The sequence below is a fragment of the Dromiciops gliroides genome, chromosome 5 (genome assembly GCF_019393635.1).
Source record: "Dromiciops gliroides isolate mDroGli1 chromosome 5, mDroGli1.pri, whole genome shotgun sequence".
In the NCBI taxonomy this organism is placed as follows: Eukaryota; Metazoa; Chordata; class Mammalia; order Microbiotheria; family Microbiotheriidae; genus Dromiciops; species Dromiciops gliroides.
Genome location: NC_057865.1, coordinates 289865829 through 290006335, shown reverse-complemented (window position 1 = coordinate 290006335; position 140507 = coordinate 289865829). Strand labels below are relative to the sequence as shown.

At 51.0% G+C, this 140507-nt stretch overlaps 3 protein-coding genes across 8 annotated transcripts in view; 2 read left to right on the top strand and 1 right to left on the bottom strand.

The window, feature by feature from the left end:
• CSNK1E (casein kinase 1 epsilon) overlaps window positions 1-57287 on the top strand; it is a 65007-nt gene extending 7720 nt beyond the window's left edge. Inside the window, exons 1-11 of one of the 4 annotated variants that reach the window (XM_043966966.1) lie at window positions 1442-1623; window positions 7030-7117; window positions 28555-28665; window positions 28965-29113; window positions 33975-34203; window positions 41757-41927; window positions 44000-44148; window positions 51023-51215; window positions 51553-51692; window positions 54555-54620; window positions 55683-57287. In XM_043966966.1, coding sequence (XP_043822901.1) covers window positions 7042-7117; window positions 28555-28665; window positions 28965-29113; window positions 33975-34203; window positions 41757-41927; window positions 44000-44148; window positions 51023-51215; window positions 51553-51692; window positions 54555-54587 — 1251 coding nt within the window. In that variant the 5' untranslated portion in view covers window positions 1442-1623; window positions 7030-7041 and the 3' untranslated portion in view covers window positions 54588-54620; window positions 55683-57287. Of the gene's footprint in view, window positions 1-1441; window positions 1624-5972; window positions 5993-7029; window positions 7118-28554; window positions 28666-28964; window positions 29114-33974; window positions 34204-41756; window positions 41928-43999; window positions 44149-44879; window positions 44960-45074; window positions 45556-51022; window positions 51216-51552; window positions 51693-54554; window positions 54621-55682 lie in introns of those variants that run through there. The other 3 variants (XM_043966968.1, XM_043966967.1, XM_043966969.1) reach the window with 3 other exon arrangements.
• An 11665-nt stretch (window positions 57288-68952) lies between these two features.
• Window positions 68953-115721, top strand: TMEM184B (transmembrane protein 184B). Of its 2 annotated transcripts, XM_043965870.1 has the most exons (10): window positions 68955-69261; window positions 92872-93117; window positions 93731-93896; window positions 99531-99621; window positions 100338-100413; window positions 108343-108434; window positions 109143-109312; window positions 110295-110489; window positions 112325-112345; window positions 113455-115721. In XM_043965870.1, the coding sequence occupies exons 2-10, from the start codon at window positions 92926-92928 to the stop codon at window positions 113697-113699; spliced, it is 1248 nt and encodes a 415-aa protein (XP_043821805.1). In that variant the 5' UTR covers window positions 68955-69261; window positions 92872-92925; the 3' UTR covers window positions 113700-115721. The 2 variants fall into 2 exon arrangements, with proteins under 2 accessions (XP_043821806.1, XP_043821805.1); XM_043965871.1 differs by lacking the exon at window positions 112325-112345 and having other exon boundaries at window positions 68953-69261.
• A 1504-nt stretch (window positions 115722-117225) lies between these two features.
• On the bottom strand, window positions 117226-138441 carry MAFF (MAF bZIP transcription factor F). 2 transcript variants are annotated; one of them, XM_043965873.1, is made up of 3 exons: window positions 138198-138441; window positions 121587-121653; window positions 117226-119349 (listed from the first exon to the last, which is right to left on the bottom strand). In XM_043965873.1, exons 2-3 carry the CDS (start codon window positions 121620-121622, stop codon window positions 118906-118908), a joined length of 480 nt encoding a protein of 159 aa, XP_043821808.1. In that variant the 5' UTR covers window positions 121623-121653; window positions 138198-138441; the 3' UTR covers window positions 117226-118905. The 2 variants fall into 2 exon arrangements, with proteins under 2 accessions (XP_043821808.1, XP_043821807.1); XM_043965872.1 differs by lacking the exon at window positions 138198-138441 and adding an exon at window positions 136579-137163.
• Between the last annotated feature and the right edge of the window lie 2066 nt (window positions 138442-140507).

Here is a 140507-nt window from a genome sequence, read left to right as displayed (position 1 = left end):
GAGAGAGAGCCATGGAAGGTTGGAGGAAGGCCAGTGCATCGAAAGGAGATCCAACCATGGGAATGAAAGCCCAGGCTCTATCCCTTGTGTCTAGCACAGACTAGGTGCTTAATGAATGCTCATTGATGGATTATATCTTCAGTGCCTGACACAGGGTAGATAACTTAACACATATTTGTTGACTGTTCGATCTTAGAAGTCATATAGTTTGACTCCCTCCTTTAGAGGCAGTAGGGTGGTGCAGCAGATGTACAAGTGTCCGACGAGTCAGGAAGAGCTGAGTCCTAATGTTGATCCAGTCATTTACTGGTTGTGTAAACCTTGGATCATGTCAACCTCAGTTTTCGCATCTGTAAATTAGGAATGATAATAGCATCTGCTTTAATGATGCTGTTATTGTTTATTACAGAAGAGGAAACTGAGGTCTTTCTTTCCAGAAAGGGGAAGTGACTTTTCTAAGGTCATACAGGTAGTTTAGTTAATGGCAAACCGAGGACTCAAACCCAGGTCGTGGAACCCGAAATTCAGCATTCTTTCCATTACACCAATTTACTCCTCTCCTTACTTTGGGCCAAACTTCCCTTTGGTTTGTTTGCTAATTCCACAACGAATAATCCAGTTGTGAGCAGGTTTCAGATTTCCCCATTTATGCCCTTTCCCACCTTTGTGGAAGGAGGTGAGATGGGGGAGGGGAAGGCGATGTTTCACTTTCTCTTTGGCTATTTAGGAATAAATTCTTATCAATCCATCCATAAACTCGGCTCCGCTCTAGACACTGTAGGGACAGTCGGCGTGTTTGTTAAGCGCCTACTATATACACTAGGCGCGTGGAGACAATCAATCAACAAGTGTTTAATAAGCAACTTTCGCCCGAGCGGGGCAGTGAGGTGGAAAGCCCACCCAATGGAGTCTGCCCTAACTCCGGGAGATGCACGCGAGATCTCTGTCCGGTGAGATCTCTGTCGGGTGAGATGCTCACAGCCCGAGGCCAGAGAGAAAGCGAGCCCTGGGGGAGACAGCTTTCTAAGACCCAGAGCCCGGAGCTGTAGACCGGCTCGGAGCCATCGTTGGAGGGCGGTGCCCTGGAGAGAGAGGCCTTGCCCCGGGCTCGGGTCTCGAGGGGCGGACGGGGGTCGGGGAGCGGGAGGTCGAGGTTAGCTGGCCATCCTGGCCGAGCCCGGAGCCCGAAGTCGGGCAGTGTCCCTTTAAACGGGAGAGGGAGGGGGGCGAACTGTGCAGGATGACATCAGTGGGTTTGGCCAGCGGGCTCAATGGAAAGTCAATGAGCGAGCAAGGGAGGGGGAGCGGCGCAGCCCCACGCGGAGGCCGGAGGGGCGGGGGGAGGAGGGGGAGGGGAGGGAGGGAGAGGGAGGAGGGAGGGGGCAGCAGCTGAGAGAGAGGCAGGCAGGCAGGCGGGCGGGCAGCGGGCGGGCAGCGGGCGGGCAGGCAGGCTAGCAGGCGGGCGGGCGGGCAGGCAGGCTAGCAGCTCCGGGCTGCGAGCTGGGTGTAGCTTCACCTCCCCTCCTTCCCCAGCCCAATCCTCCTGCATCCTCCAGCCCTCGGACGCCTGGGTCCCTGGCAGCGCCCGGAGCAGGAGCTGGGCACCGGCCCCTTCCCGGCGGGGTAAATATTGGGGGGCTGGGGACCCGTTTCGGGGGGCAAAGTCGGGGGGAAAGGGCGCTCCTCCGGCCCTTTGTTTTTGCTGGGAGACGGGGAGAGGGAGGGGGATGGGGGTGGGGGGAAAGGAGCGGGTGCTCGCGCGCGCACACACACACACACACACACACACACACATACCCTGACACACTCACACGCATACACACTCACCCACGGAGCCCGTCTGGCCCCTGGGTGACAGGCCCCGGGGCCGATCCCCGAGCACAAAAGACCTCCATTCTGGGGCATGAGATTATTTTGCAGAAATGCTCCTGGGGAGCGGCCGGGGAGGGGGGTACCCCATCCTGCTGGGCCGGAGCAGCCCATTTCAGCCTTGTCTGCCCCCTCTCCCACTAGATGTTTAAAGGGCTCGGAACCTCCGCCGAGGAGACCGACCCTCGTTGGGCGCACCCGCCGGTTGAGGAGAGGGGAGCCGGGGACCCCCGGCTTGGGGAGCCGGGCTGCGTGTACGTGTGTGTGTGTGTTTGGTGTGGCCTGGATCGGGGAGAGGCATCTGAAACTGGTTATTTCCTAGTCTCTTCCTACCCGCCCCCCCCCCTTTGTATTTTTCTCCAAACAATCCCCCCCCTCCATTCTCTTTTCTCTGTCTCGCTGCTACTCGCTGGCTCTGTCTCTGTATCTTTGTCTCTCTGGCTAGCTCCGTCTCTTTCTCTCCCGTTTTCTCGATCCCTCCCTCCCTTTCTCTTTCTCTCTCTCCCCCTTTCTTTCCTTCTCTCTCTCTCTCTCTCCTCTCTCGTTCATTCTCTGTCTCTTCCTTCCCCGCCCCTGTTTGTCCTTCGGTTCCTGGTCTCTTTTTCTATTTATCTCTGTCTTTTTTTCCGTGTTGCACACTCCATCCTTGTCTTAGTTTTCTCCATGTGTCTCCCTTTCTCTTTCTGTCTCTCTCACCTCACTGTCTCTGGGGGCTGGGGGATCCTTTTCTCTTACTTCTCCCAAACAAAGTGTTCTGCGTGGCCCCTTGGATGGATGTGTGTTGGGGGTGGGGGGGAGACTTTGGGAATAGTGTCGGATAAAACAGGCCATGGAGCCAGGTTTTCTTTTGTGGAGGGGGGGGGGCAGTGGAATGACTTATTCGGATTTCCTCTTTTCTCTGAGTGTGTGGCGTCTGTGATATATAAATATATATTTATATATATGGACAGACTGTGTATGAGTGTGTATATATATATATATATATATATAGAGAGAGAGAGAGAGAGAGAGAGAGAGAGAGAATATTTATTCATATCTAGAGAATATGAGAGTCCCTTGAAACACCCGGAACCTCCAAGTGGGGTGAGCCCCCTCCCCACAACAGACTTCTCCCCTGGCTTGCTTTTTTGAAGTAACTCAGATCAAATCAGAGGACTGATTTATGGAGTGGGGGGGGGAGGAGGAGAGAGGAAGACAAGGAAGAAAAGGAATTGGGAATGTTGTTTTTAAAATGTCTGCTTTTGTGTATTCTTCGTCTTTCATCTCTAGGATGTACCTTCTTCCCCCCTCCCCCTCCCGCCTCCCCCTTAAAACATTGTCAAAACCTAAAGAAATGGATAGGGGGCAGAGGGGATGTTGGGGGGACCGTGGGGGGGTGCTTGGGGATTATTTTATAAAGGGAAAGAACACCCACTCCACTCCATTCTTTCTCTTCTCTTCCAATCTTCTGCCTCCTGGCCCCTTCCCCACATTAAGAGAGTCCAAGTGTTGGAGTAAAAAGCCCTAGTTATCTCTTTATCAAAGCACTCTCCTCTTTCCAGAAGCACATTCTGTCCTCCCACAGTCTCCACCATGTAACTGGGGAGCACTCATCCTCTCTCTGATTTAAAAAAAATTTTATTCTGGGGCCTGGGACAGGAGGGAGCCCTTCACAGGCCCCTGGGGACCCCTGTGGAGTGTGTGAGGAAAGAGACACTGGGGGCAGGGATGGAGGGGGCCTGGGGGGATGGATCAGCTTCTCCCTCTGCTAAATTTCCCATCAAGTTTGATGGTTCTTCCCTCTGCTTTTCCTTCCGACGAGTCAGGAAGAGTGTGTGGGGTATTTATGTAACAGGGCCAGACGAGCTCCCTGTCTATTTACCTAACCCGGCGTGGGTATTTATGTAATATAGGATGAAGGCGTATTTATTGGCACTACCCTATGAGTGCCCAGGCCCGGATGTGTGGTCCCTGGGTTGGCCCACGCCAAAAACGTGCGTCAGGAGCATGTGTGAGGGAGCGCGGGTTCACTGTGTACATGGACTTTTCTTCCCTTTGGAGTATACACACTTGGGAAAGAGAGGGAGTGAGTGTGTCTGCCTCCTGCAAGCAGAGGCGTCTGCAGTGCAATGCCCATGGGGGTCCTTTGTAAATATTTATCAGGTAGCCTCCATGACAGTTCTGAAGGGGTGTGTGTGTGTGTATGTGGTGGGCAGGAGAAGGCCCAAGATTACCTTTGGATTTTGAGCTAGGGGAGGTTATAGAAGTCATCTGGTCCAACTTTGCAGAAGAGGAAACTGAGGCTGAGAGAATGGAATTGATTAGCCCAAGGTCACATGAGAAGACCAGCTATCTTTCTGCAGGGAGACAGTGAGCAGGTTTCTTTCAGAGGGATCCCATTCCTCAGCTTCCCAATTTGTCCAGAGTGAGGGTAAAGAGGGTCTGTGCAGTGTTGGGCCTTTGGAATGTGGAAGGGGAGGCAGCGTGGTCTAGTGGGAAGAGTGGTGGACTGGCTGGAGTCAGGAGAGACCAGGTTCAAATTCCTCATCTAACACTTGCTATATAACCCCAGATATGTCTGAGTCTCAGTTCCCTCATCTGTGAAATGGGCATGATAATATCTGTGCATACCTCAAAGGGTGGTGAGACAATGCCCTTGGGAAACCTAAAAACTTTGTGGAAATGTCAGATGTTACTCAAATAGGAGCTCAAGCAGTGCTGGGGCACTTCTAAGGTTGACACAGCTCTTTTCTCAAAATGTCCCTGGGAGGTGGGTGGTGCAGATAGTGTTAGCCTCATTTTCCACATGAGAAAACTGAGCCCGAGAGAGGTGCAGTGATTAACCCAGTCACCCAGCTGACCCTGCCCAAGGGTATCATGTAGCTATTCTCTGGTCAATGATTTGCCCATGGGTCTGGATATTAGGTGGAAGGGGAAAATCTGATGTGCCCATCTTATGCTGTGCCTCCTTGGCACAAAGTTTTGCCCTGTCTTTGAGGGTGAAAGGCAGCACAGTGAAATGGGCAGAGGAGAGAGGGCTAAGGAGATCGACCTGGCTTTCTGTGACTTCCTGTGTGATTTTGGACAAGTCTCTTCCCCATCCTGGGCTGATGTACTCTTCTCATCTGCAAAATGAATAGATTGGTCCAGCAGATCTCAAAATATCAACTCTGACATCCTAGTATTCCTCATATGTCCCTGCTCTCACATATAGGGAAGAGAGCATCTTCCAGAGTGGTCCCTAAGCCCCACCCCTACAACCCAAGTATCCAAAGACCCCTGGTCCTAGCCATTTCCAGGTTCTTGGCCAGGAAAGATGGGGCCCTGGGAAGTGGGGCTGCATCAAAGCCTTTGTTCATAGGCTGGGGGTGTTTCCTGCGATGGTCTAGGGACCCCAACAGCCTCATGGGTCTACTGGCACCCCAGTAGGAAAAGAAGCAAAACTGATATCCTCTCCGTCCAATTTTTCCCCGACCCCCCCCCCCCATTCCTGAACTCCAGAGAATTCCACTCAGGGCTGTGATGCCCACAAAGACTCTGGAGTCTACCAGCTGACCAATAGGCTGTGCTTAGCTCTTCCTGGGACCTTCTGTCCCAGACTATAAAAGACGCCCCAAAGCTCAGGGTCATAAAAGGAATCTCTAGATTCAGAGTCAGAGGAAATGGAGTCAGATGTGGACTCCACCATTTACTGATCATATGACTTTGGGTGGGTTGGGCCATTCCCCTCCTGGGATCCTTTCCAGCCTTAGGTCCTCTGAGACCCCCGGACTCTGCTCTCCTGAGATATCAGAAGGTGTTGCTGGGAGGGCCTTGGCTGAGGAATTCTCAGGAACCCCCCTCCTTTTTGAAGGGGGTAGGCAGAGGAAAGGAGGGGATACTGAAGACCACATATTTTCAGGAGTTCCTTCTCTGCCCCTCCCAATAATATCAAGCCTGTCCCCTGCTTCTAGGGTTGAGGAAAAGACGGCATGATGTAGTGGACTTGAAGTCAGGAAAAACCTGGGTTCAAATCTTACCTTGGATAGCTACTAGCTGTGTGACCATGGGCAAGTCCCTTAATTTCTAAGCTTGTTTCATTAGGAAAATGAGAAGGTAGTTTAGGTGGCTTCTGAAATCTCTAGCACGAGATCTGTGACCTTGAGTAAGTCGACCTCTCTGTGCCTCAGAGTTGTCCTCTGTACAGTGGGTGCATGGGGTGGGGTGGGGTTTGGGTGAGAAGTCCTCTGAGGTTCTTCCCAGCTCTAGGCCTAAAATCTGGACAGAATCCAGAACTAAGATCATGATCAAGAAGGGAATTGGGGCACGGGGGGGGGGTGGAGTGCAGTTAGGTGGTGCAGTGGATAGAGCACTGGCCCTGGATTCAGGAGGACCTGAGTTCAAATCCGACCTCAGACACTTGACACTTAACTAGCTGTGTGACCCTGGGCAAGTCACTTAACCCACACTTGCCCCACCAACGAAAAAAGAAAAAAAAAAGGAAATGAGGGGCAAAGCAGGGGGAATGTTCTCTGGGCATCCTAACAGACCAGGGTGAGACCCCTCTGGATCAGTCTGCATGTCTGTGGCCCCATGATCCAGGGGCTGCTCCCAAATCTCAAAATGAGTTGACTTGTGGGAGCTGGCAACAGGAAGACTGACTGTCCTTTCTCTAAGGGACCAAAGCCTGTCCCCCCCAACCCGAGTGTGGGTCTTGTTTGTTTCGGGGGGAGGAGGATATAGGTCATCCTATTCTTCTCTCCCTCTTTCCTCCCCGGACACCCTCTTTACTTGCTTACCTGCCCAGTCAGTTGGAATTGAGTGGGGGTCTGCTCCTCCTTTTTCCCCATTCCCTATGCCTCTCTTATTGGGACATTGGCCTCCCTGAGGCTGGCCTCCCACTCACAGTCCGTGGCTGCCCAGGCTGAATAAGCCCTTCCCTGACTCCAGAAACCCCCTTCTCCCCTCGCAGTGATTGCTGTGACCAGGGTGTGGGCACCTGGCAGGCCCTGAGGCACTGAGAAAAAGGGGGGAGAGGGAGCCCGCCCACTTTAAACCCTGGGTCCCTGAGAGCCACCCTCTTCTTTTTCTGGCCCTTAGGGATGGGTAGGGGCCCAGACGAAGGAGCTCCCGCCCCCCCCTTGGCTTCCTTTGGAGTTCTGTTCCTCACCTGACCTGGCTTTCCCCATTCTCTCCTTGCAGTGAGACTGAATCATGGAGCTCCGTGTGGGGAACAAATACAGGTTGGGCCGAAAAATTGGCAGTGGCTCCTTTGGGGACATCTACTTGGGTAAGTGACTGCATTCTGGGGGTCTTGCAAGGGGGCTGGGGAGACACCTCAGGGTGCCGTAAGCTCCAGGCCTAGGTCTGACTCGGAGCCCTGGCCTGGACGTCTGCATCTGTACAGCGGGGCCGACAGACCTCACACCGCCCCACCTCACAGGGCTGTTGAGAGCCAAGTGCTCGGCAGCTTGAATAGTGCTGAGAAGCCTGGGATGGAGGGTCCGAAGTCCTGAGTTCAAATCCCTGCTCAGCCACTTTCTAGCTCTGTGACTTGGGGCAAATGTCTTTTCTTCTCTGGACTTCAGTTTCCTCTTCTGTAAATTGAAAGTCAGACTCAGGTGCTCTCTGAAGACCGGCTTCCAGCCTTAAATCTCCGGTCCTAAGTCCAAGGCGGTGGAGCTGGATGCTCTTCGGAGATGACGGGTCCCCATGGGCAGACAGCTCCGGGGTGGGGCCGGATAGGAGGCCAGTGTTTCTTCCCCTGCCCCCTCCCGCCCAGCCGGGGCATTTGAGCTGCTCTGAGCCCTCTCAGGAAGGTGGTTTGTCCCTGTTGCTGCTGCCACAGCAGCAGGAGGAGATATTTTTAGCTCAGATTACCAGCTGGGGTGACCCAGGCCTCCAGCCTGGGCCGTGGGAACAGGCTCCAGGCGGGTTCGGATCCCTGCCTGCCCTTCAGCCCCTTGGAAGAGAGTGCTCCCTGAAACGGCAGCGAGCAGGGAGCGAGCGATTGGGAGCAGCTCCTGCCCTGAGGTCAATCTCCTCCCAGCCTCCCCACCCCCTTCTCTGCCGGGATCCCTCCCTGCAGGCTGACCCCCCGAATCGTCTTTCCTGGGTCTTGTGGCCAAAGTGACGCAGGCTCCCCATGCGCAGAGCAGCCGGCTGGTCCGGGAGCCCGGGGCCTCCCTGCCCGGAAACGCTTCCTGTCGGAAGTCTGAGCTTGTCCTGGTTATTTTTTTTTCCTTCCCCGAGAATGATTTCTCTCTTCCTGGCTTGCGGCCAATCCCCCTCTAGCGAGGAGCAGGGAGCTCGGTGTCTGCAGGATGCATAGAATCCCCAAGCCTCCCGGGGCCGGGGGCAGCTGAGAGACCCTCCCAGGCCAGCCTGCCCCGAACTGAAAGCTCCACGACCACATCCCTGGCCATAGGTGGGGAGCACACTTTCCCCCAGCAGCCTCTTCTATTTGGGGACAGCTGGAATCCTTAGGAAACCTTCCTGTTTTGGGGGGCAGGGGAGGGGGAAGGAGGGATGCAGAGAAAGGCCGGCACAGGACCCTAACTAACCCTTTGGGTTTTGGAAGTTTGGCCTCTGAGGGATTGTATTCGATACATTCCTTTTGGCAAAGCAATAGAGAGGCAGCTGGTCAGGCAGGACTTAAGAAGTTCTGGGTTCAGATCCCGCCTCTGACCCATACTGGTTATGCATGTCACTTTCCTGGCCCTAGGTCCGTGAGTTAGAGAGGAGCTGCCAGTCTGCATCGGTGGAGGGAGTTTTTCACATTGGGAGTTCCCTCATAAATAGGACAAGTCTGGACCAAAAAACATTCCTGTGGGTAGAGTTTCCATATGGTGACCTCTGAGTCTTAGTGAGAATCCAGAGCTGGTGTCCTGGATCAGGAGGGGTGAAGCGATCCGAACAGTGGCATGTGCAGAGAACTCTGGGTGGGAGATCAGGATATCTGGGTTGGGGTCTTGGCCCCTGCTGTTCACCCACCTAGGGTTAGGGTTAGGGTTGGTCACTGCTTCTCACTTGCCTCATCTGAAGACTTAGAGCCTCCTAGATTTAGAGCTGGGGAAGGCCTTCAAGGCCTTGGGGTCCAAAGTCCTCCTCATTTTACAAATGAGGAAACTGAGAGCCAGACAGATGAAGTGACTTGTTGGGGATCACACAGATAATTAAGTGTCAGAGGTAGGATTTGAACCCAGGCCTTCCTATCTTCTAGGATGGTAGATTTGGAGTGGGGAGGGACCTTCGAGGTCACCTATCTAGTCTAAACCCTTTCATTTTACAAGGGAGGAAACTGAGGCCCAGAGCAGTTAAGTGACTTGCCTAGGGTTACATGGCTAGCAAGTGCCTGAGCTGGAATTGGAACTCAAGTCTTTCTGATTCTAAGTCTAGTTTCTCTCCACTATAATCTGTGACTTTCTGGGTCTGGGGGCGGGATGTAAGGCCTGGGACATTGTGGGATGGGGTGTGGGCTTCATTAGTGAGCTGTCTGGATGGTGGTTTGGAGAAAGGAAGAGCTTTGTTAATCGATCCATCAACATTGACTAAGTGCCTCCCATTGCCAGGCATGGTGCATTGATGTCATCCTTCAGTGCCTCACCGTGGTAAGGAGGTGAATCTGAAGGTCATGGCAAGGCCTTCCTGCAAGCTGGGGGGGTGGGATGACAGAGCCCAGCTCTGTCTGTCCTACAAGCAACCTCCTAGCAGAGTTCAGAGAGTCTTATCTTCATCCAGTGCAAAGTGTCAACCAATAAGCATTTATTAAACACCTGCTGTGTGGCAGGCAGATGGAGGACCTGAATTTAAATATTGGCTCCATCAGTTACTAGCTGCATGACTTTGGGTAAGTTATGAGGTCAGTAAAAGGTCACTTAACCTCTGGGCCTCAGTTTCCCCCCCTTGTAAAACTGAAGGGTTTGGATTTGGTGAACTCTAAGGGCTTTCACAACTCTTTCATCCTCTGAGTACTGGACTCTGAGCCAGGAAGACCTGGGTTCAGATTCCACCACTGGCCCTCATTAGCCATGTGACTCTGGGTAAGTGACCTGGGGCCCAGGTGCCTTCTCAGTAAAGCGAGAGGATTGCTGTGGAAGCCTTTAAGGACCTTTCCAGCTATAAATCTGTATCTACGATAGACTCATGGAATGTAAAGTGCTTGAGGTCGGGGACTGAAGCATCCCCGCATCTCCAGTGCCTTGGCCAGGCCTTGGCACGTAGAAAGTATCTGATAAAGGCATGTTGAGGTAAGGCGAGAACCAGGTTGTCCAGAGTTCAATGGACTTGGGGCCAGAGCAGCTTTCTAACCCCCTCCCCCCAACCCGTGTTTGATGGTGAAGACTTGGAGCCTTGAACGGTGTTCTCACAGTGTCCACTGGGTCTTTCCCAAGCACCACCTGTTCGTCTATGCCTATGTCCAGGGTCCCGTGCTGGGAGCCTAAAAGTATATGCATGCTCAACTATAGGGTTCATCACCTCTCCCTCCCCACTTCCCCACCCCCAATTTGGCAGATGAGAACCCCAAGGCCCAATTAGACCTAGGTCTTCAACTCCCAGGCTAGTACCTTTTCCACCGTACTAGTGGAGATTCCAATGAAAGATAAACATTCATTAAGCACCTGCTGTATACAAATCATTGTGCTTGGTGCTCATGGAGAATGCCAGGTAACAACAGACCTGAGAGTGGGGAAGCATTTACTTTCTTCTTGATGTTGAGCAGGAATGTTGGCTTATTTCCAAATTGTTCCTTTTTGGGGTTGAACCCTAACTTGCCCCACCCACATTCTCGAAAAATTGTACCTAAAGTTACTAGGCCTAAAGTTACTCAGGAAGGTCCAAGTTCAAATTCAGTCTCTTATACTTCCTGGCTGTGTGACCCTGGGTGAGTCACTTCATCTTGTTGGCTTCCATTTCCTCTTCTATAAAATGAGCTGGAGAAGGAAATGGCAAACCACTCCAGTATCTCTGCCAGGAAAACTGGGAATAGGGTCACGAAGAGTCAGACAGGAGTGAAAAACAACTGAATGACAAGCCCAGTGCTGTTGTGAGGCTCAAGTGGGATTCAGATTCGGATTTTACAAACTTTAAAGTGTTGGAGAAGAGCCAGCAATTTTCATTCTTTTTATCATCTACAATATCCCTGACAAAGTCTTCTAGCTTCTGTTTGAAGACTCCCAGTGACAGGAAGCTCTACATCCCAAAGTAGCCAGCCCATTCTGCTTTTTTTTTTTTTTTTTTTTTGGTGAGGCAGTTGGGGTTAAGTGACTTGCCCAGGGTCACACAGCTAGTAAGTGTCAAGTGTCTGAGGCTGGATTTAAACTCAGGTCCTCTTGAATCCAGGGCCAGTGCTTTATCCACTGTGCCACCCAGCTGTCCCCAGCGTGACAATTCTCCCCAGTCTGCCTCTCTGCTCCGCCCCCACCCCGACATTGACCCTCTTTGTACCTTTTAGAAAATTGGAGGACCCTATAATCTCCCTCCCCCAATCTTCCCTTCTCCAAGCTAATTGCTCGTAGTCCTTCCAATGATCTTCCCTGAGCCCCATCCCTGTCACCCTCCCCTGGACGCTCACTGCCTTATCAATATCCTTCCTGAATTTCGGCGCCTGGAAGGGAACCCAATCCTGGGAGTGGGGTCCCGCAGGGCAGGGCCGTCGGCTCCCAGGTCTGGGCACTATCTCTCTCTTACTGCTCCCTGGGATCTCCTGGGCTCTTGGGGCTTCTCTGTTACACTCATGGCTTAGGCCGAGCCCATTTAGAAAGCTGGATGTCCTCTTGACTCTCCTCCATTTCCCCACCCTTTGTGGTGGGTCCCCACTGGCCAGGGCTCGTTGGGAAGAATTCTTCAGGGTTCGGGTTTCCCCTGCCCCCAGCTTGGGAGCATTGGCTACCCCCTTTTCACCTCCCTTTCCACTCTCAAGCTCTTCCTGGGGTCTTCTTGCCCTTAAAGGGCCCCTGGGATGCCGTTGACAGTTCATTTGTGAATTTTCCGAAGGCCTCGGTCCTGTCCCGGTTCCTCTTGTCCGGGACCATCACACCCATGATGAATCTCAGCCTCCACCTGGTCTCTGGCACCCTTTCCTCCACTCCTGTGTTCCTCCTGGCCCTCCATGGCACTGGTGACCCACTTCCCCCCTTTGTTCAGTGCTCTGGCCAATTCCTCCAGCCGAGTGATGGGGCTCAGTGGGGGTGGCAGCAGATGGACTCCGCAGGTGGGGAGGGAGGCCGGGCCGCCATTGTCGCTTCTGGTGCTTTCTAGGACTGCTGGGCTGGCTGGAGGGTCACGTGGGCCCAGAAGGAGGCTGGAGGGCTGGGGGAGTTTCTCCACAAGGGTGTATTCCCCGAATCTGGTCCCAAGGAGGACAGCTGGGAGGTAGCAGTGTAGACATTTGGGGTTAGACCTCTCGGCTCAAATGTTAGCGGTGCAGCTAGCTTGGTTCAGTTGCCTCTTGCTCTGGCTGAATGGGGACCCAGGTGCCAAGGCCCCTTTTGGGGGGAAGAGGAGTAGGGTTGGAGGAATGGGTCTCCTCAGGGGGACCCTACATTATGAGCTGCTCCTTGTCCTGCCAACTTGGCCTCTGTGGAGCTGGGGCGGAGCAGTAAGGATGGCTCACCCTTTCTTGTTCACTCTCTCCTCCAAAAAAAAAAATGTGTTTTCCAAAGTAGCATGGGCACCATGGACAGGAGGTGGGGCTGAGGACAGAGCAGAAGGGTCAAAGAGGAAAGAGGAAGCTGGCTCAGCTCCATCTGCCTTCTTTCTGGCTGAGGGGAGAAGGAATTTCTTTTCACCATTTGGAGGGCGGGGAGATGACAGACTGGCGGCTGGGCCTTTGCAAGTCCAAGGCTTGGGTCTAACAGAGTTGTTGGACTAAGAGCTGTCAGGGGCTGTGGAGGTCAAAGCCAACTCCCTCAGGGGCTAGGACTAACCTCTGATCCACTATAGCTCTAGAACTGGATAACCTCAGAGCATATCTACCTTATTTTACAGGGAGGGAAACTGAGGTCCAAGAAGGTTCAAGTCTAAAGTCACACAGGTGGCAAGCATCAGAGTTGGGATTTGAACCCAGGACCCATCTTGCTCTTTCCCCCCTTCTCCCCTCCTCATTTAGCCAAAATCCCCAGAGGTGCAGTTTGTGGATGGTTTTCTTTACTTCGTTTGTTTGTGTATGCATTCATGTAATAGGCATGTATTAACCACCACTGTATACCATGTAGTGTGTGAGCAAGAGTAGATAAGGATGCCTCGGGTGTCTCTACCCTCAAGGAGCTCACCGGGAGAGATAAAATCAATAGCCCAGTTCCCAGACTCTGGCTCCCTCCAATGAGATGAGCATTTGGGGAGGGTACAAAGGTCTGGGGAGCCGGGGATCATGGAACATTGGAGCCTAGAAGCCACCTAGCCCAATACCTCCATTTTACAGCTGAAAGTTGTCACTCGGGTTCACAGCTAAGAAGGATCAAGGATGGGACCGGAACTCAGGGTTCTCTGAGTCCAAATTCATTGCTATTTCCAGCACCTGTCAAAGAGACCTAGGATATCAAAGTGGAGAGGGAGCGCTAGGACGAAGAATGTCAGAGCCAGGAGGGACCCATTTTACAGAGAAGGAAACCGAGGCCCATTGAGAAGAAGTGACTTGTTCAGAGGCATACAGGAATAGAACCGTGATGTAGCTCTGGGACTGGAGTTAGGATGAGCCGAGTTTGAATCGTGCTGTGTAACCCGAGGGGCAAGTCCGTCCCTTTCTGCCTTAGTTTTCTTATCTGAGGGGTGCCTCAGAGAATCAAACGAGATACGATGTCTAAAGTGCTTGGTAAACCTAAGCACTCTAAGTGCTAGTTGTTACTGTTATTGTTACTGTTATTGTTATTGTTATTGTTAATGACAATGATGGTGGTGATAATGCGAGCCAGGGCCCGCTTCATTCTATGGCTTGGCCTCTCAGAGAAAGTTGCATGGAAACACTGGGCTGGCTCTAGATGGAGACATACGATCCCCACAGATGGAGATGGGGTGGGGGTGATGGGCAACGTCGATTGGCTCTCTTTGGCTGGAATAGGGGAAGAGGGAGAGGACGCTGCAGGATCTCTTGGGCCTGGAATGCTGGAGTGAAGTCTGGCCCTGGGGGTGCCCCTGGGTAGGGGTCTCAAGGGTACCAGGAGGCAGCTCGGGCCGTTCCTGGACGAGGAGGGGAGGGGATGGGGGTAGCAGCCATGGCAGCCAAGGCTTTGATGGGGCTGGGACTGCCGGAGGAGAGGCGTTTATTCGTTTGTGAGCTGGGAATTGTCTGTCAGGCAAGGCATTCTGGGGCTTCTGCTCCCACCGATGGGTTGTCAGGGGCTCCCATTCCCGGTGGCTGGGCCCCTCCCTCAGTGGGTGGGAGGGAGGGAGGGAGGGAGGCAGAGCTTTGTGCTCCCTTTGTCTCTGGGCCTGTTAACTCTCTCACCCCTTCCAACTTCTGCCATCTGCTCCAACCCTCGTGGGAAGGGTGGAGGGAAGGGGGGCGGGGAGCCAGCCATGGGAAGCAACCTTGCCCGGGCCTGCCCGACCCAGCTCAGGGTTGCCCGGCTGAGAAGTGGCCTTCCTTGGGGTGCGGGGTGGTGAGGGTTGTCAGAAACCCCCGACACAGACATCCATAGATGTTCTCGGTTCCTCTTTTGGGGGTGGGGGGTGGAGAGATGAGGCAGGGACAACAACAGGGGAAAGAAAACTGAATTTGGAGCCAGAGGTTCAAATGCCGACTGGGATGCTTCCCAGCTGTTTGACCCTCCCCTCCCCCTCCCCCGCCCGGGGCCATTTCCCTCTCTGAGCTTTGCCTGCCTCCCCTGTTCAGTGAGAGGGTTGGACTAGATAATGTTCCAGGCCCCAAGGAGAAAGGATTATTTGGGAGGAAGAGGACCCACCTTCAAGTCATCCTTCTATCCCTTATGCCCTGTGTGACCTGGTCAGGTCATTTCCCTCTCTGGGCCTCAGTTTCCCTAACTGTAAAATGGAAGGGTTGGGTTAGATGAGCCGGAAGGTTCTTTCCAGCTCCAAGTCTGTGATTCTGGGAAAGTGAGGTTTTCTCGTATGTCCCCTCTGCTCCCAGGCTCTCAAAGTGTGGGCCGGGGACCTCGGGAGTCCCCAACACCCTTTTGGGGGTCTGCAAGGTCAAAACCACTTTTATAAGAATACTAAGATGGAAAAAAACAACGGATATAACCCGCTTTTGGGGGGGGAGTCTTTAATAATTTTTAAGAATGTAAAGAGTTTGAGAACCACTGACCTACTCCTGTGGGAGAGGCTGGAGGGGGAGTGGGGACCCAGAAAGGTAAAGGAGAATGAAAGAATTCCAGGTAATGCCTGAACAATTCAGCAAACACTAAGCACCTACTGTATACTCAGCCCTGCCTTCAGTGCTTGGGGTACAGCATGGATTTAGAACCAGAGGACCCAGAGCTACTTGTGGTCCAGTTGACACTGAGGAGGTCCCTTTCCTTCTGTTGTGCTTCAGTTTCCTCATCTGTAAAAGGAGGACGTTGCTAGCTTTGTTGTCGTTGTTCAATCATGTCTGATTCTTTTTTTTTTTTTTAGTGAGGCAATGGGGGTTAAGTGACTTGCCCAGGGTCACACAGCTAGTAAGTGTTAAGTGTCTGAGGCCGGATTTGAACTCAGGTCCTCCTGAATCCAGGGCCAGTGCTCTATCCACATGTCTGACTCTTTGTGACCCCATTTGAGTTGTGTGTTTTTTTTAGTAAAGATACTGGAGTGGTTTGCCATTTCCTTCTCCTTTCATATTTCTATTTTTATAGATTTTATAGATAAGGAAATTGAGGCAAACAGGGTTAAGTGACTTGCCCAGGATCACACAGCTAGGAAGTATCTGAGGCTGAATTTGAACTTGGGTCTTCCTGACTCCAGGCCTGGTGCTCTGTCCCCTGCACCACCCAGATGCCTCTATGATCCATAAGAAGATGTTTTTATGCAAAAAGGAAGATGTTTTTAGGGTGGGAGCTCCCTTTTCCTGGCCCTGGACCAAGGGAGAGAAAGGATTTGGTTCTGAAAACATCTTAGGAGGATCTGGGAGCTAGTATTTGGTGTTATTGATATGTATCAGATGTTAAGTTCCATCATCTGACAAGAAGAGTTATTGTTCAGACAGCCGACAAGCATTTATTAAATACCCACCATGTACCAGGGACATGAAATAAAAACAGATTCTGCCCCCAAGAAGCTTCCCAGGGGACGACACGTGTGTACCAGGTCATTGAGGGGAGAAGGCACTAGCAGCCGGGAAGTCAGGAAGGGCTTCCTGGAGAAGGTGGTATTGGATGGCAACTGGGGATTCTGGGAGGCAGAAGCGAGAAGGGAATGTGTCCTGGCATGGGAAACAGCTTGTGCAAGGGCCAAAGGAGATGGAATGCCATGTGTCCGTGGAACACTAAGGTCTGAGCAGTGTCACAAAAATGCAGGGGAAGAGGGGATCTACGAGGAGAAGGTAGTCTCTTATTGTTGCTCTTGGCATTTATAAGTTTAAGGCACTTTTCATGTACAAAGCTCTTTGCATCCTTTGTCTTACTGGCTCCATGCAATGGAGTGGAAGTAGGAGTGTTGTTTGCTTCCTTTTATGCCAGAGGAAACGCAGCCTTATCCAGGGGAAGTGACTCGCCCAAGGTCATACGTCTAGTCTTCTCTGTTTTCCCTCATCTTTCCACAGCAGGAGTGAGTACCTCCTCATTGGTGTGAAAAGACCTGTCTTCTGGGAATCAGGAGTCTTGGGTTGAATCCAAGTTCTGATATTAATAGTAACGTGGACTTGGGGGCAAGTTGCCTTTCTGGGCCTCAGTTTCCATACTTGTAGAATGGGCGTGAAAGTTGCAGTTTCTGCCTCCCAGGGTTGGCGTAAGAAAAGAGCTAAATGAAAAGGACCTAGTGTAATTATGCCCAATACCTACCCTTAAAAACCTTACCCATTACTAGCCAGGTGTGGCCTCATGGGTGTCTCCTCTTAGAAGCTTCTTGCTTGTTTGGAGTGTGGTTTGGGTTCAAGGTGGGGTAGGCAGTTGGCAAAGCCTTTGGCCATGTCTGTGCTTTTCTTGGCCTAAACTAACTCCCTAACCACAGGGCTCCTTGTCACCCAGAGCAGCTGTTTCTGGGTTTGGGAGGAGGCTGGGGGGAGGGGAGCTGAGCTCTTGCAATAGATTCTGAGTCAGGAGCACTGGATTCAAATCCTGCTCCTGTCCTTTGCTGGTGTGTGACCTGGGTGTCAGTTTTCCCATCTGCCAAATGAATGACCTCAAATTCCCCTTCAGTTCCGACCCAGTCCAGTTAATTCTTCAAATTCTGAGCATGCTCTGCTTTTCTTAGTGAGGGCAGTGCTGTGTCAACCACTCTAACATCCTAAGAGATACACAGGACAAAGAGATACACAGCTTCCTGGGAGAGTGCTGGTGGTGTATGTGGAGTTTAGAGGCTGGGTTTGAAATACTCTGGACAGCCACAGGCAAGTGAGGAGGACTCTCTCAACCATAATTTTCTCTTCTGTAAAATGGGCATAAACATTATTGCTACTACCTGCCTCTCTGGCACTTTTAGAAGGGAAAGAACTTTTGAAAAGTATAAAGGGCCATAGAAACATGAGCTAGTAAGCTAGTTCCCCATTTCATATTGGTATTTTTTTTCATCCCCATGATCTGTGTCTTTCTTACCTGACTTATTCTTCTGAGACAGTCCCATCTTCTCTCATCTCTATGGTTGTTAGCCTGAAGCGCTCGTGTTTGTTTTCAAGGCCATATGGAAATCCCAGCTCTACTTTATCATCTGAAATATGGGGAGAAAGCTTGTAGGGGAGAAAGCAGCAGGCTGAAGGCTCGCAGTTGATCTGGTCTGTCCTTCCTAACACAGCACATATCTGGGGAGTGAGTCAGTGTTGTCCATAGTGGAGAAAGAGTCCCAGACTGGTCATCTGCCTAGGCTCTGCCACAGATTTGTCTGTGTGATCTTGGGCAAGTCACTTCTATTCTCTAAGTCTCATTTTCCTATTTGTAAGATATGGAAATGCTTGGCAATGTCAGAACAAACAAACCAAAAAGGGGAAAATTGTTTAAATAAAACAGGGAGATTGGACTGGAGCAGGGTTTCTTAGCCTTTTTGTGTTGTGGCTCCTTTTGGCAAATTGAGTAAGCCTAGGAACTACTCAGAATCATGATTTTAAATGCATAAAAACAACATGAATACAAAGGAAACTAATTATAGTGAAATACCGTTATTATGATTTTGTTTAGCCTCAGTTGATCTCTAAGGTTTGTCCAGATCTAAATTTTTCCACCTGACCAACTATATAACCATTCTAAGATCACAGGGCCCTAGATCTAGAGTTGGAAAGACCTTCTAGGTCATTGAGCCCAACTCCTCATTTTGGGTTTTTTTTTGGTGTGTTTTTTATTTTTGCAGGGCAATGAAGGTTAAGTGACTTGCTCAAGGTCACACAACTAGTAAGTGTCAAGTGTATGAGGCTGGATTTGAATTCAGGTCCTCCTGAATCTGGGGCTGGTGCTTTATCCACGGCACCACCTAGCTACCACTCCAACTCCTCATTTTACAGAAGTCTAGAGACTTGCCAAGGTCAGTGAGCGTCAGATGCAATAATTGAACCCAGTTCCTCTAACTACAGAGGTAGGGCTCTTTCCACTCTACTCCATAGCCTCCCTATGTAGCATTTCACAAAATTTGATTCTCTCATTTGATTCTCTCATTTGATTCTCTCATTTGAATCTCAACAGTGGCCCTGGGGGAGATATTAACAAAGAACATGTAACAGGTCTGGTATTGGTATCATTATTTTATAGGTGAGGAGAGGGAGGCCAGACAGGGTTAGAAACTCGTCCAAGATCACACAGGTCGTTAGTGATTGAGTCTGAATTCGCACCCAGGTCCTTTGACTTCTAATCGGGCCCCATGGGGCCTTGGACAAGGACCTCCTTATTTTTCACCCTTATTCAGGCCGGTCAGACTTCTCATCCTTATCCTGCTGGCAGATGTCTTCCTTGGCTAGCCCAGAACCAAGCTTAATCCTTGAGAGAGGCCTACAGGCCCCCAGGAAAGCCTGCGTACCCCAACCCCAGCTCCTGATTTGGAAACCAGTTTGGCAGAAATGGAGAGTCTAGCCCTGCTCCCTCCCCTCCCCCTCCATGCTCCCTGCGATTCCCAGCAGCCAGAAGAGCAAAATTGCAGAAGTGTGCCTTCTGCTCACTTCCTCCTCCTCAGGCCTGCTCTGCCAAGGTCACGGAGAGGCCCCGTGAAGAGTCCTTTCCTTGCTCTCCATCAGAAGGGACCAATCCAGTTTGCGGTGAGGGAGCTGGAGAGCTCAGAGGCCCCAGAATAGGAAGAAACTTTAAAGATCACTGAATGATAGGATCATGAGCTAATGGTTTAGACAGGGAGGGAAGGGGCCTCAGGGACCATCTGGTCTGACCCCTCACTTTACAGATGGAGAAACAGAGGCCCAGAGGTGAAGCAACTGGCCCTAATTCGGACAAGGAGTAAGGAGAAAACCCAGAATTCAAACCCAAGTCCTTTGCCTCCAAAGCCAATGCTGTTTTCTCCAAGTTAGGCTGGATCATTGACGTTATTGAAATAAGATAAAAATGATTAAAATAAAAAAAAGAAATAAGATAGGCTGGGGATTTGGGTGTGCTGGGAAATGGGGATGTTTGGGGGTGGGGTAGGGGTCTTCAGTGCAATGTACTATGTCAGCGGCCACTCCCTTAAGTCACAGGAGCCAGTGAGGTTGGCTCCAGAGTTAAAGGACCTGCGTTCAAATTCTGTCTCTGGCTTTTACTAGTTTTATGATCCTAGGCAGATTACTTTCTGCACCTCCCTTTCCTCCTTTATAAAATAAAAAGGCTGTACTAGATGGCCTCTGAGGTCTCTTTCAGCCCAAGATTTGGGAACCTTGGGTAATGATGAAGATAGCAATATAGCGCTTTAAGGTTTAGCAATGCATTTTCAAACTATTTCATTTGATCCTCACAACCACCCTGGGAAGTAGGGGCTATTATCACCATACCCATTTTAGAGATGAAGAAACTGAGGCAAACAGGATGAACGACTCACACAGATTCTAAGTGTCTGAACGGGATTTGGTTTTGGTTTTGGTTTTTTTGTGGGGTAATGAGGGTTAAGTGACTTGCCCAGCCAGGGTCACACAGCCAGTATGTGTCGAGTGTCTGAGGCTGAATTTGAACTCAGGTCCTCCTGAATCCAAGGTTGGTGCTTTATCCACTGTGCCATCTAGCTGCCCCCCCTGAACAGGATTTGAACTCACCAGATCCTAGAGCCTGACAGTTCAGAAGGAGCTCCGCAGCCCTGTAGTCTAGCCCAGACCCTCAGAGAATCCTCGCTAGGACATGCCTGACCAAAGGTCCAACCTCTGCTTTAGGAGGAGAAGGCTGCCCATGATCCTTGTGGGCGAGTCTCATAGTATCAGGTCTCAACCTGCTTCCCTCCTCTGCCCCAAGTCCAGCCCACTGGAGCCAAGCAGAGCAAGGCTGGATGCCCTTTAGCCAACAGGAGCCACCTTTCAGTGGTAGGGCAGGCCCTGGCCTTGTGGTCCTCACCATGGTATCCCTCTATACCTCTGCATGTAGGAGGAGAGCAGGACAAAAACACCCCTCCCACCCATCAAGTAAAGGAGAAGACTTGAGAATCAGCAGACCTGGGTTCAAGTCTCAGCTCAAGTCACTTGACCTCCAGAACTCAGTTTCTTCCTCTGTAAAATGAACAGATTAGATCTGATAGGTTTTGTGGTGCCTTCCTACTCTCACTCACTGAGCCTGTGACCATATAATCCAATGGTCCTGCTTCCTAGGCCTTCAGTAGACTTGTTAAGAGGGGCTCTTTCCCCGGATGGAGGAGAGCCAAGTATGCCCTGGGGGCAGCTGGGAAGTCTTTGTGTCCAGTAGATAGATGGAGTCTCTCACATCTTGGCCCAACTCCTAGATCCCCTTCGGGGAGGCACAGTAGGGATCCCCCATCTGTGAGATTGGTGTCCTGAAAGGGGGAGGAGGTTGGGACAGCCTCCCTATCCTGGCCACTGGCCTAGAAGGGAATGTTCAGTCCTATCCCGTTACCTGGGGAACCCTGGGCGGGTCCCTTCCCGGCCCCTTCTCCCACCCCCTCGACACTTCCCGCCCTGTCATCTGGATCAGAGATTGGAGAAACACCTTGAATGAATGTCTGGAACAGTCTGTTCTGCCCAGGAGTGGGCAGGGTGGCGTGTGCATCCCCTCCTCCTGGACTCTGGCCCCTGTGTAGGTATGGGAGGAGATGGGAGAGAGGAGGGATTCATCAGTCTATTGACCTGCCCATGGCATGCACACAAATATACACACACCCACACACACCCCTTAGCCTACTCATCCCCCAGGTATAATTCTAAGGAAGACTCTGCTCTTTGGCCTGCCTGCCAAGGGCAGCTCTCTCTGGCCATTGTCTGGTAGTCCCTCTCCAGCTCTGCTTTGAAGCCACAGTCCTTGGGTTCAAATCCTAACTCCATCACATGCTACCAATGGCCCTTGGCCAAGTCATTGCCTTATTGTCTTTGTAGCTTCCAACATTTAGCAAGAGAAGAGGGTGTGTGGGTAATAATGATAAGAGTTTATGTTTGTAGAGAGGTCCCCAAGAGTCATCAGGACCACTTAACACAGATATGAGGATCTTACTTGAGGCTCACCATAGATGGGTAGTGGAGGAAGGAACTTGTACCCCTGTTAAATGACTTGTCCACGGTCATACAGTTACAAAATGCGAGAGCTAAGATACCAGAATCCCAAACTGCAAGAGCTGAGCTTAGAGTCATACAACTTAGCTGTTTCCTTATTTATAAAACAGAGGGGCAGGCAGAGCCAAGATAGCAGAGGAAAGGCAGGGTCATACAACCTAGTAAAGTAATGAAGCAAACAGAGGTTGAATGACTTGCCCAAGGTCACACAGCTAGTAACTGTCCGAGACTGGATTTGAACTCAGGTTTTCCTGACTCCAGGCCTAGGGCTCTGTTCACTACACCACCAGCTACCTCTCAACCCCCAAGTTCAGCGTACTTCCCACTCTGTCACAGGACTCAAACTTTGAGCTAGGATATAAGTTCCCCACAGATGTTCTTTGGTTGGTTGATTGAGTCTATGAATAGGACTCAGGAAGGGGACCCCTGAGAAACCTCTTGTTTCAGCCTTGCAAATGACAAGATTTAAATTTTTTAAAATTGTTTTTAGGGCAGCTAGGTGGCACAGTGGATAAAGCACTGGCCCTGGATTCAGGAGGACCTGAGTTCAAATTCGGCCTCAGACACTTGACACTTACTAGCTGTGTGACGCTGGGCAAGTCACTTAACTCCCATTGCCCCGAAAAAAAAAATTGCTTTTATATCCCCTTCATTTCTTAATTTACCCTTTCCCCCTCCCAGAGAGTGCTTTATTAAACTAAAGAATAAACACAAAGGGGAATTGGGGGAGAGCACTTAAGCCAGACTAACTGAATATCTACTGAGTGTCCTATCCAGGGTATGCATCATTCCACACTCATTATCTCCCACATCCATAAAGGAATCCTTTCAAAATTTAGTTTTGATTGTTCTGTTGTTCTTTCCATTTGCAATGCTGAAGTCATTATGTATATCATCTTCCATCCTGGAAGAATTTGGCCGTGTAGGACTGTTTGGGGTTTTTGGAGAAGCAGCTATCTCTGACACACTGGCAGTGTGACCATGGACAAGTCATTTAAGTTCCCAGTGTCCTCTGGTAACTTTCTTTTTTCTTTCTTTCTTTCTTTCTTCTTTTTTTTTTTTTTTTTTTTTTTGGTGAGGCAATTGGGGTTAAGTGACTTGCCCAGGGTCACACAGCTAGTAAGTGTTAAGTGTCTGAGGCCGGATTTGAACTCAGGTCCTCCTGACTCCAGGACCAGTGCTCTATCCACTGTGCCACTTGGCGGCCCCCTCTGGTAACTTTCTAAGGGGAATAAATGGTCCTCAGTGAAGAGAATCTCCAAAGCTTTGAATCCTGCCTCAAACATTTTCTTGGTGACTCTGGACAAGTCATTTAACCTCTAAGTAGCCCAGGCTAAGACCAACCAACCCTCTATGAACCTGACCCGCTTGGGTAGAGGGAGTTTCTCATAGCGATGAAATCATTGAACAAAACCAAAAACCTTTTTTTTTTTCAAATCAACCCAGTCCCCAGGGAGAGCTACTTAAAGAAAAAAAAAAGATCATATCTAGGTCCCTTGTCTTATATCCTGCCATAGGATGTGATTCATCGTGAGTCCTGTGGCATCTTGAGGATGAGGTTTGATTGAATGTTGGATCCAGAGTCAGGAAGTCAGGCTTAGATTTGAATCCTGCCCCAGCCACCTCCCAGATGTGGGGCCTTTGACCAGTCACTTTACCTACTCTCTGACTCTGTTTCCCTATCTGTAAAATGGCCATCATGGCAATAATTGCAGACAAATCTGCAAAACAGCCGGGATCAGTTTGTTAGTGAGACTCCAGTGAGATAATGTGTGGAAGGTAAAACTTCAGATACTCTATAAATGCTGTGTATAATTATAATTATTAAGGGAGAAGAGCCCTGTCCTGAGAGTCAGGAGGCTTGGGTGCTCATTTTAGCGCGGACACAAACTCGCTGTGGGAATTGGAGTTTCAGTTTCCCCAGGTGTCAAATGAGACCCCAAACGGCCCCATAGACAGACCTGGCTTCAAACCCTCCCTTTGTCTGCTTACTGGTTGTGCTACTTTGAGAAAGTCTCTGCCAGCCTCAGTACTTGCACTGACTATCTCACGGGCTTGTCTTGAGGCTCCCCTGAGACAATTATGTCAAAGAGCTTTGCAAACTTTGATGGTTTATGTAAATGCGGGTTATTAAGCTTACTCATGAGGATGATGATGGTGGCGGTGGTGATGATGAAGATGAAGATGTTGAATCACATGATCTCCAAGCCCCCTTTCAGCTCTGATGTTCTGTGATACCAAGGAGCAGACAGGAGAAGAAGAAATACCCAGAGTGCACCTGTCTTCCAGGTCTCTCATCAGGGTGACTATAAACCCTCTTCAGATTACTGGAGTGAAACTCGAGAGCCGGAAAAGACCCCAAAGGCCACCTTGTCCAAGTCCCCTATTTTACACAGAAGGAACCTTGAAGATCACTTAGCCCAGTCCCTTCATTTTACAGAGCAGGAAACCAAGGCCTAGCACAGCCACGTGACTTACCCAGGGTCACACAGCTGGCATGAGTTGGAGGAGGCAGGATTTGAACCTATGTCTTCCTCATTTGACTCTAAGCCCATTGTGATGGGCTTCCTTGACCAATCTGCCTTTCTAGGTCTGGGTTGGACTTGTGGATGGACCTCTGGTATCTCTTCTAGCTTTGAGATTCTCCAGTTTCTTCTGACCCTTCCTGGCTGGGTGTTAAGATAGTTGTGAGGGTGTCTTCCCTCCAGACGGGGCCATACAAAGACACCCTCCCTGGCTGGGAGCCTCTCCTGGTTTCAGAGATATTACCAGGAAGAAGGTACTTGTTTAAGTCTTTGATTGCATGTTGGAACTGTAGCTGACCGGCTCACAGAGGTCCCATAAGATAGAATCTCTGAGCCTCCAGCTTGCCAGACAGTTGGGAGACAAGCAGGGGCAGGGAGGAAGCACTGTCTGGACCACTTTCTAGGCTCATGGAGTAGATGAGATGCTGTGAGATGAGGAAGCTCCCCTCCCCCACAATCTGGGGCATCTGCTGGGCAGCATATCTGAGGAGATGGCTTGACTTGTGTGGACTTGGGGGGAAATGGGGGCTGCTGGCTAAATTAGTCTCTTTTTTCTGGGCAAAGGATGCAACCATATTAATGTCTTCGATGGGAGAATCTTTCTCCTGTCTACCTTTAGAGGGGGAAGGAGCTAGGGACTATAGCAGGATGGGGTTCCCGGAGTGCTCAGGAGGCTCCCTGATTGGCCGGGAATGGGCTTGAAATCACGAGCTGTCAGTAAGTTCCATTCGGAGCACTATAGTGGCTGATCTCAAACTGGCTGGAGGTGGTCTGGGACCAGAGGAGATGGGAACATTCTGAGTGGGGGCTCCAAGTAGTCCAGGAGAACTTCAGCTAGAGAATTGCCAGCAAGCCAGGACTACCCACTCAGTCTGGACTGGGGAAGGGTCTTTAATTGATACTCTCTTTTTAAACATTTTGGTTTTTGTTTTGTTTTGTTTTGTTTTGTTTTTGGTGAGGCAACTGGGGTTAAGTGACTTGCCCAGGGTCACACAGCTAGTGTCAAGTGTCTGAGGTCAGATTTGAACTCAGGTCCTCCTGACTCCAGGGCTGGTGCTCAATCCACTGTGCCACCTAGCTGCCCCATTTTTAAACATTTTGTATGAATGTATTTTGTTTTTAAAATTATTTTAATTTCCAAATACTGCCCTCCCCTCGCCCTTTTCCACAGAGCCCCCCGCTGTGACAAAGAATAACAAGCTAGGCAGAATGTTGAAAGCACAGGATCCCACTACTGGGGAGGATGAGACTGGAAGCTCTTGAGTGTAAGGTCGGGCTAATAGATCACACCGATATGGTAGACTCCAGACACCTAAAGTGAGGAGAATAGGCCCAGGTTGAAAAGGAAGCAGGTCACACAAGGCATGGAATTGAGGCTAGAGCTCTGGGGTAAACACTGACAAGCCCTCTGACCTGGGGCAAGTCTGTTTGCCTCAGTTTTCTCACCTACCTCCTAGGGTTGATGTGAGGATCAAAGGAGATAATATCTGTAAAGTGCTTAATGCAGTGTCAGGCACATAGTAGGTACAATATAAATGCTCATCCCCTTCCCCTCCCCATGTTAATCAGTAATGAGATTAACCCAAGAGTAACCACTGTACTTTTAGCCTGGGTGAGATAGGGAGACCCAGCCTCAAAGGAGAAATGGAAGGAAGGGAGCAAGGAAAGAAAGGACAGAAGGAAAAAAATAGATCGATAAAAGCTTTAAAAGTAGTATGAGGGGAAGCATTTTAGCAAAACTAACCAACTCATCAACTATGTTTGACAGTGTATGTGCTATTCTGCACCCATTGCCCTCCACCTCTGCAAAGGAGAGAAGGTACATCCCCGCATATGACTCTTCTGGAGGCCTTCCTGCAGCCTTTTTCTTTTTGTTTGAACTGTGTGTGGCCCTAAGCCCTAGGGATGGCACACTTGCGTGCCCTGGAGTGTTCGGGAGCAGACGGGGAAAGCGAGGGGGTGCAGGGAGGGAGCTAATGACAGCAAGGAAGGCCCAGGCAGATGGGGCCTGGGTAATCTGGGATTGGGTATAGACAGTCTTGAACCGCAGGGAACCTCGCAGGTTCAGGGACCCAGGTGGGGAGGCCAGGAATTAGACAGCAGAAAGTCTGAGAAATGTGCGTAGGAGAAAGCCTGCGGCTCAAAAGCGATCGCTTCCGAGGAGCCGAAGAATTCGAAAGGACCTCTGGGGCCATCAAGGCCAACACCTGCCTGAACAAAGACCCCACCCTCTATAGCAGCCCAGACAAGCCTCTGAAGACCTGGGGTGGGGGGCACGGGGTGGGGGTCACCTCCCAGGCCATTCCACTCCACATCTGGCTGATTCTTTATGTTAGGACATTGGACTGAAATCTGCCTCTGTGGCCCAACCCCCGATCAGAGGTCCCCAGGATGCTCAGTGCTCCCCAATCCCTGGCCCAGGGCTGGAGCCTTGTTGAGGAGTTGCTGCTATGGCTCCCGATGAGGCTTTGGTAGTCAGGTTCAGGCCCCTGGGGTGGGAGGAGGGGAGTCATAGGCCACACTTCCCACCCCAGGGATCTCTTCCCTATGAGGAAGATTCACGTTTAAGCTTGTCTGCCAGAGCTGAGGCTGCTTCACAGACAGCAGATGGAGGCTGAGCCCTTCTGATTAGGGTCATTTTCCAGAGACCATATGGGTCAGGAGTCCAACCTCCTGATTTTACAGAGGAGGGGGCTAACGGGAAATGAGTAGCCCAAGACCATTTGAAGAATAAGTAGCAGAGCTGGAATTTGAACCCCTGCCTTTGGACCCCCTGTCCAATATTCTTGCCACCCTGGGAAGACTCCCCTCCGCTCTTCCTCACAAGGAATCAGCTACAAGTCGATGGGCATTTAGGAGGGTGCTCAGAACCAGTAGGCACTTAATAAAATGAATGAATGGAGGGACGAAGGGCAGCCAGTGATTTGGTGGAACCAGACCAACTGCCCTTGGGTGATAGAGAGTAGATATGGTGTAGGGTAAGCATGGTTGGACAGCTCCCTGAAGAGGTGATAGAAGAGAGGGCGAGGCTGAATGGGAGGAGGAGGCAGCGGTCACTTTGACTCTTGTGTCTGGGGTCTCACTCCCTTTGTGTTATAATGGTGGTGTGGGGGGTGGCGTTCAGTTGGTTGCTACTGAACAAATACCTGGCACCAATTTGGGTGGGGAGCAAATAAGGACAAAGCTGGGAAGTTGTAACATTCCCTGTCCATTCATCTTGCAAGCATTTATTAAGCACCTAGTGTGAGCCAGGCACTGGTTTAGGGGCTGGGAAAGGTACTTGAATGCTCAGTGGGTCTGGGATTTCACCCATGTGGGTATTCTCTCCATCTCCGCCTGTCCATCGTGTGTAACGCCATCCCATGAGGTGGCCATGGAAGCTCCAACCAGTGTGCTGGGGGGCTTTCCTTGAGTTCTCTACCTACTGTGGGTCCCAATGACACATATGGGTCATCCATGAGGTATCCCCAGATATCCCTACCTGACGCGTCACTTCTTGTTTCTCTATGATCACATCCTTTGCTTTGCTTCCTTGCATAATTCGAAGTTTGTGAAGCAGTGCAGGGTGAGGTAGGATTATTTAGATAAAATGGAATCCCTTCCCTCATGGTGCTTATAATTAGATTGAGAGATGATGACCTTGTATGTCTGAGACTGGATTTGAACTCAGGTCTTCCTGACTCCAGACCCAGTGCTCTGTGCACTAATGACAGTACCTGTTGTCAATGGGTGTGAAGTTGAATTTGGAGAAGGAAAGATAAGGAAGGTGACAGAGTAGTGTAGTGGGAAGCACCCTAGATTTTTGAAGTCATAGGATCTGGGTTCTAATCATGACTGCCACATGCCAGCACTATACCCTTGGCGAGATTAGGTGATGTGGGACATAGAGCTCTTGGACCTAGAGTCAGAAAGAACTGAGTACAAATCCAGCCACAGGCACTGACTAGCTGTGTGACCCTGGGCAAGATAGTGAACCTCCCAGGGTTATTATTTTTTTGTTTGCTTTCTTTGTTTGTTTGTTTTTGCAGGGCAATGAGGGTTAAGTGACTTGCCCAGGGTCACACAGCTAGTTAAGTGTCAAGTGTCTGAGGCTGGATTTGAACTCAGGTCCTCCTGAATCCAAGGCCAGTGCTTTATCCACTGCCCCACCGAGCCGCCCCCACCTCCCAAGGTTATTATGAAGATTAGTGCTCCCCATAAGTCCCTTCACCTCTGTACAATTGATTGCTTTGGACCAGATGTTTTCTAAAATCTCTTTCTAGCTCTAACAGTCTGTACTCTGCTATTCCCTGTCCTCAGGCCCCTCCCAGATCTGCTATTCCCTGTTCTAAGACTCCCTCCAATCTCCAACTTTGCATGTTCCAGGGTTCCTCCCACTTGGGTTCCAAGGCTGTGGTCCCATACTCTCTTTCTCACCTCATCCTGCCTTGCTTCCCTCTTCAGGTGCCAACATTGCTTCTGGGGAGGAGGTGGCCATTAAGCTGGAATGTGTAAAAACGAAGCACCCCCAGCTGCACATCGAGAGCAAGTTCTACAAGATGATGCAGGGAGGAGGTGAGTGGGGTCCCCCTTGGACAGAGGTGTTACAGTGTAGCTGAGATATCCCTGGCCCCTGTAACTCTTCGCTGTGTATGTGACCTCGGTCCAGTTACGTGGCCTCTCTGAGCACCTCCTTCCTCCCTGCCAGAGTCCTTGGGAAGAGGAGACTCTGTAAGCCTACGAGTCCTTGAGAAAGGGGATCCCCTGTGTCTGTGGCTCAGGGTTTGGGACTGTCCTGGCGGGGGGAACTGGGGGTAGTGGGGGAAGTCATCAGTGACCTTAGAGTGGTGCCTTTTCCCCTCTTCCTCTCGCAGTGGGGATCCCCTCCATCAAGTGGTGTGGCGCGGAGGGGGACTACAACGTCATGGTGATGGAGCTGCTGGGCCCCAGCCTGGAAGACCTCTTCAATTTCTGCTCCCGCAAGTTCAGCCTCAAGACTGTCCTTCTCTTGGCTGACCAGATGGTGAGTTGGGATCTCTCTACCGAGCACAGAACGTTGTCTCCTAAGTCACCAGTTTATGTTGGTATAGTGTTCATCTCCTGCCCCCGCCTCCCTTTCCAATAGAATATTATTTTATATATAATAGATGCAATATAGACATTCGTATACATATGTGTGTGTTGTCTCCCACATTAGACTGGGAGCTACTTGAGGGCAAGAACTGTCTTTGTCCCATTTTGTATCCCCAGGGTACACAGTAGGCACTTAATAAATGTTTCTCAATTGACTGACAATGAATACTTGTTGAATGAATATAGAAGCATTCATTATGCACTTACTATGTACCAAGCTCTTTGCTAATCACTGGGGATACAAATGAAAAATGAAGACACTCCTTCCTTGGTAAGTGGGCAGGAAAGTTACACAATTGAGTTGTGAGATCTGAAAGGGAAGGTCATCACTTCCTTGATGGCATGGGGAAGGTCGTCTGAGGGCAGTGGACTTTAAAAGGATAGAAGGGAATGTAGCCAAGCAAGAGAGTTACACGGCAGGAGCATGGAGGGGAGACAAAGGTAGAATTGTCTTGGGATGGCAGATTGTGAAGGACCTTGAATGCCAAACCAAAGAGACTGAACTTTACTTGGCAGTCAGGGAAATCAGATGTTGATCCTGTGAGTAGAGATGCAAGCGGTGCTGTGATGACAGAAAGGGAAATCGAGGAGGGCTGAGGAGTTGAGGATGATGCCAAGGTTGCCAACCCGAGAGATAGTTCATGATCTTAATTTTGTGTATGTTGAGTTTGAGATGCTGGTAGGACATCTAAACAGGGGTGTCTTGGAGGTTGTTGAAAATGGACTGGGGCTGAGAAGAGAGATCCGGACCAAGGTGACCTGCAGGTTTGGGAATTGTCCATATAAAGGTCGTTGTTGAAGCTAGGATGGGCAAGTTTGCAGCACGAGAGAAGGAAGAGAAGAGAGGAGAGGAGGGCCAGAGACCTTGGGAAACCAACCTAGAGCAGTTTGAAATGTCTGAAAGGCAATTGGAATTGCTAGATTGGAGGTCAGTGGAGAGGTTGGAGCAGGATAGATAGATTTGAGAATTATCAGCAAACGGGTGGTAATTAAATCTGTGGGACCTGATGAGATCACCAAGTGAAGTAGTACAGAGGGAGAAGAGAGCCCAGGAGAGACTTCTGGGAGGATCTGGAGGAGGATCCAGCAGAGACCGAGAAGGAGCAGTCAGAGAGGTAGGAGGAGAACCAGGAGGGATGGTATCCCAAAAACCTAGAGAGGAAATGGTGATCAGCAGTGGCAAAGGCTGCAAAGAGGGTTAAGGCCATTGGATTTGACCATCACTAACTCTGGAGAGAGTAGTTTAGGTAGAATGATAAGGGTGGAAGACAGATTGTATGGAGTTGGAGTAAAGAAAATGGAGACACCTTCAAGGAGAAGAACAGAAGAGATGCAAGATGATATTGGGGATGGAAGGATCAAGTGGTTTTTATTTTTTTAGGATAAGGGAGATAAGGGCATATTTGTAGGCAGAAGGGAATGAGCCAGTAGACAGGAGAGGATGAAAGTGAGAGAGTGGGGATGACAGGGCGGGGCAATGTGTTGGAGGGGAAGGGATGGATGGGACCACTTGAGCAGGTAGAGGGGTTAGCCCCCCTCCAGAGGCCACTTTCTCATGTGAGACAGGGTGACCTCAGAGGCTATCTATTCTCTACCCTTCTCATTTTATAGTCCAGGAACTGGGACCTAGAAAAGTCAAGTGACTTTTCCAAGACCACTCAGCTACCAAGTATTAGCACTGGTATTTGAACCCAGGTCCTTTGACTCCAAATCTGGTACATTTCCCAGCATTCCATGTTGCCATTCATGAATCCATTCATGACGACATGAGTTTCACCAGAGGATGGAGAATGGAAGTCAGATGGCAAGGCATTGAAACAGATGAAACAGATTGCAGATAAGCAGTGAAGGAGAAGAAAGAAGACAGAATAGTGGCTGGATGACACGGAAAGGAAGCCTTTTTTAAAGTCTTAGTAAGATGTGAGTGTGTTGGCAGGCAGATAGGAGGAAGAAGCCACTGCAAGGGGGAGGCTGAAGGGGCAGAGAGAAAGGCAGAGGTGACTGATCTTGGAGGGGCGGGAGGGAACTGGGCACAAGGTGGGGAGTAAAGGGATGAGAGTGCGGAATAGGAAAAACCCCATGTCTAGGGACGCATCCAGGAGGAAAGAAGATGCCGATGCCATCTGGGGGGCAGAGGAGGAAGCTCCCATTGGATGGTCTCAGTCTCCTCAGTGGAACTAGATGTTGTGTGGGTGGTGTTGGCAGCCTGGGCTTGGAGCAGCCACTGTGGGCAATGAGATACAAAGAGGAGAAAGATAGAATGAGAGGCTGTGTGTTGTAGTGGGTAGAGAGCTGTTCTCAGTGGCAAGAAGATCCGGGTTCAAGTCTTGCCTCTGAATCCATCCTGATTGTGTTTCCCTAGGCAGATTATTTGACCTCAGTCTTCCGGGAAGCTCGCCAAGATTATTGAGCTGATGAGCAGGTCCTAATCTGTATTGGTAGAGACAGTTTCCCTACTAGAAATTCCCTGTACTAATGAAATCGTGGGTTCAGTCTAAAAAAAGGAGGGGAGGGGTAGCTAGGTGGAGCAGTGGATAAAGCACCGGCCCTGGAGTCAGGAGTACCTGAGTTCAAATCCAGCCTCAGACACTTAACACTTACTAGCTGTGTGACCCTGAGCAAGTCACTTAACCCCAATTGCCTCACTAAAAAAAAAAAAAAAAAAAAAAAAAAAAAAGAGGGGAAGGAAGGGACAGAAGAGATATATTATTAACACTCATACTAATACTAATACCAATACCAATACCACCATCACCACCACCACCACCACCACTACCACTACTACCATTACTACTACTACTACTACTACTACTACTACTATTGCTACTACTACCACTACCACTACCAGAACCTGGATAAGGAAGTGCATGAACTTAGTCCAGTTTTACCGTCTTTTCCAAGGATACTCAGCAGAATTATATGGTATGTGGTGGAACCAGTTGTTGGAACTGAAGATGTTGGGGACGGAAGACCAGAAGGCTTGCCAACACAAACATTGAAATCCCCCTTTGTAGTGGCAGGGGATTAGATGGAAGAGAAGAGTGTGAGCTAGATGTCAAAGTCATTGGAAGTAGTTGGGGGAATGACCTGAAGGTCAGTAGAAGCCAGAAGCCAGGATGGAGAAAGGATGACCCAAGCTGGGTCCTTATAGGACTTGGGTTCAAATCCCACCCTTGATGCTTACTATCTCTGTGACCTTAATTAAGCCAGTCACGTCCCTGGAGAGAATATCAAGGAGGAAAGACAAGGAAGTTCCGATTTGGACAAGTTGGGTTTAAAATGCCTGCAGTTTCCTCATTCTAAAATGAAGAGGTTGGATGAGTTGCCCTCTGAGGATGATTCCAGACCTGCATCTCTGGTCCTATGATCTCATGCTTTTAGAAGAGCAGTTGTTGGGCAATGTCGGGAGGCTGCTGAGGGAGAATGAGTGGCCTCCCGTGGGGAGGGTTGCTGGGATGTGATATCCTCAGGGGAAGTGAAGCTTCAGGTTAAAATGAGGGGGTGAAGGAATGTGCAGATGGGCAGCGGGAAGCTTCCAAGCAAGAAGTGACTAAAGTCATCTAACCAACAACTGGCAGAGTTGAGAGACGAGTACCGAGGTTTCCCAACTCCTAGTCTAGGGTTCTTTGTATTGCAGAAAGGGAGGTATCATGGGACAAACCCGAGGACCTGGGAGGGAGTCCCTGGTCTTCTACTTCTAATAATGCCATCTTGGTCAGATGATTTCCCCTCTCTGGGCCTCAGTTTCTTTATCTTTATAATGGAAATACTAACACAACTCAGAGTCAGGAAGACCTGAGTTCAAATCCAGCCTCAGACACCTATTAGCTGTGTGACCCTGGGCAAGTCACCTCACCTTCTTCGCTTCCGTTTCCTCATCTGTAAAATGAGTCAGAGAAGGAAATGGCAAACCACTCCATTATCTTTGGTGAGGAGTCCCCCAAATGGGTCACAGAGAATTGGACGGGACTGAAACGACTCAACAACAACACCCCTGGTCCTCTCTCCTCCACAGGGTTGTCGGGAGGAGCAGAAAATGTGTAAATCACTTTGCAGACCCTAAAGAGGCAGCAAGGGGGCACCATGGTGCACAAAATGTTGGACCTGGAGTATTCCTTTGCACAGGGTGTCCTAAAAGTCTTAGTGCAATTTGAAGCTTTCATAGCTTCACTGTATTGATTATTATAACACCATATATATATATATATATACATATACACACATGTATACACACATATATGTAGATATGTATATATGTGTGTATGTACATGTATGTGTATATGTGTGTGCATGTATGTGTGTGTATACATAGTATTTCTTTCTTTGTATTGTTGTCTCCTCCAATAGAGTGTAAGCTCTCTGAGGGCAGGGTCTATTTCATTTTTTTCTTTACTCTGGGAAGTCTGAGAAGATTGTCTGCAGTGGAGGGGAGTGGGGAGAGCTTCCTGGAGGAATCAGCATTTGAGTTGGATGGGATGGATGGGTAGGAATTCAACTGACAAAGAAGGGGAAAGAGGGCATGCTAGGCATGGGGACACAGCCTGAGCAAGGACCCAGAGGCAGGAGAGTATGTGGCCTCTTCAGGGGACAGAGCACAGTCACCGGAGGCATTCTATGGCAATAGCTACGTTGGGGGCGGATCTTTCCCTGAGCTGGTCTTGTGCTCACTGCTGCCTAGTTGTCTTTCTCTCCCCCAGCTCCTCAGAAGCAGGGCACTCACTGTTAACACCCCTCTCTCCCTCTCTCCCCAGATCAGCCGCATTGAGTACATCCACTCTAAGAATTTCATCCACCGAGATGTGAAACCTGACAACTTTCTCATGGGCCTGGGCAAGAAGGGAAACCTGGTTTATATCATCGATTTTGGCCTGGCCAAGAAATACCGGGACGCTCGCACCCACCAGCACATCCCCTACCGGGAAAACAAAAATCTGACTGGCACCGCCCGCTATGCTTCCATCAACACCCACTTGGGCATCGGTGAGTAGTCTGAATAAGGATAGGCGTGGATGTGATTGTCTTTTCGAGTCTAGGGGGACTCTCATCCAGGGCTATGGACTTGAGCCCCCATCAAAGTAGCACCATTTATAGCACTGACGACAGCAGCAAAAGCGAGTATGAGGTGTCCGTCATCCTTACCATCCTATCCGTTACTGCAATTGTCCTGAGGCCGCTTTCAATGATCCTAAAGAGAAGTGGCTTATGTCCCAGTGTTCTTAGTCAGTCACAAAAAGGAGTCATTGTATCTACCTTTGCAATAGTCCACAGAACATTAAATTTAAATGAATAACAGCAGGATTAACAATTTGTCCCAAGTCTGCTTCCATCTGACACCCATTGAAAAAGAGGAAAATGCAATAACTTACCATTGAAATAGTGTGTTTTGAAATGTTATTTTATTCGAGCCTCAGAACTAAGCACTAGAGGCATCATTTTTCCAATTTGTAGATGAAAAAGAGGCTAAATGACTGACCCATGACCACCGTGCCTAGAGGTGCATCTTCACTGGAGCCAGACAAGGACCTTGGCCTCCAGTCTCTTTATTTTACAGATAAGGAGGCTGGGGTCATAGGGTGCTGGTTTGAAAGCTGGCAGGGTCCTCAGAAACCATCTGCAAGAAACTGAGGCTGACAGGTCCAGTGATTTGTCCAGGGTCACACAAATCACCAAGATCATGGATTTAGGGTGGGGAGGGGTTTCAAAGGTCATCCAGTCTGACTCTCTCATTTCACGGCTGAGGAAACAGTGTCTGCCCACCCCACTTATGCCTGTGCTCAGCACAAAAGAGATGAGAAGGGACCCATCCAGGGTCACACAGCTGGGAGATGAGCACAGGTTTTTCAATGATGGGACTTGTGCTCTTTCTATATCACAAGAGCTATAGGGAGTAGAGGAAAGAGCACTAGATTTGAAAACAGGGGGCTTGGCTCTTCCTCGTACTTCCTGTGTGACTCTGGACAAGTCACACTCCCCCTCTATGCCTCGTCATCTGTAAAATGAGGGAATTGGGCCAGATAGTCTTTGAGGCAGCTGGTAATGCAGTGGGTAGAGTGCCAGGCCTGGAGTCTGGAAGCCCTGAATTCAAACCTGACCTCAGATACTTACTAGCTGTGTGACCCCTGGGCAAGTCACCTAATCTTTATTTGCCTCAGTTTCCTCAGCTATAAAATGGGGATAAAAATGGGGTCAGGAAGACCTGAGTTCAAATTTGTCCTTAGACCCCTATTAGCTGTGTGACCTTGGGTGAGTCCCTTAATGTCTATTTGCCTCACTTTCCTCAGTTGTGAAATGGGAATAAAAATAGAACCTACCTCAAGGGGTTGTAGTGAGGATGAAATGAGAGGTTTGTAAAGCACAGCACAGTGCCGGGCCAATTGTAGGCAATAGATCAATGTGTTTTCCCTTCCTTAGATGTAGGGATCTAGACTCCAGATCCAAGGCCCTAAATAATGGCATTGTGATGTTGGAGACCACAATCCGAATCTTTCTCTCAAGACCCATTAATCTTTTTTTTTCTTCCTGCACTAATCTTAATCTCCTGAGTACATGTTGACTCATCATCCGTTTAGTCATGATGAACAGGACTTGTAGCCAGAAAGACCTGCATTCAAATTCAGCTTCAAACACTCAGTAGCTGTGTGACCAGGGCCAAATCACCTCTCTCAGCCTCAGTCTCCACATCTGTAAAAATGGGGCTAATGGGTAGGATCCAGAGCTGTTCAAGGCTCAAGGAAGCACATTAGGTGCTTTACAATCCTTGAATCACAATTACAGAATATTAGCATGTTTCTGTAAACGTCTGTTGTTGTTATTAAACAAATATTTGTTTAAAAACAAAGCTATGGGGGCAGCTAGGTGGTGCAGTGGATAGAGCACCGGCCCTGGATTCAGGAGGACCTGAGTTCAAGTGTGACCTCAGAAACTTGACACTTACTAGCTGTGTGACCCTGGGCAAGTCACTTAACCCCAATTGCCTCACCAAAAAATAAAAAATTTTTTAAAAAAAGAACAACAACAAAGTGACAAAAAACCACCACCACCACCAACAACAACAACAAAAACAAAACGACAACTCCTCTGCTTGGTACTCTGTGCTAGAATGTTAGTCTGGGGCCCTGACCTTTGGGAGTTTGCTGTATCAGAGTAGGGAGGAGACACCCAGGCATCCAGAATGTGAATTACCACCTGCTAAAGGCACAAGGTGGGGCCGAGTGCTAAGTTCTGGTAAAGAAGAGGTCATTTTAACTGCTAGAAATCAGAGAAGGCTTCATCTAGCTGGTTGTGTTGGAGCTGGACCTTGAATGATAAGTGGGATGGTAATGCAGGGGGCTCGGGGGTACTTTCTGTGTATGGGGAACAGCACGAGCAAAGATATGGTGGCTGGAAATGTTTGGACATTTTCAGGGGATGGCAGGTTACTCCATTAGGTTGGAAGTCTACATTACATTGCAAGTTGTTGTTCAGTCATTCCAGTCACATCTCATTTTTCATGACCCCGTTTGGCATTTTATTGGCAGAGATACTAGAGTGGCTTCCATGTCCTTTTCCAGCTCATATTATAGACGAGGAAACTGAGGAAAAGAGGGTTAAGTGACTTGCCCAGGATCACACAGCTACTGAGTCTCTGAGGACAGACATGAACTCAGAAAGATGAGTCTTCCTGACTCCAGGCCTGGCAGATATTGGAAAATCAGTTTGGAGCCCCATTTCTAGACGGCCTTGAATGCCAAGTCAGTGAGGAAAGAATCCGATAAAGAGTTTGGACTTGATTTTGTAGTTTACAAGGAGCCATCAAGGGTCTTTGAGTAAGGGAATGTTGGGGTCACGGGAGGTTGATCTGGCAGGACGGATGGAGGCCAGTGGTAGTTTCATTCAAAAAACATTGACCTGGGGCAGCTAGGTGGCACAGTGGATAGAGCACTGGCCCTGGATTCAGGAGGACCTGAGTTCAAATTCGGCCTCAGAAGTTAACACTTACTAGCTGTGTGACCCTGGGCAAGTCACTTAACCCCAATTGCCTCACCAAAATAAATAAATTAAATAAACAAATTAAATTAAATTAAATTAAAAAACATCAACCACCCCTACTGTGTACTCTGTCCTCAAGAATCCTGCAGAACAATTACATGTGTGCGTAAACACGATCTTACATGATACTGTCATGATTAATGTACTATTAAAGAAGAGTACAAAACAGCACAATTTGATACCAAAAGGGCCCTCCCTGATCTAGACAATTAATGACTGGAGAAGCTCTGGGAAGGGGAGAAGGGGAGGCCTCACTAGGGCCTGGGGTGAGCAGGGAAGGCCTCCCGAAGGAGAAGGAGGAGGCTTGAAGATCCAAGAGGATCCTTTGGTGCAGCTGCCACATAACAGAAACCCTCCGGACCATCTATCCAGACAGTTCCAATGGCCTCCTTCCAACAGGTCTTTCCACCTCCCCTGTTCTCTCTTCTCCAGCCCATTCCTGTTTTGTTTTGTTTTGTTTTGTTTTTGTGGGGCAGTGAGGGTTAAGTGACTTGCCCAGGGTCACACAGCTAGTAAATGTCAAGTGTCTGAGGCTGGATTTGAACTCAGGTCCTCTTGAATCCAGGGATTTATCCACTGTGCCACCTAGCTGCCCCCCGGCCCATTCTTTTTTTTTTTTTTTTTCGTTTTTTTTTTTTTTTTCGGGGCAATGAGGATTAAGTGACTTGCCCGAGGTCACACAGCTAGTAAGTGTCTGTTTTGGGGTTTTTGTTTGGTTTTTTTTAGTGAGGCAATTGGGGTTAAGTGACTTGCCCAGGGTCACACAGCTAGTAAGTGTTAAGTGTCTGGGGCCGGATGTGAACTCAGGTACTCCTGACTCCAGGGCCGGTGCTCTATCCACTGCACCATCTAGCTGTCCCCCAGCCCATTCTTTATATCCCTGTTATATGGACTTGCCTAAGGCAAAGAAATAGTTGAGTCACTCCTCAGCTCAAAAGTCTTCTGTGGTTCTCTGCTACCCTTTTAGTAAAGTTCGGACTGTTTTGGCTGGCATTTAAGAGCCTCAACACTCTGCTAACTCACTACCTTTCCAGTCTCTATGGTAGTAGGTTTATGTTTGGAAAGGATGAGTATGAGATGCCACCTGGCACTTATAGGTGAACATGTCAAGTGATAAACCGTGGACATACAGAATCTCAGGTTCGTAGATATCTGGAGCCGGAAGGGACTTTAGAGGACATCTAGTTCATTCCTAACCCTATTTTACAGGTGAGGATACTGAGGCCCAGGGAGGGCAATGACTTTCCCAAGGTCATGTAGCTAATAAGTAGCTGAGCTGGTATTCTAATCCAGGTCCCATCCTTCCAAATGCAACCATCTTCTAAATAGGCATCACCCCTTGACATGTGATCTTTTAGACCCTGCTTAAATCAAGTCAAGTCACAAGCATTTATTGAGCACCTACTATGGGAAAATAACCCACATGAAGTGCTTAGAGTTCATTCGGGTCCTTACTCTGTGCCAGGCATTATGCTAAGCACTGGGCATACAAAGAGGAGCAGAAAACACAGTTCCTACCCCCAAGGAGTTTATATCACAACACTCCCCCCACCATCTAATCTCCCCTCCCCACTATGTTCCTGTAATAATACATGATGCACTTTGGGTTTAAGTATGTATTACATTCTATCTCTGGTGGACCATCCATCTCCCAACCAGATGAAACAACAACAAAAAAAGGATGGAAGGGGATTTGATGAGGCATTGGGGGACCCTAGTGATGTGGAATTAGGGTCAAATTGATCGTGAGTCATCCCAAAAGAATTACAAGACTCGGTGACTCAGTTTCCCAAGTTTTATTGCAATACTGTGAGTGACCACAGGGAGAGAACCAGAAAAGTGGAAAGGTGTCTCTCAAATAAGGAAAGGAAAGATAGTTATATTTATAATAATCTCCACCTTTGCGGGGTACAGGGGAGGGCTTATCCTAATTTGGAATTCTGGGAGTCCTAAGCTAATCCCCAAGGCAGTACCTTTTTCCATGGAGGTGTGTTTTGGGGGTTTCCATGTCATAAGGTGAATCTGGGGACAAATTTGGCCTTTTCTACACATGTCTCTTCCCGGTTCCCATGCTTAGTTTCAAAACATCTTCATTTATCATTTATTCCTAGTTTGAGTTTCTATAGTCTGTCAATGTATCATTGTTATAGTCTAAGGTCTTCATGGTCTAGCTCCCTATGTTCCCGTTATGGGTACTAATTACTGTGTGTAAGAGAACTTAGCATCCTGACTTGTAAAATTATCCATTAACTGGGATCTGAATCTCTCTTAGAGCTTATATCTGAATTAGAACTTGGATCTTAGGTTTTTCTGTTAACCCCTTTTTCGCCTCCTACATCATTAGCCCTACCTATCCCTGGGGCTGGCTCAGCTGTGGGATTTGGGGACAAGTCCTTTTACTTCTTAGTCTGTTCATCTGTAAGAAGTGGGTAATAATAGCACCTATCTATAATAGCACACAGCATTACTATGAAGATAAAATGAGATAATATATGCAAAGCCTCTGTAAACTTTAATATGCTATATAAAATAATAATAATAATTATTATTATTATACAAAATGAGGGAATTGGACAAGATTAACTTCACAGACATATTTGTGCCCATTTAGTACAGAACACTGTACTAAACTCTAGGGGAAATACAAAGTTTAGATAAGACAATCCCTAAGTTAAAAGAGCATACAATCTAGTAAAATCTGACCTCAGAGAGTTTCCTGTGCATCCACTTTGGTCTTTCTGGATCTCTCTTTCTCTTTCTTTTTTTTTTTCGTTTTTGCAGGGCAGTGAGGGTTAAGTGACTTGCCAAGGGTCGCACAGCTAGTAAGTGTCAAGTGTCTGAGTCCAGATTTGAACTCACATCCTCCTGAGTCCAGGGCTGGTGCTTTATCCACTGTGCCACCTAGCTGCCCCCAGTCAATAATAATTAATAATTAGTTAATAAACCTGTCAACCTCCCTCCATATTTCCTAATCTGAGCTATAAATAGTGAAGCAAACCCAAGATCCATTGGGTCTTACTGGCCTGACATTTGCTGTTCCCAGGCCAAGGCAAATGGGGTTTAGGGCCTCTTGAAAGGATAGGCTAATCATTCATTCATTCTAATATTTTTTAAAATTTCTTTTTTTTCATTTAACAACATTTATTTTCTCTTTCTCTCACCTTTCCCCAACTGGGGAGAAAAGAGAAAAACCAAAATCTTCATAATAAATATGCTGAGTCAAGCCAAGCAAATTCTCACAATTCACTAAATGCCTACTACATCTGTAAGCCCTGTTCTGGAGAAGCCACAAAGGCATCCCTGCCCTTCACAGAACTAACAGAGTAGGTGTGGTATATAATGCATACACAGATAATTGGAACATTAGTCAGAACATGATGCTCGCCATAAGAGAAGAGATTCAAAGGAGGGAGAAATCACTTGGGAGATGGGGATCAGGGAAGGCTTCGTGGAGGAGCTGGGCCCTGAAATTAGCCTTGAAGGACAGATATAGAATTTTGATATACTTAGATCAGGGGTAGAGACAAGTGTAGGAATGATGTGAACAAAGGTTCGGAGGCTGAAAAAGGCAGAGCTTGTTCAGGGAATATAGAGAGGTCCAATTTGGCTGGATCACAGCATATATAGAAGGCAGTATGGGTTAAGGATGGAAGGGTAGAGGGCAGCTAGGTGGTGCAGTGGATAAAGCACTGGCCCCGGATTCAGGAGGACCTGAGTTCAAATCTGGTCTCAGATACTTGACACTATCTGTGTGACCCTGGGAAAGTCACTTAACCCTCATTTCCCCACAAAAAAAAAAATCTGGGTGATAACCAGATTAGGGAAGGGACCCTGAATGCCAGGTTGAGAACTCTAGGCCAAGCGCAGTGAGATTAAAACAGTGGGAATTGTTGAGAATTTTGGAGTGATGGAGTGAGAGGAAAGATTGAACTAGGAGACAGAAAGACTGAAAATAAGGCATTTGTTTAGTTATTGCAGTGGTTCAAGCAAGAGGAAATGCGGGTCTGAAGTGGAGTGATGGGCATGGGAATGAATGATATCAGCCCTGGGCTGACCTTCATGAGGGAGGTCTGGTCCTTCCTTTATTCATGCAGCAAACACTGCTTAGTGCTGGTGGTGACAATGACAATGCAGTAATGCTGCTGGGGGGTAGAGGCAGGATGACCTGTGCTCCTTTCCCCTCCCTGAGCCAGTCAGAGAGGCTGCAGAGCAGGTCCAGCATGGGCCAAGAGATGACCTCTAAGGCTCCTTCCTCCTTAGATTTCAGGATTCCAGGAGGCATGAAAAACAGGGCTGGACAGTGCCCATATTGAGCCGAACCTTTCCCGTGTCAGCTAGTAAGAAGTGTTCGAGGTGGGATTCAAACCCAAGTCTCAGTGATGATGGATTTTAAGTAGGTGCCCAGTTGGCTTCTGCTACCTATGGCCCTCTGATGTCTTCCCTCTTTGCTCCCTTACTGTAGGAGCTGGAGCTTGACTGTCTCCTTCCCTCTTTCTCCCCTCCAGAGCAAAGCCGCCGTGATGACCTGGAGAGTTTGGGTTACGTGCTCATGTATTTCAACCTGGGCTCCTTGCCCTGGCAGGGCCTCAAAGCAGCCACCAAGAGGCAGAAGTATGAACGTATTAGTGAGAAGAAGATGTCCACACCCATCGAGGTCCTTTGCAAAGGATACCCCTGTAAGTAGCTCTCGTACATGGAATAAAACAATCAGTCCATCAACAAGCATTCGTTAAATCCCTACTACGTGCCAAGCACTGTGCCACAAGATAGAAGTGGATCACCGCCCCCTGCATCCAGCTTCCATTCTAAAGAGGTAGATAACACAGGTATTAGAAATAAAATGCACCTCTGGTGCTGTCCAAGGTGCTGACGACCTCCTAGTTCCCTGCTTGGCACAAGGCCACTAGGTTGGGGACAGTGAAAAGTTTGTGGTTGGCATGGTTGGGTAATGGGCAAGGTGACCAATAAGGGACCAGCAGGTACATAGAAAAAGGAAGCCCTGGAGGCCAGGTTCCTAAGCTCAAAGTTAGTGACTTCAGAGATCCTTCATGAAGGAGAATCAATCAAGATTTATTAAGCTCTTACTCTATGCCAGGCACTATGCTTAGAGCTGGCCATACAAGTACAAAGAATGAGACCATTCCAACACACAAGGATCTTACATAATTTTTTTTAAATGTAATTTTTTTTAATTAACAAAAATCTATTTTTTCTCCGTCCCACCTTCTGCTCCATTGGGAAAAGAAAAAGAAAGAAATTATCTTGTAACAGATATGCCTAGTCAAGCAAAAAAAAATCTCCACATTGGCTGTGTCCAAAAATGTTGGTCTCATTCTACATCTCGAGTCTATCATCTCTCTCTGGGGATATGACTAGCAGGTTCTGTCTTTCAAATGGGGAATACAGCAAGCACATATAAAAATTTGTACAGCCAAAAAATAAAATAAAATAAAATAGTACAGCTTTAAAGTAAAGGAGGCCACCTAACGTCCCTTCCAGTTCCAAACCCATGCTCCTTCAAGCCCATTAACAGAGGCACCTTCTTAAGACTGGAACCTGCCAAGCTGGAGTCTGTCTTCAGAAGCAGCTGACAGTTCCCTACCCAGGAGTTCTCTATGTCAGTGAAATCACAAGTTTGGTTAAAAAAAATACATTAGGGGGGGCAGCTAGGTGGCGCAGTGGATAGAGCACTGGCCCTGGATTCAGGAGGACCTGAGTTCAAATCCAGCCTCAGACACTTGACACGTACTAGCTTTGTGACCTTTGGCAAGTCACTTAACCCTCATTGCCCTGCAAACAAAAAATACATTAAATTGCATTCTTTTTGTGTGTGTGTGTGAGGCAATGGGGGTTAAGTGACTTGCCCAGGGTCACAAAGCTAGTACTCAAGTGTCTGAGGCTGAATTTGAACTCAGGTCCTCCTGAATCCAGGGCTGGTGCTCTATCCACTGTGTCACCTAGCTGCCCCCAAATTGCATTCTTAATGAGTGGCAGGAGGGGCTGGACAGATAGAGAGAATTTTGAACTGAAAATGATAAAGAAAAGAAAAATACATTAAGGCAAAACCAGGCAACTTTACTTTTGATGTGCCTTAGGTCTGATCAAATGTGACAGAGACCACCAGTATTCACAGCCCTGACAAGGTTTTTTCTCATCTAGGCTAAATCTGAAGGGAACCGATATCGAGGTCAGTCAGTGGTCAACAAGCATTTATTTAGTGCCTATTATGAGGACCTGAGTTCAAATCCATCCTCAGACATGTAATTGCTGTGTGACTCTGGGCAAGTCACTTCATCCCGTTTGTTTCAGTTTCCTTGTCTGTAAAATGAGCTGGAGAAGGAGGCGGCAAACCATTCCGGTATCTTTGCCAAGAAAACCCCAAATGGGGTCATGAAGAGTCAGACAGGACCGAAGATAACTGAACAACAAAATGTCTGTGTCAAGTGCTGAGGGTTCAAAAGAAAGGCAAAAAGACAGTCCCTGCCTGCCCTAAAGGAGTTTGCAAACTAACGGGGGCAGAGATAACACAAAATTATATACAAACAAGATATATACCGAATGGATGAAAGGGATCATCCTATGAGGGCCAGTTTTCCCCTGCCCTTAACCCTGACCCTTCCTCTGCCCCATTTTAGAGATTACATTTTTTTTTTAGAACCGATTGCATTGGGGGTAAGTGGGGGCAGCTGTGTTGGGGGGAGATTCTCACTGTTTTCTCTCTTCTCGCCCGTCCGGGACCGTCTCCCAGCTGAATTCTCCACATACCTCAACTTCTGCCGCTCTCTCCGGTTTGATGACAAGCCCGATTACTCGTACCTGAGGCAGCTCTTCCGTAACCTCTTCCACCGCCAAGGCTTCTCCTACGACTATGTCTTTGACTGGAACATGCTCAAATTCGTGAGTCACCCCCCCCCCCCCCCCCCCCTTTCCCTTCCCGAGCGGCGGCTATCTGCCATGGGAGCTAGTGGAGACAGATGGGAGGTGCTCTCGTAGTCTTGAGGTCTGCGGCGGCCGGCGGCGGTAGGCGGCAACGGCAGAAGCAGCAGCAGGCTTCTGGCTTCGGCTTGGCTGGGCGCGCCCATCCCTTCCCGGCTCTCCCTTGTCCCGGCGAGAGGCAGCATCAGCGAGGGCCCGGAGGGTAGGTGGCCCCCACCGGGGTAACTGCTGTCTCTGTCAGCAGGGCCAGGCTGGAGACGGAGCTGAAGTCCCGTCTCCTGCGCATCCCGCAGCGCAGGGACCGAAGAGCTGGCTTCTCTCCCTCGACCCCCTCGGTGCCTCTCGCTGGGGGGGGTGGGGGTACCTTGGTAGCTGCCTGACCACCTTCCTCACCGCGGCCCTGCTGTTGTCCTTCCTCTTCCCCGTGGCTGCTCTCCACGCTGCATTGCGTGTGGCCCTCTTCCCCCCAGCCTCCCTTGCGGACAGCTAGGATGCCAAGAGCATCCCTCCTTTCCTTCCCCCCAGGGCTGGGGGGAAGGCCAAGCGCCTTCCCTTGGGATGGAGAGTCTGGCCTGGCCGCCATCTTCCCTTCGCTGGAAGGGGCCTCTCGGGGTTCTTATCTAGGGCGGGGACGGCTTTAGGACCTCCAACATCCCCATGTCTTGTTTCTTCTAAATCTCTTCCCCGGAAAGGGAGCTACCCCAGGACAGTCTCGTTCTTTCGAGAAAGAAGTCAGCCCACACCCAGGTCATTCGGGCCAACCTATGTACTGGTAAGGACCTGTTGGCGCGGCCTGCCCTTGGCTTCTATTGATTATTTCTCAGCGGTCTTGTCCCAGGTACCAGGCAGCTGAGCTCCCCCACTTTGTGCTCTGTGTCCCCTTCCAGGTGCCCAACGCCCCTGGGCACCCCGTGCCGTGCAGACGAGCAGGTGGAGGAGGTTGAGGAGATGGAGGAGATGGGCTACCTTAGCCACTGGCCCGTGGTCTGGACCCCAGGGCCCCAGTTCTGACCTCACGGAGGCCCGTGAGTGCAAAGCTGAGAATGTCTACTAAACCAGGACCTGTGGATAAGGCCCAGGCTGAGAGCAAGCCAGGAATGGGGTCTTCCCGGCCCTGGGGCATGTCCCGCCCCGAGACGTAGTGACAGAGCAGAGGTGGTGTGGGCAAGCTGTCCTGAATAGTCTCTAGGAAGGCATCCTGAGCTGGTACTCTGACCTGCCCAGAGAGCTGGGCTGAAGGCGGAGATGACCCTCACTCCGTGTCCCGAAGGGGCATGCCGGATGGGACTAGACAGCCATCTTGGTGGCCTACCAGTGATCTCTGTACCAAAGCTGAGCTCATTAAAAAGGCCTCTTCCTTACTCATCTGGCCGTGACTGTCTCTTAATGTCGTCAGTGCCAAGTGTCATGGGGCAGGTCTCCTGTCCTCTCCTGGCTGATCATGTCTTGCTTGAGCCATCCCCTCCAGGGATGCCCAGTTCTCAAGTTCCTCTTTTCTGCTCAACTCAGTTCAACAAACATTTAGTCAGCACCTGCTGCATGCAGACTGCAGTGACGAACGCTCCTTACCAAAATCAGTGGTCTCATTCTGACTATTTCTCACCTTGCCCTCAAGGCCTGGGGAGCAGCCCCAGTAAGCTATTTTTTTCCAAATGAGGGACAACTGAAGTCAGTCATGGTAGGAAAGGAGCACCACGTGGTGAGCTAGGGAAGAGGATGAAGCCGGGGCTTGGGAAATATCGCTATGGGGGTCTCTAAAGTACCGTTTGCCGCCTCCCACATGAAACTTTCCACACCTTCTCAGTAGCTCCAACACTCATCATCTCATTTGCTCTTCCAGAGCCAGAAGCTGGAGATTCAAAAGAGGGTATAGATTTCCCATCGATTCAACCATGGGCATAGAAGGCATGCAAAAGTCTTCTAGAAAGCCGTGTTTGTGTGTGTGTGTGTGTGTGTGTGTGTGTGTGTGTGTGATATCTATTCTTGTCATTTACAAATTGGTCACAAATTCCCAAGACATCAACATCTTTCAGGGACCATTCGAAATTCCAGCCTGAACACCATACCAAACCATCACCAACCATTCCAGGAGGGTTCAAACTGCCGTGACTCTCTGCTTGACCTGGAAAGGGCCATGACTTCTGGGACAGAACCCTTAGGAATCATAGAATTGGAGAGCAGCCATTTAGTCCAGTGCATATCAGGAAGAAAGCCCTAATTCTAAGATACCTGATGGATCGAAGACCTGAGGAGGAGCCCATCCACCACCTCTTGGGGCTATCCATTCAGAGAAAGAGGCAAAGTGGGGATCCCTGATAAACCCACCTTGGAGAAAGCTGAGGAGTCCAGGAAGGTGCTCCATGTTGGGACTCCCTCTTTCTCATCCAGGTCACTGGGATATCAGACTACGTGAGGCAATGACTCACCCTTAAACGTAGACCTTCAGGTTGGTGGCAACTCTTGGGAAGGTTGGTGGGACCATCTACACTCACTATTCCATGGCCACTTTCCTGCTGTGGCCTTCTATTTTATTTTGGATTTGGCTGCTATGAATGGACAGATTCCTGATCTCCCACCACTGTTGGCCATAGTGATCTGGAAGATTCCTCATGTGGGAAAGGAGAATATTTTCAGTAAACATGTTGACAGGACCTACAGAGAACCGCTCTGCAACATCCCTGATGAGTGGTTACCCAGCCAGCCTTTGCCTGAAGACATCCGGTAACAGAGAGCTCACCACCTATCAAAGAAGCCCATTCTATTTTGGGGCAGTTCTCAGCGTTAGGATGTTTTTTACTGAGCTGAAGGCCAAGTGGGTGGAGCCTCCAACTGTTTCTTGTTCTGTCTTCTGAGGCAAAACAGAATAGGACTAATCCCTTTTTGTGGGACACCCCTAAAGATACTGAGGTCTCCCCTCCCAAAGTCTCAGTTCTCCAGGCTCAGCATTCCCAGTTCTTCAGAACCCACTTCTACTCATGCTTGAGGGATGACAGAGAGCAGAGACTCCCACCCTTCTCTTTGCCCTTCCTTCCTTATGCCCTTCCTAAACTGGGGCCCAGGGCTCCTGATACGTGTGACCCAGGCAGAGTCTAGCAGCACGCTCGCCCTCCTAGTTCTAAATGCTTCGTTTACATCTCTACCCCAATCCATCTCAGTATGCCAGAATGAAAGAGGTCAATATCTTGTTAGCAGCTGACTCCATAGTACACAAAGGAAGACCAGAGTTCATATCCTGCCTCAGATGCTTACTAGCTGGGTGACCCTGGGCAAGTCACTTAACCTTCTGCCTCACTTTCACCATCTGGAAGATAGGGGTAATAAGGGCACCTACCTCACAGGGTTGTTGTGAGGATCAAATATGATAATATTTGTAAAGCACTTTGCAAACCTTAAAAGTGCTATATAAATGCTAGTAGTCATCACACCATCATCATTACTGTGAAAAGTGCAGAAGGTTAGAGATGGATGTGACCATGCCGTCACTTAGAGCCTTAAGGGTCTTTCCCTCGGGTTTTGTCTCTTAAAATTCAGGTTTCTATTTCTTGACTCTCCTTTCCTTTCTTCTTCCTTCTTTTCCTCCCTCTTGTCTGTCCTGAGCCTGAAAAAAGAGGCCAGGCTTAGTTGAAACCTGAATCTGGTCTGGAGAAAGGACCGACCAGAAGCCACTCAAGAGTCTGTAAGCCCCAGGAACCTCTGACTTAATAACCTGGACGTTTGCAAACAACATCTCCTCGGAGATCCTGTGGGGCAAAGCTGTGGCACTCACTGAAGAGGGGTGAGGGAGAGGGACGCTTGATCCAATGAGGGAAGGGCACGGCTCACCTGGGAGGTCCCTTCCACTGAGAGTCCCCACTTCCCTGCGGCATTCTGCTTCACTTTTCCAGGCCTGCGGGTCTTGCTCCCCAAGAGCCATGTGGCAATCAGAAAAAGCTGGCTCTGGAACTCAAGGATCTGGGTTTGAGTCCTGGCCAAACCATTTCTTACCTCTCTGGGGTCCATTCCCCTGATTTGGGGGTTGTCCTACAGGGCCCTTAGGCCACTCGTGGTTCCATCCTGTGCTCCCTCCTGGTCTGAGACACCTCCATTCTCATGGCCTTCCCAACGTGTGGACTCAGGGTGGGATTTTTGAGAAGGGTGAGGGCTGAGTGGGGCAGGGAGATGAGAATTTGAAACATTGCTTCTCCATTTGTCCAGGGCTCCCCACAATCGTTTCCTGGCACCTCTATTTCCACACCTTAGCAGTAGCTGCTGCCAAATCAGTAAACTCCCCCCACCCGCTGCTAAGAGGGCCAAAGTCTTTATCTGCTTATTTGAGTCCCTTTGGAAGCCTGGCAGGGCAGATGTGGAAAAGGCATTTTATTGGGAAGAGGGCAGGGAGAAGGAAGGGAGTCTGGGGAAAGAGGGATGCCATGTTCCATGGAGTTCCTCGTCTCTCTAGGGGTCCCATCAGGGAGGGGGGAGTCAGGTAGCATCCTGCCCTTCCCTTCAGCAGGGATCCTTGGGGTTGCCCTTCTCCCTCTCCAAGTAAATCAGCACCTGATTGTTTCGATCAATGTGTGCTAGATGCTATGCCAAACACCGGGAATACAAAGAAAAAGAAACATTTCCTGATCTCAAAGACCTTATATTCTTTCAGGAGAGACAGTATTTACACATATAAATATATCCAGAATTAACACAAGGTCATTTGGGAGAAAGGGGGAAACCACTAGCAACTAGGAGGGGCTCAGGAAAACTTTTTGGGGGCGGGGGCAATGAGGGTTAAGTGACTTGCCCAGGGTCACACAGCTAGTAAGTGTCAAGTGTCTGAGGCCGGATTTGAACTCAGGTCCTCCTGAATCCAGGGCCGGTGCTTTATCCACTGTGCCACCTAGCTGCCCCCAGGAAAACTTTCATAAAGCAATGATGAGCTCAGCCTCCAAGGAAGGGCAGAGGGAGGCCCTTCCAGGCATGGAGGATGCTTAGTGCCAAGACCTAGAGATGAAGGTGGAGTGTTGTGTGGGAGGAGTCGAAAGGTCAGCTTCTGTCCCCAAGCCTGACCGATCTCTAAGGTGCTTCCTTTGGCTGAGGTTTCTGGGATTCCCAGCATGGAATGCCGAAAGGCTGCCTGTGACATGCATTCCCTCCCATTCCACTCGCATAACCTTGCCCGGGAACTGCACAGCTAGGGGCTGGGGTGAGGGAAGGAAAGACAGGACACAAAGCAGATCTGGCCTACAAGCTGGTTGAGTTACGCCTCCAATCAGTCATCATGGAGACAGGCAGGCCTTTCTTGAGCATCCTGTGGAATTCTGGGCTCCCCAGGGAGCTAACTCTCCCTTCAAGGACAGGGGCAGGAGGTGATTCAATGGAGAAGTCTAGTAGGATATTCCAGTTTAGATACAGGTTTAATTGGTTGCCTCTCGTGAGGTTTCTTCTAACTCTGAGAGTCTGGACCTCTGGGATTCCCCTGAGAGCACCCATCCCTCCTGCCACCTCCAGGAGGCCTGGTCTCCTAGGGTCTTGGAGAGTTTGGGTCTCCTCAGAAAGATCCCACTTGGATCTCTTTGGTCTAAATGGAATGTCCAACAGAAAATGGAAGATGCTTTTTCGATCGTTCTAAAAAGGAGTTTTTGTGGTTCCTCATAAATTAATAAAGGAAAAACAAAAAGGGTGTTTTTAAAAAATCATTGATGCTTCCATAGAATAACTAACATTTGGGTAAAACATCTTATGTGCTTTAAAAATGTTAACTTCCCACACTACAGACAGCAGGGTCTAGTGGATAGAGAGCCAGTCTGGAAGGCAGGAAAGCCTAGGTTCGAGTTCCACCCCTGGTCATTTGTCACTGTCCATATGCAACTTTTAAAGACTGACTTGAAGAGAAGGTGCCAACCTGCATTGGTGGAGGGACTTTATTCCTTTGGGAGTTCCTCATACCAGTGAAAGTACTGGTGTAGTCCCTATCCCGTTTCCAGGGAGGGGGGCAGTGTCCCTTGCCTCTTCCTGGGAGCTGACGGGCAGGTTCCTCTCAATTTTCCACCCCCATACCCCGACCATGACTCTGGGATTGAAGGTGTGTATATGTGTGTCCCCCCAACTCAGCCTTGAGCTCTCTCCTCTACAGATGCGGCCCCCTTCCAGTCAACCCCCTGCCCTTCCCTGCGCTGCGCCCCGGGACCAATTAGGTAACTTGCCGTCACTAGCTCTGCGCTCCGCTCTCTGGCCTCTCTCTCTCTCTCTCTCTTTCTCCGCTGAATCTTGTCTTAAAACCTGGGGAGGCAGCTGCTGAGGAGCAGCGCCCCAGGGAGTCCACGGCCACTTTAGCCTTTCCCCACCCCCTCTGTTTCCTGGGGGGTCCCACCCGGATCTAGCCGTCGGCTCGTGGTCTCCCTTTCACTGCTTGAACAAGAGCCACTGTGGAAAGGGACACCACCCCGTAGCCCCTAGGTAACAGAGGGGATGGCTGAGGGCGGGGCATGACAGAAACTCCACCCCCTTCTACCTTTTACTTTGGACCCTCTCGACCTCCTTCTTCATCTCCTCATGTTCCTTCTCTCTTCTGGCTTTGCTCTGAGAAGACCTGGGTTCAAATCTTGGTTCTGCCTCTTATAACCTGTGTGATCTTGGGCAAGTCGCTGCCCCTTCTCTGGGCCTCCGTTTCCTTCTCTATAAAATGAGGGGATTGTACAAGATGATCTCTGAGGTGCCTTCCGGAACTCAAGTTGGTGGTGCTCCCTTCCCCATCCCTCCGGCCTGGGAATCCCCGCCTTGGGGCCGATGTTGCTATTTCCTCCGGGCGATGCCAAACTCTCCCCATCCCTGTTCTGTCATCCCCTCCCCCCTCCCCCCACAGGGTGCGGCCCGGAACCCCGAGGATATGGACCGAGAGCGGCGGGAGCACGAGAGAGAGGAGAGGATGGGCCAGTTGCGAGGATCTGCTACGCGGGCCCTCCCCCCGGGACCCCCTGCTGGTGCCACTGCCAACCGCCTCCGCAACGTGGCCGAGCCCGTGGCTTCCAACCCAGCCTCCCGCATCCAGCAAGCTGGTGAGTCTCGGGGCTGGGAGGGGCTGGGGTGGCAGGGTTCCTAGGATCGTACACTTAGAGCCCGAAGGGACCTTCGAAGTCTTCAAGTCCCAGAGAGGACCGATTTGTGCACTGACAGGCGTTTGTTTATTAAGCACTTACTATCTGCAAGGCACTGTTAGAACCGCGCAGGAGATACAAGGAAAGGCAAAAACATAATTAACCCTTGCGTCGGGTCAAACCCGAGGCAGCATTTGAACCCAGGGCTTCCTGACCTCAAGTCCGCAGCTATACATCCCTCCGCCTCTGGGCTGTGGTCGCCGTGGGCAAGACAGTCTTCCCTTTTATATTCCTCTAGGAAATACTTCTCCCAGAGCGATCTCACGGGTAGACAGGGAGAGGAAGGTGAGCATGAGGTTACACCGAGGGGCACCGGCCAACGTCTCCTCTTCCGACCTCACAGGACGCCAAGAGGTGTCTCGGATTTCAGCATCACAGGTGAGTGGATATCCTTGCTTCGTTCGTTCGTTCGTTCGTTCGTTCGTTCGTTCGTTCGTTCGTTCGTTCGTTCGTTCGTTCGTTCGTTCGTTCGTTCGTTCGTTCGTTCGTTCGTTCGTTCGTTCGTTCGTTCGTTCCTTTCTTCCTTCCGTCATTATGAAGTACCAGGCACTGTGGGAGGTGCTGACTAGAAAAGACAGAAATGAAATCCACCTGGCCTTGGAGGAATTGACGTGCCACTTGGGTAGAATGTAAAACACAGAGGAATAAAAGAAGTGTTTGTTTTTGGTCCTTCGTTCTTCAAGAGGACCGTGGCATAGGAAGGTGATGTCATGACTTGCACTGAATTGGATGGGAGCGAGGGAGGGCTGTTCAGAGTCGCCAGCCTCCCTCTCTCCTCCAGAGCCCGTCTGGCTCCAGCGGCGCGAGATAGACATCAGAAGCTAAGCAGGGTCGGGCTTGGTCAGTACTTGGATGGGTGACTATCTGGGAATTCCAGGTGATGTTGGTATATGAAGCCAGGTCCCGAGTAATTCCCATCGTGGAGGCTAACATCTGGGGGGGATCAGGAGAGGCTTTGACAGGAGCTGAACGCTAGAGGAAGCAAAGAGTGCATGAAGGATGTGTAATAAGTCTGGAAAGATAATGGCGGGGGGGGGGGGGGGGGGGGGGGGGGGGGGGAGGAGAGATGGTAAAGCCAACCAGAGAAGTCTGTATTTTACCCCACAAGAAAGAGGGAGCTCCTGGAGCTTCTTGAGAAAGGGAAGTCGCATGCTCAGGCCTGTGCTTGGGGATACAAATTTGGCAGTGGTGCCAAGGATGTATTGGAAGGAGAGGGGAGGGGGCAGCTAGGTGGTGCAGTGGATAGAGCACCAGCCCTGGATTCAGGAGGACCTGAGTTCAAATACAGCCTCAGACACTTGACACTTGCTAGCTGTGTGACCCTGGGCAAGTCACTTAACCCTCATTGCCCCCTTCCCCCCCCAAAAAAAAAACAAGAAAAGAAAAGGAAGGAGAGGGGAGAGAGCAAGATCAATGAGGAAGTGGAGCTCCCGGCAACCAGCGAGGAGGGCCTGAACTCAGGTGGCAGCTGTGTGTGTGTGGGTGGGGAAGGGATTGGACACAAGAAATTTGGTGATGAGACTTCACAATGATTAGATATGAAGGGTGAGGGAGAGCTAGGAGTCAAGGATGACTCTGAGGTTATGTCTATGGGTGACTGGAAGGATAATGGCATCTTCAACAGAAATAGGAAAGTTTGGAAGAAGGGCCAATTTGAGGGTCAAGATGGTTCAGTTTGGGATATGTTGAGTTTGGAACATTGGTTTGCTTGGTTTTTTCAAATTTGATTTTATATTTTTCAATGAACAAATGTCTATTTTCTCTCCCGTCCATCTCCTGGTCCAAGCTCCAATATTGGAGAGTTTAAAAAAAAAAACAAATCAAAAAACCCAAGACCCTTTATAACAAATATTCATAGTTAGGCAAAAAAAAAAATCCCCCACTGGTCGTTGGGATATTGGGTCTGAAATGTCCAACAGGCAGGCAGTGATCTGGGAGTCATGTTGTAGAGATGCTCATTAAACCCGTGAGAGCTGATGAGATCACCAGGAAGGACAGTAGAAAGAGAGAATGCAGGAGAGCCCTGGGCATAGCCAGTGCTAAGGAAGCAGGATCTACCAAGAGACAGAGAAGGAGTGGTCAGGCAGGTGGCAGGACAACCGAGAGAAGGTGGCAGTGTGAGGACTTAGAGAAGAAAGAGTCTAGGAATATGGAGCAGTCATCACTGTCAGGTACTGCAGAGGGTCCAGATGGATGAGAAAAGACACTGGCACTTGGTGATTAAGAGGCACCCGGGAGGGAGAAGAAAGAAAGTGAGGGATTCTGAGCTGGGCATGGGGAGGCAAGTAGATTCATTCATTCCAGATTCCTTTTCTACCTCAAGTGTGAGGTGGGGAGAGAAGAGATCCCTCACCCACTCCTCTCCCAAGCCAAGGCCATTTTTTGTTTTGTTTTGTTTTGAATTTTTTTTTTTTTTTGGTGAGGCAATTGGGGTTAAGTGCCTTGCCCAGGGTCACACAGCTAGTAAGTGTCAAGTGTCTGAGGCCGGATTTGAACTCAGGTCCTCCTGAATCCAGGGCTGGTACTCTATCCAATGCGCCACCTAGCTGCCACCCCAAAGCCATTTTTAATGTAGTCGGCAGTTGCCGGGCAGCCTGGACCGAACACTAGGTTGTGTATCCTGACAACTGAGTTCTGTCCTTTGTCCTACCCTCAGCTCACTTAAGGATCTTGAATTAAAAATTGGCTTATTCCTTGAATTCTCTCATTATGTGTACTGAAATAATAAGAGCTCACATTCATAAAGCACATTCCATACACTGACTCATCAAGTCTTCAGGTCAACCCCTCAGGATAAGGTGCTGCATTTAGCCCCATTTTTCAGATAAGGAAACTTATCAGATAAGGGGTAGTGACTTTCCCAAGTTCACACAGCTAGTGTCTTGAGGCCAGATCTGAACTCATGAGGATGTCTTCCTTATTTGAAAATGTAGCATTCTATCCCCTGTGCCACCTAGCTGCCTGGAAAAGCAGTGTACCACAATAGATAGAACCCTAGGTTTATAGTCAGGGGAGACCTGGGTTCAAATCCTGCTTCAGAGACTTCCAACCTGTGTGACATTTGACAGGGGGGATTTGAAGCGGGCCTCAGTTTCCTCATTTTATACATTGACTCCATCCCCTTTCTGGGCCTCAATGTACTAAAATGAGGAGTTTGGACCCAATGGTCTACAAGACACCGTCCAGCTCTGTCTATATGCCATATAATCTGGATATTCCTTGTTCCTTGTTCTCCTGCAGACAAGCGTGCCATTTGACCACCTCGGGAAGTGAGGGGAAGATGCCACTGGACCAGTGTTTGCTTAGGTAAGTCACCCTCTTCCTGGGGTGCCAAGTCCCCTGGCCCTCGCCCTGCCCCCCACCCCATGCCCATCTTTCCACCCTTAGGACCTGCTCTCCTGGGCCTGTCCGAGGGCAGCAATAGAGGAGCCCAGATCCTTCCCTTTGGGAGGTGGAGGGGGGCAGATTAATGCTGGGGAGTCACCCCAAATTTATTAAGCAGTTGCTTTGTGCTGGCCACTGTGCTGGGCATGGGGGACATAAAGAGAAGGCTGGGGGAAAGTGACCATCCCCCACCCTCTTCCCCTGGGAACATTAGCTGGGAGGGGCTGGGAAGGGTGGGTCGTCTGGGCCTGCCCAAGATTGGCTTTAACAAAGATGTCTTGGGGCAGCTAGGTGGCACAGTAGATAAAGCACAGACCCTTGATTCAGGAGGACCTGAATTCAAATCCAGATTCAGACACTTGACACTTACTAACTGTGTGACCCTGGGCAAGTCACTTAACCCTCATTGCCCTGCAAAATAAAAAATAAACAAATGAATAAATGAAGGAAGAATGAATGAATTAATAAACAAATGAATGAATGAATGAATGGACAAATAAATAAATGAATAAATAAACGAATGAATGAATAAATAAATGAGTGAGTAAGCAAATGAATGAATGAATGAATGAATGAATGAATGAATGAATGAATGAATGAAGGTGTATTATTAAGTATACAGCTGAGGTAAATTGACGGGCCTAGGATCACACAGCTAGGAAGTGTCAGAGGCCAAATTTGAACCCAGACTTCCTGGGTTCTCTTCTCTACTCTCAAAGAAGTATCATAGCGGGGCAGCTAGGTGGCACAGTGGATAAAGCACCGGCCCTGGATTCAGGATGGAGCTGAGTTCAAAGCAGGCCTCAGACACTTGACATTTACTACCTTCGTGACCTTGGGCAAGTCACTTAACCCTCATTGCACAGCCAAAAAAAAAAAAAAAAGGAGGTATCATAGGACTTGTACAAAGAGAAGTAGGGAGTAACTGGAATGCAGGAGAGAGACGTCAATCCTAATTATTTCTCTTTCTTTGTCCCTTTCTAGTGTCTTCACTGTATTTTTCTTTTAAAAAAATTTTTAAAAAGACTTAAAAAAAGAACAAAAAGAAAATGAAAAAAAATCCCACAAAACAGACAACAGGTTTTTGTTGCTGTCTGGGGTTTTTCTTTCTTTCTTTCTTTTCTTTTCTTTCTTTTTTTCTTTTTGCCAATGGAGAAGAGACACGAAGCTCCCACTGCACCGACCTCTGGCCCTGGTGTCCGCCTTCCTCCCCAGTCTGCCTTCTGCCCTCTAGATCCCACCAAGGGACCTTTGGGGACCGCCACCTGGAGCCAGGCCAAGCCCCTCCCCATGCCTGCCTCCCCTGCACAGTGGGGGAGGGGGGCTCTCCCTCTCCTCCTGCTAGCCCAGGCTGGGGGTCTCCAGGGGTCAGGGCCCCTCTGCCCTCCCGCCCCACACTCCTGTTCTCTGTGTCAATGTTGATGTGAACATCCTCCGAATCTGAGGAGCCAGTCTCTGGATGAAGAGGAAAGGGAAAGCCTGCTCAGGCCAGAAGCTGTCTGGATTTCATTTTGTTTTGTGAAAGTAAACTTGTGACTGCCTGTGGGGGCTTGGCTTTCTTGGCTAGCCGGGCCTCGAAGCCTCAGAAGATGCCGGCTTTCAAGGGTCCCTTGTGGGGTCTCGGGGCTCAAGCTGGATGCTTCCCTGACATCCCTGACCCAGTTCTCTCCTTAGCACTGATCCAGGGGTTGTCCCCGGGCCGAGCTGGGGGCCCCTGGAGCCTGGCAGGGAAGGGAAGGCAACTGTGACCCTGGAGCCTCAAGAGGATTCCTAGGAAGCTGGGCTAGGGGGGTGGGGGTGGGGGGGGCAGTGATGGACGGTGTGACTGTGGGTATGTCCGAGAGTGTGCCTGTGTGTGTCTTTTGGATTTGTGTATTCTCCAGGATGAGCATTAAGGGCCTGGGAGGGTCCCTGCAGGATGCTGTGGGACAACAGGCCCCTTCTTCCCCCCCCCCCAACCCCTTCACACTTCAGTTTGGCTATCCCAGTTTTGATGCCCAGAAGGCCTCCCTCCTGGGCTGCCCAGGAAAGGAAGGGAAGAACCCCAGACCCTCCTTGGATCCAGTCCCGCAGCGGAAAGGAACATCCCCTGCCCCCACCACCCTTGCTGGAGAAGAGCGGTCCTCCCGAGCCGGTATCAGAGACAAATGGGAAGAAATTGGCTCTTGGGTTTCCAGTGAACCGTGGGGGCCCCACCCCTCCTTCTGTGACCTTCTGCTGCCCTGTTACCCCACACGTGGAGCCACCGGGGCCCCTATGAGATCCATGAGAGGATGAGATGCCCAGGGGGAAATGGATTTTTTTTGTAATGCTTTCTATTTAACACGAGTTTTTTGTTTTTGTTTGGTTTTTGCTTTTGTTTTGGGCTATTTTTTCCTAATTTATTTACCCCTCTTTCTCTGTCTTTTTTTTCTTTTTTTTAACTAAAGAGTAAATCTTTTTATTACTTTGTAATTTAAAAAAATGGAAAAAAAATACTGAAGAACTTTGGGGGGAATTTTGTACTTTTTTCCTGTGTAAATATTGGACTTTTTGGAGCTTTATTGTGGTCGTTAATTTGGAGTAATAAAGTAGAAAATAATCAAGTGACTTGGCTTCCTCCCCTGGCTATTCTTGGGCTAGAAAGGGGTCCAGGAAAGAAGCCCAACGAGGTGGAAGCACAAAGAAACACCAGCTGAAAAGAAAGGTACCTTCTTGGCTTATTGGTCAGATCTGCCCATTTTATAGGTTAGAATACTGGGGCCCATTTTGCACACACAACCACTCCCCTGCTCAAGAAGCTTCAGCAACTCCCTATTGCCTCTAGGAGAAAACACAATTGCCTCTGTTTAGCATTTGAGTCATAATAGTCTGGTTGTTCTTCATCACCACCACCACCACCATCATAATTTCTGCTCTCCCATGCCTCATTGAGGCATGGGGTGGGGGGACCCTGAAGTCTCAAAAACTATGGCAACAGAGTGAAAACAATGTCAGGCTCTACCAAGGAGGGAGTGACCAGCAATGTAGGTGGGTGAGTGTGAGTGTGTGTGTGTGTGTTTGTGTGTGTGTTTTAGAGAGAGACAGAGAGAGGGAGAGGGAGGGAGAGAGGGAGAGGGAGAAGGTTACCTAGCTGTCCCATTTCTATTTATTCTTTAGATACTTCTACATACTTGTTGTTTCCCCTTTGGGATGGGAGTTGTTCCTTGAGCACAGGGGTTGTTTCATCATTTGTAATTGTATCCTCAGTGCCTGGCACATAGTAGGTGCTTAAATGCTGGTTGATTGATTGCAAAGAGGTTGATTCAGGCTTGACATTGAAAAAGAGCTGTCCATGGGCAGCTACTTGGCACAGTGGATAGAGTACTGGCCCTGGAGTCAGGAGGACCTGAGTTCAAATCCAACCTCAGACACATGACACTTATTAGCTGTGTGACCCTGGGCAAGTCACTTAACCCCAATTGCCTCACCAAAAAAAAAAAAAAAGGGCTCCAGTCCCATAGCTCACTTCACTCCCAGTTCAATCATTGTGCTAACTCCATGGAGGTTCTCTTCCCCCCATCCTCCCCTCCACCCCATTGGCCTGAGGGGAGTGGATGGGACAGGTGAAGAACTGGCTCAGAGGTCAGATCCTCATAGAATCGTGGAACTTCAGAGTTGGGGCCTGGTCTAGTGCATCAGTGAGAAAGAATCCTCACTACAAACATACCAAACAAGTGGGCACCTGCTCAGAGCCCTAAGTCTTCCAGTGATGGACAAACTCACTTCTTCCCAAAGCAACCCATTCCACTACTGGACAGCTCTTTTTTCTTTCTTTCTTTTTTCAGGGCAATGAGGGTTAAGTGACTTGCCCAGGGTCACACAGCTAATAAGTGTCATGTGTCTGAGGCCAGATTTGAACTCAGGTACTCCTGACTCCAGGGCTGGTGCTCTATCCACTGTGCCACCTAGCTGCCCCCGACTGGAGCACTTTTTACATCCATTGATTGCCTCATTGGAGCCCTTTAAATTTGTGAAATAGGGGCTATTATTATCCCCTTTTACAATTGGGGAAACTGAGGCTCAGACAAGTTCAGTCATATCCATGGTGATACTCCTAGCAACAACAGATGTGCCAGGGACTAGTATTAAGTCCTGGAGAGACAAAGGTAAAAGTCCCTGTCCTCAAAGACCCTCCAGTCTATTGGAAAAAACAGCCTGTAAATAGAACACACACAAATATATACAAAGTAATATATAAAATATAATACATTAAAATACACACAAACATATAGAAAACTATAATATGTAAAACATACAAATATATACAAAGTAATATATAGAATGTGATATATAAATGTATTGTTACATTTGATATTATTTGTAATGCATATTATATGTTATGTTATATTACATATAGAATACACAAATTAGTATAGAAATTATATTATAATATATAAACCACACATAAATATATACAAAGTGATATATAATATATAAACCACATCCAAATATATACAAAATAATATATAACATATGACATATATACCACATGTGAATATATGCAAAGTAATATGTAAACACATGATCATATATATAAAACATATAAATTTATACAAATGTAGACAATATAATACATGGTATATAAAACAAGCATATACAAAGTGATATATAATATAAAAACTACAAATATATACAAAGCAATATATAAATATATTATTACATATACTATATAAAACATAAATATAAACAAAGTACTAGATAATGTAGGGGCTCTACAATGGGTAGAGCGCTGGCCCTGAAGTTGGGAAGACCTGAGTTCAAATTTCACCTCAGACACTTAGTAACTGTGAAACTCTGGGCCAGTCATTTCACCCCAATTGCCTTAAATATCCAGGGCCCTCTCCAGTCATCCTGATATATATCTTGCCATTGGACCCAGATGGCTCTGGAGGAGAGAGTGAGGCTGGTGACCTGGCACTGCCCTTCCCCACTTAAATCCATTTCAGTGCAAGTCATGAGATCACCTCCTAATGCCATGGTCCTCTTTGAGATGGGAGGACAAACAACAAAACAAATGGATAATATAATATATAAAACACATACAAAGTAATATATAAGTGGATAATAATATATACTGTTCTATGATATGTAACACATAAACATATAAGTATACAGGCAGTCATTTCTGAGGGTGAGGGCACTAACATCCGGGGAGATCAGAGTAGGCTTTGTGTCAGAGGGGGCACCTGCTTGAATGTGAAAGGAAGCTAAGGATTCTGAGAGGTAGGATCCAGGAAGCCAGGCTCTTCAGTTATGTGCAGAGACAAAGGGGGAGAGATGGAGTGTCATGAGGAGAGGATAACAAGTGGGCCAGTTTGGCCCAGGGTGTGCGTGTGTGTGTGTGTGTGTGTGTGTGTTCGCGAGCTCCCTGGAGCTGCAAAATCTGAACCCAGTGTCCTTCTTCTTTTTTTTCTTTTTTTGCAGGGCAATGAGGGTTAAGTGACTTGCCCAGGGTCACACAGCTAGTAAGTGTCAAGTGTCTGAGACCAGATTTAAACTCAGGTCTTCCTGAATTCAGGGCCCGTGCTTTATCCACTGTACCACCTAGCTGCCCTCCCAGTGTCCTTCTTGACCCTACGTCCATAATTTCTGCCATACTTTTTCTGTAACTTAGGGGAATTGGACCAGAATGGGGATTCTTAACCCAGGGTCCATGGACCATGGGAAGATTTCAGGGGGTCTATGGACTCAGATGGAGAAAGGAATTCCATCTTTATTTTCACTAGCTGAAAGGTAGCATTTCCTAAAAGTAGGGATGAAGGTAACACGCATGATTTTGAGCAGGGATTCACCATGAGCTTTGCCAGATTGGTGGTCAAAGTCAAGAACCCCTGAGTCACTGGAAGATCTCTAAGGTCCCTTCAAGTTCTAAGACTTATGATGGTCATTCGGTGCACTCAAACCACTCATTGCTCATTTCTTCCTCTGCAAACAGGGCTGATGCCCTGAGGCTCGGCATTCCCCAGTAAGAAATGCCAAAATGCTGACCCAACCAGAACCTGACATTTCTTTCCTCTCCATTTTTAAAGACAAAGAAACTAAATCTCAGAGTAGGGGAAAGGACTTGTTCAAGGCCACACAGCTCGTCCCTGCCTGGTTTAACTCCAGGAGCTAGCGCCAAGTCACTGTGACCCACTCCTGACTTCTCCCCTCTGCCTTCCCTGATTCAGGCTGGAGAAGGAACTTTTGCTCAGGTCCCAGTCAGGCAAGATGACCTCTCAGCTTCTTGCCAGGTCTGCACTTCTGTGACTCATGTTCTCACAGGGCGAGGTCCCACCTGGTGAGGTCATCTGGGTAACAGAGTGGAGGGGGACAGCCGGCTTCCTGGAAAGTCACCTGTTCTTTTTAAGGGCCTTTGGGGAGCCTGCCATTCAGAAGAAACTTCTGGGGAATGAAGAGGCTGTCCCTGGTTCATCTCTGGAATTTTCTCTTCCTTTCTTCGTTCGTTCGTTCGTTCCTTCCTTCCTTCCTTTCTTCTTTCTTTTCTTTTTCCTTCCCTTCCTTCCTCCCTCCCTCCCTGCTTCCCTCCCTTCCTTCCTTCCTTTCTTCCTTCCTTCCTTCCTTCCTTCCTTCCTTCCTTCCTTCCTTCCTTCCTTCCTTCCTTCCTTCCTTCCTTCCTTCCTTCCTTCCTTCCTTCCTTCCTTCCCTCCCTCCCTGCCTTCCTTCCCTCCTTCCTTCCTTCCTTCCCTGCTTTCCAGTGGGTTTCACTCTCTCACCAGGGTAGAAATACACTTACTGCCTGTATGACTCTGCTCAAGTCACTTAATCTCACAGCCTCAGTACCCTCGTCTGTAAATGGGAGGTAGTAATAGTACCTATTATCCCAGGGTTGTTGTAAGGATCAAATGAGTTGACATATGGAAAATGCTTTGTAAATTTTAAAATGATATATAGATGTTAGTTATTATTACTATTATTACTACATCAGTATGTTTTCCTTAATCCTTTTTCTTTGTTATAAAGGAGGGTTCTGTGTTGGGGGAGAATTACTGGGATGACTGTGGAGTCTAACAAGAGAATGAGTCATAATAAAATAAACGAATTAAGGATCAAGAACAGATCACCCCTTCAGACAGAGACTAACCTTGTTCATCAGCCTGCTTGGGCCACCCTGGAAGGAGGGAAAGCTGAAGTGGTGAATGTTCCTGGGTGAGTCGTTAGGCCTACCTGGGGCATGTCTGTGAGCTCAGGGCTCTCTCCTAGGCTCTGAGGCCTGGAATCTTTGGTACTTCTTCACTGTGTCTTCACAGGCCCATCCTCTTCCTGACAGACATCAGTGAAATATGAGCACCATCCCCCTTGACTAAGGCAATACCATCCATCCATCCCTCCATCCACCCAACAAACATTTATTAAAGGCCTGCTATGTGTCAGGCACTGTGCTTGGTGTTGGGAATTCCAAGATCCTCCTCAGCTCTCCTTGTCTTCTTCCACAACTCTCCCTTCATGACCTCATCACCTTCCCCCAGATGACTTCCGAGCCTATGTCTCCAGCTCTCCCCAGGGCTGAGCAGACAGGTAGGAGAGGTCACCTGAGAGGTAAGACTTGGAGGTAGTCAGAGGGGGCTTCAGGGAGGAAGTGGTCCCTAAATCAGCCTTTGCAAGAGGGGAAGGATTGCAGCAAGAAGACAGAGGGAGCCCATCCTACATATGGTTAGGACTCCCACAAACTGGGAGAAAGGGAACTTGCCCAAGATCACAGTTAATAAGAGCTATGCCTTGTATATTCCTTAGGGAATGAAAGGCACGTGGGGCTGCTTGCTTGTATTGCTGTCTAGGTGCAAAGACCTAAGCCTACCTACAAAAGATAGACCCAAGCCTGGAACTACACACACAAAGTCAGTGGATCAATAACTGATTGCCTACTATGTGCTAAGCACTATGACAAGTGCTAGGGATATGAAGAAAGGCAAAAACAGGGAGGGGGCCTTTCCCCCAAGGAGTTGACGTTTGATCCAGAGATTCCCAATGCTGGGCATGTCCCCCAAGAAAGTAAAAAACGAAAAAGAAGGTCCCACTGGTACCAAGTTATTCCTAGCCAAGTAGTCATAGATCCTTGGGGAAAGGCTGAGCAAATTGTGGTGCATGAACGGGACAGAAGACATCGCACTGAGAAAAACAGGGACTAGGAGGGATTCAGTCACTCAGTCTACAAGCATTCACTTAAGCACCTGCTGTATATCTACAGGCCCTGTACGAGGCATTGGGGGCTCCAAGACAAAAATGAAAAGTCCCTACCTTCAGTGAGCTTACACTCTAAAAGAATGCCAAAACCAAACCAAAACAAAAAAAAATGTATCCAAAGGGATACAGAATAAAATAATCTTCTTCTTCTTCTTCTTCTTTTTTTTTTTGCAGAGCAATGAGAGTTAAGTGACTTGCCCAGGGTCACACAGCTAGCAAGTGTCAAGTGTCTGAGGTCAAATTTGAATTCAGGTCCTCCTAAAATCCAAGGCCTGTGCTTTATCCACTGCCACACCTAGCTGCCCCAGAATGAAATAATTTTAATGGCTACTATCTGTATCAGGTGGTAAAGTTTATAGAGTGCTTTGCATAGATTGTCTTGTTTCATCCTCACAGAAACCTTTTGAGATGCCCATTTTATATATGAAAAACTGAGGCAGGCATGAAGTAACTTGCCCAGGGTCACATAGCTGGGAAGTCTCAAAAACCCAGTTTCTACTCAGGGCTTCCTGACTCTAAGTCCAGTTCAGGACAATTACCTCAAGGAAAAGACTCCAGTTCCCCCCCCCCCCTCCTCCCACTTGGATGGACCAGTCTAGGCCCTGGAGAAGGTAGGAGGAATGCATCTCCTTCCCCTTTAGGCTAACTCTGGGACGACAGGCACCTAACAGTGTATACAATATCAGATGTGCTGGTTGATTTACTTAATTGTTTTCCTTGTTACAATGGGAGACTCACTGGGTGGAGGGGAAAGGACTGAAATGTAAAAGAATGGGAGGCATCAATAAAATTCAAATTAAAAAGTTTGTTAAAGAAACTCATTTAGAATAGGACCAATAAGCATCCTCCATACACAAGGATGGCTTGTATTTGGACTCTTTGTTTCACTCCCCCCTAGGGAAAACCTGAGTTCAAATCCTACCTAAGATACTCACTAGCTGCGTGACCCTGGGCAAGTCACTTCACCTCCGTCTGCCTCGGTTTCCTTAACTGTAAAATGGGCATCATGACAGCACTTACTTGAAGGCTTGTTGTGGGGATCAAATGAGATAATATTTGTAAAGTGCTTAGCACAGTGCCTGGCACATAGTTGGTGTGTATTAAACACTTGTTCTTTCCTCTCTCCATTACTGTAGACATGTGTGGTTTGGGGCAAGTCACATGCCTCTCAGCCTCATTCCCCTCATGTGAACTAAGAGAGGATAAACAGGATGACTTCCAAGCCCTTGTATCCATGAGGGCTTCTGGACCCCCTTCTTGGTTCTAGGAAGCCAACCTCTTGACCCTCACAAATTTCCCCCAGCCCATTTAGCTGACGCTGTGAACAACTTCCCTGTTCCCTGGCATCCAGATGATGCTCCCTTCATCTCTGGTCTTGGAAATACCAACACCTGGCACCCCTCATTGAAAGCCATTAACAACAATTAGAAGGATTAGCTTTGGTGTGAGTTGTTCTTTGAGGTAGTAAACACTGCTCAAGTGGGAAGTGGTTCTGGGAAACTCCTTGACCTTTTGGGATCAGGGAAGCAAGTTCCCTGAGGCCCAAATGCCTCCCAAGTCCTCTCCAGTGGGTCCCTTGGAACATATTTCAGTGGAGGCAGCATTTATGTTCTGAGTAGCCCTTTCCCAGGGGCTACCTCTAGGTCTGAGTGACTGCTGGCTCGGTGGCATGGGTTTGTGGCACAGCCTTCAAGAGCCAGGAATCTCTTCCAGGCAAGGAGATCCCCGAGGAAGCTTCCACACAGCCAGTCTGTGCAGAGGACTGGAAACCAGGTCCTTACCACTATGTCACACTGCCCATGCAGTTGGTCAATGACCTTCCTTAAAGGCAGTGCTGAGCTCCAGATGTGCTCTGATCCAAGGTGGAATGAGTTTAGAATCAATTACAAAATACCAGAGCAGAGAGGGCCCTCAGACGCCTTCTCAACCAACCCCCTCATTCTACAGATAAGGAAACTGAGGCCCAGAGATGCTTAATGACCCTAAACCCCAAACTGGAAGGGACTACTTTGTATTCTGATGGCCTGTCCACAGTAGGACTTCAAGAAAGTGTTCTGGACTGATGGGCTATGGGGCTGGTTGTGTTGGTGAAAGGGACAGAAGAAGAAGTCATATCAGGTGTGAAGTCAGGGTTCTGGGAGGGTGGGCAGATGAGTCTTCCCTGCAGACCACAATCGGCAAATTTCCCTGGGCTAGGCATGACCCTGGAGTCAAGAAGACCTGAGTTCAAATCCAACCTCAAACACTTACTAGCTGTGTGACCCTGGGCAAGTCAGCCTTGTTTACCTCAGTTTCCTCATTTGAAAAGTAAGCTGGAGAAGGAAATGGTAACTCCTCCCCAGTATCTTTGCCAAGAAGAGTTGGGCATGACTGAACAACAACAGAATAGGGGAGGAGCCAGCAGCTGCTTCCAGCTGCGGGGACTCAGACTGTGATAGTGACAATCCACAAGTAACCAGCCCAGTAATGCCTCTTACATGTGCACAGAGCCTCGCAGTCTACCCAGAGACTGAACGAGCTTTCATTCCATCCTCACAACAACTCTGAGGGCTGGCGGGGGCAGGGGTTGTTGCTCCATTGCACAGGTGAGGAAACTAGTCATAGAGATGACAAAACTTCGAGGATTCCCAGCTGCTATTAATAGACCCATAAATGACTATTTGGCGCTCATGCTGCCTGACTTGAATGAGGTCAGGGATCACGGGATTTCAGAGCTGGATGCAAGGATGGAGTCCAAACCCTGTTTTTACAGAGAAGGAAGCTGAGGCCGAGAGAGGGGTGTGCCCTGCCCAGGGTCACGAACTTAGTGTCTGAGGCAGAATTTGAACTCGGGTTCCTGGTCTGGCATTCTGTCCACTCCAGGTCACTGATTCGGATTCCAAGCAGAGCTTCATGGGTCACCCTCTTACCCTTTGGAAGCTCTTTCAGAGAAGTGAGTCAGGGTGGGGGGAACCAAGCTTGAGAATAACCCCGTGTCTGAACTCCCGTCTCTCCTCTAAAATACGGGAAGAAAATGCATAAGAACAAAGGCTCCCGCTTTTCTAGAGCTTTCTTTTCTTTTTCTAGACACTTTCCTTACAGCCACACTGCTGAGCCAACTGTGCCAGGAGTGTTTCCCCCATTTTACAGATGTGAACACTAAGGCTCAGAGAATACTGGCAAAGTCAAAGTAACCCCGGGGGCAGCTAGGTGGTGCAGTGGATAAAGCACCAGCCTTGGATTCAGGAGGACCTAAGTTCAAATCCAGCCTCGGACACTTGATACTAGCTGTGTGACCCTGGACAAGTCACTTAACCCTCATTGCCCCGCAAAAAAAAAAAAAAAAGGCAAAGTAACCCAGTGGGAACACTTGGTCTGGAATCCCTTTTTGGCCACTTACTATCTGTGTGACATTGGACGTGGGACTTCACTATTAGAGAATTCCGTTTCCCCATTTCTAAATAGAGGGGTTGAATTGTCACTCATCAATAAACTAAAAAGCATTCATTAAGCACCTATTCTGTACCAGGGGCTGTGCTGAGCACTTTTTTACAATTACTGTCTCATTTGACCTTCACTACAACCCTGGGAGGTGGGTGCTATTATTATCCCCAGTTACAGAAGACAGAGGTTTAGTGACTTGCCCAAGGTTACACAACAGGTAAACAGCTAAGGCAGGATTTGAACTCTGGTCCTCCTGACTCTAGGCCCAGCCATTTATCCATGCTTGGGATAGGCCATAAAGATCAATGGCTTCTACTCTGAGTGGAAAAAAAATCACTCATCCCCAGGAATGGTATAAAATAGCTTCTGACTGGAGCAAAGCTTGGAAGGCCCAGGGGAGCAGGAGCCATTCCAGGCCTGATCTGTGTCTTGAGGGACCTAAGGGACCCGGAGAGGCTCTCTGACCCAATTTCCATTTAAACATATCATTTCCTCACTCCCTTCCCCCTCCATCTAGTTTAATGTCCTTCTGAATAGTTCACTCCTTCCCTAGGACGGCGGATCAGGGAATAAGGGGGGAGTCAAAACTGGAGGTGAGGTTCTCTGAGGCCCCAGGTCTCCACCTGGTCTGTCCCTCTGCTGCTCCCCCCCAAGTTACATTTTCTTCAAGTGTCAGGCATTTCCCCCTTCCTTCCTCCTGTATAAAGAAAAAGGAAAAAAAGGAAAGGAAAGAAAGAGCAAAGAAAAAGAAGGGGCAAGGTCTCCTAATGGATAGGCACCAGCAAGCAGAACGTATTTCCTCCTCAGCCACAGCCAAAAGTGTTCATCATATCCTGCTACTGGGGTCCTTCCCCTGCGTCTGGAGGTCAGCAGCCTTCTTCCTCACCCAGTAGGCCTGCTCCAACATTGGCCATCGCCTTGGCACTAGGGCTTTCCAACGATGTCACCATATAGATGATCCTCACAATTCCTCCCCCGGATTACTATCACTTCCAGTGAGAAAACTGAGGTTCAGACAGTCATGTAGCTAGTGTCAGAGGAGGGGTAGTAATAATAATCATAAAAACAGCTAACCTTTGTAGAGAGCCTACTATGTGCTAGGCACTGTGCTAAGTGCTTCACAAATCTTCTCATTTGATCCTCACCTCTACCCTGGGAGGTGTGTACTATTGTGATTCTTATTTTACACATGTGGAAACTGAGGAAAATAGACATTAAATGAGTGGCCCAGGGTCATCTAGCTACTAAGTGTCAGAGGAAGGGTTATAATCATAATCATCACTATCATAATACATTTATATAGCACCTACTGTGTGGTAAGCATTGTGCTAAATACTTCACAAATATCTCATTTGATCCTGGGAGGTGGCTGCTATTATTATTATTTTTTACATGAAACTGGAGATCTTTATTATGTACAGCTTGCTTTTCTTCTTAATTATATAAGTTCTTGTCTAAGTTTCTTTTGGGGCTCCTGCTGTTCTCTTCTTTTTATACATACATACATACATACATACATATGTATATATAATATATATATAAATTTTTTTTTGGTGAGGCAATTGGGGTTAAGTGACTTGCCCAGGGTCACACAGCTAGTAAGTGTTAAGTGTCTGAGGCTGGATTTGAACTCAGGTTCTCCTGACTCCAGGGCCGGTACTCTATCCACTGTGCCACCTAGCCGCCCCTCTCTTCTTTATATTTTAAGAAAGATTCTTCGATAACCCTGTTTTCTTTATTTAATAAACTTAGGGGTTTTTGTTTTTGGGGGGTTGGGGTTTTTTTTGCTATCTTATCCCTATTCTTTGCCCGTTCAAATCATCCCCCGAATGGAAAAAATTAAAAAAAAAAAAGAAAAAGAAGACTTTTGAAACAAATATGCATAGTAAATCACAAAAAATTCCCGAATTAGCAGTGGCCAAAAAAAAGTATTATTTGACATCTTGAGTCCAGCACCTCTGTGTTAAGAGGTGGGTATCATACTTCATTGGTAGGTACTATTATTACCATTCCCATTTTATAGGTGAGGAAACCGAGGCAAACAGAAGTTAAGTGAGTGGCACAGTGTCACACAGCTAGGTAAGTGTCAGAGGAGGGATTATCCTGGTGAATTTGGAGTCAGGAGAGACCTTCTGATCCTATTCCGGACATTAAAAAAAATTTTTTTTTCCTTTCTATTCCGGACATTTACCAGCTTTGCGACCTTGCGTACGGTCCACCACCTCTCTGAGCCTCAGTGTCTTCATTTGTAAAATGGGAATAAAAATGATGGGGGCACTCACCGGGCTCCAGCCGGTGTGAATGAAGCACTTCAAGGACTATGTAAACATCAGTCAGTTTCAGGGGTCAGTTTCAGGGCCATGGCTGGGGGCGGGACTGGGCGGGGAGCGGGCTGTAGCAGGACTGGCTGAGCGCTCTAGGAGTGAGCCAAGAAGAGGCCGCGGGGGAGGAGGAAGAAAGAAGAGAAAAGGGCAGTAGAAGAGAATAACAGAAAAGAAAGAGAAGAAAAGGAGACCAGAGAAAAGAAAAATAGAGGAAGGGAGGAAGAGAGAAGAAAAAATGGGAAAAGGAAAATAGAGAGGAGAGAAAAGGAGGAAAAGATAAGCGCAGAGGGAAGAAAGAGAAAGAAAGAGGGAAGGGTTAGAGAAGGGGAAGGGCGGCAGGGAAGCCAGGACGGGGAGTGCGGTCCCTTTAAGGCTCTGAGGGTGAGCTCAGCTCAGCTCGCCCTGCCCCTCTAAAGCTCCTCCCCTCCCTCAATTTCCCCTCCTCCCATTCCCCCGGCGGTGGCAGCGGCGGCGGCCCAGTGCGCGTGCGCGCTTTCTCAGCGACTCCCGGCGCTGTTCCAGTCATCTCGGCCCCGGCGGCTGCTCCGGCACCAGAGAGACTCGGGCTCCAGCCCCGCCGCCGCCTCTCCGGCCCGCCATGGGCTCCTGAGGTAACTGCAGCCTCTCACCCGGCGGAGTCGGCGGGGAAAGCGAGGGAGGGCAGACCCTTGGAGCGGGAGGGGGAGAAGCCGGGGCTGGAGGGCTGGGGGGCTGAGGGGGCGGGGCGGGGAGGAGATGTGCCCCCCGCCCTCCCAGCCGTCCTCGCTCTGTGCTAATCCCCCCTCCCTGTCCCGCCCTCTCCGTTCTAATCCCCCCGCCCTGTCCCTCTCGCTTCGTTCTAATCCCCCCTCCCTGTCCCTCGCTCCGTTCTAATCCCCCCGCCCTCTCCAGCCCTCTCTATTCTAATCCCCCCTCCCCTCCCCATTCTGTGCCCGGGAGCCCCGGGCTGCCCTGGGGGTGTGGGTGCACTGACCCTCTCCCCCCTCCCCACCAAGGGCGCGACGTGGCGTGGCGTGATGGTCCATCCCCTTGTGCCATTGGACATCCTCGTGGAGGTGTCCTAAGGGCTGTGATGGGGAGGGGGGGCGGGGTAGTTGTGAGGGTGGTAGGTGGAGGAGGGAGGGATCCTTGCAAAGGGGGGTGGGTGGGTATCCATGAGCCCAGACTTGGTACCAGGGCTGAGGTATCCAAGGTTTAGGGATGGAAGAGGTCTTGGACGGCTTCAGACCCGTTTCCCCAGCCCCATTTTGCAGATAGGGAAACTGAGGGCTGGAGAGGGTGACTTGTGACTTGCCCGGGCTAGGATGATTGGAGGTGAAAGCTGGAAGGGACTTCTGGGGCCATCGAGTTCACCCACTCATTTTACAGACGGGAGAACTGAGGAGGTTAAGTGAGTGACTTGCTGAAGGTCACACAGGTATCAGAAGTGGGATTTGAAACCAGATCTTTCACCTCTGGCACCAACTCCTAAGATACTCACTAGCTGCGTGACCCTGCGTGAGCCTAAATCCAGGGCTGTTCTACAATTGTGGAGTGTAGTTGGAAGGTCTGTATGCAGGGATGATAGTGACTTCCTGACTCTATTATCTCACTTGGTTATCACAGCTATCCTCTAAAATCAGTCATGGAGCTGTTACATTACAATCCTGATCGACAGATAAGGAAACTGAGGCTTATGGAGAAGTTTAGGGATTGATGCCAGAGTGGGGATTTCAGCCTAGGTCTCTTCCCATTCAAGCCCATTATTCTCCAGGGAGGCCCCAGAAATAACCACGGGGCACATAATTTGGCTCAGGAATCCCTTATTAAGTGCCTATTGCATACACCCAAAACACTGATTCCTTGGCACCTGATTGTAGGTAGAAGATATCACCATCCCTCCCCACCCCCTGGTGGCCCCTTGTGACCCAGAGCTCTTCTGGGTAAGAAGTGGGGGGGAGGAGAGACCCTTTAGACCTAGATTGGCTCTTGGGGCTGCCTTGGAGGCCCCCAAGAGGAAAAAGACCTCTTCTTGTTTACCATAACCCTCCTTGCTTTTAGAAAGAGTAATCTTGTGTGGGGGGATCTTTACTATGGTGGGTGGGGAGGAAGAGAAGCAGAACAGCTCCCATTTATGTAACTCTGGCCTTGGTCCTTGCTCCGACGGGGATGATGGGCGAGTCACTTCAGCATGCCGGGCCTCAGTTTCCTCCTTGATATGGGTATATTTTAAAACCTGGGGTTAAAAATAGATTTTCTATTTTAAAACACATTATGAACTTATGTAAGCTGAACTGTTCTCCCCATGATCTTTTAATTTGCATGCACCCTCGATATGAAAGATGATATTGCCCTTCACTATTTCCTTTTGTTTTGGGGTCTTTGGGAGTGTTTGATCATCCTGACTCTGTCTAGGCTTGGCTCAGCTCGGCAAAGCTCACAGCAATTCCAAGTTGCTTTTGGATGTTGCCACCACTCGGGGCTTGGCTGCTTGTGAGGAGCCACGGGTGTACACGGGAGCCTGCTTTCTTAGCTCTGGGGCTTTGGGAAAGGATGGGTGTGGATGGGAGGGGCTCTCTTCATGTTTAGATGCACACCTTTATTAAAAATGCCAGCCTCGCCTGGGTAGCTGGTGTAAGGGACAGAGAATGCCTCTCCTTCTGTGGGCTTTGGGACAGCAGAGGGGGGCCTGTGTGTGGTTCCCGTGTGCCAGGTGAGATGATCCATTATTGATGGGCCGGGAGCCTTCTGGGGGCCCCTGGGGGCCTGGGATCTAGGTAGCCAGACAAATATGCTCACGTTGCACCTGCTGAGCAAGCGGGCGGCTTGGTCTCAGAGGAAAGGTCTTGGTACCTGGTGTTTATAGCTTCAGGCTCCTACCTTGATCTCCTTTCCTTCCTTTTCCTTGTCATTGAATTGGACATTTTCAGTGCTTAGAGGTCCCCTAGTCCAGGCTTTATTTTACAGATGAAGAAACTGAGGCCTGGAGAGGTGGTCTACCCATGGAAAGCCGGTGCTTGGGGTGAAAAAGCTAGCTAGTCAGAGAGGTGAGATCAGAAACCAGGGCTCCTGGCTCTAAGCCCAGTACCCTTCACTTGACTTGGTTGTGTTGGAGGTGTGTTATGTCACAAGTGAATTTGTGATATGGGGGAATCTTGGCTGGGGGGCGGGGGGGGCTTGGTGTTTATGTGCCCCCTGGAGTATGTTGTTTGGGAAAGAGGTGAAGAGAGAGAGAGACAGAGTGTGTGTGTGTGTGTGTGTGTGTGTGTGTGTGTGTGTGTGTGTATGCACACATGTGTGCGAGTGAGCTGCCTTAGACTAAGAGCACCTTGGGAAGGCCTGGCTGACTCAGTGGGAAGCCTGGCCACCCCTCTGAGCCCACCTTCTGAGCTTCCATTTTCTCAGAACTAAAATGGGAATGATGATCATGTCTGTGCTACCTGCCTCACTTAGCGAGATGGAAATCTGACTTATGGTTCATGATCATTTGCCCCTTCCAATCCCCCAACAGCTTTCAGGAGGAGCCTGGGTGGGCTGGAGGATCTTCATTTTCAAGGAGGCTTTTTCTGTGAATCTCCTGGATGAGGAAGACCTGGAAAGACTGAGGCTCCCCAGCGGCTTTGTACTCTTAGCCTATGGGGATGCTTCTTGCTGCCTGGAGGGGCTTCCTTTGTGTTTCACCTTTGGTCCCTTTTTTAAAAGATAATAGGATGGTTGGTTGGTTTTTTAATATCTAGATTTCACCCTGTATCTCTCCCCCCTCTCAGAGATCTGTCCCTTATAACAAATTTTTAAGAGGGAGAGGGGAAAAAGCCCAACTCAGCATAGACAGTCAGCTCATCTTAAGAAGTCTGCTTTGTAGGCAGTGATGTGCCCCCACAGCCCCCCAGCTCTGTGAAGGATCAGGAAGAGGCAGCTTCTCCTCCTTGGATCATGTCTTTGTGTTTGTGATCGGGAGGGTCAGCCAGGCTCTGCCCTCCCTGCTGTGAATTCCTTGGGGTAGAAATGGTCGCCAAGAAGATAGGGTGAGGCCTCTTATTGTTTTGAAACTTAAATAACAGTCAGTGCCGTTCTTCAACCATGAAATCCTAAGAGATTGTAGTGTTTCCCTTACGCTAATGTCAGTTCCCAGTTATTCCCCATCCTGGTAGGACCCTCTTTGGCAACAAATCACTCCCTTGGCCAAGTCATCCCACACCTGGAGGCCCCCTCAGCTGCTGAGAGGAAGGAGGCAGGCTCCCCTGGGTGGCCATTGGAACTCCCCAGCGCGCCCCCCCCCCCCCGGCACCAAACTGGGGTAGAGCTGTGAGACCTTTCGGTCTGGTTTCCCCCCATATTAAGGTGGTCTCTGGGCAAGTTGTTCTCCGTCTGCATCCATTCATAAGGCTCTTTCCAAGTTTCCCCAAGTCCTTCATGTTTTATCACTTATAATGGTACATCCCTTTCTGGCCTTCAACCAGGCAGGATTTATTAAACATCGACTTTGTTCCAGGTACTTGATAAGCCCTGGGAATACAAGGACATGAGTGAAAGGACCCACCCTGGAGTTTACAGATTAAGGGAGACAATAGTATGACTGTCCACCTCAGTTTGTTTGGCCATTCCCCAGTTAATGGGCACCCATCACACAATGGGATACTAGAAGTGGATTTATAAACGTGGGACCTTTCCCTTTGCCTCTGACCTCCTCCTTTCCTTCTAATAGTGGCGTCCCTGGGTCAGGGGGACATTCGGCTTTGTGACTTTTCTAGTAGAGTTCCAGGTGCTTTTCCAGAGAGATTGGACCAGCTCACAGCCTGTCTTCCCATAGCCCCTCCAGCAATTGTCATTTTCCATTTTTGTCATGGACTTGGTGGCGTCTGGGTTTGCCTTTCTCTTATTATTCATTTGGAGCATCCTTTGATGTGGTTCCTGTCCTTTGAGTGCTTATCTATTGGGGAATGGCTCATTTTCACCTCAGAAATTTCCTGACCAACACTGTAGTCACTCCATCCTTCAGGGAGGAGCTGGGCCATTTGGCTCTTCACACCCATGCTACCCACCTTTGGGGCCTGTCATCCAGGTCACTACTGCTCTCTAGCAGTCATCGGAGGGGCGGACATGTGGAGGCACCGACCCCTTGTTACTCCCTGTCTTGGTGACTTGCCAGACCCAAGCTCCTCAGCCTTGGCCATCGTGCCCTTTCAGGGCTATGAGCTCTGAAGGCAGCGACCTGGTTTCTTGTCTTTCTTCGTCTCCCTGGTGCTTGGCACATAGTAAGCACCTTATGAAAGCTTTTTCATTCATTCCTTCATGAATCCATTAAGACATCCTCCCTTTCCTTCCCGTGCCACTATTCTCAGCTCCCTCTTCTAGTCAGAGATGATTGAGGAGCACCAAGGCATGGCAGGCACGCTGTGCTGTGGGGTGGGCAGATGTTGGTCTTTTCAGAGTGTTGGCATCTTGATGTTTGTTGGCTTGACGCTCTTCCCCCATCTCCCTTCCCAAAGAATGCTTTGCTGTATTTGTGGAAATACAAGTTAATTTTGCTTAGAAAAATGCTTCATTCCCCCCTCCCAAATAAAAATGCTCTTGCCCTTTGGGATCCCCAAAGGGCCTGCAGGTGTCTGTAAAACAGGGGTGAGCTCAGTGTTGTGGGGTGCCTTGGATTTCTGGGGCCAGTGGTTGGCGGTGGATGGGCTCTAACCATCCCTTCCCTGCCCTGTTGGTCCACTCGTGGGAATTTATAAAGGAGGACAGGAAGAGAAAAGAGAACAAAGAAATGGCTTCTTTGTGGGCTTCCTGGCTTCAGCTTTCTCTCTCTCTCCCTCCCTCCCTCCCGGACCCCTTCTTTCCTTTCCCCCTTTTTGGTCCTCACAAAGACTCTCCAAGCCTTTCTCCTGCTTCTTATCACTTAAGTTATGCCTCTTCCACTTTTTTCAAAGCATTTTTTTTTTGTTGTTCTGGAAGAGCCCTGTTTGAGTGAGATAAACTTGGGGGACCTATTCAGTAACCTCCTCTGCCACAAGTCTGTCCCCTTCCTTAGCTAACTGAAGATTGTTGGATTCTGCTGGACCTTTCTCAGCAGAGCCGGAGTTCTCTGACTCAGAGAGCCCAAAGGGGCCTCAGTGGCACTCTAATCCAGCCCAGCCTGGACAAGAACCCCCTTTGCAGGGTTGTTTACCAATGGGTGTTCAGCTTCCCTTTGCCCCTTTCCCAGGGGGATTCTTAATACATTTTCCCTTACACCAAGCCTAAGTCTTGGTTGAGCTCGCAGGCCCTACCACTGCCCCGGCTTGGATTCACTGCAGGAAGTATCATCTATCTCTTGTGGGAGGGCAGGGCAGGGCAGGGAAGGTCAGTGGGGAAGAAGAATCAGGTTGTCCTGGGCAGCTTTTGATCCCCTTCTTGTTGCAGAGGCCAGTGATGGGATGCTTCATTTCTTCCACCTAAATCTGTCAGCACACTGCATAGGAAGTCACTCCTCTTTTCCCAAGGACATGGGAAGATGAGCCTTTCACCTCCTCGGTGACTAGTCAGAAAAGCTGGGTCTGGTCTAGACAGCCAGACTGTGTTTTGGTTATCTGCTCGCTCCCCCCACCAGGGGGAAGCGGATCCCAGGCCTTGTACACAGTGGAGGCAAATCCTTGTTGAGTGAACCAGTGGATGAATTGGCAACCTGCACACATGCACACCAAGGCCCTGTCAGGGTCAGACTGAGCTCTGAAGTGTTGAATGAGGCCAAGCCGGTGTCCAAAGCCAGTGGCCCCTGAAAAGCTGTCCAGTGTCTGGTTAGGAAACGTGGGTCTTATTGGTGTGTGATAGTCTGGGCCTGGTAACCAGGCCCAGGGAAGTTTTCTAGACGGATGCTTCCTGGCCCTTCCTGGCTGTGGCGGAAATGGGAAGGGACAACTCCCACCCTGGAATGGTATCCCTTCTCACACCACCGGAGCGATTTGTAGAAGCCACTCGCTGTCGAAGATGGCAGTGAGTCATGACAACTCTAAAAAATATTGCAACCTTTTGGCAAGGGAGGGATCTGGGCAGAGAACAGTGCCGTGTTCACAGTGTTCAGTCAGGATTTTAATCACTACATTTTAAGCCAATTCATCGCCCCAAACACTGAAGCTGCCTTCCCAAGAAACTGGTCAGCCAAAGGACAGGCAGGATGTTCATTCTCCTCTTGTCATTTGCCCTGGGTTCGAGGAACCTGCAGTTTCCTTCTTTGAGGCTCGAGGAGCCCCCACCCCTTCCATCGATCTGTTGTTGTCTGCCAGACGCTCTGGATCTTGTTCTTCCCTCTGCCCGCCTTTGGCGGGGTCCCCGCTTCTTGGCATTCTTCACGTTCTCATTGAGTATCTTAGATGGGGTTCAGCCTCTCCCTCATGGGGGTCCATTATCCCTTCCCAAAGAGGGGGTGCTCTGAGGACTTGTGCACACCTGGGCCTTTTCTCCCCCTCTAACCTCCTTGGGGAGAGGGGGGATCGCTGGGTATTGCAGTCTGAACATTGGGCTATGTTGCTGGGATGATTCCCGTTACCTCTGAGTAGCATCTCTTGGACTAACTTTAAGCACCTCCTGTATACAAAGCTTCGTGCTTGGCCCTGGAATCCCAGGGGCCTTGATTTGGAGCGGGCAGGGGCCTCTGCGGTCATCCAGGCCAACTCCCTCATTTGACGGAGGAGGAAACTGAGGCCCAGAAGAGTTCAGCGGCTCCATGGGATGATGGATTTGGGGCTAGAAGGGGGGTCTGACCCCCGCTAGGCTCATTTTCCCTCTGAGAAGGCATAGAGTTTGCATTGGACACTGCCCCCCCCCCAGCATAAAGGAAGATGAGATCAAACAAGTAGCCCGGCAGACAGTGTCACACACTAGGTGGGCACACGGCCTCTGTTCTGTACAGAGGAGGGAGAAGACCTTCCCAGGCCTGGCCGAGCAAAGCTTTGTGGGGGAAACAGCATCTGAGCTGGCCCGGGGTGGCGGCAGCTCAGGGATCTGGCAGAGAGGGTGTCTATGTGTGTACCTGGGTGATGTGACTGATGATGCCCTGTGAACTACCAGACCCCGTGCTCCATCTCCCACTGACCCTGCTCACGGCAGCGCCTCCCGCACCTGGTTCTGACCTTCATCTCCACTATGTGGAGCCGACAGCTTGTGCCCTGTGGACTGGATTCCTCCACCGAGTACTTTAAAAATAACACTCTCCACACATTCCAGGTTTGCTCTCCCTAATCAAGGAGCAGTGGGGCCTTAGCAGGAGTCGGGCCAGGGGCTCACTAGTTCTGGGACAAGGGAGAAGATGGTTCTAAAGAGAAATGGACATCTTCCCGAGGTTGGAAATGGGAAGTTGGCTGAGAGGGATCGAGGAGACTCCATGAAAGACAGGGGCATGAAATTGGATTGGAAAGGCCATAGGCCCTCTGGACTGAGGGGTGCCTCTGGGCTGTGGAGGCCAATAGGCTCGGCAGCGGCCCCTAGGACCAAGCTGGGGAAGGAGGTGTTTATTTGGGAGGAAGCAGAGGACCTCCGGGCTATGGAGGCCCCCATGCCAAGCAGTAGATGCCCCCCCCCGTGCCAGGCGGTGGAGGCCCCATACCAGGCCATGGAGAGCAATGCTTGTCCTGGAGTCAATGTGAGGGCCCCCAGGAGTGGCATGGCCAGACCCAAGCCTTCAGAAGGTGATCCTGGCAGCTGCTGAGGACGGCTTGAAGAGGAAGGGCCTGGAAGCAGGGAAGACCAATTGGAGGCTCGGGTAGGGTGCAGATGAGCGACCTTGGACTAGCGTGGGGGCCCCAGGAATGAAGAAACAGGCACAGATGCCGGAGGTGTTGTGACGGAGACCTGACAAGACTTGGCAGCTGGGGGATGTGCGGTGGGCAGAGCTGAGTCTAGGATCCTGGGCGGCTGAAGGGCTGTTGGGGCCCTGGCCAGAAATAGAGATGGGAGGAAGAGCTGGGTGGGGCAGGGGTGGGCTGGAGATAATGCCCTGTGAACCCCGGGCAGCAGCGGTGGGCCTTTTGGGGAGGAAGTGTTTCCTCCCTTGCAATAGCATGGTGAATGCCTCACTGGCCAGTGACCTCCCCCACACCTACCATTGTTTCACTCACCATCCTGTCTTCCCAGAACCAATTAAGGATGTTAACGAGCTGGGGGTTTGGGCATTTCCCTGAAGTCTCAGAGCCAGCGGTGGGTTTGTGGGAGAAGGGTACAGTGGATGGAGTGGAATATGCTGACAGTAATATCCCAGAGTGGGGGGAGGAGTCACTACAAGTGAGACTCTCCTTCTACCTGGGAATCCCAGCTAACCCAGGGTCCAGCAGGGGCTGGCTGCTGGAGAGTGGCTTAGACCTCAGCCAGCTTGGCCTTTGGGATTGACCAGCAAGCTCTGATCTTGAGGTCTGGGACCCCTGGCCTCCACTCCAGACTCTGAGACCTATTAAAAAACCAAATCCAGCCTCAGACACTTGATGCGTACTAGCTGTGTGACCTTGGGCAAGTCACTTAACCCTCATTGCCCTGTAAAAAAACCCCAAAAACCTATGTGAGAACACAGGCTGGGTCTTCTTCCTGAAGGGAGGCCCAGAGGCCCATCAGTCAGTAAACATTTATTAAGCGACTACTGTGTGGCAGGCACTGTGCTAGGCTCTGGGGGTACAGAAAAGAGGCAAAAGACAGTGCTGAGCTCCTCTAATCAGAGGGAAGGCTTTCAGGGCTGTAGGCTGAGGCTTCTGGTACCTGGGGATTTTTTTCTGTTGGTCCCAGCCTCCAAGGATGGCCTGCATGCAGGGAGGCTGGGGTTGAGGACCCTGCAGCTGCTGCTGCTGCTGCTGGGGCAGCCCTCAGGGTCATCATTTCCAGGAAAACACTTGGGCGAGAGCTCACTAACGAATCCCCAGGGCTGCCGCCCTCAGTCTGGGCACTGCCTGCTGATCTCTGCCAGGGACCCGCTGGTGTTTTTGTTTGTCTTTGCAGTGAGGATAGTAATGGGACCCAGCGTGGGGGATGGCCCAGGGCAGGGCCTCATGGGGCAGTGGAAGCAGAGGGAGGAGGCCGGCTTTCAGATTCACGCCCCCATTTTAAGTGAACCTTGTTGGGGGGTGGGGGAACTGGGATTTGTTGGAGCAAATCGTTTGGGGGCCAGTGTTTGTTTTCCGAAGAGAACTTGTTCAAAAATCACTCCTGGCCTCTTTCGAGGAATCCATCTGTTGTATAAAATGGGGCGACCTTTATTAGAGCCTGGGGAGGTTGCTCCTTTGCCCCTTGCCTGTGAGCTGCGGCCTGGAACAGGCCCTCACCTTGCACCCTTTATCCTTGATGACTCCCACAGGGAAGGGGAGGCAAGGAGGGTGGGCAGGCTTTTCCTCTGACCCCTCAGCCCTGGAGCAGCCCCAGTTAGGTATGCCGAGTTTTAGGACTAAGAGGAAATCCCTGGCGCCTGAGCCCATGGTGCGGCCCGTGCTTACTACTAATAGCTTACCAGCTGTTGGTACCGTTTTGGAACCAGGGCATCAGCGGGCTCCATGGGCCCTTCCGGGCATCATACGGTTCCAGCCCTTCGGGCCTGTGTTCCTTTCTCCTTCAGCCTCCCACCTCTGGGAGCCTCTGCTACGAGCTGAGACAAATGTCCCCATTCAGTGTCTCTTGTAGGAACTAGGTGAGAGAACTTGGAAATTAAAGTGACAGCGTGGAATTTACTTCTCCAAGTCCCAGGACTCAGCCTGGCATGGAGGGTTCTGGAAGGCTGGGACAGTAGGGTGCAGGTGCTGGGAGACCAGATGAGGCCAGAAGGGAGCTGCCTGGGGACGTGTGGAGAGGCCAGGAGCCTGCTGGGGGGACCAGACCAGGGATGACAGTGGGCTTTGGAAAGCCACTGCCACACACACTGGGGAGGATGGAGTTGTGTTTGCAGTGCATCTGCTTGGCTGGAAAGCTTCTGTCGGGCGAGCAAAAGGGCGGCATTGAATATTTGCTGGGTAGATTCACAGCCTCAGTCTCCCAGGCCCTGTGCCCATAACCCACTCTCTACAGAGGGGCACATGACCAGTGTCAGGGGGCCTCCTCAATCATCTCCCGACCCCAGAGTGACTGTGTGATAGTCAGGAAGAGCTGGGTTGATGGTTTGCCTTAGCTACTTACTAGCTGTGTGACCCTGGGCAAGTCATTTCAACCCACTGAGTCTTAGTTTCTCCTTCTGTCCAATGGGGTCAGGTGGGAAAGTACTCTTTAAAGCCACCTCTGTTTATAGCTGTTACTGCTGTTTTTAACCATCCAGTCATAACCCACAGCCCTTCTGTTCCCCATAACTCTCCTGTGCCATCTCTTACTATGCTGTTACCCTTAGCTCTGGCCCATAGATCTTGTCACAGGCTCCCCCCACCCCCGACCTGGGCAGGACCAGGAAGACCAGAGGGTCTGAAATTGCACCTTTTCCATGAAGGGTCTTCCGTCCAACCCCTACCCATAGCCTCTCCATCACATCCTCAGCAGGAATCTTGTCTTTTTGTGAAGACCTCCCATGATGGAGAACTTGGTGCCTCCCTGACAGTCCATTGGCCGTTCTTGTGGTGACCAAGGGCCTTCCTTATTTTGAGCTAAAATGTCATCGCCAAATGTCACCAGCGTCCCTTGCTCCTAGCTTTGCCCCCTTGAGGGCCAAGTGGAAAGGTCTCCTCCTCCATGAAACCTCTTTGTGCCATGCAGAAGTGAAATAAGAATACAGTGGTCTAGGGGGCAGCTAGGTGGAGCAGTGGATAAAGCACCAGCCCTGGATTCAGGAGGACCTGAGTTCAAATCCAGCCCCAGACACTTGACACTTACTAGCTGTGTGACCTTGGGAAAGTTACTTAACCCTCATTGCCCCACCAAAAAAAAAAAAAAAGAACACAGTGGTCTTCAGTGGCAGGAGGCAGCTGGGTAGCGCTCAGTGGTTGGAATGCTGAGTCTGGAATAAGGAAGACCTGAGTTCAAATCCAGCCTCAGCCACTTGCTAGTGCTGTCACCCTGGGCTGAAAGTTATTTTACCCTCTTTGCCTCAGTTTCTTTGTCTGCAGAATGAGCTGGAGGAGGAAACGGCAAACCCCTTCAGCCTCTTTGCCAGCATCAGAGTGCTATAGTCCATGGAGTCACAAGGAGTCAGACCACGACAACCCTGAGTGGTCCAGACTCCCCCCCTCCACCCTTACCCTCATGCTTCTATTTAATAGCCTTTGGAGTAGATGAGGTATTGTTCTGAGAACTAAACATGACAACTCACATTTCTAGAACACTGTAAAGTTTACAGAGCACTTGGAACAGCCCCAGGAAATAAGTAGTATGCCTGGTATTGTGCCCTCTTGACAACTGAGGCTCAGAGAGGTCCAGTGACTTGCTCAGTCACCCAGCCAGGAAGGAGTAGATTTGGGAGTTCCTCCCGGCACCCATATCTCAAGGCCTCTGGGTGGCCTTTATCTCCTGGGCTGCACCATCCCCTCCCAAGGAGGCCTCTATCACGCCTTCCTGTAGCCTGCCCATACCCTTTACTGGTAATAGCTAATGACTAAAGAAAACCAGGGCAGTTCAGTAACTAGTTCAGAGTGCTATGTGCTGTCTATTCTTGTCTTTGTCAGGCATCATGATTTGGTTGGCATAGAGCACTCCGGGTTAGTCAGCCCCCTCCACCCATGCACCACCATCCTCCCAGGCACCCAGGTGTTCTCCCCTTTGCTCACCCTACACGGCCAGTCTGTTGCCCAATCTTGCTGTTTCTCTATACCTCCCTATCTTCCCTGATACCTTCCCTTTACTACACTCATACAGCCGCCATCTTTGATTCTGTGGGCTATAGCTGGAGGCTCTGAATTGGTCTCCTGATTCATCGCATCTCTCCCAGCTCCAATCTATCACCAATAAGGCTGCCAAAGCACTCCTTCCTATAGTACGGGTCTGACCATGTCAGCCAATCACTCAATAAACTCTACCAGCTTCTTTTTATTTTTCAGATCAAGTATGATCCCCTTGGTTTAGCATTTCAAACTTGTCACAAAACGATCCCTTCCTGCCTTTTTAGTCTTGTTATTTATAACAATTTTATTTTCTCAGCTAAGAATTAATTTTCTTTTTATCTTCCCTCTTACCCCTGCATATCTTTGGGGGAAAAAAGAAAAGCAAAACTCTTATGCCTAGTCAAGTTAAATAAATTATCACATGGTCATGTTGAAAAGCAGATGCCTCATTCTATGTTTCGAGTCCATTGCCTCTCTGCCAAGAGATGAGCAGAGTAGCATGCTTCATCATCAGTCCCTTGGGATCATGGTTGGTCATTTCTAGCCTTTTAATTTTTATTTTCTAAAAATATATCATTTTTAGAGTCATTTTCTTTTTGAGTTCTAAATTGTCTCTCAGTCCCTCCTCTCCCCACTGAGAGGGTAAGCAATATGATATTAATTATATACGTGAAATCATGTAAAACATATTTCCATGTTAGCCATATTAGAGAAGAAAAGCAAAAAAATTAACGAAAGTGAGAAAATTATACTTCAGTTTTAACTCAGAGTTCTCACTTAGGAGGTGGCAAGCATGTTTTCATCATGAGCCCTTTAGAATTGTCTTAGATCAATGTGTTGATCAGAGTAGCCAAGTCTTTCACAGTTGATCATTGTTGCAACATTGCTGTTACTGTGTATAATGATCTCTTGGTTCTTCTCACTTCATTTGCATCAGTTCATGTAAGCCTTCCCATGTTTTTCTGAAACCACCACCCTCGTCATTTCTTATATATAGCACAGTAGTATTCCGTCACAATCATATGCCACAACTTGTTCAGCCATTCCTCAAAGGATGAACATCCCCTTGATTCTAATTCTTTGCCACCACAAAAAGAGTCCCTATCAATATTTTTTGTACAAAAGAATCCTTTTCCTTTTTCTCTCACCTTTTTGGGATACAGTGATATTGCTGTTTCTTGATGTCTCATGGATTCATTAGCTTCTACTTGCCCAATTCTAATCTTTAAGATATTATTTTCTTCAGTGAACTTTTGTATATCTTTTTCATTTGGATCATTCTGCTTTTAAAGGAGTTCTACAGTGAATTTTTGTGCATCTTTTAATAAGATGTTAATTCTCTTTTCATAATTTTCTTGCAACATTCTCATTTCTTTTCCCAATTTTTCTCTACCACTCTTGCTTTCTTTTGCTCCTCCAGGAATTCTTGTTGGGCTTGGCTTTAATGAGCATTTTTCTTTCAGGCTTTGCTTATAGGTGTTCTCACATTGTCTTCTGAGTTTGTGGCTTAGTCTTACCCGGCATCATAGTAGCTTTTTATGGTCAGGTTCTTTTGTTGTTATTGTTGTGTGCCCATTTTCTCAGCCTATTTTTTGACTTTGAACTTTCTGTTAGAGTGGCTCTGCTCACCTCAGAGTGGAGAGGTGCTGTGCCAAGCTTCAGGCTTTTTTGTGCTGCTGTTTTCAGAGCAAGTTCTAGGGGTCTGTAACTTTGGGGTACTTTCAAGGTGGTGTGATCTGGGAAAAGGATCCCACAAGTAATAAGGAACAGAGCCAGGATTGGAACCCAGGCCCTCGGTTCCAAGGCAGTCTGTAATTAAGTGCCAGGTGAGTTATACGGAGAGGCCTAGAGAACAGAGAAGGGCTTGCTTAGTCTGGGAGAGAAGGCTTTGTGGAAGAGGTGGGATTGGGGTGGGGGTCATGCCAGGCCTGGAGATTGATGTAAACACAGGCAGGGCATCAGGGGAGAGCCTGGTACCATCTGGGGGACCAGAGAGTGGCCTAAGTTGGATGGAATCAGAGGTTTATGTAAGAAAGTCATTAGCTGGGGAACAGAGGGTGAGGGGCCTTGAATGTCAGGCCATGTCCTTTCTGCCTCTAAGTTTGGGGCCCAGCTTGGCCCCCTTATAATCTATGTGACCTCAGACAGATGAAAATGATTTCCATTTTCTGGGATTCTTGTTTTCTGCCTCTCTCCTGGATTAGACAATTTCCAATGTCCCCTCTAGGCCAAATTATCTGATTCTCTCCTCCTCCTAGAGGCCCAGTAGATTTTTAAAAAACAATAGCAATAACACAGAAACTCAAAAAACCTCACGGGGGCAGCTAGGGGGCGCCTTGGAGAGAGCACCAGCCCTGGATGCAGGAGGACCTGAGTTCAAATCCGGCCTCAGACACTTGATACTTACTAGCTGTGTGACCCTGGGCAAGTCACTTAATGCTCATTGCCCTGCAAAAAAAAAAAAATAAATAACACAGAAACTCTGTATTAAGCTACCTCGATCGAGGTAGGCTCTCAGACTTCCATGGGTCATAATTGAGCAACCTTCTTCCTAGGCTAACAGGGAATTGGTGACCACAAGGGATGAGAGACAGGTTCAAGTGCCAGCAAGGCGTAGAGCCCTTGGGCCTTGGCCAGGGGGCCTTTGAATAAGGGGCTCTAGGGAGAAGGAAGGCAGTCCCCCTCCCTGCTCTACTCAGGGCTTTTGTGATCTCATTTCAAAAGGTTAACCTTTTTAGAACTCCCTGGCCCCTCTCTCTTTGGAGGAGGGCCCGCTGCTGAGTTTGCTGACCTATGCTAATAGGGGTCAGGCGCCCCACAAAGGGCAGCTGTACACAAACCAGAAATTAATAGAGCAGATAAAGTTGTACGGGAGCTCGAAAGAATAGCTTGGGCAAGAAGGGTTTTATTTTCATTCCTGAATATCTATGGCTGGAGCAAGAGAAAGGGGATGTCTTTTACAGAGGCCTTGTTAGACGTCTGAGCAGAGTTTAGGTAAAAGTCTGTTGTCATCCGGCTACACTAAGATAAGGATTTCTTTTTAAAAAAATCATAACTTCATAAATATTCTGTGGATGTACATGCTAATTTGTTATAAGTTTAGCATGGATCCTGTGGGTGTTACAGCTGTGTGAGAGCTCATCATGGTTAGGTCTCAAGATGCTTTGAGCCTTTGAGAGAAATGAACCAAAATAGAATTTAGAGGAGTTTGGAGTTTTTAACAATTAGAATGGAAACGGCCAAAAATTGATGGCAGTCAGAGCTAAGAAAAATGGAGGAGAATAAGGTCGTGGAAAAGACCCAGCAGAAGAGAGAGAGGAACTAGCTTGTCACCATCAGCAATCTGTAGACCTGGCAGGCTGATGCTAGGGAGTGGGTGGGTGTCAGTGGCCCATTTAGAACAGGTCATGATGCATCTATCAGACGGGACTTGCTCTCAGCTGGCTGCTTGGGATGTGCTGCAGTTGGAAACGTGTGCTTCATCGCACAGTCAGACTTCTGGTGTGAGGAGTCGGGTTCAGAGGAAATCGTGGATGGATAGAGCTGGAAGAAACTACCAGGCCACCCATAGGAGACAGGCCCTTCCCTCCCAGCCAACGACCTCAATTTCGTTCAATAGCTATTTAATATTACATATATTCATATGGTATAACATACCAGATAGGTTATATATTACATGTGTGTATGTATATATCGGGCACATAGTAGGCCTTGGGGAGACAAAAGCACCTCTTGGCCCTTGAGGAATTTTTATTCTGTGGCATTCTAACCTCTCCCATGTCCCCGCGTTGAGGCCAGCTGGCTGCCCATGTGCCCAAAGCAGACATCCCAGCCACTACATTCCCCCCAGGTAGAAATCCTTCCTTTACTTCCTTCGTGGCCCACCTGGGGTGTTCCATCCTCCATAAAGCTTTCTCCGATTCCTTCAACTGAATCTCTCCTCCCTCACATACGTCTCCTGTGGCCCAGGGCTGAACTTGTCAGTAACTCCAGGGGCTCCTCCCAAGATCATCATCCCTTTGATGGTCAAAGCCCCACCTAGCCTGGTCCCCTCTCACCTCTCCGGTCTTCTGACACCTTGCTCCCACACGTGTGTTCAGCGACCCAGCGATGCTGGTCCTGGCTGTTCCTGGAAGAAGACCCCCTTCTCCTGACTCTGGCCATTGTTTCTGCCTGTCCCTGATGGCCAGAACACTCTCCCTCCTCATCTCCTTCTCCTCACTTTCAAATGTCTGCTAAGGGGCAGCTAGATGGCGCAGTGGATAGAGCACCGGCCCTGGATTCAGGAGGACCTGAGTTCAAATCCAGCCTCAGACACTTAACACTAGCTGTGTGACCCTGGGTAAGTCACTTAACCCCAGTTGCCTCACCCCCCCCCCCAAAAAAGAAAAAAAGTTACATGTCCCTTGAGGCAACGGACCGTGTTGTTTTTCATTTTTGTGTCTTAGTGGATAGAGGGCTCTTCCTGTAGTCAGGAAGACCTGAGTTCAAATCCTCTCCCAGACACTGGCTGCATAACTTGGGACACTTCTCTCTGCCTCAGTTTTCTCCTCTATAAAATGGACGCGACAGCTCCTCTTCCTTCGCAGGGCTGTTGTGAGGATCAGATGAGATAAGTCATGGCAAGGTTGCTTTGCCTTCTCTGAGCTCGATGCCTTGTACAGACTCTGGCCCTTCAGGGGATGGCCAGGCGCCCCCTCCAGCCCAGCTATACTGTGGCCTCCTCTCACCAGAGCCAGATCTACTGAGCCCCGTGACGTGTTCAGAGTGCCTGGCCTGTGTTTGCTCATTCGATCCCTCTCTTCTCATTCTGGGTGACTTGTAGATTCTCCTGGCCCCATACCCGGTGCCCATCCACAGGTATCAGCCCACACACTCCATGTCTCCACATTTCCTGGATACCAGCACGGTGTGTGGTCTGTGTAAGTGTTGCCCCTCGCTCTTGCACCCAGAGATCCTGCCTCGCCCCTCTCTCTGATGAAGATCAGCTCTCCCACTTCTGCACACACGGTTCTTCTCTGCTAACGGGCCCTGGGCTGGCGCCTCTCTTATCCTTTGGGTGACCGGCAACATTAGTTCTTCAGAGGCTCATTCCGGCTCACCACAAGAATGTTGGTATCGACTCTGGGGGTCCTTAGAAGCCCCGCACAGTTCCCAGAGGTTTCCAGCTAATTGTCACCCTCCTGGTCAAGTGTGGACACAGTTGAGTGGCGTCTCTCTGAGACGTGTGCTGTGGACCCGCTCGGTGGTCACCTCACCCCAATCCTGGTCAGCCCTAAGCTTTTCCTTCCATACCCGCTGTCATCTGCAGAAAAGGGCATCCCCAGGCCCTCCCTCTGGGGGCTCCCTGGGCCCTTGGGATTCTGCTCAGGGCACTATCCTTGACCAGGTGCCTGACAGCTCTGGCCAGCCTTGGCAGGGCCCCATGTTTTCCGACTCGCTCGGGGCGTCGTTGACCAGTCTTTGCCATGGTCACACCTTTCAGGGAATCTTGTGAGATTTTAGCAAAGGCGTGAGACACCTCGTTGGAGGAGCCTCTTCCACTCGTCCTTGTGTGAATGTCCTTCTGACAATGTCAGTTCCACATCTTCCCCAAATGGGTGACTCCCCCTAGCTTCCCTTCTGGGAATGACAGGAATCATTCCTTCAGTCATCAAGCACTTAGTAAGCCCCGACTGAATGCACCAGGCTCTGTGGGTGCCACGGCTGTCTTCTTTCCACCTAGACTCGGCCCTCTTGGCTGCATTTTGTCTCCTCCTCCAGTGCCACTCCAGCCCTCCTTGGAACAGCCATCTCAGTGCCTCCTGCATTCAATCCATCTAACATTCAGGGAGATTGGTCTTCCCCAAGCCCACTCAGACCAGCCCCCTCCTCACCAGCATTCAGGATTTCCCAAATAAGATTCCGACTCCTTAGCTTGGCATTCGAGACCTTCCTAATCTCCCTCACTGCCCTCGATTTCCCTGCTCCTACTGAATGTGGACGCCTTACTGTTTTCTAAGGAACTTTGACCCTGGCCCGTGGCTCAGGCTGTACCCACACCTTGAGCCCCACAGGTCTCATTCCTACTTATCGCCCTCCTGGATGCTTTTCTCGATTTCCCCCAGCAGGAGATGGAGGCCCATGGACATCCTGCCTTAGGCTCAGAGCTACTTGTGCCCATTTCCCGGAGGGCAGAGGCCACCTGTCCTTCATATTTGTCTCCCTCTAGTGCCTAGACTAGGGTCTTGTACAACAGGCACTCAGTGGACTGGAGACTTGGGAGGCAGAGGCAGTGAGGGGGTGTCGGGGATGCTACTTTGTCCTCTCCGAGGAAGCCCAGAGATGGGAGTGGTGTTGAGAGGGAGACGGAGCATGTTTGTATTTCCAAGGGATGCTGAGAGAGTGGTGGGCCGGCTTTTGGGCCAGGCTCTACTGGAGACGTTGTAGAGCTTACGGAGAAAGACTGGGCCCAGAAAGACCAGAGCCACAGTCTCTCTGGCTGAGACTCGCTCAGTCTCCTCATCTCTAAAATGGGCACATTGCCACTCGCACTACCACCTCAGGGCTGTTGTCCAAGAGCCCTTTGTAAACCCCAGATGCCCATGGTCATCGTAGTGGGATGGGAGCAGATCGTCTCTGCTGGAAGAAGGGTAGTGTCGTCCACTCAGGCTGTTCTTGGCAGAAGTAAAAAAATCAATTCCTTAAAAGCTATCAAAGCCTTTGGGGTCCTGAACATCAGCCAGTAGGTGCTTTCCCCACACGGACCTGCTTCAAGGTTGTGGCATCGGGCAGAGGAGAAATCGGGAGCCCAGCAGCCCTCATTCTGCCTGTTCATGTCCTCCCCTCTGGATTCAGACCCATGTTCTGAAGTATGGAGGGACCAAGGCACCCCACCTTCACTGCTGCCCCGTCCTCCTGGAGAAAGGAACCAGCCTGCTCTGGGTTCTTTCCCCTTCTTGGGCTAGTCTGGCCAACGCCTGATGTCACACCTGCTGGGGCAGTGAGTGTGCTTCTTGGACCTGATTGGTTGTTTTGGGTGTGGGTGATAGGGTTAGGAGCGGGACTCACATGCTCATGCCTGTTGGAGTCAAACCACCCCATCCAGGGGACCTTGGGACGCCTCTTCCCCCTTCTGGAAGTGCCTGGGAATACTTCTTAGGTGGCTGATTCGGCACCTATTTCTTTCTTTGTCCTTTATTTTCTTTTTCTTTTTCCTTCTTTTTTCTTTCTCTGTTTCCCTCCCTCCCTTTTTCATGACACCCTATGGAGATACTTGGAGACACCGTGAGTGGTGATCACAGTATCAGGGTTGGGTTTAGCAGGTCTAGCATTTCTGAGGAGCTCCAGCATGGAACCATGTATATCATAGTCTGGGTGAAGCTGCCATTTCTCTTTCCTCCTCTTCCACCCTACAGATCTCTCTTCCCTTCCCCTCAAAGCTCTTTTTTTTTTCCTATTTAATATTTTATTTCCCCCAATTACATGTAAAAAAACCATTTTTAACATTCATTTTTAAAACTTTGAGTTTCAAATTCCCTCCCTTCCTCGCTGCCCTACCCCCTCCCTCATTGAGAAGGCGAGCAATTTGATGTAGGTTTTACATGTGTAGTCATGCAAAACATGCCCCCATTAGTCATGTTGTGAAAGAAGACACAGACCAGAAAAACACTAAAGAAAAAAAAAAGAAAGTAAAAAAAACATGTTTCACTCTGTATTTAGACACCATCCGTTTTTCTCTGGGGATGGATAGCATTTTTCATCCTAAGACCTTCAGAGTTGTCTTGGATCCTTGTATTGCTGAGAATAGCCAAGTCCTTCCCAGCTGATCATCAGCTGATGCTATTGGTGCGACTTCCTACACAGCACATTTCACTTTGCATCAGCTCATGTAAGTCTTTCCCGTTTTTTCTGAGAGCATCCTGCTCTTCATTTCTTATAGCACAATAGCATTCCATTGTAATCCCATACCACAGTTTTCTTGGCCATTCCCCAATCAATGAGCATCCCCTCAATTTCCAATTCTTTGCCACCAGAAAAGAGCAGCTAGAAATATTTTTGCGCCTATGGGTTCCTTTCCTTTTTGTTTTTTGATCTCCCTTTGGATACAGGCCCAGCGGTGGTATTGCTGGGTCAAAGGGTATGCGTGGTCTTATAGCCCTTTGTCCCTCAAGGCTCTTGCTCCGTGGAGGGGTCGATGGGGCACTCTTTCACAACCTCCATGGAAATTGGCAGTACCTGGGATCCTCTTTCAAGGAAGGCCCGGAATGACCTGATTTTTGGCTTTGGGAGGCCTTGGCAGGCCTGAGCGCGTTTATGTGGAGCCCGGAGAGGTTGGAAGGCTGAAGGCTCCAACGTGTTTCCTAGTAGGCCTGTCCTGCCTAATGATGCCGGACATCTGACTAGGTGTGGCTTCCCCTCCTGGTTTCCATTGGCCTCTGGGTAAAGGGATTACAAAGGACTGCCCAAGCTCTCAGTCAGAAAACAAAGGGGGTTCTGTGGCTTTGTTTGGAACGGTAGAAAGCAGCTGGGAAAAGACAAATGATTCAGCACTGTTCTGGACTTGGGTTCTTTAGATGGGGGCCCACAGGAGAAAAGAAGGAAGAGGGAGAAGTTCAGAGGGAGCGGCTGGAGAACCCCCTGCATCTGGGGGTTCTAGTCTCGGTGCTGTGCCCTGACATTCTTGGCTCCAGGGATTTGCAGCCATCTTGGTGCATCCTGGACCTCAGGGAGCCCCTAGGATTCCTCAGAACAGGTCTAGGAGAGGCCTAGGCTAGGATGCCTTGGGTTACAGAGGAAACCAGTGACAGTGAAGCAACTATCAAAAGAATTGCTTTAAACCAGTCCCCAGGCTCCAGTTTTAGAGCCCCTCCCTGGCCTCCTCAGACCCTCTGCTGGCCTGTTTTGTGACAGCCAACGGCTGCATTACCACAGGACGCAGCCCCCTCTGTTCCAGAATATGTGGCCTGTTTAGGCCTCCTTTGCTGGAATCTGCTTCCCAGCCTGATCCCTGATTAACCAATGACTCCGCCGTGCCACCCCCTCCAGCTGTTAGAACACTCTTCCTGAGACACCAGTCTGGCCTTTCATTCATTCTCTGCCTGGGAAGCTTTCCCTCCTTCCCTGCTGACTCAAGATTAGAACCTGGCTCCTGGGCCAGGCCCTGAAGGCTCACCAGTCTGGTTCCAAGCCGCAGTTCCTGACCTCATTCCCCCCCTCACTGAGGCCCAGCCAAGCCTCCCTTTCCTTCTTATATCAGCCGAAGTTCTCCCAGGTGCCCGGAGTGCCTTCCCCATGACCTTTAACCTCTGGCTTTCTCTGTCCAGCGTTTCTTTAGCCCCGATGTTACCTCCCTCCTTTGTGACGCTCTCCCCGATCCCCCTCCCCTAGTGGTCGGTACTCTCTCCCTCCTTTCTCGTTTCTCCGTGTGAGCCCCTCACTGAGGCCCAGCGTTGGTCAGATCTCCCCTCTTGAAGGTCTCCACAACGAAGAGGTTGAACTAGATGATCTTGGAGGTCCAGTCCTAGATCTGGGGTCCTGTGATATTGCTCAGTATGTGTCTGTGTTGAATAAGTGCTCATCCAACTCCTGCTCACATACTTGCAGAGATGGAGAACTCCCTACCTGCCAACATTGCACCTTGCCTTTTGGGGAGTTAGAAAAGCCTTGTGTCAGAGTAAAAGCGACTTCCCTCAAACTTCCACCAGGTGGGCCTGGTTCCAGCCTCTGACAGGAGGTGGCAGAGATGATATGCTCTGGTCCTGATGCTGAGTGTCTGACCTGGCATCCCTGACTGTTAGTAGTCCCTGCTTCAGGTGCCTCCCAGGAGACTTTTCTGAGTTTTCCAGATGTTACCTTCTGCCTCACCCTCAATCCCTGTCCCTTTTCATGGATTTGTGTCTATCCTGTAGTTATCTGGGTACTAGTGGAGTGTAAGCTACCTGCGGGCAGGACCGTCCTGCCTCCTGTCCATTTCATGGTTTGGTCGAGAGGACATGTGTCATAAATGTATCTTGGATGGTGATGTTGCCTTGGGAGCCGGAAGGTAATTAGTACTGGCTGTCGGGCTGACACACTGGTCTGGGTTTGTTTGCTGAGCCCCATTTTGGTGTAGCATCAGCTCTGGCTGGGAACTGAGTCAGGGATTATCTGGTCCAGCCCCTGCCTCTAGAAATAGACGGCATAATGATCATGGATTAAGAACTGGAAGAGACCTTAGCCGTTTCTACCAGAGTGGTAGGTACACATCGAAGCACTTGGTGGTACTGTCGTTGACATTTCCCGACAGCAGGTGGAGGAATTAATTCAGCTTGGGAGGGTGGCACTTACAACAGATGCCAACAGGTGGCAGCAGCGAGCCCCGACCCATGGGAATGGGGCACACGTGTTCTGGGAGTTTAGAGAGAGGTTCCGGCAGGCCCAGTCTCAAAAGTGGCCATGAGACCTATTGGTCTGTCCCACCCTCTCCTGAGTTAGAGGGACATACCCCATGAGAGGCCCCAGATACAGTAGAGGGGGCATCAGACTTGGAGTCCCAGCTATGGCACATGTGGCTGTTGCTTTTCAGAGCCTCAGTTTCCCCATCTGTGAAATGGACACAAGCATTCTATAACTGCATTTATATAACTGAAACAAGATTCACCATGGGTGTGTGTGTGTGTGTGTGTGTGTGTGTGCGTGCACGCATACATATGTACATATGGTGGGGTAGTGTTAGTTTCTGTAGAAATCGGTGGAAAGGCCGGAGAACAAGACAGGGGACTCTCATGATGACAACTCTAAAGATCAAGTCATTTTGCTGAGGAAGGGTATGGGCCACTACAGCCCAGCTGAATGGATACGAGTACCTGAGGCCTGGGTACTAGGCAGGCAGATGGTTGCCCCTCTGCTGGTGTTCAGAAGGGCATTTATTTGGAACTTTTTATCACCTGGTGCCCGCCTCCCCATCCCCATCCAGCCTTCTTCTGCCTTACTCCCTGGCACATACTCTTCTGTTCAGTGATGACGGCCCCCTGGCTGGTCCTTGAACAAGGCCCTCCATCTCTGGCTTGGGGCATTCTCTCTGGCTGGCCCGCAGGCCTGGAACACCCTCCTTCCTCCACTCTGATGACTGACCTTCCTGGCTTCCATTGAGTCCCAAGTAAAATCCTCCTTCCTCCTGGAAGTCTTCCCCCATCCCTCTGTTTTTTTGTTTTGGGGGTTTTTTTGGTGGGGCAATGAGGGTTAAGTGACTTGCCCAGGGTCACACAACTAGTACATGTCAAGTGTCCTCCTGAATCCAGGACCGGTGCTTTATCTACTATAGTGCCACCTAGCTTCCCCCCATCCCTCTTAATTGCACTGTGCTCCCACTGTTAATCATTTCCTAAGTGTTTGTTCCTTGTCTCCCTCCTTTAGATTGTAAGGTCCTTGAGGGTAGGGCCTGTCTTTAACCTGGCGCATTGGGGGCTTCTGGCCTGTTTATCGCTTGATCGAGGAGGAGGACCCCTGACCTCATACCGGGCTGCTTTCCTCCCCCTCCAGGGTCGCTTCCCGCTCCCAGGGCTTCCCTAAGGGAAGCCGTCGCTGAGAAGCACCATGATGGTGACCCAGGCTGTGCTGGCCCCCGAGCCGGCCTCCCCGCCCACCACAGCCGCGCCCCCCAGCTTCTCCTGGATCCCCGAGGGCAGCCCAACCGCTGTGGAGCAGCCCATCTTCCTGATGACCACGGCCGCTCAGGCCATCTCCGGCTTCTTTGTGTGGACGGCTCTGCTCATCACTGGCCACCAGGTGAGCCTCAGCGCCATGGCCTCTCTCCCTGCGGGGCCTCTGGACACCCTGGCCCCTCCAGATTTCATTGACTTCCCTAATCCCCGGCCCCAGCAGACGGAGGCTGGATTGTTAGACCTGTTGGTGGCCTCCTGTCCAACTCCATGGGCTGCCTGTCTGGGGGGCCCCCCTGGGCTGGGGGAGCAGGCTCATGTTCCAGCCCACTTCCTGTTAGTCTTTAACTTCCCAATAGCCCAGGAAGCCTGATGGGGGCGGGGAGTCCTTTCACTGACCAGAGCCAGTGCTGATGCCCACTACAAAGGCAATCAGTGACTTGGGCATGGCAGGAATTTTCCCATGTTATACTTGGAGCAGCAGAAGCTGCAGGAGGTGCCAGTAACTGCTGGAGCTGGGCTTTGAACCCTGTGCTGAAAGGGGAAACTGAGGCCGACGATGGTCGTGTCTGGGCTCATGTGGTGATTGGGCATGTGTCCTGGCCTTGTGCCTCCCCCTTTGTCCAGTGACCTCCAGATTCCCACGGTCTCTTGGAGGCCCGGGGCGGGGGGAGGGGGGGGAGGCAGGCCCTGCGCCCCCTCCCCCAGGCTCATGGTGCCATTCCTGACTCTGTCCGCAGATCTACAGACACCTGCGCTGCTACAGCTGCCCCAATGAGCAGCGCTACATCGTCCGCATCCTCTTCATTGTGCCCATCTATGCCTTCGACTCCTGGCTCAGCCTCCTCTTCTTCACCAATGACCAGTACTACGTCTACTTTGGCACTGTACGCGACTGCTACGAGGGTAAGGCCCTGGGCGCCAGGGGAGGGGGCGTTGCCCCTGGTCTGGGGAGCCTCGATGCCAGGTGGTGCCTGCTTCTCTCAGGCATCCACTGCTGCTGTTGCCCATGAAGCCCCCGAGCTTTAGGCTTTGCTTAATGTTGGGGTAGGCACACCCAGCCTCAGTGTCCCTAGGTCATGGTTGGCTCAAAGGCAGGTCTCAGGGGTGCGTCATTCGCTGAGCTGGGGGTGTGCCCAGGCATACTTCCCCTTGTATAGACTGGGGAATGGGAAGCGCCCTTTAGTGCCAATGAGCAGAGTTGGGGCAGAAGCTCCCAAGCCTCTTCCCACCCAGGGCAGCTGCCCCCAACAGACTTTCTCTGGCCCCATCCTGATGGGGGATGGGGACAGCACGTAAGTGGGCAGACATCCCCACCATACCTGTAGCCCGTCCTCATTGCTTTGTTGCCCTCCCAGGCCCACTTGCGGGCACGCTGAGCTGCCCAAGGGGCCAGGTGGCCAGAGCTCCTTCTGTTCCCTCTCTCCAGTCTGGAGCATGGCCCCCAGAAGAGGCTGCCGTGCTCCCCGTTGGTGGAGTATTGCCCTGCTGCAGTCCACTCCTGCCCCCACTTACAGATGGAGAAGCTGAGGCTTGGTGCAGCTGGGGTTTGTCTGTGGCCATGTGGTGACTGGGCCTGGAAGCGCGAGCCCAGGGCTCTCTCTGCTCTGTCCACCACCCTGACCATCAGGCCCATGGGGGAAGAAATAGCGCCTTTTCCTAGAAGCACCAGCCTCTTCCCATGCCCTACGTGCTGCCAGGAAGCCCCCACTCCACCCCCATTGATAAGGAAACTGAGGCGGCACGAGACGAGCACATGCTCTGCCAGGGCAGGAGCCCAGCGGGCCCCTCAGGAACTCTCCCTCTCAGTGGAGTCAGCTCAGCATCTGGAGTCCCAGGGGAAGCCACCGGGGCCTCCCAGGTCTGAGGCTGCACCAGGACTGGCTCCTGGGGAGGGCAGCAAAGGGCCCAGTGTGCTCCTGGGGTAGCTCCCCAGGACAGCTCCTCTGTTTGCCTTGGCCCGGGGATGGGGCCTCCCGCAGAATAGAAGGGGGGCAAGGGGTCCTGGCTAGCCCTCTCTGGCCCAGGGGCTGGGCAGCTTCCTAAGCCCTTGGACAAAGCCCCAGAGGTGGTGGCAGATGGTGGGCTGGCCCTTCCTGGCCCCACAGGCCAGCTTTGTTCCCCTCCTGCTGCCTTCCCCCACAGCGCCTGCCTGTCAGAGCCGAGCAGGAAGTCTGTGGCCGGGGAATCTCGTCTCCTGGCAACGTCATTCTCCCCTCCCTTTCTCAGAGGGTGTTTGCAAACATCAGAACATCTGCTGGGGGGTCGGGCCGCCTGAAAGGTCACCCACCGGCTCTTGGTGTCTCTCCTCAGTGGCTCCCACTTCCTGTCTTACCTTTTTGAGCACCTGGGCTGGCTTTTCTTCAGCTCTCTTTTGGTGCCTTGTTGGCCGGCCAGGTGTTCAGAGGCAGCTGTGCCTTCTTGAAGCTGGAGAATGGGGCACGTGTGCGTGTGTGCATGTGTGTATCTGTGTGTGTGTGTGTGTGTGTGTATGTGTGTATATATCTGTCTGTGTCCGTGTCTGTGTGTCTGTGTCCATGTGTGTGTTTCTGGAGGGGAGGGTGATTCTCACGGTGCTTCTTTACTTCTCTCATTTTGCCCTCCCCTGACTTCTGGGAAGGGCTGGGGGTGGGAGGGGTGGAAGGGGGCGGGGGGTGTCCTATACTTTATGGAAGAGGAAGAGAGTTAAGCTGTCATGGATTTCGGGGCTTCTCTGGGTTTATTTTCATTTTCCTTCTCTCTAGGCTTGTTATTTGCCAGATTTCCATCAAAGTGCACACGGGGAGGTCCCAGACTTGTAGTGGAGTAGGTTTGTGATAGCCCACAGGGGCTGAGCTATGCAAGGAATGGGAGGGCTCAGGTCAGCAGAGGAGGTCATGTAGTCCACTCCCCTGACCCAGGTATGGATCCCCAAGAGGGAATTATCTCCTTTCCTTGAAAGGAACCTTGGGTGATCCCAGGCCCCAGGGGTGTGGCCCTTCCTTTTACAGACTAGGGAATGGTGACGGAGAATGCTGAGGTTGCTCACCCAGCCAGAATGAGCCGGGCTTCGAGGCCGGGCCTGGGATTCCCGATGCAGAGCCATGGCCCCCAGAGCCCGCAGCCCCAGGCCCCAGGAGGCCTTTGGCAGAGCCTCTAGCTCTGACATCAAGGAGGGGTTTGCTCATCCGGAGGGTATGCCCCTCCCACTCCTCCTCCAGGCCTTGCTCTGGCCAAGGCCAGCTTCCTGGCTGGCTTCGTTAGCATCCACTGAGGGGGGCACGAGAGTGGAGAGAAGGAGAGGGAGAGAGGCCCAGGAAATGAACCAGCACAGGGGAGTGCGGTGTCCGCCGCCCGGCCATGACCCTTCATGTCTGGCCTGCGACTGCCCAGGACAGCCATGATCCTGGAAGAAGACTGGATAGGCTGAGTGACCCCAGTGAGGAAACGGCCCCTGAGCTGAAGGGAAGCGTGGCAGATGTGAGGGGTCACAGGCCAAGCCAGCGGGAGCCTCACAGGCCATCCAACCCAGCCCCCCATTTTACAGATGAAGAAACTGAGGCACAGAGAGGGGTCCTAGGATCCTAGGTCCAGGGGAGGAAACTAAGGCCCAGAAAGTTAAGTGACTTGTTCAAGGCCTCTCAGCGACTGTGTGTCTCAGGCAGCATTTCATTAGCGCTGACGGATGTCCGGCCATCCAGGTCCAGCGGTATTCCGTGTAAGCTCTTGCCTTCTTCCAAGTGCTGTTCTCAGCACTGGGCATAGCAGTGAGAGGGGAGGGAGCCGGAGGAGACAGAGGGCCGGCCCTGGGCCCTGGGAGGAAGAAGCTGAGCCGAGCAGGTCAGAAGGCGGGGCGCCTCACCCCCACTTTGGGGGCATCTCAGGTCAGAGGCCTGAGAATTCTGGAGGCTCTTTCCTTGCTATGATTATTCAGGAATAGGTTACGGGAGAAGCTACGAGAGTTCCTTAGTGGGTGTCTGTGCCCTCTTTCTGTCCTTGGTTTCTGGGAGGGGGCACTGGAACCACCCTTCACCTGGGCTTGAGGGCGGGTAGTGAGTGGCAGGGGAGGGGGCACAGGGGCATCGGGGGCATGGCCTTGGAAGGCAAGCCACGGCTTTCCTCTGCCTCCTGCCTCAAGACCGAGGCTCTGCCTCTCAGACTGTCCTTAAAAGCCAGGGCGCGGGGCAGCTAGATGGCGCAGTGGTTAAGGTACCAGCCCTGGAGTCAGGAGGACCTGAGTTCAAATCCGGCCTCAGACACTTGACACTTACTAGCTGTGTGACCCTGGGCAAGTCACTTAACCCCCACTGCCTACAAAAAACCAAAAAAAACCCAAAACAAAACCAAAAACAAAAAAAAAAAGCCAGGGCGCGTGGGAGATGATCCCTCAGCTGTTTGCAGTCACAACTCTATTTTAAATCTAGTTAAACAGCCTCGCTGAGGGCAGAATTCTTGTTTCCTCATTTGACTGTGGCCTCTCACCCTTCCTGGACCAGCTTTGTTGTGTGTACGCTGGAGACGGCTGCCCCAGCCAACAGGGCAGGGTGTGGACAGACTTCCCAATTTGCCCCTGGGTCTGCCTCATTCTCGGGCCCCTGCCGGTATCCAAGAGCTCCTGCCACTAGGGGGTCAGCAGAAGACTCTTCTTGAGCCCAACTGACAGAGGTGGGACCCCTGTGAGAGAGCCTCGGGCTGTCCCCAGTGGGCTCAGTCCCAGGCTTCTGCAGGGAGAAGCGTAGCTAGTGGGCGGCCCAGAACAGAGCAGGGCCATCTCCACTGAATTGTTAGAAGGGTGACATCTAGACCAAGGAAGCCGCCAGTCCTGCCACCTTTTGCCCTGTTCTCGGCGCTCCTCCGGAGCGGAGCTTTGTATTGGACCCCACGTAGGGTCGAGTAACTGAGGGTCTCTCCCAGCTGGGCAGTGTCTGAATTTAGATTGCTGGAGGCTTGGGAAGCCGGTCCACCCAAAGACCAAGCTTGGGGCGTTCTGCCAGTCCCTTCTCTAATAATGAGTGAGTGATAAGAGGGGTGCGGCTTTCCCTCCCCCATGAGCACAGGTCCTGGAGGCTGATGCACCACGGCTGCTGTCCACCCTCCAAAGCCACCCGAGTGATGGTCCTTAAGGGCAGATGTGCCCACCTTCCTCCCCTACTCGGCCAACTCCAGGGACCTCCTCTTGCCTCCTGTCCGGGGGCTCTGACCTTTTGCGTGTCCTGGCCCTCTTGGGTAGTTGGTGAAACCCTTGGATCCTCTTCCAAATCATGTTTTTAAAAGCAAAAATACAAAGGAAACCAACTGTGTTGAAATAGTTGCGTTTCCCAAGGGGCCTGGGATCAGCTTGGAGAGTCCTTTGCCCCCTCGTCCCATCCTGGCTTTCTAGCCTCCCTCGCCCACACTCTTCCATCCTGTTCCTCATAGGCGACATTCCAGACGCCATACGCTCTGCCAGGAATGCCCCCCTTGTCCCTCCCACCTCATAGAAGCCTCCCCCATTGTATGAAGCCTCTCTGATCCCCCAGCTGCCCGTGGCCTCCCTCCCACGTGACCTTGTGTCCAGAACGTACGTGGTTTTTGTCTCTTACACTAGACTGTGAGCTTGTTTCCCTCTGTGCCGCCGTCACCAGCTGGTCGGTCAGTTGTCATCCTCACTCCACACAGCTTTGCCCTTGTTCCCCTTGTCCGTGAATCTCTGAAAGGGACTCTTGCTGGTTTCCTGGCCTCTGCTGGTCATCACCCTCCATGTGATGAGGCTGGCACCTGCCGGCCTTGTGTCTTCCCCTGACTGTGATGGGCAGGTGGGCATTTCCTCTGGGTCTCTCCCTGTCACTGTATCTCGGTGCCATTCACGTCCCTTCCTGTTCCTGAGAACTAGTATCAATATGATTTCTTCAGAGTTCAGATTTGGGATTTTCAGGGCCATGTTTTCTCCCTCACACCCCTCCCCTGTTGAGAACCTCCATTAGAAACACGGATGGTCAAGTGAAACAATCGATAGCTCCCTTGTACTGGACACGAAGAAGCCTCTTCTCTCAGTGGCTCCAGGGAGGAAGTAGTGCTGGGTTTGCTGAGAAAACTGGGCTTCTGGGGGTGGAGGGACCTGCCCCTGGATAGGGGCATACATACATGGTTGTGGAACCAGGACCAGAACCCTGGTCTGAGTCCAGCATCCCTTCCACACCCTCCTCCCCTTGACTCTGCCTCGCCTCATCAGTCCCGTCTCCTGTCCTCCATCATGCCGTCTTCCTCTGAGTATGTCTAGCATTGTCCTTGGAGCCTCTGTGGCTGGTGCAGACGATGCGATGGGATGGGGGGAGGTCCTCGTTCTTAGGACTGCCCCAGACCCCATTTGTGCCAGTGCAGGGTGGGCAGCAGATCTCTGCACCGTCACTGCTATTCTCCCTCGTATTCTGTGCCCATGTGGTGGGGGTGCTCGCTTTGGACAAGCCGGTGTCACTTGCTGTGCCCAGCTCTGGGCATTGAGTCCATGGGGCAGTGAAGCTGCTGCCATCTCGGTTGTCTTTCAGAAGTTGATGTGTGGCCTCTTGGGTCTTTTCTCCACAGCTTTTGTCATCTACAACTTTCTGAGTCTCTGCTATGAATACCTTGGAGGAGAGAGTGCCATTATGTCAGAGATCCGAGGAAGATCCATTGAGTGAGTATCTGGCCTTCCCTGGAGGCCCGCTGCCCTTGGCGGCTCTGCCCCTCTCCCCCAAACTCTGTCTCTTTGTTCCCCTGGGCCTGACCATCTCAGGAGTGGACAAGGCCTCCCTGCCTCAGTTTTCCTCCTGGTTAGCACACGTTGTGTCCACCCCGGCCAAAGCTCCACGTGAGGGGTGCTGCTTATTCTGGCCCATCTCTCCACCTCTTGTGGTGCCTGGCCTCTGTGCAGCTCTCGTGGTGCCACGTGTGCAGAGGTCAGGTGCCCAGGCCGCAGGGGCAGGAGAGGAGAAGATGGAGCCTGCCTTGTGCTCAGGGAGTTTGTGAGAACCCCCACATTCATTCAGCGGGTGAAACAGCCTCAGTCCCTGACCTGGCCAGCCCTGTGCCCATTAATGGACAGAGGTTCTCTGCCCTCTCTTTGGCCCTGAGTCTTTTTCCCTTTGAGCCCGTGTTCCCTGGGGTCTCTTCTGTAGCATGTCTACTTCTCTCCCTCCCTGGAGTCCTTGTTACCTCCCCTCTGCCCTCCTCGTTAGGCTGACCAGTCTAAGGGGCTAAGGGAAAGTACCACCCAAAGCCAAGCATTGTTATCTTAGGGCCTTCATTTGGACAGCCTCGGCGGTGCTCCCCAACCCAGTCACCCCACCCATCCCTTACCTCCCACCATTGGGGGGTTCTGGTTTTCTGCCCACTTACTTGTCTCTCCTTTAGGTCAAGCTGCATGTACGGTACCTGCTGCCTCTGGGGGAAGACGTACTCGATTGGCTTCCTCAGGTTCTGCAAACAGGTATGAGCCCAAGGGCCACCTCCCTGTGCAGTGGGCACCTCCCTGGGCAGTGGGCACCAGGTTCATGGACCAGCGAGGTGTCTCATTACCAGGGCTATTGAGGCAGAGGATTTGGGAACTGAAAGACCTGGGGGAGCAGAGACTTGAGTGCGGGCAGGGACAGATGAGAAAACAGAGGCAGGCCCATGGAGGAGAGGAGATCTGTCCAAGGTCACTCAGCTAGTGTTATCCGGACCAGGTCCTCTGACTCCTGACCCAGACTTCTCCAAGGGAGGAGAAGGGCAGGATTCCAAGGTAGCCACACACCCCTAGGCCTCAGTGGAAGGGCGACCCAGAGACCTGTCTCTTCTCATTTCCTTTCTAAATATGTGTCACCATAGGCCCCTGGGTACCATTCACCATCTCATTAGGGAAGTGTGAGTCCACGCTGGGAGTGCTTGGAAATCGATGCAGGAACCAGCACCCTAAGTGTCCCCGATGAGGCCCTTGTGGAGGAGGAACCAGCCCCAGACGCTTAGTCATTGTGTCTGGGCTTCAGTGCGTGGGGTGGAGCATTGTTAAACTCGTGGATGCTTTCCCTCAGCTGAGCCCGGCAAGCCGAGCCCGGAGGTCAGGAGGCCTTTGGGTTGTGGTTGGTGTGAGGGGCCTGACGAGGCAGATCCGGTGCGGGTCATCCAGACTCCTACTCCTCATCTCACAGCTGGGGTCCTGGCAGACACCCATTCTCCCGTCTCCTCGAGGCTCCCCAAGAATCCACCCGCGGAGCTGACACTTGGCTCACTGGGCAGCTCGGCCTTGGTCTTGCCTGAGGGGGTGAGCTGGGCCTGGACTCCAAGCCTGTCTCAGTCCTGTCCCAGCATCGTCTTTGGCCCCCTCAGCCCCAGCAGGAGAAGCAGGGCAAGCCCAGAAGCCAGCGGCAGCTTGGCCTTGGAAAGGTGGCCGAGGGGGGCTGGGGATGGCTGGGGTGGGGCGGTTCTGACCCCGGGGAGGAGGACGCCAGTCCTGTATCTCTCTCCATCCTCATGCTCGCTGCCCTGCTTCCTTCAAGATTCCACCACTCAACTTTCAGGGAAAGTCTAAACAGTCCCCAGATCAAAAGGATAAGCTCCTATCTTTGCCTCGTGACTCGGGTTTTTGGTTTTAATTTTGTCTTGTGCTCACCAGCTGTGTCACCTGATTACAGGCATTTCCCTTCCTGCCCTGTCAGGGTCTGAAGTCCTTTAAAATGGGATGGCTGTTCCAGCCTCAGACACTTGACACTTACTAGCTGTGTGACCCTGGGCAAGTCATTTAACCCCAATTGCCACACACAATCAAAATGGGATGGCTGAGACAGGCGAAAGGACTTACTTTAACCTTGAAGCCAGTTTGGTTAGATCGCCTGGTCCTTTCCCCATTGTACCTCCCCTCCCCTGCCATGTCCCCTTTCCACTTCTTTCATTTATTTATTTGTTTGTTTATTGCAGGGCAATGAGGGTTAAGTGACTTGCCTAGGGTCACACAGCTAGTGTCAAGTGTCTGAGGTTGGGTTTGAACTCACATCCTGAATCCAAGGCCAGTGCTTTATCCACTGTGCCACCTAGCTGCCCCCCCTGTCCACTTCTAAGTGTGAGCCCCGCAGAGCCCTGTGGGTTCTCTTCAGCACAACACCCGATAGGCCCTGGGCCTTAGCCAACCAGAATCCAGGGGGCCTGGCTCCTTTCTAATGATGGCCCCTCACCTCAGAGTAGTGTGCCCAACATGGGACTTGAACCAGTCACTTGTGACTAATGAGATTGATCCTTACTTTACTAACTGTGCTCTTGGTGGATATCACAGCAGCGGGCAGCATCCAACCAGGGCAGATCTAAGGAAAACGGACTGTCTTTGGTCAAGGACCACCGTCCCAGAGGGCACTGGCCATGCCCTCCTGGCACACGGTGGGTCAGAACCCATCAGCTGCCTGTCAGTCTGGGGCTGGTCTCTGGGCCCTGTATGCAGCGCCAAATACTTTACAGTCCCTGTAATCCCTGCCAGCCCCAGCACCATTTGGTACGGCAGACCGCTATCCCAGAATGCTTAGAAAGCTGTCAGCAGTGGCTTTGTTTCATGATGTTTTCTTCTAATCGGGGATGTGTTTTTGGGGTTGATGCAAAAGTCTGAGACATTTATACCTACTTGAGTCAAGTTGTAGTAGCTCTGATGAGCGTTACAGGCCAGTAATCAGAAGGGGCGACACAGACCCTGATCTGAAGCTTCGGTGGGATGAGGAGATGGTAGTGGAAGAGCATGTCAGCGGACCAGGCATCTGCTGTGCCAGAGAGCCTTCATCAGGGGCACGCCGTCAGTTTTCCAAACACCCTCCTGACTCGGCTCAGAGGGGTCCCTCACCAGTGGTCAGGGCATCAGGGGCTGAATTCTTGGACACATCATGTGGCCCCTTTCCACTTGTGCCATGATTTTAGAATTGTTGGTGAGATCCTTGTCTAGTGGCCTGTGGGCAGAACCAGGGCTGAGGTCGATGTCCCTTCCTGCGTCTTGGATCTCCATCTCCCCCCACCCCACCATGGCAGTCTGGAGAATCCCTGTATAAGGGGAAGGAAAGCAAATGACAAGGAAGTAGAGAATCATTTATTAAGTACTTGCTGTGTACGTGCCAGGCACTGTGCTATGGTATTTGATCCTCAACCAAAGCCCTGAGAGGCGGGCCCTCTTACTATTCTCCTTTAACAACTGAGAAAAATGAGGCAAGCAAGTTAAGTGCCTTGTGTCTGAAGCTGGCTTTGAACTCAGATCTTCCTGATTGTGGGCCCAGTGTTCCACCCACTGTCCTACCCGGCTCCTTTTGGAAATTTTCACTCAGTGCAGGGGACACTCCCAGATTCTCCAGGGAGAGATCATGAGGGAGCTGGTTCCATCCTTCATCCAAAGGCAGTAAAAGACATTCTTTTGTGAGATACTTGCTTAGATCTTCTTGTGGGGCTTAAAGGACTATTTGTGAAAAGATCAGGATAAACATAACTACAGCGTCTCACTAAGAGGTTAGAGGTGGAAAAATCTACAGATAACTCGTTTACAACCCAATTTATGACCCACCCAAATTAAAATGACGTGTATTTTAAATATTTGGTGACTTCAGGGCAATAGCAAGCAAAAGGGAAGATGGCTTTAAGAAAAATGTTGGAAAATATCACAAATGAGGCCAAAAATTTGTAGACAATCCAGGAACCTCCCCTCTATCTATTAAGAATGCTTTCTTCAGGGGGCAGCTAGGTGGTGCAGTGTATAGAGCACTAGCCCTGGAGTCAGGAGTACCTGAGTTCAAATCTGGCCTCAGACACTTAACAATTACTAGCTGTGTGACCCTGGGCAAGTCACTTAACCCTCGTTGCCCTGCCAAAAAAAACAAACAAAAAACAAAAACGAAGAATGCTTTCTTCAAAAAAATATTTGGGAGGCATTAGACATGATTAGTTCCAAATAACATACACACAATGTCATTTCTAAGATGTTAACAAGAAACTTCTGGGTGTTGATGTGGAAATTATTTCCGCATCAGTTGTCTGTGCAGTCAGTTGGTTAGAACAAAGATTGAAATCAATAATGACACTTAACCCCCACTGCCCTGCAAAAAAAAAAAAGAAATCAATAATGAAATGAGAAGAAGCTATTTCAGATAATTGAGACAATCCCAGTCTAAACTATTAAACAGGCTCTTGGTGCCTCCCAATGTCAAATGGATAAAAGAATATATATGGACACAGACTATCACTAGTTCTCAAGGAAGCTTAGTCCGTGTAAACTGATCAAACTACCGCAGCTATGAAATGCTTGACCCCCTTGCCAGCCAGAGGGGGAGTAGCTAGGGCGACACCAGTTCAGACTAGAATTTAACTTGAAGACCTTTTAACTCCTTCTTACAGTGGGGCACTGCTTTAGGCTGCCCTGTCCCAAGCTTCAGGGGGTCCAAGGTGGTATGATTTAAGGAGGGGCAGGTTCTTCCCTCATCTGGCCTGTGCTCTGGTCTGTAAATAACCCCAAGCCTACTTGCTATCCAGCCAGGAAACAAAAGTTTGTTTCGTTGGGTTAATGGCTCCAGTGAGCCTGTGTCCCGCCCACACCTGGACTGCCACCACTCAAAATTTCTTCCTGGTTCCCTGCCAGGGTAGAACGACTGAATTCTGCCTCATCTCCAGCAGAGACCCCTGTATTCTCCCCCCGGCCAACTGCTCGCCCCTCTCACCAGACTGTGAGCTTAGTTTCAGAAGACACTGGTGCTGCAGTACCCACCAGCAGATCTAGGGGTAAATTTCTTTAGCGTGGCCTGCCTGGGGCTGGATCTGTGTTGGCATAACCATGGGGTTGGACTCCACTCCCAGCCTGGTACAGAATACCCCCTCCTGATGAACTTCTAAGGTGTCTTTGACTGGAAAAAATGATCTCAGCCCATCCTTTTGTGGGTTCTGCTGCTCCAGGAATTGTCTTATGGCATTATTTGGAGTTTTTTGGAGTGATTGTTTTAGGAACTCCAAGAGCTTCCTGCCTTTCCTCCGCCATCTTTTAACTTGAAGATCTTACAGAGAAGGATGGTAGAAGATGTTGAGTAGTCCCCCTTCATAAAATGGCAAGATACCACAGAAGGAGAGCCCATTGACCGAAAGCTTAGTGGGAGATCAGGACATCTCAGCAGCACTTAGGAGTGAAACTGGAAGGGTGACTAACGGAATAAAATTCGGACATGCCTGCAGGATTTCTGTAATGGATTTTCTTCTCCATCAGTGACTCTGGGACCACTGCCTTCAGAAAGGCCCGGCTCTAAAGAGACAGGCGTTTGGTGCTGACAGCACCACGTTTTGAGGGATTGAGCCTTAAGATTCCTGAAAGAAGGCAAGACACCGAATGCTTGGAAAAATTATGGACCTCATTACACTTTTTTTAAAGGTTGTCGCCAGACGGTCCACTAACTCGTGTTTTCTTTACCATCTCAACAAGGTCGTCTACACCAGGGCTTCTTGGACTTTTTCCTTGACCCCAGGTGTATAGGTATATAAAATATATATACGTGACCTTTTACTGTTGCCAGATTTATCCCAACCTCCACATTTGATTATGACCCTATATGGGGTTGTGACCCACAGTCTAATAAGAAGCTTTGAACTACACTCTTATTGGGCTCAACCTGGATGGAGCTATGAGAGGGAAATAGGCAGGCTTTGGCAAATGATTTTCTACAGAGTTTACACAACTTTACATTACTCAGTTGCCTCAAAGTTGTAGAGAGAGGGGCAGCTAGGTGGCGCAATGGATAGAGCACCAGCCCTGGATTCAGGAGGACCTGAGTTCAAATTTGACCTCAGACACTTGACAGTTACTAGCTGTGTGACCCTGGGCAAGTCACTTAACCCCAGTTGCCTCACCAAAAAAAAAAAAAAAAAGTTGTAGAGAGAACAAGATCCAAATCTTTATGTTTGTATTATAGAAAACCATTTGATTTCATGGAACAAAATGGTCAGCCAGTCAGTCAACATCGATTAAGCACCTACTATGTGTCAGGCACTACACTAAGGGCCAGGGATACAAAAAGGGGCAAAAGACAGATGGTCCCTGCCCTCACAGAGTTCACAATCCCAACAAGCAAGAGCCAATCTGCCATTGCCATTGATAAATTGGTGCCCGCTAGAACACCATGGCCTGGAAGCTTTCTTCCGACTTCCTGTCTTCACGCACATCTGAAAAACAAGAAGTTTTTGGAAAATAGGTCAGAACTTTTTTCAGCTCTCTAGTTGATGAGCAGCAAACCTAAAACAGGGACACATGCTCACCCTTTCTTGAAGGAAATGGGGCCAGGGTGAATTCCAGATTGAAGAGAGATAAGGAGGTGCTCTGGGTGTCCCCATTGGCTGAGTATGTGGTACTGATTGCACAAAGCCTCCCAACATTGGAGAGTCTTCTATGTGAAATCCATCACCAAGCCAGAGCTCAATTTCATCCACACAGGAAAAACCAAGCGGATGAAAAGTGCCTTTTGTCCCAATGCTGGTGTGCAATTGGATGGTCAGAGCAGCGCATGTCTCTTGGACAGACCCTGCAGCTGGTCCACAAAGCGGGCCCAGAACTGAAGAGGAAAAGGAAAGCAGCTAGATGTCGCCTTCAGGAAATGGCTTAGTGCTCTTGGCCAGCCCCACACATCCTGGAATGGATTTTCAGAAAGGAATTTTCCTTTCTAAGGAAACCTAGGCCTGGTTTTTCATACCATTCTTTTTTCTAGTGATGTGATATGGCATGAGTTCCAGTGCTGTGAGTCATGAAATTCCAGTGTCTGAAGAATTAGAAGTTGTGGGATATTCCCATGTGAATGGAGGCGGCTCGGCTGAGAAATGGGGGCCCAGCCCCTGGAGAGGACCTGCCAAGTCTCTTTAGGACCAAGCAATAAATGGGGAGGGGTCTACTTTAGAGAAGCAGGGGAGGGGGTGAGGTCAGCATCGGCTGAGATCTGGCTCTGGGGAGGAACTCAGACATTGTTGGAGGGTTGGCTCTACTTAGAAGGGCAGCAAATCAAGTTTAGAAGTGAGACTCGAGAGGCAGGTGGTCACCTTGTCAGAGGCCAGGAATTGAGGCCTGGGGAAAGGACCCACCAGCCCGCCCTGCTCCTCTGGCTGTTTAGGGGGAGGGCATCATTTCCCATTTGGGTTTGTTCTCGACCTCTCTCTCCACCCCACCTCCACAGTTTTATCTGTAGAGAGGTGTAAAGGTTTCCATTGCCCGCTGCCAGTCACTTGGAGCCAGTGGCCCTGGGCATGGGTGTAGTTCCCGATCGATATCTCTATCACCCCCCTGGGTGATCTTGGACCCTCTCTGGACTTCCATTTCTTCATCTGTATAAAGAGAGGTTGGATTAGATTTTCAGTGTCCCTATCAGCTTTCAATTCTGTGGTGGAGGCAGCCTGGTAGTGGATAGGATGGAGAGAGTGTCAGACTTGGAGGCAGGAAGACCAGAGTTCAGATTCTGACTTCAGACACTCACCTCTTCAACTCTCGGCCTGTCTCCCCATCTGTGAAATGGGAATAGAAGTAGCATGTATCTCACAGGGTTGGCGTGAGCATCAAACGAGTGAAGGTGCACAAAACGAGTCACAAACCTTACAGCGCTCTGGAAAGGTGGTGGTTATACCTACTGTGGCCCTAACCCTTATTTTGCTCCGCCCTCACTGGATTAGTGCTCATCTCATGGACCCTGAGGGCAGAGAATTATCCTTGGAGCTAAGCAAGGGATTCTCTGCATTTACTGGGGCTGTGGAAGTCACCAGAGGGCCCCATCTAGACATATGCAGCCCTCCTGGGAGGCGTGCTAGGAGCTAGGGTACCTACAAGTTAAACGTGCCCAGAGAAGGCCGCTCTGAGCGGGGTGGCGTGGGCTGGCCCGGAAACCATCCTGTGAGGATTGGTTGTGGGATGTGGATGTGAGAGGCCCGAGGCCGAGCTCCTTGATGTGGCACACTAGAAGTGTTTGTTGTGGGGCAGCTACGTGGTGCAGTGCATAGAGCACTGGCCCTGGATTCAGGAGGACCTGAGTTCAAATTTGACCTCAGACACTTAATGCTTACTAGCTGTGTAACCCTGGGCAAGTCACTTAACCCCAATTGCCTTACAAAAAAAAAAAAAAAGTGTGTGTTGGAAGAGAAAGCCGGCTACTTGGCTCTAGATGTGTGGCTAGTGCTAGGTGTTGCTCCCCTACAGCCCTGCATCCAGCGTCCGAAGGGCAGCAGCATCTGGGCACACACCAGGGAAGCAGGGAGGACATTAGGGTCCATCTAGTAAAGCCCCTTCCTTCACCAAGGGGAGCCTGAGGCCCAGTGAGAAGAGGCAGGGGCTCCTTCCACTGTCCCTGGGGCTGCCCACAGTCCCCTCCCTGCTTATCTGCTTTCTCACCTTCTTTCTGGTTCCTTCCAGGCCACCCTGCAGTTCTGTGTGGTGAAACCCCTCATGGCCGTCAGCACAGTTATCCTCCAGGCCTTCGGAAAGTACCGGGACGGTGACTTTGAGTAAGCAGATGCTTTGGGGGAGGCGTAGCCCCCACCACAGTGGGGCTGGATTGAGGGCCGGGGGGAGTGGGGAGAGGAGGGAGAGGTGAGCTTTCCTCAGCTGAGAGTATGACCCTGGCAGGGGGCAGGGGCCAGGGGCTGGGGTTTGGGTGGGGAAGAACGTGTCTGTCTGTCTCTGTCTCTGTCTGTCTGTCTGGGCATGATCGGAAGGAGAGACCATGGCTGACAAGCAGAGTAAAATGACCGCATGCCTCTCACGGAAAAAGCCCCTGACTCTGCCCCAGTGGGCCCTGCCTGCTGATTCCCACAGATAGACCCTGGTTACCTAGGTGAAGGGATAAGAACACGAGTCAAAGCAAGGACCCTGGCAGGTGGGGAGAGGAAGCCTGGCGGGTGGGTCTGGTGGGACCTGGAGGTCATTCCTTGTGGAAGTCCCTCCTTGACCCTGCCCCCAGCCTGTGTGGACTCTCCCTGGTGCTGTGTGGAACCCAGGCTGGCATCCTTGGCGTGTGTGTGTGTGTGTGTGTGTGTGTGTGTGTGTGTGTGTGTAGGAAATACAGACTTACCTTCATTTCACCACACTGGGGGGACTCCTCCGCTGCCCAGCACGCAGCACCCTCTGCCAGGGCCTAAAGGATGGTGCCAGGACTCCCTGGCACTGGGCCCCACCAGGCCAGCGCCCGCTCACAATCTCCCCCCCCCCCACAGTGTGACCAGTGGCTACCTCTATGTGACGATCATCTACAACATCTCAGTCAGCCTGGCGCTCTACGCCCTCTTCCTGTTCTACTTTGCCACCCGGGAGCTGCTCAGCCCCTATAGCCCCGTCCTCAAATTCTTCATGGTCAAGTCGGTCATCTTTCTTTCCTTCTGGCAAGGTGAGGCTTCTCGCTGACCGCCAGGCCACCCGCCCTGCTGGGCAGAAAAAGACCTTGGCAAGCTACTGGGGCTGGGGGGCCCTGTGTCTTCCCTGGCCTCACTCCGGGCTCTTTCCTGAGCCGCCCACTTGTCGTCCTCACGGCACTGGTGGTGTCCCGTGATGAGTGAGTGATCAGGCTCGGAGCCGCCGGCCCATGGGAGTGTCTGTCCCTCAGGAGCCGGCCAGGCCACCATAGGTACTCAGCTGACCGGGACAGGTGGAACTCTGGGCACAGCTCGGTCCAAGGAAGCTTGGAGAAGGGAGTGTGGGGGGACCTTGGTCTCTGGAGGCTTAGTGGGCATTGTCTTCTTGACTGACCCTGCATTTCGCTGTGGTGAAGCCCAGACGTTCTCTTGGCCCTCGGCTGCTCGTGCCCGGGATGAACCCGGCCCCTCTGGCCTCAGGCAGTGGCAGTCCCACTTCCTGGGGTACACAGGCTGCTGGGGCAGGGCGGGGGGAGAGAATCTTCCCAGGACCCTCCCATGTGGAGCCTTTGTGGGCTGCCCAGCGTCCTTCCCTTCAGGCCTGTGGGCCCAGTGCTGCCCTCGAGCTGCTCAGGAGGCCTCTGGGATCACCCCGACATGATCAGGGCACCTTCCGACCTCCCTGGGTCCGTCTCCACTCCCTTCCCCAGCCCGGTCGCCCTCCTCAGCATGTGCTCTGTCCCATCCTGCATCAATCCCTCTTTAAACATGCCCTTCCTTGCTGAGCCCAGTGCCCCTGGCCTGGGGGCTGCCACCAGCTTAGCTCAAGGGTAGGGCTTCTCAGTGCAGCCTAAGGTACCATTGGGTCATCTTGCACTGCTGAGCTCCTAGACCCTTCAGACCCCAGGCTCTTCTTCACATGCAGATGTTGCCCGGCCCTACCTCCCCTCTCCTCTGCTTGTGCTGCTGATTTCTTGGAGCCTCTGATCATTGCCTTCTTGGTCCCCCTACCCTCAGGTATGCTTCTGGCCATCCTAGAGAAGTGTGGGGCCATCCCCAAGATCCACTCAGCCGAGGTGTCGGTCGGGGAGGGCACTGTGGCTGCCGGCTACCAGGACTTCATCATCTGTGTGGAAATGTTCTTTGCCTCCCTGGCCCTGCGCCACGCCTTCACCTACAAGGTCTATGCCGACAAACGACTCGATGCCCAAGGTAAGGGAATGGAGGGCGCGTGCCAGGGAGGCGGGGTGCACCTCGAGCGGGCTTCTGCCGATGCCCCCATTCATCCTTCCAGGATCCTTGTGGGGTCCAGACGGGGCAATGGGAAGCTCCCTGGTTTACAGTTAGGGACACTGAGGCTGGTTCAGTGATCGTGGGTGGGAGATCCGAGAGGAGGCCCAAGGCCTCCTTCATCTCAGCTACTCGGCCAACAAAGCCTCCCCTGGGGCCGGAAGCTGAGCTGGCCTGGGTTTGACCTGAGTCTGGACAGAGACCCCGAGAGAGGAGGGCTCCTCCTTGGTGCAGGGGAATGAGTGGCAGAGGTCTCACTCCTGAGCCCTACACGCTCCCTCCACAACATCTTCCTTTGCCCGTTGGTCTCTGAACTCCTCTGTGACATTGCCCTGGCACCAGGCATTTATTAAGCGCCTTCTGTTTCCTGAGCTCTGGGGAGACAGAGACTGGTCTTGGCTTGGAGCCCACTCTTGGGCAGTGTGAGTGTGTGCCCAGATTTGGAGCATCCACGCTCAAGACGACCGATGCTTTGACCCAGGAACGAGGGGGGGCTGGTCAGGGACAGGGCTGGACGTGTAGCGCCTGCCTGGGCTGTGGTGCTGGAACGCCCAGGAAACAGGTTTTTGTGACCCTAACCCTAACGTGCTCTCGCAGGAGGTGGTTGTCACCCTGGCCGCACCCTGGGGAGGTCCCACAGCCCTGCCCTGGGCATCCCCGGATTGTTTCCTGCTGTGCCCTCAGAAGGAAGTTGCTAGTGCTGGCCAAGATGCCCAGTCTTGGCGAGATTGCCCGCACCTCCACAAGCCCCAGGGCAGGCTGCCTGGGGGAGGGCATCCATCTGACAGATTTATCCGTTATGGCTGGGAGCGAGGGCCCCTGCTGGGCCCTGCAGAGGGTGCCGGTGGGATAGGACCAGCAGCCCTGTTCTGGAGCCTTGGAGCAAAGCGGGGCCACCTTGTCTCATGTTACAGAGGGGAAGCCGCTTTCACTCTGGCCCCCGTGGCCTGTCAGGGCTAGGGCTGGAGGGGGCGAGCTGCCTCCTTCCCCCACCCCCACAGGAGTGACCCAGGCCCCGAGCCAAGGGAAGATCCCAGGCTGGGGACAAGTCTTCCTAATGCTGTCAGGCCTGCCCAGAGGGTTCTGGGGTGCTGTGGCTGCACTAGTGACTCATGCTGGGCATGGCCCCTAGTGTGCCCACCCAGCAGGCCTGGGGCTGATCAGTCTCACCTTCCTGGCTGAGCCCCAGGCTGTTCCTCCTACAGGATTTCCTCGATGTCATCAGGCAGTGGTAGCCAATAACAGTCAGTCAGTGAGCGAGCACTTATTAAGCCCTCGTTGTATACCGGGCACTGTGCTAAGCCCAGAGAATCACAGAAAGCATAGAAACAGCCCCTTCCCTCCAGGAGCTCAGACTTGGGGCCCCAGGCCGGGCCCCAGGCTCCAGAGAGAAGGCAGCGGGCTTTGAAGGGAGCCAGGATTGGAGCAGGGGGCTGTGTTCCCCTTGAGTAGGGCCCCACAGCTGCCGGCCGCCACCCCCCAAGGGAAGGAGAAGGGGGTGATGCGCTTCGGGAGGGGGGCCTTGGACATGGACATGAGAGCCCAAGATGGACGGCCCCCCCCTCCCCAAAGTTGTGGGTCCCTGAGCTCAGGTGATTCCAGGGCTTTGCTGCGGCCCCAGGGGGTGCTTTGGTTGTTGGGAGTATCTTGTTCATTGAGTTATCTCCCGTCTTTCTGTCTCTGGTTCTCTCTCCCTCTGTCTCTGTCTGTCCCCTGTCCCCACCCCCATTCCCTGACTGGTTTCTGATGCTGCGCAGTGCCGGCGTATGGCCCCTACGGTAGGTGCTCTGGCCGTCGCGGCCTCCATCCTCACCTTTCCTCGCCATTCCTCGCTCAACAGCATGCCTCCATTCATTCCTTGTTCCCCTGCCCTTTCAGCCCAGACTGACCCCTGGGAGGGTGAGATCAGCAGGGGCCCAGGGCAGGTGCTGGTGTCCCCTGACCAGGGGTCCAGTCTTCCATCCCCTGGGGATGCTGGGAGCTCTGAGAGAGCCGGAAGTCGTGACGTCGTTAGTGTCGAGAGCTCCCTGCCTCTCCCCTCCTTTGTGTTGGAGAGCCCTCGCCACCAGCCTATGCCACTGGTCAAGGAGGCCTCTCGCCGAGCTCGGCCCGGCCCTGGGGCTGGCCCGACCCAGGCCAGGCCACCGAAGGACCCTCTGGAATTCTAGGGAGGCCTTGTCTCTCCTGGCATTGTCACCAGGTCAGAGACTCTCGGCCATTTGGGCTGGCACCCAGAGTGGGCTCTGACCCTGCTGGCCCCTCGCTGTCCAGCGGTGATGCGGCCGGGGGCACCCGCAGGCCCCCTCCTCCTCTCAGCTCAGGGTGTAGACATGACCTCTCTTGTCCATGGGCTCAGGCTGCCCTTCCCTGTCCAGTGCCCACAGGCCCCGTGACCTCCCCCACACAGCCATGGTCCCCTCCCCCTCCTTTCCTGTTATACCCATTTCCTTTCCCCTTCTCCCCAACCTCCAGTGGCTTCCTTCCCCTTGGGCTCTTTGGACTCAGATACCCCAGGAGCCGACCTCCGCTGCCCCTAGAAGTTCACCATCAGTGGCTGGTGACCAGCCACTGGCCCCTTCCCTAGCCATGGGAGGTGCGTCTCCTGCCCCCATGGCCTGCCTGGCCTGGCTGGCCAGACACCCCCCTCCCTCCCTGCCCTAGCGTGGCCCTGGCTTCCCTCTCATTGTCTCAACACCAAACAAACCCATCACAAAGCACTGGCCAAGTGTGGCGTCGTCATTCAGTGCCTGATTTGGGGCCTGGCCTCCAGGGGCCTCTTCTTGGGGATAGTCAGAGGGCCGCTTTAGTGGGGGCACTGGGGTGGGCAGGGGAGGGGGCGGGCTGCCCAGGTGCCACCTGATGGTCCTCTCCTGCCTCCTCTCTGCAGGCCGCTGCGCTCCCATGAAGAGCATCTCTAGCAGCCTCAAGGAGACCATGAACCCCCACGATATCGTGCAGGACGCCATCCACAATTTCTCCCCAGCCTACCAGCAGTACACGCAGCAGTCCACGCTGGAGCACGGCCCCTCCTGGAGGGATGGCGCCCACGTGCTGGCCCGCTCCCACAGCCTGGGTGGCGGCGGCCGGGACAACGAGAAGACCCTGCTGCTGAGCTCCGACGACGAATTCTAGGAGCCGCTGGGCCGGAGGACCGGGCTGCCCTCCCGCCCTCCCCGAGGCAAGGGGACGCTGGGAAGGAGCACAGCCTTGGAATCTTCCTTTAATTTATTGAACCAGAAACACTCGAGTCAGATCACTTCCCCATGGCAGGAGGAGCAGCCCAGCATCGGGCACCACCCACACGGGAACACGCCCGGGTTTGTCTCACGGGGAGTAACTCTAAGTGACGAGCCTGGTGGTCCCCTCGGCTTAGGGGACAGGGAACCTGGGAGAGAGCAGTCCGAGCACGTGGCTTGGGGGCCCTGCTGTGGTCCCCACCCCCATCCCCCAACGATTTCAGGGCATGGGGCACAGTGGCCCCTCCCACCTTCTCCCCCAGCCCTCCACACTTAGAGCTGGTGCCAAGCCAGCCCCAGGGATGGGACAGGGCGCAGCCCCCATTCCCCACCTCATTGTGCAATACTTCCCTCCCTCCTCCTTCCTTTGTTCCTGGTGGGTGTCTCAGCCTTGCTCCAGAGAGAGAAAGTGGAAGGAACCTGGGACCCTCTCTCCTTCACTCCCTCCTTCTGGAGGTAATGGGGCCATTCTTCACAGCATGGGCTTGCCAGGCAGAAGGGCTGCCGCCACCCACGGTACCCTCACAGGGGGCCCGCAGGCTGCTCCTACTGCCAGCTTCTCATGGAAACCAGGGGTGCCCAGCCCCAGCCTCCTCCAGAGACACCCCACCTTGTCCTCTGGGAGGACACTGCCTCTGGGCGGGGGTAGGAATCCCACGGTGGGCCTCAGGGTTGGTCATGGTCATTGATGTCTCAGCCCAATATCTCTAATGATTCCCAGCAGCCTGAATGCCAGTCCTCCACAGAGAGTCCAGAGGAGAAGGGAGGAAAGGAAATGAGGCCCAGCCCCCCGCCCCCAACACCCCTCCCCGCCCTCCGGCCTGGCCGGGCTTCCCAGAAGCCTTGTCTCTTGTGTGCCTTAGTTTCACTGCAGTCCCTTCCCCTGCCCTCCCAGCCAGGCGTGTCCACTCGCCCCAGCCCCCTCACTGGGAGCCGGCTGCTACCTGGACTTTGCCAGTAGGATCTCTGGGCTCTGAGGCCTGGGGGGCCCTCAGCAGGTTTCAGGATGCCCCCCACCCCCCATCCCTACCTTGAGGCCTCTTCCCAGGTGAGGAGGCAGGACCGGGCAGTAGAGGCCGAATGAGCAAATCTTACCTTGTAATTAATGAATCAGAATTCTGAAATGCATGAAACATCCACCTTGTCCCCTGGCCTTGTGGGGAGAGGGCTGTGGGAACCAGGGAGCCCCACCTTCAGGAGGGAAGGCTCCTGATTTTTGGGCCTTTCCTGAGAACAGATGAGGGGAGAGAGGCTTATTGATCGATACCTTCCCACCAAGGGTCTTCCTAGTGGCTTGGGCTGGGGGCTGGAGAGGTAAACCCCAGCGCGTGGGACAGCCCAGCGGGGGGCGGGAGGCCCCAGCCTCTCTTCCTGTGATCCTGGTGGTGAATCAGAAATGAGCTGCCCCCTCCCTGGGTGGAACCGGGCCCCCTGCCCCAACAAGGACAGGCCCAGCTGGTGCCCACCTGTCCTCAGCCACCGGGCAGATACATGGTCCCCTCTCCCTCCTCTGCTGTCGTCGCACCTCTGGGCCAGAGTGGCGGTGGCTGCCCCACGGTGAAGGCCTTTGCCAGAGCCCCCCTGGGGCAGCAGGCAGGAGGGGACCCTCCCTCCTGCTCTTTGTATGTGGCCCTTGCCCCCCCCCCTTTTTATGTTATTCTTTTCAGGTAGAGTAGCTCTTTGTATATAAAGAAGATGGGACACCTTCGTTGTATGATCCGAAAAGCCAGAGGCACCTAGTTTTGTACGACAGGCAGGACCCCTGCGGCTCCCCCAGGAAGCAGCTCCCTCTATTTTGGTCTCTGTGATATTTTCAAGGCGCCGGGACAGGAGCAAGCAGAGAAGCGGAGAGATTATATATATATATAAATATGTCTATCTATATATATATGAGATAATATAGATTGTACTGAAATCACTTTGGCCTCTGGGTGATTTGTCCCTGCTCCTCCTCCTGTAGATGTTGGGGCTGGTGGGCAGGGGTGCTCAAGGCACTACTCACGTGGTCCCAGAGGCTGGGGCCTAAAGGAGCCGAGCCTGTCTGTCAGAGCCCATGCTTCATGTCTCCCGTAGACCTGGGATAGGGCATCCTCAGCAGCCCAGGCTGGTATGGAAGCTAGAACAGAGCTTGGGCAGCTGCTGCTTAGTGAGGTGGTTCTAAGCCACGCTCGGCATCCAGCCCCATCCCTTGATGCTTGGGTGACCCTTCATGCTGCCTCCCGGGGCCCAGTCCTGGCAGGCTTGGGGTCAGGGATGGAGCCCTGTCTCACGGAGCACCCCAGGGGCCAAGTGTCATCCCACGTGCCCCTGGGCCTGGCATCCTCCCAGAGGGCCCCCTTTTCTGTGCCTCCCAGGGGCCCAGGGCCAGAGCCGTTCTGAAGCTGGCGCTGTGCCCGTAGGCTGAGCCAGGTGTGCATGAGGCTCGGGTGCCAGAAACCTTCGTGCCTCTGGAGGGCCTGGCCCTACTTGCTGACGTGGGCCCCCTGGAATGTAGCGGGGGTGGGGGAAATTCCCAAACAGCCTTTGACCTCTGTAAACATAGCTGCCTTGTCATGCCTCTTGGAGCTTCCTGCCCAGAGCCCAAGCTAGCAGCTGGCCCAGGCTGGGGGAGGGCTGAGCTCAGCACTCTGGGACGGTGGGGTCTCTCGCTCTTATTAGGGCCTGTGCTTAGCCCTCCTGGTGGCTGGGGAAATGACTGAATGATGCAGGATCACAGCATTCGAGCCCTCATACTAACCCCATCAAACAGAGTGGGCAAGGCTGTGCCTGGAGAAGCTGCTGTCCTCCCAGGACAGAGAATGGAGGGGCCCTCCTGGGGACCCAGTGTCCCGGGCCACTCGTCGGCTCACATTCAGCTCAGGAGCCCGGAGGGTTGGAGGCTTCCCTCTGGGCCGGACAGCTCAGGCCCTTGTTAGCCTTTGTGTAGCATTTCAAGCCTATCTGGCTCTCTCCTTTTACAGAAGAACCTGAGGCCTTCCCCAAGGGCTGGACACCAGACATAGCAGACCCTTGCATGGAGCCCAGTGTAGCTTCTTTGAGGCTCTCCCCTATGCTCCTTATATAACTTGGGCCCAAGTGAGAGCTTTCACCATGTGGGGGAAGAGGGTAGATTGGACCTAATTGGCCTTAGATTCCTTCCTCCCCAGGGTCTCCTCTATTGAGGGTAGTGGGTTCATCCTCCTGGGAGGTCAGCAGTCAGAGGCCAAACATGTCCACTGGACTCGATGCTCCAAGGTCCCTTCTAGTTTTAAAATTCTGTGATTATGTAGAAGACCCCAGAGGCATAGGGAAGAAGACAGGTCAGCCAGCTGACCCTTGGAGTCTGGAACACACCAATGCAATTATGGATTCTGCCCATCCCCACAAGTCCCCCGTGCGTCCCTAACTGCCTCCCAGGACACAATGTAGGCCACACACTCATCTCAGTGAAAAAGAACTTGCTTTATTCAGAAAGTCTACAAAATACAGGAGGCGAGGAGCGCGTACTGTAAGTCAGAAAATAAATAAATTCTGGAACCCCTGGGGGTCATTTTTCAGGATCTTCTATTACATATAAGATAAAATGTGATTTATTTGCAGATATAAAATATAACGTCCAGCTCGTCCACCTTCCCACCCAGACTGGGCTCCAGTGAGGTGGGCGGATAGCTGTGGCGGAGAATAACTTAGGTCTGTGCAATAAATAAAAAAGGGGTGGGGGCTGGATGAGGAAGGGGTGTGTGGTTGGGGAGCAGAGCAGCAGGGTAAGGGGAGGCTGGGGGTGTAGTTCAGGGAGGATCACGAAAGGCTTTCCTCCACTGGAAGATAAGACACCCCAGAGTCTTAGGCCTCCTCCCCCAAAGTGCTCACGGGAGTGGGGCCCCAGCTGTTTTCCCTGACAGGAAGCTGGGATCTTATGCCGTCTGCCCCATCTCGCATCCTCCTCCTCTCCAGCCACACGTGTACGTCTTTAGGCAGACTGGTCCCTGAGGCCTGGCCTGCTTCCCAGAGACCCCAGCCATCCGGGACTCATTCCAGCGCATCCCTGGGGAGCCCCAGGGCCTGGGAAGATGGATGGGCCAGCTCTGGGAGGGATGTCCGGACCCTCTTCCACACACCCCTGCCGGGTCTCCAACCTGTTTCCAAGGTCTCTGCTGCAGGAACCAAGAGAACAGAAAGGGCAGAAGGGAGGTTGGGACATTGTTCCTACCTGCCCCTCTTCTCCCTGGCCTGGGAGTTTGCTGAGTCAGTTTTCTTGGGAGAGAGGGTGGCCCAGGGGTCCCCACGGCACAGGCCTGATCCTGTCCTGTGTGTCCCCTCCCTCAAGCCCATTTCCAACAGAGGAAATAGAAGTGGGTGGGGAAAGGCAGGGTGCTAAGAACCGGGAAGACTCCGGCAGCACAGGGTGCCTTCCCTGCACGGCACAGGAGTGAAGGGCCGGGAGTGGGCGGGTGCCCCCGCATCCCAGTGCCTGGCACAAGTCGGCACCTAATCAATGCTTGCTGCTTTAACATCAACAGATTTTAAGGGGGGTGGGGGAGAGGAGGGCCTTGCTTTCCTCCTCTGTTTCAGGTTCTGAGCTCCCCACTCAGGGGGGTCCACAAGGTGACCCCACCTTTCCCAAAGTGACGCCCACCCCCAGCCCCAGCCCCAGCCCCAGCCCCAGCCCTACCCAGGGCTTGTGAGGGCCAGACAGGGAAAGAAGCGCTGGGCCCCGGAAAGGGGATGCGCAGCCCCTCGGAAGCACGAGGAATAGAAGCAGGTGGTCAAAATGGATTGAAATCGTTTTGGAAGGCGGGGCCGGTGGAAAGGGCGGGGCCGGGGAGGTGTTAAGGCTCGGAAGAGGAGGCCGGGCATTGGGGAAGAGACTGAAATCCCAGGAGGGCGGGATGGAATTGTGGGGGCGGGACCTACCCGGGGGCGTGACAAGGACCAGGCTACCCTGTCAGGGAGCGAGGAGGGGGGAGGGGGGCGCCAAGGCAGGACCTAGAACAGGACCACCCTATCTGCGTAGGGATGGGATGGGGGGGCGGAGCAAGGATCAGGGGACAGGGCCTGAGCGGGGGCGGGGCCAGGATCGCCCTATGGCGCAGGGAGGGGAAGCGAGGGGGCGGGGCCCGCGGTCACGAGGAGCAGGCGGCCGGGCTGGCGGCTGCAGTCGAGGCCGTGGCGGAGGACTTGACGATGGTGATGACGCTGGCGGGCGCCACCTTGGCGGCGGGTCCGCCGTGCGCGGCCACGGAGCGCGCGAAGCCCTGCAAAGCCTCGTATTTGGAGCGCAGGGCGTCGAGCTCGAGGCGCATGGCGGCGTTCTCTCGGGCCAGCTTGTCCACCTCGCGCTCCAGCTCGCTCTTCTGCTTCTGCAGCTCCTCCTTCTGGCATACGCGCTTGACGCGGCAGCTAGCGGCGTAGCCGCGGTTCTTGAGCGTGCGGCGTCGCTGCTTCAGCCGCGCCACCTCCTCCTTGGACAGGCCCCGCAGGTGGTGGTTCAGCTCCCGCACCGACAGTGCCATCAGCTCCTCGTCCGACAGGTGTGGGCCCGTGTTCTCGCCCAGCTCGCGCTTGATCTGTGGGCCAGGAAGGGCGTCGTTGTGGGGCGCCGACAACGACGCAGACACTGACACTGACACCGACATCGACAGATACCAACATCTACACCACTGCCCACACATCCTCTCCTTCACCTTTCCCTTTCTCTTCTTCCCTCACTCCCTTCTCTCTTCTTCCCACTCTCCTGCTCTTCTCTCTTCTCATTTGTCCTCACCTCTCTTCCCTCCTCTGCCCTCACCCTCTTCTCAGTTTCCCTTTTCTCTTCCCTCCTTTTCCTTCTACTTCTTTTCCTTCCTTGTTAACCACTTTCTCTCCTCTCTTCCTATTCTCCATTCCTCTGCTGTTTTCCTCCTTTCATTTACTTCCACTTTGTCTTCCTATTGAATGTCTCCTTCCTCTTCATTTTCCTTTTTCTCCCCTCTTCCCCTTTGTCCCATTTTGTCCTTTCCTCTCCCACCTCTTCCCTTGTCCTCCCCCCTCTCTTCCCTCCTACCCTGTTTTCCTTTACCCTTTCTCTCTCCCTTTTCTCTTGCCCCCATTCATCTCCCTTTCTCTCTCCTTTGTCTTTCTTTCATCATCTTTCCTCTTACTTATCCTTCTTGCTCTTTTCCTCCCCTTCCTATTTCCCCTCTCCTGCCCCCTTCTTCTTTCCCAGTTATCTTCCCCTTTCCTCTCTGATTGCCTCTGCTTTTCTCTCCTCCTCTTGCTCCATCATCACATGCTGTCTTCTTTCTTTCCTCTTCTCCTAACATTTATCTTCTCTTTCTTTTTCTCCTTAGTCCCCTTCTACTTCCCTTCTCCCTCTGATTTTCCTTCCTCTTGGGGCCACAATGTCCTCTTCTGTAAAACAAGAGGAAGGGACTAGAACTAGATCATCTCAGAAGAACCTTTTTAGCACCAAAACCAAACTATGACCTTTACTCTCCCTTCTCCCCATTCCTCTGTCCCTTCCTCATCTTCCCTCTGCTTTATGCCAATCTCCTCAATCACACTTCTTTTCTCTATATTTTCCTTTTTTCTTGTTTTCCTCTTTCTTTTCCTTCTGTCCTTTTACCTCTTCCCTTCCTGCCTCCTTTCTAACCCTCCTCCAATTCCCACCTTCTATTTCCTAATACTAGCAGGAGGCAGCTAGGTGGCACAATGAATACTGGTCCTGAAGTTGAATAGGACCTGAGTTCAAATCTGACCTCAGACACTTACTAGCTATGTGACCCTGGGCAAGTCACTTAACCCCAGTTGCCTTAAACATCCAGGGTCATCTCCAGTTGTCCAGATCTATATCTTGCCACTGGACCCAGATGGCTCTGGAGGAGAGAGTGAGGCTCTTCCTCACTTAAATCCAAGTCATGACATCACCTCCATTTCATGGTCCTCTTTGAGAACAAAGAACAAACAATAACTAGCCCACGGACATGTTGGGGATGGGGAAGTGCCATGGAAGAGGTGAGAATAGAGAAATCATCTTGGCTCTTTTCTCCTCAGGCCCAGTGCCTTACACATAGGACTGTTGGATGGAGTTGAGCGTATCTTCACCTCCCTATCTCTACCTAGGAAGGTTCTAAACTTTTCCCATTACCTTTAACTAAGGGGTCTGGTCCTGGGGAAAAATTAAAAACAAGAGGGACCATAGCACTGGATCCAGAAAGGACTCAAAAACCAGCTGGTCCAACCCCCTCATTGTATCCATGGGGAAACAGATGCAAACAGAGATTAGGTGACTTGCCCAAGATCACACAAGTAAACGTAATTGCTTGCCTGAAATCTGTGCACAGCAGGTTAACAACCCCTGGGCTAGGGAATCCCCAGGTTCTGTTTTTTTTTTTTTTTTTTTTTTTTTTTTTTTTTAGTGAGGCGAGGCAATTGGGGTTAAGTGACTTGCCCAGGGTCACACAGCTAGTAAGTGTTAAGTGTCTGAGGCCGGATTTGAACTCAGGTACTCCTGACTCCAGGGCCGGTGCTCTATCCACTGCGCCACCTAGCTGCCTCCCCCAGGTTCTGTTTTAACTCTAAAGTCTATGATCTGCATCTGCTGAGGATTTCATTGGAAGTCAGGGGGACTCTAGAACCTAGGGCCTTGGACCCCGGAAGCCAGGAGAACACTAGAGTTTGGAACCTTGTGTCCAGAGAGCGAGGAGAATTCTAGAACTTGGGGCCTTGACTAGCTTGGGGTGGGGAGCAGGGACTAAGCAGGGGACAGGACAGAAAGGGAAGGGATCAAGGGAAAGGGTTGGGAGAGGGCAGGCCGGGCTCTCACCTTTAATGCTTTGCTGGATAAGGTGTCCATAGACATTTTCAAGTCTGGTGCCCTCAGGGCTGGAGACCTGGAGGAAAAGAGGAAATGAAGCATTATTGTTCCAAGTCTCAGGTCTCGCTTTTCATCTTAGGGATGATGTTGAGCGGGTACTCATCTGTGATTGGAGCTAGCTGTGCAAAGTAGGTGGCCACTGGGGCAGCTAGGTGGCGCAGTGAATAAAGCACCGGCCCTGGATTCAGGAGGACCTGAGTTCAAATCTGGCCTTGGACACTTGCTAGCTGTGTGACCCTGGGCAAGTCACTTAACCCCAATTGCCTCACCAAAAAAAAAAAAAAAGTAGGTGGCACCAACCGCAGACTTCCCCCTCCATCAGCCTCCTCAGGAATCCTTCCTCTTGGACTCATTCATTCGTCCACGTAAGTAAAGTGGCTCCCATGTGGGAAGAGCAACATCCTGGGCAGTGGAGGCTGGGGGTAGCTCCACACTCCTGGAGTCCTTGCTCTTGAGCAGGCTGATACTGGTGGATCACTTGAGCTTGGGAGTTCTAGGCTACATAGGTGCCTAAATCTAGGGCACCAAGAGGGTGATCCCCAGAGTGGAGACAGGGAGACCCAAGTCTCAAAAAAAAAAAAAAAGAGAGACAAAGCCATTTGAGGCTGACTCTATCCACTCACTCCCCTACCTCAAGATGTGTGGCTCTAGGCGTGTGCATATGTATAAACATCCCTGTGGGGCCTGACCTGTGACATTGTGCTAGGGCGACTTTGCCAGGGACACCCAGTCAGTTTGTACCAGAATAGGATGTGAACCCAGATCTTACTGATTCTAAAGCCAGGTCTCTAACTACTACACCACACTATCCTCATTCATACATACAGACCCACACCCGTATCTCATTAAATCCTAGCCATCTCTCTGTTGGGTTAGTTAACCAGCTAGCGCAAATGACAGAGCACCAGGCCTGGAGTCAGGAATACTCCTCTTCCTGGGTTCAAATCCAGCCTCAGATAATTCCTAGCTGTGTGACTCTGGGCAAGTCATTTCACCCGCAGTTACCTCAGCTGTAAAATGAACTGAAGAAAATGGTCAACCACTCCAGTATCTTTGCCAAGAAAACCCCAAATGGGATCACGAAGAGTTGGACACAACAACAACAGGGAGGAGGAAATTGAGTCATGGAGAAGGGGGAGTCACACAACTTCTAAATGGCAGGGCTGAGACCCTCAAATCAGGCTGACTGATTGCAGAGCCAGGCCTTTGCCCACAGTGACTCCTCATGCCCAGCAGGGCTGCTGTGAGGTCAGTAGAGGACTGTTGGTAGCCAGAGCCTCTGAGACCTCCAGGAGGGAGGGTGTGAAAGGGGCTCCCTCGTCCCACCCCTCACCCACCAGAATCATCAGGTAAAAGGTAAGGCTCAGGGATTCCTGATTCCCCAGGGCCTGGCCCACAGCTGAGCACCCAGCACCTACCAGCCAACCAGTATGGGGCAGTGGAAGGAGCCTCAGTTTCCTCATATGTAAAATGGGGGTGATAATAATAACCCCAACCTCAACAGGTCTTTGTGAGGTTCAAATGAGACAATATGTGTGAAGTGCTTTGCAAATGTCAGCTAATCGTGGTGTTGTTATTGTTTCATCAGCCAACAAGTATTTACTAAGGGCTTGCCATGTACCAGGCATTGAACACGTCATTATTAATTATTATTATTATTATCATTATTATTAGCATCCTCTGACCAGTCGGTGCCCCCACCACAGATACTCGGCCTCGCCCAGCCCTCCCAACAGCTGACTTGTGAGAAGAGAATCCCAAGGGGGTCCCTTTCTCCCCTGGAGTGCTAGGCTGTCTAGCTAGAACCAGCACCTCCCTGACACCTGGCTGTTTGTTCTCCCAGATTCCTCTTTGCAGGAGGAGGCCCAGCTGGGGAAATGGGGGCGATGCAGGGGAGGAGATGGCTTCTCTGGAGGCCAGAAGCAGCCCCCTGGCTAGCGCTTCTGGCCAATTGGGAGGTACAGGAGCCCCGGGAGAAAGGAGCCCCCTGAGCAGGCATCCCCACCAGGTTTCTCAAGGTTACTAAGGAAAGTCAAGCACTCTTCCTAGTACACCACACCGCCAGCTCTCATTTACCAGGGGAGTCTCAGAGACTGGGAATTGACTTGTTCCAGGCCCCATAATGTGGTGAACCCAGCTTAACTTCCCAGTTTTCTTTGAAGTTGAGCATCTGTGGGCCAGGCACCCGCTGCTCATGTGATCCCTGGATCTAGAATGACCAGGTTCTTAGGGTCATACACATCTGAGTCATTCCCTCATTTTACAGATGAAAAAACTGAGGCCTCAGAAAGTTAAGTGAGTCCACTGGGCAGGTCTCGTTGGTTATTTGAGCCTGACTTCTCACATGGAATTCGTAGACTGGCCAGCACCTCAGCGGCCAGCTGATCTCCATGCCAGGCATGTAAAATCAGATTTTACCATGAGGAAACCCAGACTTCAAGAGGGGAAGTGACTTCCCTGGGATCACATGGTAAAATGTCAGAGGTGGGGCTTTGAAGAACCAGTGTTCTTTGCCCACCACAGCCCTTATTTAATCCACCAAACTCCAAAGTGCCTACCCTGTGCCAGTCAGTGAACAAAGCACTTAGTAAATGCTTCCTGCATACCAGGGACAGAGCTGGCCTCCCGGAGATGCAGATACAAAAACAGAACAAACAATCCCTGTCTTTCATTTAGATTGGGACGACATCAATGACAGGATCATGGATTTACAGCTGGGAGGGAACGGTGAGTCCCCAGGCGCACAGCTAACTAACACAGTGTCCACAGGTAAATATAATAGTCATAGGGCAAGGGAGGGATTAAGAAGGCTAAGCAGGGCCAACCCTTCTCTACAAACAGCCGGGAGCAAAGGCAAGAGGCCTGACCCTCCTGCTAGCTACCCTGTCCAAGAACTATTAGCACTGTTGCTTCTGACCTGGCAGGACCCCCTTTCTTCCCTTGGTTAAGAGGCTGGAGAAGAGCTCTAGCATAGGGTTGCAAGCAGGGGCTTGGTCCACTGTTGGGCTCTCCCTGCCCTTCCCCCTATTCCTCCAGCTGCCTCAGCTCTGCCAAGTGTAAATGTCTACATATCTCGGCCCCCACCCCAGGCTGTCCTTTCTCACCTCACCTCACCTCATCTCATCCTCATCTCATCTCATTCTCATCTCATTCTCATCTCAATCTCATCTCATTCTCATCTCAATCTCATCTCATTCTCATCTCATTCTCATCTCATCTCATCTCATTCTCATCTCATCTCAATCTCACCTCACCTCATCTCACCTCACCTCATTCTCAATCTCATCTCATTCTCATCTCATCTCATCCCAATCTCATCTCATTCTCATCTCATTCTCACCTCACCTCACCTCATCTCACCTCACCTCATTCTCAATCTCATCTCATTCTCATCTCATCTCAATCTCATCTCATTCTCATCTCAATCTCATCTCATTCTCATCTCATCTCAATCTCATCTCAATCTCATCTCATCTCATCTCATGCCCCTTAGCCTACTCCCTGTCTCCAGGGTCATGGAGTCTTCCTCCCCAATGGGGTGACTTAGGCAGAAGTGGGGAGATTCCCCCTGGGTTCTCAGAAGCTCCTCCAGGAATAGAGTGAAGGGTGGGAGTGGTTGGAGCCCAGAGGGAACAAAAGCCACTCCTGCTGGGAGGGGAACAGGGCTCAGAGGAAGCCTGAGGGGGAAGTTGGTGGTCTAGGAAGTCCCCCAGGAAAGCACAGCTTCTCCTCCCATCTCTGCCCTATCCTGGGAGTTCACTGGAGTCCAAGGAGGCAGGCCCTTGGCCCTCAGCACCAGCCTCCTCATGAGTACTTCCCTTGTTGCCTGGGGTTCCTGGTTGAGAAGCAGGGGTGGGGCAGCCCTGACCAGAAAGGAAGAGAAAGGAGATGGTGCAGGAAACTGAGGCATCTCAGGAAGGAGGGGCTTCCCCCAGGCAGGCCCACAGGGTCAGTTAGTGACCCCAGCTCCACATTAGTACTGGCGGGGCCTCCGGGGCTCCCAGGCCCAGCATCTCTGGGATCTGTCAAAAGGGCATAGGGACAATTTGGTCAATATATTATCCTGCTGAAGGTAAATATCAAAAACAGTGGGTAGAAAGTAGAAAACTGGCTTTCAAGCCCCAAAGCCCTGGATTCAAGTGCTGGTTCTGCCACATGCTGCATGTGACCTCTCTATGTTCCCAGCAACTTCTCAAGACTTCATCTCAAAGGAGGGGCAGACCTGCCCTCGTTCTGTCCCCTCCCTCAAGCCTGAGGAGGTAGCCCAGCCCTCCCACACTCCATCCTCCACTGGGCTGGCAAAGTGACCTTCTGAAAGTTCAGGTCTGACCAAATCATTCCTCTCCTTAAGAACCCCAGTTGCTCCCTATTGCTTCCAGGATCAAATACAGAATCCTCAGCTTGGCATTCAAAGCCCTTCATAATTTTGCCAGTCTTCTTACCTCTCTCTAGGCTCCCAACATTCATTCTGTCTGCCCCCACCCCGTGCCTGGAAGGTCCTTCTCATCTCCCCCTCCCCTACTTTCTTCAAGTCACAACTGAAATCCCACCATGGCCGGGAAGTGCAGAATATTGCACGTGCCAGGGGCAGCCTGGAAGTCCAGACTTTGTTTTCAGTGTGAACATCTATGCTTTGGGAATCAGCAAATGCTTTGAATCAGGTCACGATTTACTGTTTTGTCGGCTCTCTGAGGAAAGGAGGCTACTTGGATATATTTGGAAATGTAAACAAAAGATATTAATAAATTTTAATCAAAAAATTAAAAAACAGCTGCGCTTCAAAACTTCACCTTCATGCCTGACCTCCCTGAGGTCACCAACCCATCCACACTTGGGTGTGCTCCATCCTAGACTTGGGGGGAGGGGCTCAGAACCACAAGACCATCCAGCACTTCCTTGGGGGCTCAAGAAGTGGAGACAAGATGACTATAGCCCCAGGGTGCTGACCTCCAGGCTGCCCCACTCACAGGGCCATGTGCACAACCTTGTGACCCACAACACACACTCACCTATGGAGACTTGGGCTTGTTAGTTTCTCAGTTCCCTAGGAGAGCAAAGGGGGTGGAAGGTGATGACAAATAGAGTAAGGGGGAAATGTGTAAGAAAAGCCACCACCCCCACACCCTGCCCGCCCTCCTGCCTGGGCAGAGAGCCAGGAGGGGAGGCTCCAATGAACAGGAGAGCCCAAGGGAGGGCCGACTGGGGGAGGAGGCAGGGCCGGCAGCTGGAGTCCAGTGTAGACCAGATGCCGTCTCACAATGATTCAGCACCTCCTGGCCGGGTCAGCATCCCTGCTCCCCACCCATAGGACCCTGGGACTGAGAGCTGGCCAGGACCTAAGGGTGACTGAACCATGGAATTGTAAGTGACAGTCCCAGGACTCCTTTGCTGACAGTGAATACAGCGGGAAGCCAGAGGAAGATCACCAGAGATAGGGACATACTTAAGGAAGGCTAGCTGCAGGACTTAGGCGGCAGCCTGGCATAGGACAAGACCACTTTGGATGTAGTTTAGGGACCTGGGTTCAAATACTGCCCCTTCTTTTTACCACCTGTGTGACCTTGGTCAAATGTCATTGCTGCCCTGAGCTTCAGCTTCTTCAGCTTCTTCATCTATAAAATGAGACAGTTGAGGGCAGCTAGGGGGCACTACAGTGGATAGAGCACCGGCCCTGGATTCAGGAGGACCTGAGTTCAAATCCGGCCTCAGACACTTGACACTTACTAGCTGTGTGACCCTGGGCAAGTCACTTAACCCCCACTGCCCCCCCAAAAAAATGCCTACTGTGTGCTAGGGGCTCAAAGACAAAAATAAACAAAAACCTTGATAAACTGTACAGCTGAAAGACCTCAACTTCCTGCTGCTTTCTAAAGTTTCCCCTGAGCCTCCTGGAACATGATTCTAGCCTATCCTGTAGTTCTTTCTTAAATGGCCCGGTGTAGCTTTCTGTCTCCAGGCCGTGGTCCCAGAAAGGAGTAATAAGCATTTGTGCAGTCGAGAGGTAGCCGGATGTTAGAGCACTTTGGGGTCAGGATAGTGACACTTTCAAATCATCCCACTTAGAATAATTGCCTTGGAAGTCATCTGCTTGACCTGTCTCACTTTCCAGGGAAAGTGCTTGGCCCGAGGTCACTCAGTTGGGAGGAGTGATTTACTAGGAGCCATTGAGATGTGGTTCCTAGGAGGGGGACTGTCCATTGGCCTTTTCCCAGAAGTGTGTGTGCATGAAGAGGAGGAGGCAGTTCCAGACATTCAGCCTCCTGGACTGAATACTTGGAAGATTAGAGAGCTGTGAGGGAGAGACACCAGAGGTCATCTGACCTCCATGGTACAGGCCCAAAGAAATTAGTAACCTGCTCAAACTCATACAGGTGTTAATCAACAATTCGTACCCAGGACCTCTGACTCCAAGCCCAATGCCACACAGCCACTGGGCCCAGTTCTGCCTTTGCCTGGCTCCTTTCCGGTCTCCTCTCCCTTGCTCTGGCCGTGGCTCCCTCAGCCAGAGCCCAGATCCTGGCTGAGGCTCAGCTGAGTCAGACATATCCTGTAGGAAAGCCTTGATGATAAGGGAGTCCCAGCCTCCTCCTCTAGCTCCTGATTGCCATCCTCTTTCTCCTCCTCACACATCTTTGGTAATCACAAAATGTCTGTGGAATGAACAAATGAATCAGATCACCTCTGTGAGGGCCAGAGCAATCCAGGAAGATGCCCAAGGAGTTGGACTCTGGGGACATCATCAGCTCATTGAGGCTGAAACCAGTGCAGTCAGACTATTAAGAGAGAGGCAGTATGGTGGCTGTCTAGGAGGCCAGACTTAGAGCCAGGAAGAGCTGGGTTCAAATCCCCTAACTTGCTCTGTTGTCAAACCAGGAGGTGGAACTCAATGGCCTCCAAGATGCCTTTCTTTTCTTTTCTTTTCTTTTTTTTTTTTTTGGTTGAGGCAGTTGGGGTTAAGTGACTTGCCCAGGGTCACACAGCTAGTAAGTGTTAAGTGTCTGAGGCCAGATTTGAACTCAGGTCCTCCTGACTCCAGGGCCAGTGCTCTATCTACTGCGACACCTAGCTGCCCTCCAAGATGCCTTTCAGGACCATGTCTGGTAGGAGAAGCCCTTGACATATCTTATCACAGTTGATCTTCTCAGCAATCCTGAGAGGGAGGTTATTATTCCCACTTTATAGATGAGGCAGACAGCACTGAAATGATTTACCCGGGGTCATACAACTGTACAAGGCAAGATTCAAAATCAGATGTTCCTGGCACATGTAAGCACTTAATAAATAGTTGTTAATTGACTGATTTATTGCAGTTGGAAAATTTGATAGAATCCGGTAGGGAAAGTTTTTGAACTGCATCAACTCCTTCCTTTATCCACCACCCCTGCCCCACATTCATTGTCTCTGCTTTGTGTATAACCAAATTTGCTTAAAGCAGAGAGGGGATGGGGAGTCACCATAGTAGGCCTGAACAAATGCTTGTTGAATCAATAAATGACTTTGTTCAACCCCTGTTGGAGTCACTGACATTGTGGTATTTTTTAGAAACACAAACCCCTTGGGTTAGCATTTAAAGACTTTCACAGTGTGGCTCCAGCCTATCCTTCCAAGTCTATCACAAATCACTCCCCTTCATAGACTCTCCATTCCAGCCAAACTGGCCTGCTTGGCTGCCTCCATTCATGACACTCCATCTCCTCTCTAAGCTTTTGCAGACTCCCCTCTTCCATTTTCCCAACCTAGAATGTTCTCCCTCCTTACTTCTGCCCCTTGTAAATCCTAGCCTCCTCCAAGGCTCACCTCAGGTGCCAAAAGTCTTTTCCTAATGCCAGTAATTGTTAGTGACTGGCACACACACCTCTCCAATTACTTTGTGTTTATTTGGTATTTACTTAGTTTTGATTCTGGAAATAATAGGAAGCCCCCTGGCTTATTGAGAGAGGGTGAGGAGGATAGTGTGACAAGTGCTTTAGGAAAATAACTTTGGTGGTTGAATGGAGGATAAATTAGAGGGCAGAGAGACTTGAGGCAGGCAGACCCACCATTGGGTTACTGGCATGAGGTGATGAGGGTCTGCACCAAGGTGGGGGCAGTGTCAGAGGAGATAAGGAGGCTTATTCAGGAGATGCTACAGAGGTGAAATCAACAAGAGATGCTGCAAAGGTGAAATCAACAGGAGATACTGCAAAAGTGAAAATAACAAGAGATGCTGGAAAGGTGAAATCAACAAGAGATGCTGCAAAGGTGAAATCAACAAGAGATGAAGCAGAGGTGAAAATGACAGTTGCTGCAGAGGTGAAAATGAGAAGAGATGCTGCAAAGGTGAAATCAACAGGCCTTGGCAACAGCTTGGATATGGGATGAGTGGGGGTAGGTAAGATAAGTCCGAGGTTGGGAGCCTGGGGGGTTGTAGGATGGTGATGCCCTCTACAGTGATTGGGAAGATAGGAAATGGGGAGGGTTGAAGGGAAGATAGTTCTGTTTTGGACGAATTGAGTTTAAGATGTCTACTGATCCAGTTCATTAAATTAAATGGAATTTTATGTTGAGGTTGTTTTTTTTTCCTGTTGATGTTTTGCTTAGTCTGTTACTGAAAGAAGTTCGCCTTCTCTGAACACACATTGAATGAAAATGGGAGTGGGGTGTGGGGAAGAGTTTGCCCAAATTTAAAAATTTGCTGTAGATAATTCATAGAGTATATGTTGGGTATTGTTCAGTCATGTCTGACTCTTTGTGACCCCATGGACCATAGTATGCTAATAATATCCATGGGGTTTTCTTGGTAAAGGTACTGGAATGGTATGCCATTTCCTTCTCTGGTGGATTAAAGCAAACAGAAGTTGAGTGACTTGTCCAGGATCTGAATAAGTATCTGAGGTCAAATTTGAACTCAGGTCTTCCTGACTCCAGACCAGGCTCTATCTACTGAGCCACCTTGCTACCTCTATATGTTGGATACCAGTAGTTAAATTACTAGAATGTCAGACCTTGAGAGTACCTTAGAGCCTAGCTTCTTAAACTTAAACTGTGGGTCAAGACCCCATATAGGGTCTTGTAACTGAATGTAGGGGTCACAAAAAATTTGGCAACAGTAAAAGGTTTTATATATATATATATATATATATATATATATATATATATATATGTATATATATATATGTATATATATACATCTATATACCTGGGGTCACATAAACATTTCTTGAGCAAAAAGGGCTAACAGGGGCAGCTAGGTGGCACAGTGGATAGAGCACTGGCCCTTGATTCAGGAGGACCTGAGTTCAAATCCAGCCTCAGACCCTTGACACTTACTAGCTGTGTGACCCTGGGCAAGTCACTTAACCCCAATGCCTCACCAAAAAATAAAAATAAAAACAATTTTTTTTAATTCTTAAAAAAAAAAAAGGGCTAACAAGTAGAAAAAGTTTAAGAAGCCCTGCCTTAGAGCATGGAATGTCAAGGCTGGGAGGGGCCTTAGAACAGTGAATGTTCCTTGGCAGTAAAGACTCATTTTCATCTTTGCATCCAGAGCATCTAGCCGAGGGCCTGGTACATAGTAGGTGCTTAATAAATGCGTGTTAAATTGAATAAAATTGCATACTTGAACTGGGAAAGACTGTAGAATGCAGAATGTAAGAGTTGGAAGAGATTTAGAAGATGATATGAGTAAATAGTATTTGAATAACCAACCAAATAGGTCTTCACCTCATGAAACCCTGTTGTCAAGGACTTTGTAAACAGAGAGGTGTTTCTAGGATCACAGGATTCTTAGGGCTCTAAGGGACCCAAGGGAGGTCCTTGAGTTCATCCCCCTATTTTATGTTTTCGTTTTCGTTTTTTGTTTTTTCAGTGAGGCAATTGGGGTAAAGTGACTTGCCCAAGGTCACACAGCTAGTAAGTGTCAAGTGTCTTAGACCGGATTTGAACTCAGGTCCTCCTGAATCCAGGGCCGGTGCTCTGTCCACTGCGCCACCTAGCTGCCCCTCATCCCCCTATTTTAAAGAGAAGTGGAGGTCTGGAGGGGGAAAGGACTTGTCCAAAGTCACACAGAGTCCATGAGCCAGGGCTGCTTCCTGCCTCCCAGGCCCGGCACTGCCACTGCCTTCCTCCAGGCTCCTGATCACTTACAAAGCCAGCACAGTTGGCCTAAGTGATATGGGGGGGGAGGGCAGAGTGCTGACGTTCTCTCTGGGTGTAGAAAATCGACAAGGTCAGGGCCTGTTCGACACATGGCCTATGAGTGTCTGCCATCAGTGATACTATAAAAATCCCTCCAGGGTTCCCCATAGGAATCCTGCCGCAGACTGCCCCACCCTGTGCTGGCAGGCCACTCTGTCTCTGGCTCTACATCGGTTTCACCCATCCTGTGAGCGCAGAGAGAAAAAATTTGTTTTGTTCTACCTCCAGAGCCAACACGATCAGCCAGACTCCCAGAAAACAAGGCAGCATGGGCAGAGAGAGCGGCAGATCTGGAGTCTGAGGTCATGGGTTCAAATCTGAACTCTGCCACCTAGGACCCGAGGCAAATTAGTCCTCCTCTGAAAAGTGGGGAGTCTGTACTTGGTGAACTCTGAGGTCCTGCCCAGCTTTGCAGCTTCTGTGATTTGGAGGCAGGGGATGAGAGATTCCAGCATGCAAATGGAGAAGAGAGTAGGGCATCAATCAGGTAGGCTCCTGATGTGATCTCATCCCAACAAGGACCTGATGCAGGGAAGGAAAGTTCTGTTCATAAAAGGAGCCAGTGTGTGGAAGTGGAGAACACTTTGTTCCTCACTGAGGCCCAGAGCTACGTTCATCTAGGCATCTGAGGGCTGACTGTCCAGTTTCCATCCTCCACCCCCACCCCAGAAACCAAAAGCCCTTCACCCTCCACTCTGGTTTTCTGGTCCAGTCTGGGGGAAGTCACCTGTCCAACCTTCAGAGTGAGTCACCCTGCTTCCTGAATCCATGAGTCCCGGAATCTAGGGCCCCCTGAATCTAGCTCTCAGAGTCAGAAGGAACCTCCAGGCCACTTAGACTGCCCTGTCAGGTCCAGAATCCCTTCTACATTGCAGACATGGAAATGTTCTATGATTTGAAGCTCTCAAACCTGTAATTAAGGGGTTCCCTTCAGTGAGGTGTGTTGTTTAAACGTGGGGGCAGCTAGGTGGCACAATGGATAAAGCACTAGCCCTGGATTCAGGAGGACCTGAGTTCAAATCCGGCCTCAGACACTTGACATGTACTAGCTGTGTGACCCTGGGCAAGTCACTTAACCCTCATTGCCCTGCAAAAAAAAACCCCAAAAACTAAATGTGGGTTCTAATCTGCCCCCCCCAGTTTGGGGGGGAAACTGGCTAAAATCACTGATAAATTCAGCAAGACTTTAGGCTTTTAAGGATTTACTAAAACATCTATTATAAGATAGTGAAGAAAGAGAAAGATTGAGGACAGATTCCTTATAGCATGGAAATCCTATCTAGGAGCAGCCCATGTGAAGTTGTGCTGCCAAGCTGATGTCTTGGACCAAAAAAGGAAGATCCACACAGACAGCCTCAGCTTCCTACTTCCTGTCTTCCTCCCTAAAGCAGGAGGTTCTTCAAGTTGATTGAGAGTGGTCTCCTGTTGATGTCGAAGTCCGCAGCCTCTGAGAACACACCCTACTCAGGGCCGGCCAGGTGTGGTCTCAATTTAATCATCCTTAACTAGGTTCAACTTCTGAGAACAACACCCTACTCAGGGCTGGCCAGGTGTGGTCTCAATTTAATCATCCTTAACTAGGTTCTCAGTCTCTCAGTCTCACCCAATTCAATCAATTCCAAATCAATCTTCAGGTAGGGCTCCTGGGCGTCTGCTAAGTCCCATTATTTTATCACAGAGGCCAATCCCAACTCATCCATAGTGACTTGAAACCCACTACATCCCTATCTAAACCAATTTATTAAGCACCTACTATGTGCAAGGCACTGTGCTAGGCACTGGGGGTACACAACAAGAGGCAAAATATAGTTCCTGCCCTCAAGGGGTTTAAAATCTAATGGGGACAACCATCAAATATGTGTGAACAAACTAGATACCAGGCAAATAGGAAATGGTTACCAGACAGAAGGCACTAGAATTAAGAGGGGCTGGGCAAGGTTTCTTGTAGAAGATGGCTGTTAGTTGGGACTTTAAGGAAGCCGGGGAGGTCAGTGGGCAGGGAAAGTGTTCTGGGCATGGGGGACAGCCAGAAGGTCAGGGGTCACCGGATCGAAGACTACATGTTGGGGACTAAGGTGCAAGAAGACTGGAAAGGTGGTGGGGAGGGGCCCTGGGTTACAGGGGATTTTGTATTTGATCTTCGAGGTGAGAGGGAAAGTCCCTGAGGCTCAGTGTCCTCAGCTGCATAATGAGGGGCTGAGCCCTTTCTAGCTCTTGATCGTGACCCTTGGACAAGATCCTTCCTGCCTCTAGCCTCATCTGTAAAATGAGAGGCTGGGCAACTTCCACAATCCTGCTTCCAATGTTTGGTCCTGGAATCCACTTTCCTCTGGGCCTCAGTTTTCTCATCTGTAAATTATGGGGCAGCATTAGAAGGCCCTCAAGGTTCCTTCCTACTCTAAAACAACTGAGAGCAGGGGTAGGAGCCTGGGAGGGGAAGGGAGGGGGCTGAGATCCGAAGAAGCTTTCCATGGGAGGCAGGCTGTGAGCCTTGAACAGAGCGCCTGGGGACCTATGGGCCCTCCAGGCCATCTTTGGGCGTGAGGGGCTTTCCCCTTCCCTGGAGCCCAAATCTGCCTCCTCATGACTTCCCCGAATTGCTCCTAGTTCTCTTCTCCGCTGTTTAAAGACCTGTGAGGGATACACCCCCCCCCAGCCCTTCCAACTTAAGGCTGTGGTTACACCAGCCACATCCTATGTGGGACCAGCCTGGATATCCCCTGGTCACTGAATGTCAGCGAGAGAAGGAACCTGAAAGAGCGGGGCCAGCCACACACCTCTGTACAGATGAGAAAACAGAAGCCAGACAGAGACTTGCCTGTGTCCCACAGTGAATTCATTTCGGAGTCAGGAAAGAAACCGGGTCTCCAGATTTCTGACAAAGGAGATCAGGGATAAGAACGGGCTTTGAAAAACCCTTTGCAAATAGTTGGGGGGCTGGGGGGGAGAAGGGGGCAGGGAGAGTGATAGCTTACAGCCCCCCTGTGGTAAATTGAGGGGAGGACATTGACAAGAGCTGCTGAGGCTGGGCAGCCATCACTGAAGGAAACTCCTGAATCACTCCGGTCACTGATCCGCTAGGATATTTTAAGCATTATTAACCAATTGTGGTTTAATGCAGAAGGCACAGGGCTGGGATTCAAAGCCCAAGATACCAATCCTGCGGCTCCCACAGACTCCCTGGGGCAAAGCAATTGCTCCCCTCTGGCTTTTACTTTTCTAATCTGTTAAAAACAAACAAACAAAAGATCTCTAAACTTCCCAGCCCAGACATCTAAGGTCCCTCCCAACTCTGACATCCCCTGTTCTAAGGCCCCTCCCAGTTCTGACATCCCCTGTTCTAAGGCCCCTTCCAGCCCTGACATCCCCTGTTCTAAGGCCCCTCCCAGCCCTGACATCACCTGTTCTAAGCTCTCTCCAAGCCCCGTCTTTCTGGGATTCCATGAGCTATTTGCTGAATAACCAACCATACGTACAGGACTGTTTATTGAATTGATTTGCCTGAGCCAAAGTCCAGGTAACAGCACATTCTTCCAGAGAGTTCTCATGAGTTTCTCTAGCTGCACTAGTAGGGATAGACCTGTGATTTCATTGGTTTAGGTGAAAAAGCTCTCACTACCAAAGCAAGCTGACACCTTCTCTGCAACTTACAGACTTAGGGAGCTGCCTGTTCACCACACCCCAGTGCCATGTTAAAGGGCATCTGGTCCAACCCCCTGCCTCGTGGATCTTCTCTACAGCATCCTGAGCAAGGGGCCCTGCAGCCTCTCCTTGAAGACCTTTCACTAAGCCAGGAAGTGGTCTGATCCATGGTCAGGCAGCTCCAACCATTAGACACTTCTTGCTTATCTTGAAGCCAAAGCCAGCCAGCCTCCTTGCTCACTTCCACTCAATGTTCCTAGTACTGCCTCCAGCAACACACAGAATACATAGTCCCTTCCCCCATCTGTGTTTCAGCTATTCAAAGAACATGGCTGTGTTCCCCCCAGATCATCCATCTTGGAGTCACCAGACCCTAGTTTGAAATCTGGTTCTGCCACTTACTGTGAACAAGCCCTTAACCTCTCAGCCCTAGATTCTGCAGTCAGATAAGGCAGTACCTCTGAGTACTACTCTGAGGTTCTACAGCTACAAGTCCACAGTCCAAGGTCACAGTACCAGATATTTCCAGTAAACCAGAGATCTCAAAGCTTAGGAATCCCCTCCCCAGATCGGCCACTGGTAAGGTGAGGAAAAGGGGACAGGCAGACGTGCTCAGGAGAATAGTATTGTTCCACAATGCACAGGAAGTGGGAGGGGTTAGAGCATTGGGCCTAGAGATGCCAGGGGTGGGGGGCACCGATGACCCCGGCAGTCCCCAGTGTGGGGCTCTCCAGGCCACCGGGCAGAAACAGGTGCATCCTGGTGCCTTTAACTAGTTGCTGATGGGCCCCACAATTTCTGAGGCTCCCTCCCCTCCTCCACCCCCTAGAATACCCATTAACCTCATCACTACCGCTATACTTCCCCTCCCCCACCCCCTTCCACCGTGTTTATACTCAGGGTCTTGCTGTCAGGGGGTGGGGACTTTGCCAACCCAGCTGGGCCTCCGCCTCTGAATGGCTCTTGCTGGCCATAGCTCTAGTGTTCTGAATTCTCCCTCTCTCCTAGGGCCCCATCCTTCTCCATGTCAGGACCCAGCAGGAGCAGCTAACACCTGCAAGCCGGGGGCAAGCCTGGGACGTTGCAGCCTTTGTTGCTGTGACCTGTAGAGCCGGTCACTTACTCTCTGTAAAAGGAGGACTGTGGAATCCCAGCGCTGCAACTTGTGACCTTGGACAGGTCTCCCTTTCCCCGCCTCAACTTCTCCATAAAATGAGGAGGCTGGATGAGATGACCTCCGGGGTCCATGCCAGCTCTAAAGCATCTTCAAGGAGAGGTGGGCTACATGCCAACCCCGAGAGTTGTGACAAGTGTTTCCTGATCCATCCGGCCAAGTGGGAGGGGCTGGGGGGGGCTGACCCAAACCCTCTCCCCAAGGCGTTGAGGTGCCCTGAAAAGAGAGAGATGGGTCCAATGGGCCCTTGCCATCCCCCAGACCTCACTGGGCACAGCTCTGGGCGGTCCACGAAGAGCACACTAGCCTTTAGTCTGAATAGGAATGCTGGCCATGCTACCTAATTAGCTGTGTGACCTTGGGGAAGCCCCTTGACCTCTCTGATCTCTAAGATCCATCCAGGGGCACAAACATCCCACAGGAACCCTGCGGGGGGGCGGGGGGAGGAGAACAAGGAAACACCAAGGTCAGGGCCAGGGGAAAGGGAAGGAGGAGGGAAGCCAGGAGCCCCGGGCCGAAGCCTGGGCTCGGGCGGGCCGGGACGTTCCCCCTGGGACCAGCCCACTCATTTCCTCCTCCTCCTCCTCCCCCTGGCTGAGCTAATCCGTGTTTGCGCGCGCAAGTACACACACACACACACACACACACACACACACACACACACACACACACAGGCACAACAAACGGAATGTACACATTGAGTCACGCACGCACGCACACCCGCCCCACGGGCGCCCGGTGTGGCTCCCTCGGCCTCCCACCCGCCCCTCTGGTGGCCCCGACGGGATGGCTACTTGGGGTTGGGAAGGGGGCGTGCTTACTCTTCTTTCCCCACTCCCAAGCCCAAGTCTGCTTTCCCGGCCCCCGAGTCTGGAGCGTCGGGCCCCACCCCCCCTTCCACAACTACCCAGCCTTTTAGCACCGGCGAGGGGCGGGACAGAAAGACAGACAAACTGTCCTTCCAGATTCCCCAGCCTCAGCGAAGTCCCTTCTGGGTCAGACTCGGGTGGGGTGGAGGGAGACAAACACCCCGTGTTCCCCTAGAACGTTCCCCACACGAACGGAGGAGGTGGGGTGGGATAGGCACCTCTTTCAGTTCTCCCAACTTCAGAGAAGTCCCTTTCACCCCGGGGGGGGGGGGAAGACAGACAGACACTCTTCATCCAGCCCCTTCCCCCGCCTCTGTATACCAACTGGGGGTTGGGGAAGATTCGGGTGCCCCCACCCCACCCCAGCAAGTGCCTCCCAATGCTTCTAACCCAGCGAGTCCTCTGCTGAGGGGGAACAGACACTGGCCAGTTCCGCTCCTCCCCCCTCGCACCATGCCCAACCTCTCTGGGCCAGAGTAGGGCAGACAGACCGACGGATAGATAACCACACACGCGCGCGCGCGCACACACACACACACACACACACACACACACACACACACACACACACTCTTCCAGGAAGTGGGCGAGGGGGCAAAAAGCGGAGGTGGAAGGCAGCAGCCGGACAGCGGAGAAGCCGCCCCACGCACCCCAACCTTGAAGGCCCCCGGGGAGGCGGCCGCGTCCGTGCGTACTCACCCTGGTTCTCCTACTAGGTCCAGGAGCCTGTCCTTCCTTCCCCTTCTCCCTCCTCCTCCTCCTCTCCTCTCTCTCTCTCCTCCGCCGCCCCGGGTGGTGGGTCTCTCCGGCCTCCAGCCGCCGCCTCCCGAAGCCGTGCTCCGGGATCTTCCTCGGGTTCGAGCAGCCGAGAGTGGAGGCTGCCTGCTGGCGGGGTGGCGCGCGCGACAGCGGCGAACGCAGCAATCTGCTGAGTTGTAATGTGAGTTTCCTGGAATTACTCACTCACAGGATTCCTTTCATTCATAAAAACACAGTCATGCGCTGATGTCACCCCTCGCCGCCTCCGTTCCAGTCCCACTGCTCCCGAAGGGAGGGACGGGGCGGAGCTGGCCCAGGAGCCCCGCCTGTTTCTTGCCGTGGCTCGCGTGGGAGGGGGAAAGAGCGGGCATCTTAGTGAGGGGCACTGAGGGGCACCAGGCAAGGGGCTGAGGCTGAGGCTGAGGGAGGGCAACAGAAGACCCAGCTTAAAGTGACGGGGCGGGAGTGGGCGTGCACCCTTTTTCACAGAACCCTCCCCGGAATCAGGCTGAAACCGAGTCTTGGAGATCTAGACCAAGTCCACTACTTTTATCGGTAGGAACATTCAGAGAGAAGACTTGCCCAAGCCCATGGCATCTTAGATTTAGATAGGACAGGAACCTCGGAGATCATCTAAATCAACCCCCGCATCTTTGCAGATAAGGAAACTGAGTCCCAGTGACTCCTTTTAAATTTCATTTTATTCTGAATTTAACAAACATCAAATATTATATACAAAGGAGAGGGGGGGGGCTGGAGGAATTTCTGGCATCTTGCTTCTTCAAGCGTCCGACAAATCCAACTCTTTATTTTCAAAGCTGTCTGGTTTCCATTCCCTACTGACCGTCCCTTTTGGGCATTTTTTGAAATGCTTCCAATTCCCCTCTTTCCTTACTTTTCTTCATTTGTTGTAAAACTATTGCTAGAACTTCCTTCCCCCATCTCAAATCCCCCTCCCCAAACTGAAAGAAAAGCAAAACCTTTGTATCAAATATTCATAACCAATCAATAGAAATCTCCACCTTAGCCACCTATATCCGAAAATGTGTCTCACTCTGTACCTTGAGTTCACCATCTCTCTCTGTCAGGAGGTAGGCAGCTTATTTTCCATTTTTGTTTGTTTGTTTGTTTTGATTTGATCCTGAGGGTAACTGGGAGCTACGGAAGTTTATTGAGTAGGGGAATGACATGGTGCCATGGTTTGGACCTATGCTTTAGAAAAATCTTTGGCAGCTGAATGGGAGATGAACTGGGGTTCTGCAGTGATTCAGGTGATGTGGGTCAGTACCAGAGGACAGAAGGGGATGTGTGGGAGACACCTTGCAAAGGTGTAATCTACAGGTCATGGCAGCAGATTGGATCTGGGAGGTGAGAGAGAGTGAGGAGGCCAGGATAACTCCTAGGACATGAGTCTGAGGGACTGGGAGAATGATGGTGCCTGCATGAGTAAGAGGAGAGATAGAAGAAGGGAAGGGTTGGAGGGAGAGATGAGTTCAGTTTGGGACACATTGAATTTGAGATGTCCATGGGACACCTAGTGCAAGGTGTCCAGTCTGCAGTTGCAGATGCAGGACTGGAGATCTGGAGAGATACTAGGGCTACATAAATCCATCTGAATGAAAGTGCACCGCCTCTTAGAAGACAATCATTGAAACCGGGGATCTGATGAGATCCACAGTCCAAGTGGCGGAAAGGGGGAAGAAAAGAGGGTCCAGGACAGGCCCTGGCTTCTCCTCTCTTCCGTCTGGATCAGTTTATACAAGCTTCCTCTGCAATCATCCTTTATGATGCTGCGGGAACTTAGCTGAGGCCACATGAGTGGAAGGCTGCAGAGCTGCCTAATACACTTGGCTCTCTTTTCACTCACCCTGTGTGGGACCCCAGAGGCAGAGCTGGGGACAGAGCCCAGGCCTTCTAGCCCTCGCTGGTCAGGTTTAATCAATGAGAGTGTAAGGGATGTGAGAGAAGCTGCTGGCTGTTGTTCCCCTTTGTATTCCCTATCGACTGATGCACAGTTGAAGCGCAGGACTCAGCCCCTGGCATAGGCTCCTATGGAAGGTTGGGAAATTGTGCGTTCTGTGTGTGGCTGTATACCTGACCACTCATCGTAACATGTTCACAGAATTAGACAATGTCAGAGCTGAGAGGCACCTTAGAACACAGAGTATCATCCTTTATTTGGTGCCTACCATGCACTGAGTACTTTATAAATATTATCTCATTTGATCTTCACAACAACCCTGGGAAGGA

Coding starts and splice junctions, on each gene's coding strand:
- TMEM184B (XM_043965870.1), top strand. CDS start 92,926: ATGATGGTGACCCAGGCTGTGCTGGCCCCCGAGCCGGCCTCCCCGCCC. Junction 108,435..109,142: donor TACCGGGACGGTGACTTTGA/GTAAGCAGATGC, acceptor CCCCCCCCACAG/TGTGACCAGTGGCTACCTCT. Junction 110,490..112,324: donor CAAACGACTCGATGCCCAAG/GTAAGGGAATGG, acceptor GATGCTGCGCAG/TGCCGGCGTATGGCCCCTAC.
- MAFF (XM_043965872.1), bottom strand. CDS start 136,703: ATGGACCCCGGAGGTCATCTCATCCAGCCTCCTCATTTTATGGAGAAG. Junction 121,654..136,578: donor CAGTCCTCCTTTTACAGAGA/GTAAGTGACCGG, acceptor CTTTTCCTCCAG/GTCTCCAGCCCTGAGGGCAC. Junction 119,350..121,586: donor TATCCAGCAAAGCATTAAAG/GTGAGAGCCCGG, acceptor CCTGGCCCACAG/ATCAAGCGCGAGCTGGGCGA.